This window comes from Gorilla gorilla, chromosome 9 (assembly GCF_029281585.2).
Source record: "Gorilla gorilla gorilla isolate KB3781 chromosome 9, NHGRI_mGorGor1-v2.1_pri, whole genome shotgun sequence".
Lineage (NCBI taxonomy): Eukaryota > Metazoa > Chordata > Mammalia > Primates > Hominidae > Gorilla > Gorilla gorilla.
The window spans coordinates 67,289,738-67,402,183 of NC_073233.2; the positions used below are offsets into that span (position 1 = coordinate 67,289,738).

At 43.3% G+C, this 112,446-nt stretch overlaps 1 protein-coding gene, 2 long non-coding RNA genes, 9 other non-coding genes and 1 pseudogene across 12 annotated transcripts; 6 read left to right on the forward strand and 7 right to left on the reverse strand.

Moving 5' to 3' along the window:
- Window positions 1-3,184: 3,184 nt before the first annotated feature.
- LOC101146220 (olfactory receptor 4D9-like) lies at window positions 3,185-12,169 on the forward strand (annotated as a pseudogene).
- Window positions 12,170-31,166: 18,997 nt separating this feature from the next.
- TRNAV-UAC (transfer RNA valine (anticodon UAC)) lies at window positions 31,167-31,239 on the reverse strand. Its single transcript has one exon. It is a non-coding gene; the product is annotated as a tRNA-Val (tRNA).
- A 295-nt stretch (window positions 31,240-31,534) lies between these two features.
- On the reverse strand, window positions 31,535-31,607 carry TRNAV-UAC (transfer RNA valine (anticodon UAC)). Its single transcript has one exon. It is a non-coding gene; the product is annotated as a tRNA-Val (tRNA).
- Window positions 31,608-31,841: 234 nt separating this feature from the next.
- On the forward strand, window positions 31,842-31,939 carry TRNAR-UCU (transfer RNA arginine (anticodon UCU)). The gene is made up of 2 exons: window positions 31,842-31,878; window positions 31,904-31,939. It is a non-coding gene; the product is annotated as a tRNA-Arg (tRNA).
- Window positions 31,940-32,314: 375 nt separating this feature from the next.
- On the forward strand, window positions 32,315-32,397 carry TRNAL-UAA (transfer RNA leucine (anticodon UAA)). The gene has a single exon. It is a non-coding gene; the product is annotated as a tRNA-Leu (tRNA).
- Window positions 32,398-36,953: 4,556 nt separating this feature from the next.
- Window positions 36,954-37,026, forward strand: TRNAK-UUU (transfer RNA lysine (anticodon UUU)). The gene has a single exon. It is a non-coding gene; the product is annotated as a tRNA-Lys (tRNA).
- Window positions 37,027-38,021: 995 nt separating this feature from the next.
- TRNAF-GAA (transfer RNA phenylalanine (anticodon GAA)) lies at window positions 38,022-38,094 on the reverse strand. Its single transcript has one exon. It is a non-coding gene; the product is annotated as a tRNA-Phe (tRNA).
- A 1,224-nt stretch (window positions 38,095-39,318) lies between these two features.
- Window positions 39,319-39,378, forward strand: LOC115936354 (U7 small nuclear RNA). Its single transcript, XR_004071847.1, has one exon. It is a non-coding gene; the product is annotated as a U7 small nuclear RNA (small nuclear RNA).
- A 1,469-nt stretch (window positions 39,379-40,847) lies between these two features.
- TRNAK-UUU (transfer RNA lysine (anticodon UUU)) lies at window positions 40,848-40,920 on the reverse strand. Its single transcript has one exon. It is a non-coding gene; the product is annotated as a tRNA-Lys (tRNA).
- Window positions 40,921-42,867: 1,947 nt separating this feature from the next.
- On the reverse strand, window positions 42,868-46,364 carry LOC129525496 (uncharacterized). Its single transcript, XR_008669841.2, has 4 exons — window positions 46,261-46,364; window positions 45,503-45,588; window positions 44,307-44,399; window positions 42,868-43,097 (listed from the first exon to the last, which is right to left on the reverse strand). It is a non-coding gene; the product is annotated as an uncharacterized lncRNA (long non-coding RNA).
- A 57-nt stretch (window positions 46,365-46,421) lies between these two features.
- LOC134759287 (uncharacterized) lies at window positions 46,422-48,102 on the forward strand. Its single transcript, XR_010135392.1, has 2 exons — window positions 46,422-46,701; window positions 47,796-48,102. It is a non-coding gene; the product is annotated as an uncharacterized lncRNA (long non-coding RNA).
- TRNAF-GAA (transfer RNA phenylalanine (anticodon GAA)) lies at window positions 46,856-46,928 on the reverse strand. The gene has a single exon. It is a non-coding gene; the product is annotated as a tRNA-Phe (tRNA).
- Window positions 48,103-54,844: 6,742 nt separating the features above from the next.
- OSBP (oxysterol binding protein) lies at window positions 54,845-94,980 on the reverse strand. Its single transcript, XM_004051253.5, has 14 exons — window positions 94,488-94,980; window positions 89,561-89,769; window positions 87,662-87,912; window positions 80,829-81,027; window positions 80,472-80,574; window positions 80,019-80,073; window positions 79,696-79,827; window positions 73,208-73,453; window positions 72,801-72,921; window positions 61,918-62,021; window positions 60,643-60,738; window positions 58,603-58,784; window positions 57,260-57,480; window positions 54,845-57,174 (listed from the first exon to the last, which is right to left on the reverse strand). Exons 1-14 carry the CDS (start codon window positions 94,847-94,849, stop codon window positions 57,032-57,034), a joined length of 2,424 nt encoding a protein of 807 aa, XP_004051301.3. The 5' UTR covers window positions 94,850-94,980; the 3' UTR covers window positions 54,845-57,031.
- Between the last annotated feature and the right edge of the window lie 17,466 nt (window positions 94,981-112,446).

Below are 112,446 nucleotides of genomic sequence, written 5' to 3' on the forward strand. Positions count from 1 at the left end.
ATGCATACGTATGTAACTAACCTGCACATTGTGCACATGTACCCTAAAACTTAAAGTATAATAATAACAAAAAAAAGAAAAAAAAAAGAAAAGATAAATGAAGTCAATTGAGGAGATAATAGGGTTTTATTTTTTCTTTTCCTTGCAATGATTGTTACAATGTGCTTTGGACAAGGCAATTTTATATTGGAAAAATAGAGACCACATTGAAGTGGAGTTGTAATAGAATCTGGAAATTTAAAAAAAAATGGTTAAAACTAAAAAAAAAAATGTTCTGAATTATTTTCCAATATTGGATATCTTTCCCCAAGTATGAAAATGCTAATATAGACACAAATTAGTTTTCAGCTGGATCCAGCTGCAGCTATCGAATCACCACTTCGTGCCTGGCTCCATCCTTGTTCCAGTATAATTGTTCCCCTCATCGTCTAGTACTTTTTGCAATGATACCTTTTTTCCTACTTCCCTGTTGGTTTTACTGAAAACAAGAACTTTGTGACTGGGAAGAATTTTAAGTGACCAAAAATCCGCACAATCTTAGTTTATGTTCCTGATTGTAGGATCTCACAAATGATAGCAACCCGGCAAAAGCTGCCCGTGCAGCTGCTTTGGACTAATTGGAGAAGTGGAGAGAGTATCAGAGTAATTCAGAGATACTGAATCCTTTGGACAAGGCGAGTGACAGAGCCAGCTACAGGAAAGGAAGGGATCAGCTCTGGATAATAATGATCAGATCAGTTTTAGACATTTGAAATTAGAGGTGTGCAACATACCCAAGTGAAATAAATCTGTGGTGAGAGACAAGGTATCAAAAATACATGCAAAACAATCAGATAGAGTGAAGAAAAGCAATTGGGTCAGGTGCAGTGGCTCACGCCTATAATCCCAGCACTTTGAGAGGCCAAGGTGGATGGATCACATGAAGTCAGGAGTTCAAGACCAGCCTGGCCAACATGGTGAAACCCCGCCTCTACTAAAAATACAAAAATTAGCTCGGTGTTGTGACAGGTGCCTGTAGTCCCGGCTACTTGGGAGGCTGAGGCAGGATAATCACTTGAACCCAGGAGGTGGAGGTTGCAGTGAGCTGAGATCATGCCACTGCACTCCTGGGCCACAGAGCGAGACTCCTAAAAAAGGGAAAGGAAGAGAAAGGGAAAGGGAAGGGGAAGGGGAAGGAGAAGGGAAGGGAAGGGAAGGGAAGGGAAGGGAAAGGAAAGGAAGGGAAAGGAAAGGAAAGCAAAAGAACACCAAGTTATTCTGGTGATCTCAGCATCATCAAGATGCCTCTACCTGAAACAAAATACAGATTAATCCAAGTAGTTATTTGATATTATATACTTCTGATAAATATACTTCTCTTTTAATATAACATCAAATAATTACTTGAATTAATCTATATTTTGCTTCAGATAAAGGCTTGTCTTAGGAAACTATTAAATATTAAACTGATTCTAGCTTAACCTACATAGATCATGTAAACGGTCCTAGCATCTTTTGTTTTTTCTATACAAGGAAGGCTTCTTTTAAATTTCTGCAGTATTTTTTCATAAGCAAATAAATGCATCTATATATTCAAACTGACATAGGAGTTATCCTGGTTTAGGAATGATGCTGACATTTGGGTCTTCTTTAAGAAATTCAAAGAAGATTCAGATTGCTTTGGCTTAGTTTCTAAGATGCTAGTATAGTCAGAACCACAGAACCCACATGTAAGCATCCACAAAATTCCATCACAAAGTGCTACTCTGGAGAAGTCTACAGAGTTTTGTTGTTGTTGTTGCATTGCTTGTTTTTCAAGTCAGAAAGAAAATGTTTTCAACATAGTTCCTGCTCAATAAAACAGATTATTCATTCAGTGTTATATTAGGAATCTATGGCTGCATAACATATTACCCCAAAAGTTTGTGGTTTAAAACAAACCAAAAAACCAACATACTTTTTATGTCACAGTTTCTGTGGATCATGAATTTGACACAACTTAGCTAAGTTGTGGGCTTCAGGGTCTCTCACAGGCTACCATCAAGGTGTCAGCTGGGAGCCACAGTCTCATCTCAAGATTCATCTAGAGAAGGATCCATTTCCAAACTCACACATACAATTGTGGGGCAGAATTATGAGTTGTTGAACTGAGGGCTTCAGTTCCTTAGTGGCTGTTGCTGGAGGCTATTCTCAGTTTTCAGAGATGAGTTTTCAAAAATTACATTGGGGGTGAGCTGAGATCAAGAGTTTTTGAGGGGGAAAAAATGAAATGATTTGCTTTTAGGACCTCAGAATCCTCAGGACTGGAAGATGATGGGTATTCAAAAAATAGATCACAATTAAATATCTGGCGAATGAGTGGTACCAACGCATCATATGTCTGTATATTTCCTCTCTTCACATGAGAAGTTTGGTGGAAAACAAGGAAGAAAATGTGTTTCCTAGACTTTATGATCCTCTGATTATCTACATTAAAAGGACAACAAGCAGGCCAGTGTGGTGGCTCACACTTGTAATCCCAGCACTTTGGGAGGCCGAGGTGGGCAGATCACCCGAGATCAGGAGTTCGAGACCAGCCTGACCAACATGATGAAACCCCATCTCTACTAAAATACAAAAAGTAGCCCAGCATGGTGGCGCATGCCTGTAATCCCAGCTACTCAGGAGGCTGAGGCAGGAGAATTGCTTGAACCTGGGAGGCGCAGGTTGCAGTGAGCCGAGTTCGTACCACTGCACTCTAGCCTGAGCGACAGAGTGAGACTCTATGTCCAAATTAAAAAAAAAAAAAGGACAACAAGAAAATCATCTGCCCAGAAAAAAAAGAGGATGGGATAAAACACACAATACTAGGAGTTCTATTCATTTTCCCTAAGTTCCTCCCTCTTAAGAAGATAGACTCCAGCTTAGTCCCCTATGACCTCTTTAGGCAAAGCTTGGGGCTCTAAGCACAAAGTCTGTAAGGATTCATCTCATCCCCTACATTGGGAGAATTGCAAAAGCAAAATATGTGTGTTGCACACACCTACCAGTGATGTCTGACTTCTTACTAACTCCCAATGGAACTTCATCTCAATAGGAAATTCTGGCTGCTCAACTTCAAAAACCACATCCAAAAATATATTCCCTTTGGTGATCATTTCCTTGGCTCTGAGACAAATGGACTGGTATTCATGGCAGGCCCACTGTGGGGCAGTGTGTTGGAGCCATGCAGAAGCGATTCTTGGAGCCTGCAGGGGAGAAGACACTGAACCAACCAACCCTCAGATGCAGGTCTGCCTTAAAGGAAAATAGTCCTTGACAAGTAATGACTCCTAAGGTCAGAACAAATGGCCAGTTCTGCTTCTTGGGTAGGTACTAGAGATGGGGACTTTAAATGAGAACATTGTGTTAAGTTAGAGCTTTGTGGTGTGTGCTTTTATGTCTAAATGTGTATCTATGCAGGTGCACCCATGCACAGACAATTTTAAAGTATTATTGTAGATTACTTAGAAATGTATTGAATGCTAATGATGCTTTTACTAGGTGTAGAATGACATATATTAAAGCTAAAAATTGTAGTGGTGCAGAGCAGAATAATTAGTTGTTCAATATTAGCAAGGTGACTTGAAGTGCATAGAAAGGTCAACTTGTTAAGAGAAAGAGAGCAATATATGCTTTGTGGACAATAGAGTCGAGGGGTTCTCCAGGTTGGAGATGCTGTAAAATTCAATAAGCCTGTTTTAGTAGAATGGATTTACGTAGGCATATTTCTAAGAAACAAACTGGGGGGTCCTCAGTTTGTTCTTGCCAAAAACAAAAACAGGAGAAAACTCATAAACTATACTTCTCTGTTTTCTTCTTTCCTGTTGCAAACAGACACATGCACTCACAGGGCTTCCCACTGATCCTTCCACTCTCTATCTTTTATCTTTAGTTGTGCATAAATGTTATGCATGGAAGAGCACCATTTTGGCATTTTTCAGTTGAATTGGTGATTTGATCACTTTCACTTCTTTACAGAATCTCACATAATGAATGGATTCCATTCGTCCCATTTTTAAGACAGAAAGCAATGATAGAATATTTTTAGATCCGCCTCATATTTTTCTTTCACCTGAAGTTACTGAACCACACACATCCCACCATGCAAGTGTTTGTCGTTGTTGTTGTTGTTTGGTTGGGTTTTGTTTTGTTTTGTTTTGTTTTTTGAGACAGAATCTCACCCTGTCGCCCATACTGGCATACAGTGCCATGATCTTGGCTCACTGCAACTTCCACCTTCCGGGCTCAAGAGATTATCCCGCCTCCGCCTACCAAGTAGCTGGGATTACAGGCGTGCGCCTCCACACACGGCTAATTTTTGTGTTTCTAGTAGAGACAAGGTTTCGCTATGTTGGCCAGGCTGGTCTTGAGCTCCTGACCTCCAGTGATCTGTCCACCTCGGTCCCCCAAAGTGCTGGGATTACAGATGTGAGCCACTGCGCCCGGCCCCACCATGCAAGTTTTATCTGCTTCCCAATTTCTTAATTTTCCATGTGTGGAGCCCAAGGAACATCAAACACTTCTCATTTTCAATTTTTCCCGACGCAATTCAGTGCCCTTGGACTGTCCCAAGCAGCTAACACAGGCAGAGGTTGCATGAAATCTAGGAGCCTCTGTTCAGCTCTTCTGCAGATCTCCAATCAAACCCACATGGAATTCTGAATCATCCCAATCCACATGGGTCCACCACTTACTAGCTGTATACCCTTGGCCAAATAACTTATCTTTTCCTAGCCTCAGTTTCCTTATCTGTAAAACAAAGGATTTACCTCAAAGTATTGCTGTCAGAGCTAAATGAGCTGCAGCAAGCAAAGAACCCAGAAAAAATAGCTCAGTTCAGATTTGCTGTCTCCCCTTCCCCACCTGCATTTGGATGGCCCTAAGTATGATAACTCACACACCCCTTGGTTCTTAAATATGCTCTGGATCTGAGTTTAACCCTGATCCTCGAATTGTTTCTTTTTTTATCATGTGTATTGGTCTTTTCAATAACAGCTTATAAACCTGCCTATGTGAGGTATGAGAAACACAGTTGGAGTCGTGCAAATAATCTAGATTTTTGTGTATATATCTGTAGCAGTTTGGATACTGCAGAATGAATATATTCTAGAGTCAGATGTAGACTAGATAGCCCTTAACTGCCAACCCTCAGCTGAAGAGACAAAGAAAAAGAAATCCGTTTGTTAAGTATTTTCACTATTTTTTTCTGATTGCACATGGTTATTGATGTGATTGAATATATAGGTATATTAATATACCTATATGCTCAAATAATATGGAATAATATAGAGATTGTTATATATTCAAACAATGGGATATATCACATATATGTGTATAAACAATATGGAAATCTCCAACATTAATTTATTTCTAAGAGATCTGTTAACACCTTTGATCACTTACTTTAAAGCTTTTTTTTTTCAGACAGTCTCACTCTGTTGCCCAAGCTGGAATGCAGTGACACGATCTCAGCTCACTGAAACCTCTGCCTCCCAGGTTCAAACAACTCTCCTGCCTCAGCCTCCTGAGTAGCTGGGATTACAGGCGTGTGCCACCACGCCTGGCTAATTTTTGTGCTTTTTTAGTAGAGAAAGGGTTTTGCCATGTTGGGCAGGCTAGTCTCGAACTCCTGGCCACAAGCAGTCTGCCTGCCGTGGCCTCCCAAAGTGCTGGGATTACAGGCGTGAGCCACCGAGCCCAGCCAGAGCATTGAATAATCTTAAACACTCCAAGAATTGATGATACTCATCAACCCCTTAATCATCAATATCTTTCTTGTTTTCAGTTTTATTTTACCTTCATTGATGCTGGTATTGCATTTTGTTGTTGTTTTGTTTGTTTGTTTGTTTGTTTTGAGATGGAGTCTCGCTCTGTTGCCCAGGATGGAGTGCAGTGGCGTAATCTCAGCTCACTGCAATCTCCGCCTCCCGGGTTCAAGCGATTCTCCTGCCTCAGCCGGGACTACAGGCATGCGCCAGGATGCCCGGCTACTTTTTGTATTTTTTAGTAGAGACAGGGTTTCGCCGTGCTAGCCAGGGTGGTCTCGATCTCCTGACTTCGTGATCCACCCACCTCGGCCTCCCACAGTGCTAGGATTACAGGCGTGAGCCACCGCGCCCGGACTTGTTGTTGTTTTAAACAGAGTTTCGCTCTGTCACCCAGGCTGGAGTGCAGTGGCATGATCTCGGCTCTCTGTAACCTCTGCCTCCCGGGATCAAGCGATTCTCTTGCCTCAGGCTCCCGAGAAGCTGGGATTACAGGCGCCTGCCACCATACCCGGCTAATTTTTGTATTTTTAGATTTTTAGTACAGACGAGGTTTCACCATGTTGGCCAGGCTGGTCTCAAACTCCTTACTCAAGTGATTCGCCCACCTCGGCCTCCCAAAGGGCTAGGGTTACAGGTTTGAGCCACTGCACCTGGCCTTTTGCTAGTATCCCAATTTAAAGTAATAAGAATGGAATAAGGACCAGCATAAATATAATTAGTTGAGGGCATTTGGGGCCGAGGAAGAGCATGAGCACAGACATGGTCCAGCAAACTTCAATTTGGAGGAACAGCACTGTATGGGCAGGGCAGTAACCAAAAAAGAAGAAAGAAAAACCAAGAAAGGAAAGGAAAGTGTTGGAGCCAGGTAAGAAGGTAGGAACTGGGGTCAAATGCTCGAAGTTGACTTGGAAGACATTAGCATACCTTTAAGCAAAGGTACCCAAGGCTTATTGATTACTTGTTAAGCATATGAATGTCAAGCTCAGTTTTAATCCTACTTCTATCATTTACTGACCCATGAAAATCTTGATGTTAACACACGGAAGTGACTGCAAATCACATAAATGCATGCTGCTAGATCCAAAATAAGTGTATCCTAACTCAACCTCACCTTAACTAGATCCCCAAAATGCCTGTGACCTCTCTAAAGCCACCAAAATAAGAATTGTGATGGAAGGGAGTTCAGAGTAGAAACAGGAGCCCCAGCTGACTGTGGTTATAATATTTTACTATTGCAAGCTCTACAAAAACATGTGACCCTATGAGCATATTGCTAGGGCACTTCCCAGGGCCTTGGGCTCCTCAAATAAGGGGCTACAAGGCTTAAGCTCCATTAGCCTCATGAGAAATCCAATTTTAATCCTCTAGCCAGACCAAGGCCTCCTCAGAACTGGAACCCCTGGGCCTGAGTCAAATGTACTAATATAGGTCTGTCATAGATTTCATCTTTTTAGAATTTCATAATACAGGTACCAGTGAAGTGCTGCATAAACCACATTCAAAACTAAGGTTTTATTTCTAGACAAACCTGACCTGTGAATATATTGGTGCCAAGTAATCTCTTTAACAAACAAATCACATTTACATTCAAAATGGCATTTGCAGGGGTGAGATGGAGTTTTCCACTCGATCCTGGAATGGCAAGAAAAGGCCCTTGAGCCTCAGGGGCACTAACAGGTTGCTTCCTTCTAACAGAAGTCCCTGGGGATAGCAGCCCTCCGCTGTGATTTAAGGTGCAAAAAACTGACTATTTCAATCTGCTTGCTCCTTCTTTATATTTGGGAATTTCTAATTCTTTGAATGTTATAGCTAACTCCAGGCTAACAAAGACCTCCCTTCTTTCCACACTTTGTTAAAAATCTTTCTCAAGATTGGGCACAGTGGCTCATGCCTGTAATCCCACCGCTTTGGAAGGCTGAGGCAGGAGTTCGAAAAAATAAATATTCTACCATTGCTCTATGAAGGTAGCAAGGTTGGCATCCAAAGCTCATGACTTCCAAGATGGTGTCTTTTCTCTATACCCTATTACTTCTGATTATACTTCAACACAAAAGCAAAAAAACAAAACAAAACAAAAAAACTTGTATGCATTATCTTGTGTTCTGATTTTTCTTAATACTTTTAAATATTTACTCTGAAGAAAATACCTGGCCTTTTAAAAACGAAAAATGTTTGAAAATGATGACATTCGCTGAGTTATTGATGGATTAATAATTAATTGGGAGTCAGCCTAGAAAATTGGCTTTGTGTTGCTTGAACTTCAAAGGGAAGATCATAGGAGGTAAATTAGCTGAGTAGAAGTTGTGCTCTGATGAAACAATGAGAGGTAAAGTACTGTGAAATCCAGAGAGCTCAGTGGTTAGCAGTAGGACCAGACATTGGCCTCAGTATGGGCAGAACATGGAGGGAAAGTGTACAAAGGCACATCAAAGATACACACAGTGGGACATTAGTTAAAGCGGCAAAAACAGATTTTATTCAGTAACTACTGACAGTAGGGGAATGAGCTGGGCTCCATTGTGATTCGTGCAGAGGTGGTTCGAGCATTTTACAGGGAGAATGAATGAAGAATGGGCGAGTGTGAGGTCTCAATAGAGTCAGAGAAGTGAAAAATTGCAAACGGTTCGTCAGTGTCAGTGCGATGAGGCCAGCTGTGTCTGCTAGCTGGCAATCATCAAAGGATTCCACCCTCCCACAGAGACTGGAAGACAGAGGCTTCATCCTTTTTGATAATTACATTTCAAAGGAATGGCTCCCAGGTCCTTAAGAAAGACATTTCTGAGTTCTAAGAGATACATGTTCACAATCATAAGCCCTTTTTTGTAAATGCTCTAAGTAAGGGAGGTCAGGGGCCTATCATCAGGGTTTGGGTAAAACAAACCGTAAATTCTCCTGGCGGTATTGAGCTTACTCAAGCAGGCATTTAATGGGGGGCTGAGGTCATTCTAAGGACACAGCCTTATGCTGCTAGAAGCCATGTGAGAGTTTGGTCTAGTTCAGGGGTAACGACGGAGCTATATGCGGAGAGTTCTGCAGTTCTCAGGAGCATGAGGTTTGGGGGATAATGGAGATACTCATTATCCTAATTGTAGTGTCAGTTTCACAGGGGGGTGTGTGTGTGTGTAAGTGTGTGTGTGTGAAAACTCATCAAGTTGTACCCTTTAAATACGTGCAGCTTATAATACATAAGTTATACCTTAGCAAAGCAAGGGGCAATTTCATTTTAAGCAGTTTGCAAAACGCAAAAGACATCCGGAAGCCTGTCAGCACCCAAACTGGTATTTATTTTAAATGTTCTTTTTAAAACAGAGTGGAAAGCGGGAGGAGTTAAATTAGGATTTACAAGAAGTGATGTTTGGCAATAAAAGTTAAAAAGAGTGTTTCTTTACTTTGTACTCTAATTGTTTTATCCTTTGACTTATCTACTTTTTAAAAGTTAATATTTTTTTTTTTTTTTTTTTTTTTTTGAGACAATGGTCTCACTCTGTCGCCCAGGCTCGAGGGCAGCGGCACAATCTCGGCTCAGTGCAACCTCCGCCTTCCGGGTGCAAGCAATTCTTTTGCTTCAGCCTCCCAAGTAGCTGGAACTACAGGCACGCACCACCACGCCCAGCAAATTTTTTGTATTTTAATAGAGAGGAGGTTTCAACATGTTGCCCAGGCTGGTCTGGAACTCCTGAACTCAGAAAATCTACCCGCCTTGGCCTCCCAAAGTGCTGGGATTACAGGCAGGAGCCACCACGCACAGCTTTTATTTCTTTTTCTTTTTTTTTTCTTTTTGAGACGGAGTCTCGCTCTGTTGCCCAGGCTAGAGTGCAGTGGGGCAATCTCGGCTCACTGCAAGCTCTGCCTCCCGGGTTCACGCCATTCTCCTGCCTCAGCCTCCCGAGTAGCTGGGACTACAGGCGCCCGCCACCACGCCTGGCTAATTTTTTGTATTTTTAGTAGAGACGGGGTTTCACCGTGTTAGCCAGAATGGTCTCGATCTCCTGACCTCGTGATCCGCCTGCCTCGGCCTCCCAAAGTGCTGCTGGGGCTACAAGCGTGAGCCACCATGCCCGGCTGGCTTTTATTTCTTAAAGCAGCTTTAGATTCACAGAAAAATTAAACTGAAACTATAGGGTTCCCATATACCTCCTCACCCCTCCAGCACCACAGTTATCCCTCATTTGTTAACAATTGAATCCATATTGATACTTTTTTTTTCTTCTTTTTTTTTTTTTTTTTTTTTGAGATGGAGTCTCGCACTGTCGCCCAGGCTGGAATGCAGTGGTGCAATCTCGGCTCACTGCAAGCTCCACCTCCCGGGTTCACACCATTCTCCTGCCTCAGCCTGCGGAGTAGCTGGGACTACAGGCGCCCGCCACCATATCTAGCTCTTTTTTTTTTTTTTTTTTTTTTTTTGTATTTTTAGTAGAGACAGGACTTCACCGTGTTAGCCAGGATGGTCTCGATTTTCTGACCTCGTGATCCGCCCACCTCGGCCTCCCAAAGTGCTGGGATTACAGGCGTGAGCCACCGCGCCAGGCGTTTTAGTTTGTTTTTTTGTTTTTCTTTTGTTTTGTTTTTTGAGACAGGGTCTCTCTCTGTCACCCAGGGTGGCGTGCAGTGGTGCAATCTCAGCTAACTGCAACCTCAACCTCCAGGGGCTCACTTGGTCCTTCCCACGTAGCTGGGACTACAGACGCGCACCACTACACCCAGCTAATTTTTAGTAGAGTCAGGGTTTCACCATGTTGGTCAGGGTGGTCTCAAACTCCTGGCCTCAAGCGATCCACTTGCCTTGGCCTCCCAAAGTGCTGGGATTATAGGCGTCAGCCTCTGCACTGTCCAGAATTCAGTAAATTTTCAAGAGGAACAGAGAATATATAACATTTTGCAAAGTGAAAGTTTTAATAAGAATTATATGAATACACTGATACATATATGCTTCAATTAATTATACTGTGGGAAGCCCACTCTTCGATGTGTTCTGAGAAAACTCAAGAAACACTATCCACTGGAGACAGTGCCCTGAAGTGTAGGCATCTATGTTTAAAAGGGAAATAAACCCTTAAAATAACCCCAAAGTGGGGAGGCGCGGTGGCTCACGCCTGTAATCCCAGCACTTTGGGAGGCCGAGGCAGGCGGATCACGAGGTCAGGAGATCAAGACCATCCTGGCTAACACGGTGAAACCCCGTCTCTACTAAAAATACAAAAAATTAGCTGGGCGTGGTGGCAGGCACCTGTAGTCCCAGCTACTAGGGAGGCTGAGGCAGGAGAATGGCGTGAACCCGGGAGGCGGAGCTTGCAGTGAGCCGAGATCGCGCCACTGCACTCCAGCCTGGGCAACAGAGGAAGACTCAGTCTCAAAAAAAAAAAAAAATACCCCAAAGCATACAACTCACATTTCTTTTGTTTTGAATGATAGGCCTTCTATAACAAAATCTCTCCCCAAGTGGTTGAAGAACAGGAAGAAACATGATCCCATTGAGCAGGGAAATTACACCAGAGTGAAGGAATCTCTTTTTTCAAGGACTGACCCAGTCCCAAGAGCTGAGCTTGGTCTTATTTCTTTTCTTATTTTTTGTGTACTCAGCAACTGTGCTGGGTAACCTCCTCATCATGGTCGTGGTGACCTGTGAGCCTCGACTTCACACCCCCACATACTTCCTGCTCTGCAATCTCTCTGTGTTGGTTATCTGCTTCTCCTCCATCACTGCTCCGAAGGTGCTAGTAGACCTTTCAAGCAGAAAGACCATCTCCTTCAATGGTTGCATGACACAGATGTTTTTCTTCCACCTCCTCGGTGGGACAGACGTTTTTTCTCTCTTTGTGATGGCGTTTGACCAATACATGGCCATCTTCAAGCCCCTGCACTGTGTGACCATCGTGAGTAGGGGGTGATGCACAGGCCTCGTCATGGCTTCCTGGGTGGGGGGTTTGTCCACTCCATTGTGCAGGTATTTCTGTTGCTCCCACTCCCTTCTGTGGACATCATATGGTTGATGGTTTCTACTGTGATGTCCCCCAGGTCCTCAAACTTGCCTGCACCCATACCTTTGCTCTTCAGGTCTTAATGATTTCCAATAATGGCTTGATCTCTATGCTGTGATTCATCTTTCTCCTCATACCTTACACGGTCATCTTGATGATGCTGAGGTCTCACACTGAGGAAGGCAGGAGGAAAGCCATCGCCACCTGCACCTCCCACATCACTGTGGTGACCCTGCATTTCGTGCCCTGCATCTATGTCTATGCCCGGCCTTCACTGCCCTCCCCATGGACAGAGCTGTCTCCATCATCTTTACAGTCATTATCCCTGTCCTGAACCCCATGATCTACGCCCTGAGGAACCAGGAGATGAAGTCAGCCTTGAGGAGGCGGAAGAAAAGATTGGGACCTTCTGGAAAGGGATAGATGCTATGAAGTCCAGATTGGAAAATCAGAACTGAAAAGTATTTCTTCATAACACAATAGAAGGCTTCAATCAATAGGCCATCTAGAGGCCAAAGTTTTATCTTTGTCCTACAGCAGAGTCCTCTGATAAGGCTTTCCTGAGTCCATCATCACTTTAGGGTTTTCTCACAGTGAGGTTGTTGGCAGCTTGGAGTTTCAGATCTCTAAACTGTCAGCTCCTGAAGGAACTTTTAAGCTTCTATCACCCAAACACCTCATTTTACAGGTGAGGAAATGGAGCCTGAGAGGAAATTATCTCTCAATTCTTGAGCTATGGCTGTACCATGTGTTGCCCAGGCAATCATTAGTAAAATCACTTCCAGGGACCAGGAGTCAAGGCTATAAAATCCAGCAACCTCTCCCTATGAAAAATATTGGTTTTCCATTGCTAACCTTAGATGATTCAGGTTCCGTTTTTCTAAGGAAGCCTCTGAATTCCCATTGCCAAAGCTAAGAAGTTCCATATTTTACCAAAGATCACCCAGCACAGTGGTTCATGCCTATAATCACAGCACTTTGGGAGGCCAAGGTAGGAGGATCACTTGAGTCCAGGAGTTTGAGACCTGCTTGGGCAACATAGTGAGAGGTCATCTCTACAAAAAAAAAAAAGTGTCAAATGAGCCAGGCATGGTGGTTGTACCTGTAGTCCCAGCTACTTGAGAGGCTGAGGTGGGAGAATAGCTTGAGCCTGGGAGATGAAGGCTGCAGTGAGCCAAGATCGTGCCACTGCACCACTCTTGCCTGGGTGACAGAGCAAGACCCCATCTCAAAAAAAAAAAAAAAAAAATTCTAGCTAATTAACAGCAGAGGCACAGCTAGATCTGTCATATCTGACCTTCATTTAAGTGCATGTTTAACTACTGCTGCTGCTTCATGCAGGGTTTGATGCAGTCTGAAACAAGCTCATTTATAAAAATTCCTCCTCTATTGTAGTGTCATGAAAGGCACTTGGTTGTCCTTTTCACCTGACCAAGTAGTACATATTGCAGGGCTTCAGATCCCTCTAAGAATTTCAATGTCATTTTACGGCCATTCATTCCTGGCCAGCCCTCGAGGGAGGAAGAAACTCTATCCTGCCTGCATCTCCAGAACATGCCTAATTCAGCTGGGCACGGTGCCTCATGCCTGTAATCCCAGCACTTTGGGAGGCCGAGGCGGGCAGATCACCTGAGGTCAGGAGTTCGAGACCAACCTGGCCAACATGGTGAAACCCCATCTCTACTAATATATAAAAATTAGCCAGGCATGGTGGCAGGTGCCTGTAATCCCAGCTACTTGGGAGGCTGAGGCAGGAGAATTGCTTGAACCCAAGAGGCAGAGGTTGCAGTGAGCCAAGATCATGCCACTGCACTCCAGCCTGGGCAACACAGCGAGACTCTGTCTCCAAAAAAAAAAGAATATGCCTAGTTCACATGTCCACAAGATGCAAAGGCTTAAGAAAACTCTTTTCATCATCCAGGGACTGATTAGCTAGAGGATCACAAAGCAGCCCCTTTCAAATTCCTCCTCATTCCTCTTTCTATCCTATTCTTTAGCACCTCCTCCTTAACCTAAGCGAATAGAAAACAAGACTGAATTCCAACTGGTCTCCTGGAAATCTAGTTCTTTGTGAAGCAAATAGTTGAAATTGATAACAAACTAAAACTTAAACTGGAAATGCTGACTGACCTGTAAAATCCCAGTCTTCCCTCCCAGGCAATCCTGACGTACCTGTGGCTGGAACCATGTAAGAGAAGTAAAGAACCATTTGCTCAGTGTGATTGAGGAGGAAACACAAGCAAGGAAAACTTGCCTTAAAGCATGGCCCATCCCAACCAGGCGTAACACTGCCCACTGTGTCTCTGGTAGTGCTGGCCTGAAATTCCTGCTCTTGAGATATTTGATAAATTACACACGGTTCACAGAGGCCATGTTACATACAATGCCACAGCTTCACAAATCTTATAGTTCCAGTCAAAGCAACCTGAAAAACATGGTAGCTGCGATGGAGGGGTTGGAGGGGCAGGAGCATGCCTAAGTCTGTTCTCAGTAATGCCTCTCAAGGGATTAACTTCACATGGTCTAGGTGACTTCTGAAAGGCCCCAGGGGTCATCCAGGGTAAAGGAGATGTAGAACAGAAAAGCTTCAGTGGGTGGACCCGAGGGGAACAAATCCAAGCCCAGAGTGTCAAAGGTAGCCTGAGGGGCCCAATTACAGAGGATGGAATGCTTCAGCACAGTGGCCTAGTCAAAGCAAGGCAGACACTGTTGACGAAATTCACACTTGCTTATGTATGATCCTGGACACAGGGTGCCTTATTAAAGTTAGAGTATGTCTTTATTTTTTATTTTATTATTAATATTATATTATTAATTTGAGGCAGGGTCTTGCTCTGTCACCCAAGCTGGAGTGCAGTGGCACAATTACAGCTTGCTACAATCTCCACCTCCTGGACTCAAGCCATCCTCCCACCTCAATCTCCCGAGTAGCTGGGAATACAGGCACCCTAGCACCACAGCTAATTTTTATATTTTTCTGTAGAAATGGTGTTTCACCATGTTGCCCAGGCTGGTCTCAAGCAATCCACCTCCCAAAGTGCTGGGATTACAGGCATGAGCCACCACACCTGGCCAAAGAATATCTTTTTAAGAATCTGTATTCCCAAGGCTGGGCGCAGTGGCTCACGCCTGTAATCCCAGCCTGTAGGCCCAGGCAGCTGGATCACTTGAGGTCAGGAGTTCAATACCAGCCTGGCCAACATGGTGAAACCCCATCTCTACCAAAAATACATAAATTAACTGGGCATCATGGCAGGCACCTGTAGTCTCAACTACTCAGGAGGCTGAGGCACGAGAATCACTTGAGCCCAGGAGGCAGAGGTTGCAGTGAGCCAAGATTGCCTCACTGCACTCCAGCCTGTGTGACAGAGTGAGAAACCATCTCACAAAAAATAAAAAGGAAAAAAAAGAAGAAAAAAATATGCATTTGCTTCTTTTGAGTGCTTTATTTCTGCCTAAAAGTAAACCATTCATTCACATGTGACTTCATTCTTGAATTTTCTATCTAATTACCCACTGAACAAACTTCAGGTACCATTCAAACTTCCCTTTGAACCAGAGTTCAGAAACATGTTCAGCCATATCCATTATGTTATCAAGAGTATGCAAATTAAAAAAATTTTATCAAGCAACAATTGCTTAATAACAATCACAATTTTATCAATCCTTATGTTATCAACAGTAGCAAATATTTTCTTTCTTGTGAATGATTTTTATTGTTAAAAAGTCATGCCTTTCGGGCTGGGGGCGGTGGCTGATGCCTGTAATCCCAGCACTTTGGGAAGCCGAGGTGGGCAAATCACCCAGGAGTTTGAGACCAGCCTGGGCAATACTGTGAGACCTCATCTCAGAAAAATAATCATGCTTTTCATAAAAATTAAACTCCCGGCCCGGCGCGGTGGCTCACACCTGTAATCCCAGCACTTTGGGAGGCCGAGGTCGGCAGATCACGAGGTCACGAGATGGAGATCATCCTGGCTAACAGGGTGAAACCCCCTCTCTGCTAAAAACCCAAAAAATTATCCGGGCGTTGTGGCAGGCACCTGTAGTCCCGGCCACTCGGGAGGCTGAGGCAGGAGAATCACTTGAACCCGGGAGGCGGAGGTTGCAGTGAGCGGAGATTGTGCCACTGCACTCCAACCTGGGCGACAAAGCAAGACACCGTCTCAAAAAAAAAAAAATTAAACTTCCCTTCCTGAGTTTATCCTAACATTTAGGCTTTACTTTTTAGAGGGAAATAACGAATTGAGAATTCACAAATGACTATTCAGTTTCATACGCATATCATATATATATATTTAATATGTGTTTTATATATATATATATACTATGTGTGTCCTGTGTATATTCATGTGTATGTTTACATACATACTACTTAATATGAGAAAAATATATAACATAAATTTAATTCTAAAATACATACACACGTATGTACACTTTTTACTTTGGCACTATCCCAGGATATACACACACACTCTGTGTTTCCTAAGACTATGGTGCTTTTTTTTTTTTCTTTGAGACAGAGTCTCGCTCTGTTGCCCAGCCTGGAGTGCAATGGCGCGATCTCGGCTCACTGCAACCTCCGTCTCCCGGGTTGAAGCGATTCTCTCCCGCCTCAGCCTCCTGAGTAGCTGGGATTACAGGCACTTGCCACCACGCCCAGCTAATTTTTGTATTTTTAGTAGCGATAGGGTTTCGCCATGTTGGCCAGGCTGGTCTCAAACTCCTGACCTCAGTTGATCCGCCCGCCTCGGCCTCCCAAAGCTCTGGGATTACAGGCGGGAGCCACCGCTCCCGGCCTCAGACTATGCTACTTTGGAAATGAGTAGTATACATAAAAATCTACTCCCCATAAAAAATGTATTCCTTCTTCAAGGTAATGAGAATTGATAAAATTGCGATTGTTATTAAGCAATTGTTGCTTGATAAAAATTTTTTAATTTGCATATTCTAATACGGGGTCATTTAAGTTTTTGCTAAATTGTTCGACATTTCCCACACTGAAAGGAAAATGAACTTCTAGACAATCTTCTCTGGATTTAAACAGAAGCAGCGTCTACCAAGTAAAATGTTTTTGTAATGTTTCCTCACCACGAGAGGGAGCTATTTCTTTTCCGTGTTTTTCCCTTTGGCGGAAGTTCAGGAACCGGCGAAACCCCGTCTCTACTAAGAATACAAAAAAAAAAATTAGCCGGAGGTGGTTGCGGGCTCCTGTAGTCCCAGCTACTCGAAAGGCTGAGGCAGAAGAATCGCTTGAACCCGGGAGGCGGAGGTTACAGTGAGCCGAGATTGCGTCACTGCACTCCAGCCTGGGCGAAAGAGGGAGATTACGTCTCAAAAAAAAAAAAAAAAAGGAGGAGGGAAGGGGGAAGGGGGAAGGGGGAAGGGGGAAGGAGGAGAAATTTTTATTTCCGGAGACAAAATGTCAGAACCCATATATCACATTTGTTTTCTCCCTCTAAACCCTCAGATCTGTTTCTTAGAAGTGGACACGTGAACTCTTACACAGATCAAGAGGAGCAGCTCTGTAAATATTTCCCTGAGGTACGTCTGGTACAGTCCTCTAGGGCCCCACAGATCAGAGTTGGAAACTTCTGCTATGGCATTGAATCCGCTACATCACCTAGCGGTGTAATGACAATGCAAAATCCTAGGCACCATCTGCAAAAGATTAAATAGTTCTGTCCTAGATACTAGGAATCTACATTTTTAGCCAGCTCACCCTTCCCTTCCCTGTCTCATCCATGATTCTGAGGCTGGCGACCTGTGTTATCACACTTTGAGAAACCGTTCCAAAGTCAATGTTTTTCAAACTGCAGATCCTGACATTCCAAGGAATGTGATTTCATTTTAGTAGGTCTGGACATGCTTTGTTTTAATGAAATAGGATAGTCTAGGGTAGCATAAAAAATTATACAATTTGCCCGGTGCGGTGGCTCACGCCTGTAATCCCAGCACTTTGGGAGGCCAAGGCGGGCAGATCACTTGAGGTCAGGAGTTCGAGACCAGCCTGGCAACATGACGAAACTCCACCTCTACTAAACATGCAAAAAATTAGCTGGACATGGTGGCGCATGCCTGTAATCCCAGCTACTCAGGAGGCTGAGGCAGGAGAATCGGTTGAACCCAGGAGATGGAGGTTGCGGTGAGCTCAGATAGCACCACTGCACTCCAGCCTGGGCAACACAGCGAGACTCAGTCTCAAAAAAAAAAAAAAGAAAAAGTATACAATTCATTGAATATATATATATGGTATCAAGAGACAACCTATGGAATGGGAGAAAATATTTGTGAACCATGTATGGTTCAGATGTGTCTGAAAAGAGGTTACTATCCAAAATATATAAGGGACTCAAACAATTCAATAGCAAAAACAAACCAAAAATAACCCCGTTGAAAATGGTCAAAGGATCTGAACAGACATTTCTCAAAAGAAGACATACAAATGGCCAATAGATATATTAAAAAATGCTCTACATCACTAATCATCAGAGAAATATAAATTAGAACCACAATGTTGTGCCACCTTATGCATGTTAGTATGCCTAGTATCAAAATGATGAAAGACAACAAGCGTTGGCAAGGATGTGGAGAAAAGGGAACCCTTGAATACTGTTGGTGAGAATGTAAATTAGTATAGCTATTACGGAAAACAGTATGGAGACTCCTCAAAAATTAAAAACAGAACTACCATACAATCCAGTATTCCCACCACTGGGTATATATCCAAAGGAAATAAGACCAGTATGTCAAAGAGGTATCTGCACTTCCATGTTCACTGCAGCACTATTCATAGTAGCCAAGATATGTAATCAACCATCAACCTAAATGTCCATCAATGAATGAATGGATATATATATATATATATATATATATATATATCCATATAGAGAGAGAGAGAATGATTGAATGGATCATATATATGATCCATTCATCCATAAAATGAAGGAAATCTGGTCATTTGCAACAGCAGAATGAAATTGGAAGACATTTTATTAAGTAAAATAAGCCAGGCTCAGAAAGACAAATACTGTGTGCTCTCATATATATGTAGAATCTGAAAAAAAATGTTGAACTTATAGAAGCAGAGAGTAGAATGGTGGCTACCAGAGGCTGGGAAGTGGGGGGACTGAGGAGATATTGGTCAAAGGATATAAACCTTTAGCCAGACAGGAGGAATAACTTCAAGAGATCTATCATATATCACCGTGACTATAATTAGTAACAATATATTGTACACTTGAAAATTCTGGCCGGGTGCAGTGGCTCATGCCTGTAATCCCAGCACTTTGGGAGGCTGAGGCGGGTGGATCGCTTGAGGTCAGGAGTTCCAGACCAGCCTGGCTAACATGGTGAAACCCCATCTCTACTGAAAATACAAAAATTAGCTGGGCGTGGTGGCATGAGCCTGTAATCCCAGCTACTCAGGAGGCTGAGGCAGGAGAATTGCTTGAATCCAGGAGGTGGAGGTTGCAGTGAGCCGAGATCATGCCACTACACTCCAGCCTGGATGGCAGAGTGAGACTCCATCTCAAAAAAATAAAAAATAAATAAATAAATATATATATACATATATATATGAGAGTAGATTTTAAGCGTTCTCACTACAAAGTAATTCATATGTTAATTAGCTTTTATCTGGATATTGCACAATAAATACATATATCAAAGCATCGTGTTATATAACATACACCTATATGTATTAGTCTGTTCTCATATTGCTATAAAGAACTACCTGAGGGTGGGTAATTTATGAAGAAAAAAATTTAATTGATTCACAGGCTGTACAGGAAGCATAGCTGGGGAGGCCTCAGGAAACTTACAATCATGGCAGAAGGCAAAGAGAAAGCTGGCACATTTTATATGGCTGGAGCAGGAGGAAGAGAGAAGTGCTACACACTTTTAAACAACCAGATTGCATGAGAACTCACTATCAAGAGAACAGCAAGGGGGAAATCCGCTCCCATGAGCCAGTCACCTCACACCAGGTCCCTCCTCCAACCCTGGGGATTACAATTCAACATGAGATTTGGGTGGGGACACAGAGCCAAACCAGGCAATATACAGCTTTTGACGATTAAGAATTAATTACTTTTCTAAAGAATCATTTCTTGAAACCTTTATTGCAGATATATATGTAAATATAATCACCTTAATGTACATAAAATATATTTCTTTTTTGTTGCCCAGGCTGGAGTGCAGTGGCACGATCTCGGCTGACTGCAACCTCCTTCTCCTGGGTTCAAGCAATTCTCTTACCTTAACCTCTCAAGTAGCTAGGATTACAGTCATGTGCCACCACACCCAGCTAATTTTGTACTTTTAGTAGAGATGGGGTTTTACTGTGTTAGCCAGGCTGGTCTCAAACTCCTGACTTCACGTGATCCGCCCACCTCAGCCTCCCAAAATGCTGGGACTACAGGCATGAGCCACCATGCCCAGTATAAAATATATTTCTTAGTATGTGTTTGATATGGTTTAGGTGTCCCCCACCCTAAATCTCATGTTGAAATGTAATCCCCAATGCTAGAGGTGGGGCCTGGAGGGAGGTGATTGGATCATTAGTTCTGATTGTTTAGCACCATCTCCCTAGTGCTGTTCTCATGATAGGGTTCTCCCAAGATCTGGTTGTTTAAAAGTGTATAGCATCAAGCCAGGCGCGGTGGCTTTATGATGTGATTCCTCAGGCCTATGGGGTTGCTTCAACATAAGATGCTGATGACAGCGAATGCCTGAAACCACTTGGTCCTTGGGAGCTTCACCTTCTATATTCTTAGACTTGCATACTTGCTGGAATATCCTGGTTTATCCAGAGAGGCCCACTGATCTTCAGGATCCAGGATATGGCTGGATCATCACTACTGGTGGGCTCCTGTAGTCCCAGCTACTCGGGAGGCTGAGGCAGAAGAATTGCTTGAACGCTGGAGGCAGTTTTCTGTTTCTGTTTTTGTGTTTTAAGTATTCTAACAAATGTGTAGTGGTATTTTATTATGATTTTCATGTGCATTTTCCTAATAACTAATAGTGCTAATTATCTTTTTATGTTCTTATTTCCTATCTGTATATTTTCTTTGGTGAAATGTCCATATTTATGCCCATTTTTTATTAGGTTGTTTTTCTTCCCTAATTGTAAGAGGGTTTGTTTTTTTTTTAAGTCTGAATAATAGACTTTTACCAGACAAGTCTTTTGCAATTTTTTTTCTTCCAATCTGTGACTTGTCTTTTCCTTTAGTGATGCCTTTAGAGGAGCAAAAGTTGTCATTTTGATGAGGTCAAGTTTATCAATTGTTTTTTAGTTTCTGGATCATACTTACTGTGTCTCGCTTAAGAAATTTTGCCCAACCATTGATTACAAAGCTTTTCTCCTATATGTTCCTCTGGAAGAAATACCTAATAGTTGCAAGTTTTACATTTCGCTGTATGATAAACCCTGCCTTTTTGAAGCTTAAAAGATAGCGATCTCTAACAAGACATTCCCCTGCAAACTGTGTGCTGTGTTTGAAAATCTTCAAAGACAAACTTCAAGAGAGGCTGATCAGTTTTTCTTTGACGGATAAAAATCAATTACAGGCCGGGCACAGTGGCTTACGTCTGTAATCGCAGCACTTTGGGAGGCCAAGGCAGGCGGATCACCTGAGGTCAGGAGTTCGAGATCAGCCTGACCAACATGGTGAAATCCTGTCTCTACTAAAAATACAAAAAAATTAGCCAGGCGTGGTGGCGGGTGTCTGTAATCCCAGCTACTCGGGAGGCTGAGGCAGAGAATTGCTTGAACCCGGGAGGCAGAGGTTACAGTGAGCCAAGATTGCGCCACTGCACTCCAGCCTGAGTGACAGAGCAAGAACTCCGTCAAAAAAAAACAAAAAAATCAATTACAAAAGAAGTTGAATTAAATTTACTTCATGAGAAGACCAAATTTTTAAATATTAAAAAGGTCTTTTTCTCAAAAACACATTTAATTGGATATGCATGAACCACATGCCAATTACAGATTGGGAACCAGCTGGGGTACTGACAAATGCTGTCCTTGACCAGACTTCAGTCAGACTTCTCTGAGCCCTCTTCTCGACTAGGCCTAGACCTTGGCCTCAGTCCCATCCTCAGCTTGCAGATAGTCCAGTTTTTTTAAGTATCCTTCTAACTCAATGTATCAAAAATCCCTCTGACCCTTGATATCTGATCACCCTTGTCCACCCTCAGCAAGAATCCTGTTAATTCAGCAAGAATCCTGTTAATACGCAGAATCCCCTTACCCTTGATGTCTCCTGTTACTAATTTTCCATCCACCGACCCCACCCCACCCCAATTCTGCTCCTTTGCTGTAAATTCCCAGCTGTCTCTACCACATTTGGAGTTAAGCCCAATCTGTCTCTTCTCTTGCAATAATCTTTTCTTTAAGAATACCTGGGAGTAGGAGAGAGAAATATATGAAAATAAATAACAAACCAAGTGTGGTGGCTTATGGCTTTAATCCCAGTACTCTGAGAAGCTGAGGCAGGAGGATTGGCTGAGCCCAGAAGTTGAGACCACGGTGGGCAACAGAGCAAGACCCTGTCTGTCTAAAAATTTTTAAAAATTAGCCAGGCATTGGCCGGGCATGGTGGCTCACACTGTAATCCCAGCACTTTGGGAGGCCGAGGCGGGTAGATCACGAGGTCAGGAGTTCGAGACCAGCCTGACCAACATGGTGAAACCCAGTCTCTACTAAAAATACAAAAAATTAGCCGGGCGTAGTGGCACGTGCCTGTAATCCCAGCTACTGGGGAGGCTGAGGCAGGAAAATCGCTTGAACTCAGGAGGCGGAGATTGCAGTGAGCCAAAATCTTGCCATTGCACTCCAGTCTGTGCCACAAAGCAAGAGTCGGTCTCCAGGAAAAAAAAAAAAAAAAAATAGCCGGGTGTGGAGAATGTGCCCCTGTAGTCCCAGCTGCTTGGGAGACTAAGGCAGGAGGATGGCTTGAGCCCAGGAGTTGGAGGCTGCAGTGGGCTATGATTGCATCACTGTACTCCAGCCTGGGTGACAGAGCAAGACCCTGTCTCTAAAATAATATAAATAATAAGTAGCAAGATGCCCTGACCTCCTTCACCTTCACACCACAAAACTGAATGGGCCTGGAAGGGTTGACCAGTGCCACTGAGGCTGCAGCTGAAGTCAACAAAGCATTGCAGAAAAAAATTGTATCCAAACTGTCGAGAACAGGGAGTAGTTGGTTTTATTTTATTTTATTTTATTATTTTATTTTATTTTATTATACTGTAAGTTCTAGGGTACATGTGCACAAAGTGCAGGTTTGTTACGTATGTATGCATGTGCCATGTTGGTGGGCTGCACCCACTAACTCATCATTTACATTAGGTATATCTCCTAATGCTATCCTTCCCCCCTCCCCCCACCCCATGACAGGCCCTGGTGTGTGATGTTCCCCTTCCTGTGTCCAAGTGTTCTCATTGTTCGATTCCCACCTATGAGTGAGAACATGCAGTGTTTGGTTTTTTCGTCCTTGCCATAGTTTGCTGAGAATGATGGTTTCCAGCCTCATCCGTGTCTCTACAAAGGACATGAACTCATCGTTTTTTATGGCTGCATAGTATTCCATGGTGTATATATGCCACATTTTCTTAATCCAGTCTATCATTGATGGGCATTTGGATTGGTTCCAAGTCTTTGCTATTGTGAATAGTGCCACAATAAACATACATGTGTATGTGTCTTTATAGCAGCATGATTTATAGTCCTTTGGGTATATACCCAGTAATGGGATGGCTGGGTCAAATGGTATTTCTAGTTCTAGATCCTTGAGGAATCGCCACACTGTCTTCCACAATGGTTGAACTAGTTTACAGTCCCACCAACAGTGTAAAAGTGTTCCTATTTCTCCACATCCTCTCCAGCACCTGTTGTTTCCTGACTTTTTAATGATCACCATTCTAACTCGTGTGAGATGGTATCTCATTGTGGTTTTGATTTGCGTTTCTCTGATGGCCAGTGATGATGAGCACTTTTTCATGTGTCTGTTGGCTGCATAAATGTCTTCTTTTGAGAAGTGTCCGTTTATATCCTTCGCCCACTTTTTGATGGGGTTGTTTGATTTTTTCTTATAAATTTGTTTCAGTTCTTTATAGATTCTGGATACCCTTTGTCAGATGGGTAAATTGTACAAATTTTCTCCCATTCTGTAGGTTGCCTGTTCACTTGATGGTGATTTCTTTTGCTGTGCAGAAGCTCTTTGGCTTAATGAGATCCCATTTGTCAATTTTGGCTTTTGTTGCCATTGCTTTTGGGGTTTTAGTCATGAAGTCCTTGCCCATGCCTATGTCCTGAATGGTATTGCCTAGGTTTTCTTCTAGGGTTTTTATGGCTTTAGGTCTAACATTTAAGTCTTTAATCCATCTTGAATTAATTTTTGTATAAGATGTAAGGAAGGGATCCAGTTTCAGCTTTCTACATATGGCTAGCCAGTTTTCCCAGCACCATTTATTAAAGAGGGAATCCTTTCCCCACTTCTTGTTTTTGTCAGGTTTGTCAAAGATCAGATGGTTGTAGATGTGTGGTATTATTTCTGAGGGCTCTGTTCTGCTTCATGGGTCTATATCTGTTTTGGTACCAGTACCATGCTGTTTTGGTTACTGTAGCCAAGTTCGTTTTAAAGATAATAATGAGGGTAGGGGAGAAGATATCAGAAAGACGACAAGGGCTGGGGCACGAGGGAAGGGAGGAAATGAAGGAAAAGATAGGCTGGAGAGGGAGATGAAATCTCAGAGGGCTCTCGTGGGTGAGGAGATGGGACGTGACATTTACACTTTAGAGAAGTCACTCTGGTTGCTGTGTGAAGCATTGATTGGAGTGTGCAAGACTGGAGACAGGGACACACTTGGTATTCCAGGACAGAGACGACAGAAACCTGAACTAAGTAGCAAAATGGAGGAGAAGTCGTTGTGAAACCGCCCAATGGGCTCACCTTACCCACTGCCTAAACAGAGCCGATTCCTCAAGACAGGGGAATCGCAATAGAGAAATAGCCATTCACGCAAAGCCGGCTGAGCGGGAGACCGGAGTTTTATTTTTACTCAAATCAGTCTCCCCGAACATTTGGGGATCAAAGTTTTTAAAGAGAATGTGGTGAGAGTGCAGGAGCAGTGAGTTGGAGAGTGCTGATTGGTTGGGTCGTAGGTGAAATTACGGCGCATCCCTGTCTTCCTGCGCTGAGTCAGTTCCTGGGTGTGAGTCACAAGATCAGATGGGCCGGTTTCTCGATATGGGTGGTGCCAGTTGATCCATCAAGAGTAGAGTCTGCAAAACATCTCAGGCACTGATCTTGGGAGCAGTTTAGGGAAGGTCAGAATCTTGTGGCCTCCAGCTACTTGACTCCTAAACCGTAATTTCTAATACTGTGGCTAACTTTAGAAGTCTAGTCTCCAGGCAAGAAGGGAGTTTGTTCTGGGAAAGGGCTGTTATTGTCATTTTTTAAAACTATAAACTAGGTTCCTCCCAAAGTTTTTTCAGCCTGCGCCCAGAAATGAACAAGGACAGCTTGGAGGTTAGAGGCAAGATGGAGTCGTTTAAGTTGGACCTCTTTCACTGTCTCAGTCATAATTTTGCAAAGGCGGTTTCAGTTGCAGACAAAAGGATCCGCAGGCTCCAGTGACTGTCTGCATGGCGGGAGAAAACACAAGGTAATCGTTCAGTGTCTGGCTGGAGTCCTGGGTAGATGGTGATATCATTCACCAAGAAGGGAAATACAGAAGGAGCCCATGTTTGGGGGAAAAATTATATGTTCTGTTTTAACAACTTAGGCTATGGGTTGAATTCTGTCCCCTTGAAATTCATATGTTTAAGTCCCAACCCCCAGTACCTTAGAACATAACTTTATTTGGAGACAGGATCTTTACAGAGGTAAAGTTAAAGTAAAGTTAAGATAAAGGTAACGTTAAAATGTGGTCATTAGGGTAGGCCCTGATACTATATAATTGGTGTCCCTTACAAAAAGGGGAAATTTGGAGACCAAGATGCCCATAAAGGGAAGACGATGTGAAGCGATAGAGACAGAGGACAATGATTTACAAGCCAAGGAGCAAACAGATTTGATATGCTTAGCAATTAGCATTTTCTAGAAATGTCCCCAAGGAAAAGCCTTATTGTTCTATGCAAATTGAACCAGACTTACCTGGCAATACAATAACAGTAGATGACATTTACTCTGTGCTTACTATACACAGATCATGAAAGGAGCCGGGCACATTCCTCAGCCCCGGGCTCAAAACAAACAAGCCCAGTACAAACACATCCCATCCTCCCATCACACCACATATCGCCATATATCTCTCAAACTTCCTGAGCCCAGTACAAACACCACCAGGAAAGTCTCCGATAAGGAGACAGCCATTCAAAGTTTTACTGAAAAAGCGGGAACCAAAAGAATTCCTTTGTTCCCCTGTAACTCTCAGGCTATAAAAAGCAAACACTCGCATTGTTCAGGGCCCTCTTGTATGCTGTGGAATGGAGGGACCAGTTTCGAACTTGTAGTAAAGATCCTTGCCGCTTGGCTTTGACTCTGGACTCTGGTGGTCTTCTTTGGGGAACTAATGGTCTGGGCATAACAATCATTTAATCCTAGCACTTTGGAAGGCCAAGGTAGGCGGATTACCTGAGGCCGGGAGTTCAAGACCAGCCTGGCCAACATGGTGAAACCCCGTCTCTACTAAAAATACAAAAATTAGCTGGGCGTGGTGGCAGGTGCCTGTAATCCCAGCTACTCGGGAGGCTGAGGCAGGGTAATAGCTTGAGCCCAGGAGGTGGAGGTTGCAGTGAGCTGAGATTGTGCCAATGCACTTCAGCCTGGCCTAGCCAACAGAGCGAGACTGTCTCAAAAAATAATAATAATAATAAATTAATTAATAATAAATAAATCTTCTCCAGAATCATGTGAGCTATTGTCCCCATTTTAGAGGAGGAAGCTAGCCCATAGCAGTTAAGCAACTAGCCCAAGGTCACACAGCATGGACTGGTATATACTGTGGTAAGTTCACACAACCAAGAGGAGATAACACTGAACCTCGATTTGGCTCTGGGGTTGCCTGTGTTGAATCTCTGGAGTCTACACCACACTGCCCAAAACTATGCTCTTTATGAGAAGGGAACTAACCCAACCTAAGGAATGCAGGAAAGCAGAAGGGAGTTTGATGAACTCAAGGAGGATGTGCAGGAAAGTCTAGGTCAGCAGAACTTCTGGAAAGTTCTAAGGAAAGGACATTAAGCAACATGTTACAGGCAGGACCAGCTTCATTTCTGGAATTGTTGGGATTTTACCAGGGTGACACACCTAGATTATCCAGAGTGCTATATAAATTCCCTTTAAAGAAGTCCATCTTTCCTATCTCATGCCAGTTATAGAAATTTCATATGGATCAAAGTGGTACCGGAAAGGGGTCCCAATCCAGACCCCAAGAGAGGGTTCATGGATCTTGCACAAGAAAGAATTCAGGGCAAGTCCATAAAGTAAAGTGAAAGCAAGTGTATTAAGAAAGTAAAGGAATAGGACAGGCACGGTGGCTCATGCCTGTAATCCCAGCACTTTGGGAGGCCAAGGAGAGTAGATCACCTGAGGTCAAGGAGTTCAAGACCAGCCTGGCCAACATGGTGAAACCCCATCTCTACTAAAAATACAAAAATTAGCCCGGCGTGGTGGCTCATGCCTGTAGTCTCAGCTACTGAGGAGGCTGAGGCAGGAGAATCACTTGAACTCAGGAGGTGGAGGTTACAGTGAGTCGAGATTGCACCACTGCACTCCAGCCTGGGCGACAAAGCAAGACTCCATCACCAAAAAAAAAAAAAAGAAAAAGAAAAAGAAAAAAAAGCAAAGGAATAAAGAATCACTACTCCTTAGGCAGAGCAGCCCACTAAGGCTGCTGGCTGTCCACCTATATGGTCATTTCCTGATTATATGCTAAACAAGGGGTGGATTATTCATGAGTTTTCTGGGAAAATGGGGGATAATTCCCAGAACTGAGAGTTCCTCATCTTTTTAGACCATATAGGGTAACTTCCTGACATTGTCATGGCATCTGTAAACTGTCATGGTGCTGGTGGGAGTGTCTTTTAACATGTTAATGCAGTATAATTAGCATATAATGAGCAGTGAGGGCACCAGAGGTCACTCTCTTTGCCATCCTGGTTTTGTGGGTTTTGGCCAGCTTCTTTTTATTTATTTATTTATTTATTTATTTATTTTATTTTATTTTTTTTATTGATCATTCTTGGGTGTTTCTCGCAGAGGGGGATTTGGCAGGGTCATAGGACAATAGTGGAGGGAAGGTCAGCAGATAAAACAAGTGAACAAAGGTCTCTGGTTTTCCTAGGCAGAGGACCCTGCAGTCTTCCGCAGTGTTTGTGTCCCTGGGTACTTGAGATTAGGGAGTGGTGATGACTCTTAACGAGCATGCTGCCTTCAAGCATCTGTTTAACAAAGCACATCTTGCACCTCCCTTAATCCATTTAACCCTGAGTGGACACAGCACATGTTTCAGAGAGCACAGGGTTGGGGGTAAGGTCACAGATCAACAGGATCCCAAGGCAGAAGAATTTTTCTTAGTACAGAACAAGATGAAAAGTCTCCCATGTCTACTTCCTTCTACACAGACATGGCAGCCATCCGATTTCTCAATCTTCTCCCCACCTTTCCCCCCTTTCCATTCCACAAAACCGCCATTGTCATCATGGCCCGTTCTCAATGAGCTGTTGGGTACACCTCCCAGATGGGGTGGTGGCCGGGCAGAGGGGCTCCTCACTTCCCAGTAGGGGCGGCCGGGCAGAGGCGCCCCTCACCTCCCGGACGGGGCGGCTGGCCGGGTGGGGGGCTGACCCCCCCACCTCCCTCCCGGACGGGGCGGCTGTTGGCCAGCTTCTTTACCACAGCCTGTTTTATCAGAAAGGTCTTTATGACCTGTATCTTGTGCCAACCTCCTATCTCATCCTATGACTTAGAATGCCTTAATCTCCTGGGAATGCAGCCCAGTAGGTCTCAGCCCTATTTTACCCAGCCCCTATTCAAGATGGAGTTGCTCTGGTTCCAAGGCCTCTGACAGAAGGTTGAAACATTAGAAAATGTTTAACTATACAACAATCAGGAGAAAATATAGAATAATTTTTGAAATATAATCTCAAAGTGAGGAAGTATTTTCTAGGCAGGAAATGTTAAAAGCCCCTCTCCCGCACCCCCCCCCCAAAAGATGATGAAATTGACTTCAAAAAAATGTTTAATTTCTGCATCGCACGGAATATCAAAAATATAATCAAAAGACAAATGGCAAGTCTGGATACATTTGCAAAATATATCCTAAATCTCAATTTACAAAGAGCACCTAAAAACCTATTTATTTATTTATTTAGAGACGGAGTCTCGCTCTGTCACCAGGCTAGAGTACAGTGGCACGATCTCGGCTCACCGCAACCTCCGCCTCCCAGGTTCAAGCGATTCTCCTGCCTCAGCTTCCTGAGTAGCTGGGATTACAGGTGCGTGCCACCACACCCAGCTAATTTTTGTATTTTTAGTAAAGACAGGGTTTCACCATGTTGGCCAGGATGGTCTCGATTTCTTGACCTCATGATCCGCCCTCCTCGGCCTCCCAAAGTGCTCAGATTACAGGCGTGAGCCACCGCGCCCGGCCTAAAAACCAATTTAAACATAAATTAACAGAATATATATATTAGATAATTGAACAAAAGAGGTGAACAGATAGTAGGAAGAAAGGAAGCTTTTAAGTACATGAAAAACGTTCAACCTAACTCACAATAAAAAAACACAAAATAAACCATTTCCAGCTGACTCAAAATTCAGTTATTTTCATTTGAGAGAGACAGGAAGAACAAGGGCTTTCATATTGGTGTGAGTGTAATTTGATACAAGCTGTTTTGAAAGGAGCTGTGGCAGGGTTGGTAGGGACGAGCAGGGAGGTTGGTGGGACGGGTTTGCAGAGGGCGTCCCACTTTTTTGCCCAAGCTGGTTTCGAACTCCTGGGTTCAAGCCATACTTCCACCTCGGCCTCCCAAAGTGCTGGGATTACAGGTGTGAGCCAGTGCGCCCAGCCATCAATTAAATTTCTTCTGAGACATAAAGGCAACACTCTTCTTGCTTGGGTTGGTACTGTGTTCTGTCCCTGACCAGGGGTGTAACCCTGGGCCATTTCTTAATCTCACTATGCTTCCTCTCCCTCGTCTGTAAAACGGGATAAATAATAATAGAGACATTGTGAACATTAAGTTAGCTACCCATGTAAGTGCCTGTTCAAGGTTTTGCTAGGATTATTTTACATATTGCCCTGCCTGAAAACCAAGGAACAAGGAAATCTGCTCAGCATTGTTCCTAAGACTAGATACAATTTAAGTGTTCATCAAAAGGCATAAAGAATTGTGATATATCCAAACACAGGAAGTAAAAGGATAAGCGAAGATGTATGAACGAAATAGGAAGATTTTCAGAATATTGTTGAGGAAATGGGAGCGGTACCTATGTGTGCTACCTTCGTACAAAAAGCGTGAAGTGGCTTTTAAAGTAAATGTACGTGTATACTGGTGAATGCATAGACAATTTCTGAAGGGTCACAAAAGAAACAGCTAACCATTGAAAGATGGGATGGAAACATCACTTGTGAAATACGTGGAGGGATTCTGAATTCTGTGCATGAAATCAATTTTTCAAAAAGCTTTTTTTTTGAGACGGCTGTCTCCCAGGCTGGAGTGCAGTGGCGCGATCTCGGCTCACTGCAAGCTCCGCCTCCCGGGTTCGCGCCATTCTCCTGCCTCAACCTCCCGAGTAGAGTAGCTGGGACTACAGGCGCCCGCCACCACGCCTGGCTAATTTTTTTTGTATTTTTAGTAGAAACGGGGTTTCACCGTGCTAGCCAGGATGGACACGATCTCCTGACCTCGTGATCCGCCCGCCTCAGCCTCCCAAAGTGCTGGGATTACAGGCATGAGCCACCGCGCCTGGCCTCAAAAAGCATTTTTAATTTAAATAAATAATGAGGGCAGTGAACTTGGAGTTAATCAGCAAAGAGGGGGCGGCCTTCGTGATGTCCTTCGACTTAGTGGTGGCAATTTTTAGAGATGGCCAAAGCAAGGCTTAGGAGAAGGTAGGTGAGCCAAGGGGCAACACCCAGGAACCCAGAAGCCGGCTGGCCAGGTAGTGGAAAGGCGCAGGCGCAGGGGCGCGCGAAGCCTCGGTGGAGCGGAGCCGCCTGCACCTCGACAGAGGCGCCACACGGGGGCCGCCGCGGAGGCCGACTCAGCGCCGAGCGCTAAGAGAAACCGGGCTGATGCAGCAGGCGGGGAACAAACCGTAGAAATTCTTGAGACACCGGTTCGTCGCCAGCTTCCTGGTGCAAAACCCCACAGCTGGCTCACAAAATGCTAGGTATTATCTCGTGGTTCCACTGGGGCTCGAACCCAGGACCTTCTGCGTGTAAAGCAGACGTGATGACCACTACACTATGGAACCCCACACGCTAAAAACGCTCCTCCAGGATTTGATAATTGTTCAAAACGATATTTTGGCACTGGGAAATGGTTATGTAGACTTGACATCCGGCGATTGTGCACAGAGAAAAACTTTCAAAAGGATTCCTCATTTTCCAGTATTCAGAAGAGCACGACCGCACAGAAACATTGTCAAAATGTCTGCGTCTCCAGCTTCCTGAACCAAAACCCACAATTGGGCTCGCAAATTGTTAATACTAAACATTATAAAGAAAGGAAAGAAAAGAAAAGAAAAGAAAAACGTGTGAATCACGCCGTGGTTCCACTGGGGCTCGAACCCAGGACCTTCTGCGTGTAAAGCAGACGTGATAACCGCTACACTATGGAACCGCATGCGGGGTGGCCTTTTCTGGGTTTAGCAATTCTGCATAAACACATGTTAACAACGTGGACTGAAAGGGATTTACTGCTCAGCGATCACGAAAAGAGAAACTTTCACCAGGATTACAGACTTTCCAGTGTGATTCCTACCCACACTCTCTTTAGAGACAAAGGTTCCACACTTACTTGTGGAAAGAAAGTGCCCCCCCTGATGTGTTCATCGCGGAGATGTTGCACGTGTCTGGCTCTGTGGCGCAATGGATAGCGCATTGGACTTCTAGATAGATATCTAGATAGATAGAGAAATTCAAAGGTTGTGGGTTCGAGTCCCACCAGAGTCGCTTTTTGTTTGAAGAAGGGCAAATGGAAAGTTAGGCGGAGGGAATGGATATAAAATAGATGAAACGAAAACTATCTACCATTTAAAATTTCCAGAATGATGTGAATTGCAGCTAATTGCAGTTCCTGGTTATGTCCCTTCACTTGAAGGCGTTAAGAATCCCGTTCCTCTATCGAGCCTTTTCTCCTTCACTTTTACCTGGCCCCAGTTTGTAGTGGCGAGATAAAGAAGTTAGGGAAATATAATCAAAGTTACCAAGTTTTTTCCCCATATTATTCTTTTATATCAGGAAAAAAAGTAATTTTAAATTGTTCCGAAACTTTAGTCGCCTAGTGTTACCCGAGTTGCCTTAAAATAACACGTTGTTTCATCAATTACCAGAATGGCCGAGTGGTTAAGGCGTTGGACTTAAGATCCAATGGATTCATATCCGCGTGGGTTCGAACCCCACTTCTGGTAAAGAGTAGTTGTTTTTCCTGGCAAAACCTTTTATCCTAATCCTTGGCAATCCATTTTGCAATCTTAGGCGCCCAGATAACAATAACTATAGTTAATATCATTTTGCCAGATACCTTACATATGGCGACAGCTTCACAGTTTATGGTTTGAAAAGTAGAAAACGTCTGAAAAAAAGAGAGAAAACATCTGGGTCCAGCTATATGGGAGTGAGGGAGCACAGAGCGAGAGGCACATTGTGCTGCAAAAACGTTCACTCCGAGTCGACAGTTATTTCTTGAGATCCTATTACGTGCTAAGTACTGTTCTAAACACTGGGGTTGTGGTGATGTAAGTTTTTTTTTTTTTCTTTTAAAGCAAAACAACAAAAAATACAAGAGCCTTACCATCAAGACCACTGCCCAATGTCACTTACATGACAAAGTGACAGAAGAAAAATATGGTTTAAAAACAAGCAGACAGCCGGGCACGGTGGCTGACGCCTGTAATCCCAGCACTTCGGGAGGACGAGGCGGGTGGATCACCTGAGGTCAGGAGTTTGAGACAAGCCTGGCCAACATGGCGAAACTCTCCGTCTCTACTAAAAATACAAAAATTAGCCGGGCATGGTGGCGCGTGTCTGTAATCCCAGCTACTAGGAGGGCTGAGGCAGGAGGATCGCTTGAACCTGGGAGGCGGAGGTTGCAGTGAGCCGAGATGGTGCCACTGCACCCCAGCCTGGGCAACAGAGAGAGACTTCATCTCAAAAAAAAAAAAAAAAAAAAAAAAAAAAGCAGACAGGTTTGGTGCGGTGGCTCACGCCTGCAATCCCAGCGCTTTGGGAGGCCAAGGCAGGAGGATTGCTTGAGGCTAGGGGTTTGCAACCAGCTTCAGCAAGAACGTGAGACACTGTCTCTATTTAAAAAAAAAAATTTTTTTTAATTAAAAATAAATAAAAACAACTGGACAAATTGGAGAATTTGAGAGATAGCGATATGTACTATACAGAAAATAAAACAAGGCAGCCCAACAGAATGGCTTTTCTCAGGACAAACTTATTCCATTTGATTATGAAAATCATCGTCCTTGACAGAAATGTTCTTCCCCTCTCTCTACCAAACAAAAACTTCCAAGGACTAATTCTGACCCTCCTCCTCCACTAAAAGCCTTTCCTGACCAATCACCCTCATTCAACTCTCCATTCTTTCATTCAAGGACAGTTTTTGAGAGCTTTCAGTGAGGCACTGACCCAGGGATTGCAGATATACAGAGAGTTCCTGTCCTCACAGCAGAAACATTCTAGGAGGAAAACAGATTCGTTAAACAGGTGTTTAAGGTAGGTTGTAGTGGGCACAGCAACAGAGACAGGCTCAGAGCCCAGTTCCTAACCCTGTCTGGAAAGGATCAAGCAGGGATCTCTGGGGCAACTCCTGAACCCTGTCTGTAAAGATCAGCCAGAACCTTCCAAAAAAAAAAAAACCACTGTGGAATGCTAAATGAAATACTAACAGTTCCCTATGTTGTTGTTTGTTTGTTTGTTTTGACACAGAGTCTTGCTCTGCCGCTCAGGCTGAAGTGCAGTGGCGCCATCTCTACTCACTGCACCCTTCAGCTCACTGCAACCTCCGCCTCCCGGGTTCAAGCGATTCTCTTGTCCCAACCTCCCGAGTTGCTAGGATTACCGGCGCGTGCCACCACGCTCGGCTAATTTTTGTATTTTTTTGTAGAGGTGGGATTTCGCCATGTTGGTCAGGCTTCTCTCGAACTCGTGGCCTCAAGCGATTAGCCCGCCTCAGCCTCTCAAAATGTTGGGATTACAGGTGTGAGCCACCGCACCCGGCCTACTTCCCAGTGTTAAGCAGTCCACTGCCACGCAGTTAACACTTGATACAGTTAAGAGTTTGAGACTTTTGGTCTGTGTTCGGTGCCTATCAAGCTGGTCTGTCCCAGAACAGGAAACGCATCTTCATGCTTTTATTCATTCAAAGCTGTACTCAGTGACCAGTGTTACTCAGTTACTGTACTCAGTAACTCAGTGTACCTGGCACTTTTGTAAGAAGTGGAGGTTCACCGGGCGTGGTGGCTCACGCCTATAATCCCAGCACTTTGGGACACCGAGGCGGGTGGATCGTGAGATCAGGAGTTCGCGACCAGCCTGGCCAGCATGGTGAAGCCCCATCTCTACTAAAAATACAAAAATTAGCCGGGTATGGTGGCGTGCGCCTTAATCCTGGCTACTAAGGAGGCCGAGGAAGAATAGCTTGACCTCAGGAGACGGAGGTTGCAGTGAGCTGAGATTGCGCCACTGCACTCCAGCCTGGGCGACAGAGCGAGACTCCGTCTCAAAAAAAAAAAAAAAAGAAGAAAAAAAAAAGAAGAAGTGGACGTTCAGAGGTTTGGAAAGAAACAGGCCAAAGGCTCATAACCCCGTGGGACTGACCTCACAAGACACAGGCACCTCCTTTCCAAGGGGTCTGGTTTTAGTTTTCTTCCTTGAGCCGAGGCTTGCCATCTGATGCCTAGGGATCCACATCTTCATTTGTGAAAACTGTACCTGTCAAATTTGTGATTTTTCAATACCAACAACTCCCATCCAAAACAATGAGGCATGGAGGGAGTCCCGCAGAGGAGGAAGTGTGTGATTTAACCCTTTTCTTCTGGCTCTTTATAGAAAAACTTCAAAGGAAGCTTTGATCTAAGGTGCCACTTCTGCCGTCCCAGAAGCATGGAATATTTTATTAATAACAAATCATATTTTTCCCAGGACTTTGGGAGGCTGAGGCAGGCGGATCACATGAAGTCAAGAGTTCCAGACCAGGCTGGCCAACATGGTGAAACCCCGTGTATACTAAAAATACAAAAATTTGCCAGGCATGGTGGCAGGCGCCTGTAGTCCCAGCTACTCGGGAGGCTGAGGCAGGAGAATCGCTTGAACCTGAGAGGAGGAGGTTGCAGTGAGCCGAGGTCGCGCCATTGCACTCCAGCCTGGGCGACAAAAAAAGAAAAAAGAAATAAAGAAAAGAAAGAAAGAAAGAGAAAGGAAGGAAGGAAGGAAGGGAGAAAGAAAGAAGGAAAGAAAGAAAGGAAGGAAGGAGAAAGAAAGAAAGAAAGAAAGAAAGAAAAAGAAAGAAAGAAAGAAAGAAGAAAGAAAAGAAAAGAAAAAGAAAATAGTGAAAACGTCCTCTCACAGGCTTCATTGCCATTCCTCAAAATGTAGCCTTTTTATCAGGTTATTTTCTATCTTTATAGACCTTCCATGTATACGCAAACAAGATTTATATATAATTATATGTATTATTAAAGGATATATGTTTATATACGCTCATATACAGAAATCCTTTAATTTCTTTTTTTTTTTTTTTTTTTTTTTGAGACGGTGTCTTGCTCTGTCGCCCAGGCTGGAGTGCAGTGGCTCGATCTCCGCTCACTGCAAGCTCCGCCTCTTGGGTTCACACCATTCTCCTGCCTCAGCCTCCCGAGTAGGTGGGACTACAGGCGCCCGCCACCACGCCCAGCTAATTTTTTTTTTTTTTTTTTTTTGTATTTTTTAGTAGAGACGGGGTTTCACCGTGTTAACCAAGACAGTCTTGATCTCCTGACCTAATGATCCTCCCGCCTCGGCCTCCCAAAGTGCTGGGATTACAGGCGTGAGCCACCACGCCCAGCTGAATTCTCTTTCAAGGGATCCAATGCTTTAAGAAATGAGATGGCAAAGAAGTTATGAAGAAACAGGTCGAATTATAGAATTGACTAATTAGGTACGTCTGGGACACAGCTACCAAGGTAACAGACTCCCTAAAAAGATAAAATCCAGCCTGTAGCTTGCCTGATCAAAATCTTTCAATGGACGCTTTAGCTAAATGGTCAGATGCCCAAGGTTAGTAAATATCATCATTTTCCATTTGCTCTTCCCTCGGCTAGAAACCTCTTTCCAAGTCTTCAGGTGCCCAGTCGCTATCCACAGCTCGGTTCAGGCATCATCACTCCCTGGAAAACTTGGCTCTTACTTCGGGTGCCGACCAAGTCCTCCGGGGTCCGCAAAGGCTGGCATCCCACCACCAACGCGCGTGACTAGGGTCTTCTGTTTTGTGCGTCTTCCAGTTCCACTGAGGGCCGAGACTTTGTCTTTGCGGCCCCAGTACTTGCTTAGTTCCGAGAGTGCGGTTTGCACTCAGTAAGTGTCTAATCGATTACTGGAAACCTAATTTTTCATCACTGCTTCTCCCACAAGAAGCTCTAGGACTGACTCCTCAAAGACCAAAACTGGAATTAGAAATCCCGCTGTTTACCCGGAGGCCCGGTCAAATGTCTTAAATCTGGGAGGATTCCTCCTGGGAAATTCCAGTTAGGGCGCGGAGCAGGTCAGGAAGGAGGTTACTTTTTGGGTCTTTATCGTCTATGATGGGAGAAAAAGAGAAATGAAGACTCGATTTTGCTGAACGCCTGCTCAATGTCAATTTTGCCAGTTCATCTCTCAAGAAATCAGCAAAAAGACTCAGAATTGTAATCGCGAAGGGAAAGAATGCGGCCACGTGGCCTATTTTCCTGTGGATAGACTAAGCAAACGGGCCTCTTCAGGGGCCCGGATAGCTCAGTCGGTAGAGCATCAGACTTTTAATCTGAGGGTCCAGGGTTCAAGTCCCTGTTCGGGCGGATGCTGTTTTAGTTTCCAATACAAATGGATTTGGGCGAGGCTGAGCGAAAGGAACGTTATGTGAAACCCGCTTGGGGTGCCCCCTCCTTGAGGGAAACCAAAACTTGCTAGTGGGTTTTTGCCAGAAGAAGTGAAACGTGTGGAAAATGCCAAGAAACTTTATCTTCCAATCGCAGGCTTTTCTTTTCCAACCTTTATACGTTGCTTTGTCTTAGGATATTTTTTCTTTTAAATTGTATTTTATATTCAAAACAGATCAATAAACACATCGTCAGAGTCACAATAGTAATATTCTTGGCAAGAATTGTGCAGCTTTTGGCACCGAGGAATGTTTTCAGGCACTTTTTATTAAAAGTGCGATGAGGAAACTGAGACTCAAGAAATATTTCAGATGAAGACACGTAAAGACGCAAGATTCCTACATCTCCAACTGGACGCAGTCCTTCACCAGATTCTTAATGCTCTGGTGGGCCCCTGACTTGTGTCTCTTGCGGTAAAGACTAATGCCTTTGAACACTGTCCTCATGTCTGTCGTCGATGAAAAAACGTGCAGCCCCAGAGAGCTGACTATACTGGTGATCAAACCCAAGACCTTCCGCCTGTGGAACAGGCGTGTTGGCCACCTCAATAACAAATCTTGTGCCACGTATTGCCATTTAACATCCAATAGTATAAATAGGGCGATTACGGAACTGGGAAGAAATCATTCTACGACTTCTGATTCCTTTGAGAGGCTTAAGTTCATCATGCATCCTCATAATGACTTTGACTTCTGATTTCTCGAGAAGCTTATTCTTTGCATCCTTATAACACCTTACTAAATACTTCGTCTCATTAGTTTGTGCCCGCTTAAGAGACAAGAACAGCCGTCTCTGGGTGTGTACGGCGTAGGTGCAAACGTGCAAGGGTACTGGGGAGGGAGGCGAGCCTCCAGAGAGGCTAAGAAGTGGACCGTAGCCCTGTCTGTTCAAAGGGGTTGAGCCAACAAAAGGTCTGCCGAAACCCGGGATCGAACCAGGGACCTTTAGATCTTCAGTCTAACGCTCTCCCAACTGAGCTATTTCGGCGAAGACATGAGATGGTCCCGCCCTGTCAAGGAAATTTAAAAGAAAAAAAGAGAAACCGGGCGTGGTGGCTCACGTCTGTAATGCCTGCGCTTTGGGAGCCCGAGGCAGGTGGATTACCTGAACTCGGGAGTTCGAGACCAGCCTGGCCAACATGGTAAAACCCCATCTCTACTAAAAATACAAAAAAAATTAGCCGGGCGTGGTAGCGAGCCCCTGTAATCCCAGCTACTTAAGAGGCTGAGGCGGGAGCATCGCTTGAACCTGGGAGGCGGAGGTTGCAGTGAGCCGAGATGGCGCCATTGCACTCCAGCCTGGGCGACAAGAGCGAAACTCCGTCTCAAATAATAATAATAACAATAATAATAATCCTGTTTCCTCCCACTTCCAGGCTTTTAGTTCATTTCACCTTCCAAACTGTATTATTTTTAGCCCTGAGGTTTTAAGAGCAATCAGTAAGAAAATTAGTTCCTTTCATGTGAGGAAACTTTCGCGTTCTGCCTTTTCCCAGGCCACATTGTGTTGTCTTCCTCACGCTTTCTCTCTTCCCAGGGCCCTAATAAGAGTAAGAACCGCCGCTTTCTAAGAACCTACTGTGTGTCCAGCAGGGATCTACAGCATTGCATTCAGTTCCGTCCTCCCCCACGCCTGCCTTTAATTGATATGATAATATACAAATTTTTTAATGAATAACAAATGTGCCACCAATCATCCAGAACTATTAGGGAGGCTCCAAAGCATCAAAGGCTGAACACCATGGCTGGAGAGGGAATGAACTGGAGGAGGGAAAGGAGGAAAGACTGGGGGGACCCAGAGCTCTCCACCCTTGTCCTCTCGCTCCAGCCTGGTCTGTTCTTGCTCATTCAGAAACTGGTTGGAGTAAAGAGATTCCCCTTTTCAAGATTGCCAAAAGTGGAACTGATCACTTTCGAAGGGACTCCTTCAGGAAGAAGGAGAAAAATTCGAGAAACTTACCTGTTTCTCTCTCTGGAACGCCTTCTGACCCCTGAGATTTACTTTCCTCAATAAAGAAGCTCGCCTCGCCCACCCAGCCCACTCTTCCTAGGAGCAGCGAGGATCGCTGTCCCTCCAGCACATACCAGTCAACTCAAGTCATCTGAATATGGGCACATTGGGCACATATTTCTTTGTAATTGTTCCTCTCCTATTACAATATGTATCTGTTGTTTCATCCTTAGACTGAAAGCTCTTTAAAAATTATGGTAACAGTGTTACAGCTCTTCCAGAATTTGTTTAGCAGGTTTTCTGGTTTTCACAGGAAAATAAAAACAATAATTATAATAATGGCTACCGTGTTTTGAATGCTTGCTTTTAGGCTATTAAGCACAGTACATGCATTGGTATCCCATTTAATTATCACAAGCTTATGAGATGGAAGCTATTATTATTCCCTTTCTCCTGGGGAAACTGAGCTTTAGAGAGCGGGAGGTAATGCTGGGATCTGTGTGGACCACGGTAGAGCATTCCTGTGGGCAGGGTGAAGGCCCTGCCTCACGACTGGGTGCGGTCGCCATCCTGGCCTTTCCCCACTAATCAGGACTCACTGGGCACCACAGTCCACCAGCTAAGAGGGCAGCCTCTTACACGTTCAGCCCACATCCCCATCCTGTCAATGAGGAGATCAAGACCGACTTTCTTCTGTTGCCTGGCTGAAGCCAGGAAGGCTCCATCATTAGCCAAGCAAGGGATGCAACCGGTCCCTTCACTTCACAGGGAAATTAGCTCACCTTGATGACCTTACATTCTAAAAACCGCTGCAGAAGCCGATGTTTCCCCACACCCCGCCTTTTTTTTTCTTTGAGACAGAGTCTCGCACTGTCGCCCGGGCTGGAGTGCAGTGGCGCGATCTCGGCTCACTGCAACCTCCGCCTTCCGGGTTCAAGCGATTCTCCTTCCTCAGCCTCCCGAGTAGCTGGGATTACAGGCGCCGGCCACCACGCCCAGCTAATTTTTTTGTATTTTTACTACAGATGGCGCTTCACCATATTGGCCAGGCTGGTCTCGAACTCCTGACCTTGTGATTCGCCCGCCTCAGTCTCCCAAAGCGCTAGGATTGCCTGTTTCCCTTTTTAATTTGTAGTAGGGGAGCACTAACATTTCATTTTTCCCATTTCAGTCCCTTGAATACGCTCTCTCTTAATACACACCCTCTTCCTCCCACCAACAGAAGCTGCTGTCTCCACCTCAACTTCTTCCTTTGTTCAGATCACACTTTTGAGAGGGGAGTCAGGGGTGGATTTGACCTGGTTTAATGAGGGGAACGGCTCAGTTTGGGGCTTCAGTTTCTAGATGATCATGACTTCCTTTTCATAGTACAGAAAACTCTTTCCTAAGGTAGTAAGGAGGGCTGGGAAGGTACAGGATCCCAGCCATATTCCTCAGGCACCCAATCGGAGAGAACCCAAGAGGGAGGGTCAGCAGGAGCCATCACAGGGGAGCGAAGAGAGGCTGTCACTGGGGGGGCCTGGTCCTTTGGTATATCCGCTGTTGGGATACAGCAGCCCGGCAGGTGGCTACAGAATAATCTGCCTATTTCAGCCCCCAAAGTGATGGATTAGAAGTTTCCCGTATACCTCTGCACAAAGGCCTATCCCCATAGAGGGCTTACCCTCCGAGAAGTGTTTGGGGTCGCAGTTTACACAATCCAGGACTTTATTCCCTTCTTTTGCAGTGCGTTAACAAACAAAAGATCCTAAAATTGGTTCTTATTATTTTAATGAGGGAAAAACGAACGCCGCCCGAACAGGGACTTGAACCCTGGACCCTCAGATTAAAAGTCTGATGCTCTACCGACTGAGCTATCCGGGCTCACAACACCACGCTTGCTTCCATTAATGAAGGCTGTGTTATCATTATGCCGTGAACTAACGAGTAAGGTGGTGAATGAGTTCCTGGGTTCTTCCTTTGTGTGTGATCCAATCCAATTCCGATGCAGAAATCCGGCGAGGACTGGGAGGAGGCAAAGTCGGGCGTGGGGAGGAAGGGTGATTAGCTTGTTCTTTGGCAGCTGAATACAGATTCGTTAAATAAAGCACGTTCTCCTTATATTTAGAGACTGCGTGGCAAACGTGAACCCTCAGTTCAGCAAAACCAAGCAGGGGAGCGAAAAAGCGGCCCACGCATTGAACTGTCTGCACCGCCTACGCGTGTCTTAGCCCTGAACCCAAAGCGCATCCGGTTAGAAACCACAGTTCAGTGGTTAAAGACATCAGGCTGCCCCTTCCGAGGAGACGCCACTTCGTGATTCCTTGCCTCCACCCCAGGTGCCCACCTCAAAAAAGTAGCGCGAAGCAGATTAGCTGAAAAGAGATGACGGGTGGTAGCCATAGCTCGCCGGCGATCCGGTGAGCGCGCCCCGGACCCACCCCGCCCCCACAGCCCCGGCTTCGACGCACGCGCAGCTCCGTCTCAGCTCGCTAGCCGACCCGCCCCTCCCACTTCTCCCCTGTACACGCAGCTGTTTTCTTCTCACAGATCCCATCAAGAACTTTCAGTCCTCTAGGCCTCGCACGTGCTGTCCCATCGATACCTGAAATGTCACCTTCCTTTCAACTCCTTTCCCCTCGTTACCTCCAAGCACCTACAGAGAAGGAAAAATAATCTTCCTTCTACCAATTTGAGTTCTCAGCTGGGACTCCTGTAACAACAGACAGAATGAAGAGAAAAACAAGTGTATTAACATGTGCATTTCATATATACATGGGACATACCCAGGGAATGAGTAATTCCAAAGGTGTGGCTGAGAACTCCATTTTATACAGCATCGTCAACAAAGAACAATCTCCAACAAAGTTGGAGAAGTGACAACACAAAGGAAAAGGACCTTAAAGGCCGGGCGCGGTGGCTCACGCCTGTAATCCCAGCACTTTGCGAGGCCGAGGCGGGCGGATCACCTGAGGTCAGGAGTTCGAGACCAGCCTGACCAACATGTGGTGAAACCCCGTCTCTACTAAAAATACAAAAATTAGCCGGGCGTGGTGGCGCGCGCCTGTAATCCCAGCTACTCAGGAGGCTGAGGCAGGAGAATCGCTTGAACTCGGAGGCAGAGGTTGCAGTGAGCCGAGATCGCGCCACTGCACTCCAGCCTGCGCGACAGAGCAAGACTCTGTCCCAAAAAAAAAAAAAAAAGAAAGAAAGCAAAAAGAAAGGACCTCGGGTCTCCAGGGACAGCAAATTGTGGGAAAGCAAATATATGGGAAATTAATGGTAGATAAAGGCAGGTTCCTAAAGCTTGTTAAATATACTCCTGTGGTCCCCTCTGTTCACGTCTCCAAGCTGTTAAGGACCTAAAGTTGTCTTAGGTTATCAACCTTTGTCCTTCCTGGTAGAGAAAGGAGGAGGAACGACTTTGTAAATGTATATCCTGCTTTTAGGCAGATAGGGGGAGGCTATGGAGCTTTATTTTAATCAGCTTCTTCCCAATTGCCTTTAGCGCAAAATAATCCTTAGGCCGGAGTGGCATATTTTGGGGTGGTATATACTGCTACCCTTTACACCTTTGAGAATGCAGCTTGGCCAAAGCAGTAGTTCCGCCTGTAATTCCAGCGCTTTGGAGGCCGAGGCGGGCCAATCACTTGAGGTCAGGAGTTTGAGACTAGCCTGGCCAACATGGTGAAACCTGGTCTCTACCAAAAAATACAAAAATAGCCGAGTGCGGTGGCGCACACCCGTAGTCCCAGCTACTCGGGAGGCTGAGGCAGGAGAATCGCTGGAACCCAGGAAACAGAGGTTGCAATGAGCCGAGATGGCCTTTAATCAATGCTTTAATAGAGAAATATGCAAGACCTTTGGTAACCCAGAGAAATCACTAAAAGGAAGGCAGAGTAGCACCTGGCAGGGGGGAAAGGCATTAGAACTGTGCCTTGAAAGGTGAGTAGGAGTGTGCAGGTATGCAGGAAATGTGATTCAGCCAGAAATACCGTGTCTTCTTCTCTGAGCTTGAATTCCAAATGCTTCTCACCAGGATTCCCCCTCTCCTCTTCAGGCTGAAAACAGACAGGGCTTGCCTTTTTAGGGCAAAGGCTAGGCCCAACATTTCCTAGGAATATGCCTCCCACTTTTGGTCCCAAGGTGGTTGGCTTTTGCTCAGAGCAATAGTAACAATCTCATTCTTCACTCTTACCTGTGTGTATAAGTAACACTTTAAAGCATGCTGTCAGGTTCTCCAAAGAAACAGAACCAGTAGGACAGAGACAGATAGAAACAGAGGTAGAGAAAGATTATTTTAAGAGCTTGGTTCACACATTGTGGGGGTCAGCAAACCCAAAACCTGTAGGGCAGACTAACGGTTTGAAAATTCAGATAAGAGTTAAGGTTGCCATCTTGAGTTTAAATTCAGCAGGGCAGGCCAGGTGCTGTGGTTCATGCCTGTAATCCCAACACTTTGGGAGACCGAGACGGGTGGATGACCTGAGGTCAGGAGTTCCAGACCAGCCTGGCCAACACGGTAAAACCCCGTCTCTACTAAAAATACAAAAATTAGCCAGGCGTGGTGGTGCACACCTGTAGTTGAGCTACTTGGGAGGCTGAGGCAGGAGAATCTCTGGAACCCAGGAGGCAGAGGTTGCAGTGAGCCCAGATGGCGCCACTGCACTCCAGTCTGGGTGACAGACCAGGACTCCATCTCAAAAAATTAAATAAATAAATAAATAAATTCAGCAGGGCAGTAAGCTGGAGACTCAGGAAGGCAGGTTTTCTATACCAAAGTTTTTTTTGTTTGTTTGTTTTTGTTTGAGATGGAGTCTTGCTCTGTTGTCCAGGCTGGAGTGCAGTGGCTCAATCTTGGCTCACTGCAACCTCCGCCTCCCAGGTTCAAGCAATTCTCCTGTCTCAGCCTCCCAAGTAGCTAGGATTACGGGCATGCGCCACCATGCCCGGCTAATTTTTGTATTTTTAACAGAGATGGGGTTTCACCATGTTGGCCAGGCTGGTCTGGAATTCCTGACCTCAGGTGATCTGCCCGCCTCGGCCTCCCAAAATGCTGGGATTACAGGCGTAAGCCACCTCGCCTGGCCTATAGCAAAGTTTTTAGGAGAATTCCTTCTTCTTCAGAAACTCCAGTCTTTGCTCTTAAAGGCTTCAGCTGATTTAATGAGGCACATTATAAAGGGTGATCTTCTTTACCTGGAGTCTACTGATTTAAACGTTAATCACATGTAAAAAATACCTTCATTGCCAGGGGCTGTGACTCATACCTGTAGTCTCAGCACTTTGAAAGGCCGAGGCAGGCAGATCGCTTGAGCTCCGGAGTTCGAGACCAGCCTGGGCAACATGGCGACACCCCGTCTCTATAAATACAAAAAATTAACCGGACGTGATGCTGCGTACCTGTGGTCCCAGCTACTAGGGAGGCTGAGGCCAAAGAATGACTTGAGGCCCAGGAGGTCAAGGCTGCAGTGAACTGTGATGGTGCCACTGCACCCCACCCCTGGGCAACAGAACAAGACCCTGTCTCAAAAGAAACAAACAAACAAACCAAAAACACCTTCCTAGTAACATCTAGAATGGCGTTCGACCAAACCTCATGCAAAGTTTAATTCTCTAGTCTATTAGATGATCAGTTGGGGTTTCTTCTTATTGATCACCATTGGACTTTCAAGAGCCCCTCATCAAAATACATCTTTCCACCCAAGAACTCAATGATTTTGGGGATGAAGCCCCATATCAGCTAGCATATTGGCAAACATTAACAGAAAGGGGAGAGGGGTATAAATAGGCCTAAAAACCATATGGCTGGCTTCATTTTGCCTTTTACCACACTGTGAGTTCTTAGAATGTGACAGATGGATCTCCTTCCTCTCCCTCCATGGTCCAGCCTGACTAAAAAGAAGGCACTCCCTAAGTGTGTTTTTCCATTGCCTTGCCTTGAGTGGAGTGGCTCATCTTTTTTTTTTTTTTTTTAAGACGGAATTTCGCTCTTGTTGTCCAGGCTGGAGTGCAATGGTGTAATCTCGGCTCACGGCAACCTCTGCCTCCTGGGTTCAAGCGATTCTCCTGCCTCAGCCTCCCGAGTAGCTGGGATGACAGGCATGCACCACCACGCCCGGTTAATTTTGTATTTTTAGTAGAGACGGGATTTCTCCATTTTGGTCAGGCTGGTCTTGAACTCCCAACCTCAGGTGATCCACCCACCTCAGCCTCCCAAAGTGCTGGGATTATAGGCGTGAGCCACTGTGCCCGGCTGTGGTTCATCATCTTAATGAGGCTTTCTACCGAAATTCAATCCATATCCTCCGAGTTCCACTGACCTCCGCCCCCATGCCGGACAAGCATGGACAACTCTGGAAGCCTAGAAACTGGTGGGATGGCCGATTCCCGGGGTGTTTCCTAGTGATCTCTGCCAGGAGCTTCTCTGTTGGTGCTGATAACAAATTAGCCAATGGATACAAACCTGTTTTGTAAACTGCCAGGTGTTGAAGATCAAACGGTGTCCTCTGAAATTCAGTTCTTCCTGCATACAGCGTCTGGATATCTTTGCTGGGGCGGAGAAGGTGGTGCATAGGGTTCAGAGGGGTGCAAGGATATGATGTACAAGTGACTTGCAATTTGGAAAATAAAAATACAGGATGTCCAGTTAAATCCAATTTCACAGAAACAACAAATATGTACTTTGTATGTTCCATGCAACATTTGGGACATGTTTATACTAAAAAGTATTTGTTGTTTCTCTGAAATTCAAATTTTGGCCGGGTTCAGTGGCTCGTGCCTGTAATCCCAACACTTTGGGAGGCTGAGGCAGGAGGATGACCTGAGGTCAGGAGTTCGAGACCAGCCTGGCCAACATGGTGAAACCCTGTCTCTACTAAAAATACAAAAATTAGCCGGGCACCTGTAATCCCAGCTACTCCGGAGGCTGAGGCAGGAGAATCACTTGAACCCGGGAGGCGGAGGTTACAGTGAGCCGAGATCACGCCACTGCACTCCAGCATGGGAGCAAGACTCCATCTTAAAAAAAGGAAAACAAGAAAAAAGAAAAGAAAAGGAAAAAGAAAAAAAAAAGAAATTAATTGGACGTCCTGTATTTGGTCTTCTAACCCTAGTGTAGATTTAAACCAGAAAGGGCTTCCGATCTCTGTCTCCCGCCCCACCTAAGAGCTGTTCTAGGGTCCTTGTTATTGTTTTTGTTTTCTTTTTTAAAGACAGTTTCACCGTGTTGGCCACGCTGGTCTCGAACTCATGACCTCAAGTAATCCGTCCGCCTCGACTTCCCAAAATGCTGGGATTACAGGCGTGAGCCACCGCGCCCGGCCCCGGTCCTTGTTACGGTTTAAAAAGCTGGACAAAGCCCGTGCGCCGAACGCTTTCGAGGACTTCTTTGGCCAAGCGGGGGCCCGGGCTGTCACCATTCCCGGCGAGCCCGCGACCAAGCAGGCGGCGGAGGCGGCGCAGGCCGAGAGCTCCCGCCCCTCTGACCCTGAGAGAAAGGTCGCAGCGCCCACGGCTGCCTAGAACCCGAAAGAAGAGGAGCGGGGTGCGGGGACACAGAGTTGCTCAAGAAAGTGAGCTATGCGCAGTGCTCCGGGAGAGCTTGTCTCAAACCAGGTCCCAAGTGAGGGCAGAGGCGTAACTTCGTACTGGGCAGTTTAAAAGGTAAGACATATGTCCCCAGTATCCTCCCTCCCAGGGGAAAATGACGATAAGGTTTCCCTTAACTGCCCCAGCCCGCGTGAGAACCCACAGGGTGTTGACCCTGTTGACGGCAGAAATCACATGTAGTGGTGACTAACGCCTAAAACGGAAGCGCTGCCGAAACCCGGGATTGAACCAGGGACCTTTAGATCTTCAGTCTAACGCTCTCCCAACTGAGCTATTTCGGCTGCCCTGGAAGATACTTTTCTTTTTTTCTACATAATTATAATAAAATAGTATTTGTTCCATGGTAACAAAGATCATATGGATTCAGCTAGAGGTAGGCATTTTACAAATGTTACAAAGGTGATAAGGCAAGGTGATAAGGCAAGGCCCTTGTTTACAAACTAGAAGTGATAAATCACTTTTCTCAGGGTTTTTTGTTGTTGTTGTTGTTGTTGTTTTAAGTTCCCTGCAATTTGCTTTTTTCATTTAAAAACATATTATGGACTTTTTTCATGGCAGTTATGTAGACCTATCATACTTTTTAATCCACGTTCGCCAGTATTGGATTGTATGGTGATAACATAATCTATGTAATCAAACTGACAACTATCAGCTTTTTTACCTTTTTCTATATCTCATTATTAAAAACAATACTGCCATAAATTTTTAAAATATACTTGTTTTTCTTGTGCAAAGGCGGATTTTGCAAGGTAGATATATATAAACATTGTGATTTTTACAGATATCTTCAGATTGAAATCCAGGATATATAGAAGAGGTAAGGAAGGCCATTTGTAAAGGCTTCAAATGTAGACTTTCAATGCTACCTCCACATGAGGTAAACATAGAGTCACTGTACAGTATTTGTTAAAAGCATTGATTTGCTAAACCTAGCATTAAAAATATACCTCAATTTTTGGAATACCATCTTGGCATTTTTCATTTTTAAATATATATAGTCAAAAAAAAAGAATTAAGTCAGGCTTCCCTCAAACTCTAAGAAGCAAGTTGTGGTTTAATAATATCTCTAATATGCTGATTTTATTCCTCCTCCACCTCCCATTTCATAATTTTCATCTCTTGCATTTATTCACTGAAAAATGTTTTAGCCAGAAGCGGTGTCTCTGGGAGGCCAAGGCGGGCGGATCACCTGAGGTCGGGAGTTCAAGACCAGCCTGACCAACATGGAGAAACCCCGTCTCTACTAAAGATACAAAATTAGCCGGGCGTGGTGGTGCATGCCTGTAATTCCAGCTACTCGGGAGGCTGAAGCAGGAGACTCGCTTGAACCAGGGAGGTGGAGGTTCCGGTGGGCCGAGATTGCGCCATTGCACTCCAGCCTGAGCAACAACAGCAAAACTCCGTCTCAAAAAAAAAAAAAAGTTTTATATAAACTCCATAAGGCTGTTAGAATAATTCAATGTTTTGTATTCACTTGCTTCATAAATAAGGAGCCAGCATGGACTCATTACAATTTGAAATAAAAACATGACCTTAATTTAGAATTTATAAACAATAGGCTTAAAATGGAGGATCAGTATAGACTGTCATTCTCACGAAAGATTAAGAAAAGAGTACATCTGAAATGAGATGTTTGTGGCTGTCACGCCTAAACTAGGTGACTTTACAGTTTTTTCAGACTCAAGAGCCTATCATTTGTTTAGCTTAAATTTCACCCTTTTGGTTTCCCTTGGTAGTTGAAGTACGAAAAATTCTAAAATGACCCACAAAACACCCTCCCAGCCCCACAAAACCCTGCATAATCCCAGGGACTATGAAATTCATCATATTAATTTATAACCTGTTATTAGGTGATATTATATAGTACAGGTTACTCTAAAATATGTGATTATCTGGGTGAGCCTGACCAATCACTTGAGCCCTTTAAAAGCAGAGGGTTTTTTCTAGCTGGTTGCAGAAAGGAGTCAGAGACTCAAAACACAAGACTTGAAGATGGAGGGGACCATGTGGCAAAAATATATGGGCAGTCTCTAGAAGTTGAGGGTGGTTCTCAGCTGACAGCCAGCAAGGAAATTGGTCTTCAGTTCTGCAACTGCAGGAAACCTAAGCTGGCCAAGAACAAGAATGAGTTTGGAAGCAGCTTTCCCCTCAGTGCCTCCAGATGAGAACTCAAGCTGGTCAACTCCTTGATTTCAGTCTTGTGACACCCTGAGTAGAGAACCCAGTCACATCATGTGGGACTCCTCATCTACAGATGAACGGATAAACCGTGAACGGATAGAACAGGTGTTGTTTTAAGCTACTGTTTATAGTAATTAGTTATGCAGCTATGGAAAATTAATACCGTAGTATAGACTTACCATAGGCTAGGTATATTAATGACAAAGAGTGGATTTAAGTCCTTTTCTGGTCACTTATTTGCCTATGTTCTTGGGTCATTTACTTCTCTATGCTTAAGTCGGTTTCTTTTCTTTTTTCTTTTCTCTTTTTTCTTTTTGAGACAGAGTCTTGCTTTGCTGCCCAGGCTGGAGTGCAGTGGCACGATCTTGGCTCACTGCAACCTCCGCCTCCCGGATTCAAGCGATTCTCCTGTCTCAGACTCCCGAGTAGCTGGGACTACAGGCACCCACCACCACGCCTGGCTTGCTTATTTATTTATTTATTTATTTATTTATTTAGACGGAGTCTCGCTCTGCCACCCAGGCTGGAGTGAAGTGGCGTGATCTCGGCTCACTGCAACCTCTGCCTCCTGGGTTCAAGCGATTCTTCTGTCTCAGCCTCCCGAGCAGCTGGGACTATAGGTGTGTGCTACCATGCCCAGCTAATTTTTGTATTTTTAGTAGAGACGGGATTTCACCATATTGGCCAGGCTGGTTTCGAACTCCTGACCTGGTGATCCACCCACCTCGGCCTCCCAATGTGCTAGGATTACAGGCATAAGCCACCGCCCCTGGCCCCGGCTAATTTTTGTATTTTGAGTAGAGATGGGGTTTCGCCACACTGGCCAGGCTGGTCTCGAACTCCTGACCTCAGGTGATCCACCCTCCTTGGCCTCCCAAAGTGCTGGGATTACAGGCATGAGCACCTGCACCTGGTTCCAGTGTGATAACACACACACGCACACATACATACATATATATAATTTATATATACATATATGTGTATATGTATAAAAAAAGATACACACACACACATACGTACACACACATATATATATATAAAATACCTGGACCCCATCTGCAGAGATTCTGATTGAATTAGGGCTAAGGCAATTATATATGTGTGTGTATGTGTGTGTGTGTGTGTGTCTAAAATTGCCCTAGCACCTAATTGAATAGAATCTCTGCAGATGGGGTCAAGGTATTATATGTGTTTTTAAGTTGGCCAGCTGATTTTATGTGCAGGCTCTCTCAGTCTCTCATTCCTCGGTTCTCACAAAAATGCCACTATGACATGTTAAGACCCATTTTCTAAAATTGCTTACTCGATCTCTGAACAGGCATATCTTACAAAGCATGTCTAAAAATGAACCTGTTGGGTGCAGTGGCTCACACCTGTAATCCCAGCACTTTGGAAGGCCGAGGTGGGAGAATTGCATGAGGCCAGGAGCTTGAGACCGTCCTGGGCAACATGGTGAGACCCCGTTTCTACAAAAAATAAAAAAATAAGCTGGGCGTAGTGGCGCACACCTGTAGTTCCAGCTACTAGAGAGGCTGAGGCAGGAGGACTGCTTGAGCCCAGGAGTTGGAGGCTGCAGTGAGCTATGATCATGCCACTTCAACCTAGGCAACCCAGTGAGACCCTATCTCTAAAAAAATTAAAAATGAACCTAACTTTCCTTCTAAACTTGCTTATCTTACTATCATCTTCCATCTAGGTTTCCTAAGTCAGAAAAATAAGAATTCCTTCTTCCCTCTGCCCTCCATTTTATGGGAAAGCCATGAAATGCTTTCATTCTACTTCATCCTTTCTGGAATCCCTCCATTTCTCATCTTCGTATCCTCTCCAACCTCCTTTTTTTTTTTTTTTTTTTTTTTTCTTTTTTTTCTTTTTTTTGAGAGGGAGCTCTGTAGCCCAGGCTAGAGTGCAGTGGCACGATCTCGGCTCACTGCAACATCTGCCTCCCGGGTTCAGGCGATTCTCTTGCCCCAGCCTCCCGAGTATCTGGGAATACAGGCACCCGCCACCATGCCTGGCTAATTTTTTTGTATTTTTAGTAGAGATGGGGTTTTGCCATGTTGGCCAGGCTGGTCTAGAACTCCTTACTTCAGGTGATCTGCCCGCCTCGGCCTTCCAAAGTGCTGGGATTACAGGCGTGAGCCACCGCACCCGGCCCCTCTCCAATCATTTTCCACCCTGCTTAAGAATGTTTCACTAGCTCTCTAGTTAAAAACAAAAATCCAGGCTCTTGGGCCGAATGGGGTGGCTCAGGCCTATATTCCCAGCACTTCAGGAGGCCGAGGCAGGCGGATCACCTGAGGTCAGGAGTTCGAGACCAGCCTGGCTAACATGGTGAAACCCTGTTTTTACTAAAAATACAAAAAATTAGCCAGGCATGGTGGCACGTGCCTATAATCCCAGCTACTTGGGAGACTGAGGCAGGAGAATTGCTTGAACCTGGAAGGGGCAGGTTGCAGCGAGCCTAGATCACGCCACTGCACTCCAGCCTGGAAGCCTGGGTGACAGAGCCAGTTTCCATCTCAAAAAAAAAAAAAAGCAAAGCAAAGAAAAAAAAACCCAGGCTTTTTTTCCCCTTTAAATATAAACAGAGACCACGGTCTCACTATGTTACCCAGGCTGATCTCGAACTCCTGGGCTCAAGGGATCCTCCTGCCTTGGCCTCTCAAAATGTTAGAATTGCAGGCAGGAGCTACATGGCTTCTCCATAGGGTATGTAAAAAGCCTTCCATAACTTGGGGCTAAACTTTCTCCAGCAGCATATCTCAGGGCTCTCTCTTTGACACTAAACACAAGCTATTCATGCAGTCATCTGAACTCAGAATGCTTTGGCCTTGCATTTCATCTTCCTCCATGCAGCATTTTTGACATTGCCCTTCTCCTAACCCCTATGTAACCTGCAACTCTCAGCTCACATGCATTCTCCTAGTTCTAGAAGTCTTCTCAGACATGTCTCTATCCCCTCCCTCCTAATTCACTACAGAATAGTTGTCCCTACTGTGCTTTTACACCACTTATAAAACTGGATTGCAATTGCCTGTTTACGCTCTTTCTTGCTATTTGTATCCCCAATGTATGTCACGTAACAGGCTAGAGTAAATGTGGAATTAATAATTAATTAAAAAATATCTAGCCATATCTCAGGACCAACTCTTTCTTTAGCAACCTCTAATGTCACCTGGTCAAACTTAGAAGATGTGACCTCTGCAATACTCTTTGTAGAAGATCTGAGACCTTCAGCTTTTTGCCTTTAAAGAAGCCTCATCTGTCTACCCTGTCTCCTTCCCCTGAGGGATCAATGTGAGCAGGAGAGTTTAGCCAAAAATTATGAGGAGAGTTTAACCACAAATTATGAGCTTTAGAAGGGAGCGCCATGAAAGGCTTGGGATGCTTCCCACTGGGTACGGTAGAGTACTTGGCAAAAGTTTTTTTTTTTTTTTCACTCTGTTGCCCAGGCTGGAGTGCAATGGTGCAATCTCGGCTCACTGCAACCTCCACCTCACAGGTTCAAGTGATTCTCCCACCTCAGCCTCCCAAGTAGCTGGGATTACAGGCACCTGCCACCATGCCCAGCTAATTTTTGTATTTTTAGTAGAGATGGGGTTTCACCATGTTGGCCAGGCTGGTCTGGAATTCCTGATCTCAAGTGATCCTCCCACCTCGACCTCCCAAAATGGTGGGATTATGAGCCACCCTGCCTGGCCATAAGTTTTATAAACTTTTAGAAGCAAGTTATAAATTTTGGTAACAATCTTAGAGTTGCACATAATATACAACTATAGTGAATGAATTGCAAAGATTTTCTATACCTCCTTTTAGGACAATACTGTAGGTTGGTTCTCAATTATCTTGCTGAAAGTACAGCAGACCCTTAAATGTATAGGTTTAACATTTTTGTGCAAATTCAGAGGTCCCTGACAAATTTAATAATTTATCATTTTGCTGAGTCATAATTTTGAATCATGACTGAGCATGGTAGACCCCTCAAGATCCACATCCTAGCCCATCATGTCACATTAAAGGACACAATGAGGGGTCGGACACAGAGGCTCACACCTGTAACCCCAGCACTTCAAGAGGCCGAGGTGGGAGGATCGCTTGAGCCCAGGAGTTCAAGAACAGCCTGGGCAATATAGTGAGACCTCCATCTTAAAAAATAAAAATAATAAAGGATTCAATGAGGGATCGTTAAATGTTTCAGCTACATTTGATTGTCCCTAATGCAGGACATTGTGTGCCATAGTAGTATTCAAGATTGCAGGATACAGCTCTCACAAATGTCAGGGGTCTACTGCAGTGGTTCCTTAGCTTGCCGGAAAAAAACCTTTGCTGAAGCTTAATATCAAATCCAGCCAATGGGAGTCAGGCAAATGACCTGAACACTTAGGTGGCCTTCCTAAGAACCAGGCTAGAAAATCATCCCTGACATCAGAGCCAACTTTGTAGACATGAGGGCCTTGATCAATCAAGGAAACTGTAGGCTGAATTTCAGGGGATGCTCCTTTCTTCACGTACAGCCTTAAAAGAAATGGTGCTGCCGGGTGCAGTGGCTCACGCCTGCAATCCCAGCACTTTGGGAGGCTGAAGTGGGTGAATCACAAGGTCAGGAGTTCGAGACCAGCCTGGCCAACATGGTGAAACGCCATCTCTACTAAAAGTACAAAAAATTAGCTGGGTGTGGTGGCACACGCCTGTAATCCCAGCTACTCGGGAGGCTGAGGCAGGAGAATTGCTTGAACCCGGGAGGCGGAGGTTGCAGTGAGCTGAGATCGCGACACTGCACTCCAGCCTGGGTGACAGTGAGAGACTCCATCTCAAAAAAAAAAGAAAAAAAAGAAATGGTGCTATCGATATTAGCTTCCGGAAATGAAAATGTGCGTTTATGCATGATGTGATATAATCTAGGAGGAAAGTACTTAATTATCAGCTGTCTTCCAACCCAGAGTTTCTTCCAGAGCACAGGACTGTAGAGGTCACAAACTCAACCAGCTTTGAATTCCAACACTATGACTAACTGACCAGCTACATGACCATGAGTGAATTTATTTAAATTAGGTTTCCTTCATCTTCAAAATGATTGCAACATTTTCTTCTTAAAATTGTTTATGTGCAAGCCAGAGAATGGTCAGAGTTCCTATTTCAGCATGGAGGCAGATGCTCAGCAAATGTGAGGTCCCTCCCACAGGCAGGAATTGTGCTTGCTCTGATCTGAGCCCCCACCAGGACCACAGGTTACTTTGCCTATCCCCTCCCTGAACCTGAACTTTCCAGTGAAAACTTGTACAAACATGTTCACTGTCATTAGTTTTCTCAAAGGTCTTCAAATCAAAACTCAATTGCTTGTTTCAAAAACAGAACTTGAGGCCAAGTGCAGTGGCTCACACCTGTCTGTAATCCCAGCACTTTGAGGGGCAGAGGCTGGTGGATTGCTTGAACCCAGGAATTCAAGACCAGCCTTGGCAACATGGCAAAACCCTGTCTCTACTAAAAATTCAAAAATTAGCTGGTTCTGGTGGCATGCACCTGTGGTCCCAGCTACTTGGGGAGCTGAGGTGGCAAGAATCACTTGAGCCTAGGAGGCGGATGTTACGGTGAGCTGTCATGCCACTGCCCTCCAGCCTGGGTGACAGAGTGAGACCCTGTCTCAAACAAAAAACAGAATTTGAATTCCTACATAAACAGCCAACAATCTGAGAATCTAAATGGACAAGATAAATTAAATTTACAGGGAAAATTTTTGAAGTGAAGCAGGCCCAGTACCAAAAACACTAAAAACGATTCCCCTGTACTAAGGTGGGATGTTGATGACTGTTAATTTAAGCAGCAGGGGCTGTTAATACTCCTCTGCTCACGGCCCTCCGGAGTGGTGGTGAACAGCTTTACTTTCCATTTCTCATGAAGACCAGGGCTTCTGGGCGCTCAGATTCTTGAGCAGAACAAATTACCATTGGACCAGTTCCCCTTCACCTCCCCAACACCACTTACTGCCTAGCAGCAGAAGTGAATCAGACAAACAATATGACTTTTAAAAAATTATTTAATTTAGTAGTTTTTTTTTTGGAAAAAAATCAATAAGGCAAAAAAACTGAAAATATATATAGTTGTGTTTTGTTTTCATGTGACTTTATTCCACCTGAAAGATTCTAAACTTCTTCCATTAGTGGGAATCTGATTGGGGATCAAGCCAGAAATGTAGTGCAGATGGTGAAGGAAGAGAAGGGGATAAAGCAGAGAAGTCCAATTTAGTTGGGGAATTCTCACTCTATCCAAAGCCCCGGATGAGGTCACTGCTTTTATGAGCCTCCTTGAAAGAAGCCTTGACATAACCCCTGGCTTATTTTGGGAATAAGGTTCTTAGGAGGAAATTCCCCAGCAGTCAAAGTCACTCCTCTCCCATGTTTATCACAACTAGGAAGGAAGGGATAGGGGAAGGAATAAAAGTATTAATTTACCCAGTAAAACCAATTTCCCCATAGGGATGGCTTCCTTTGGAATGATATTTCCCCCCAGGACCCACGCTGGCTGAGGCTCAGCAGTTAAGGAACAAAAACAAAAAATACTAACAAAAAGCATACAAGGAAGGCACCTCAATTTGTGATCCTCAACCAAGGGTGGGTTGCACAGGGGATATTTCTCAACAAGACAACAAAAACAGATACTGCACAAACAGAGAAGGAAGCCAGGGCCCCACAGGAGCAATTATCTGATCCACCCCACATGACGGTGCTTTAAGCCCCACATCCTAGGAAGAAAGTTCTTTTGGAATTCAGCCTATGTGCCGGACAGAGCAGAATTAAATTGGAAGTTGCCCTCCGGACTTTCTACCCACACTCTTCCTAAAAAGAGAAAGAAAAGAGGCAGGAAAGAGGTTAGGATTTCATTTTCAAGAGTCAGCTAATTAGGAGAGCAGAGTTTAGACAGCAGTAGGCACCCCATGATACAAACCATGGACAAAGTCCCTGTTTAGTAACTGCCAGACATGATCCTGCTCAGGTTTTGAAATCTCTCTGCCCATAAAAGACGGAGAGCAGAGGAGTGCCATCCACATCAACACGTGTCCAAGAGAGAGTCTCAGGGAGACAAGGGATATCAAAAAAACAAGATTCTTAATGGGAAGAAAATCAAACCAAAAAATTAGATTTTTCTCTACATATATATAATATACAGATATTTAACACATTATTCCAGAGGTGGCTCCAGTCCTTGGGGCTTGAGAGATGGTGAAAACTTTTGTTCCAGATTAACTTCTGCTCTCAAATTCTGAAGTATATCAGAATGGGACAGGCAATGTTTTGCTCCACACTGGGGCACAGACCCCAAATGGTACTGTGCCAGAAGAAAGAAGAGAAGCCAGAAAGACAATGAAGGATGGCATTAAGGGGGGTTAGGAAAACAAAAGTGGCTAGTAGTCTTTTTCCATCCTGCCTGTGTTCTCAGAAGCTCTCCGCCTGAGGAAGTCCATAAAACCCCTTTGTGAGGAGAATGCACCCCTTACCAATGACCAAAGTGGTCTCCAGTTGCTATTAAAGATGATGGAGAACAACAGAGGGGTGTTTGATGCAAGTAAAAACAGAAACTTCCAAGAATGTAACTCTGAATATTCCAGCCCTATAGAACAATCTCTCTCACAGGTGTTCCAATATCGCAGTTATCTCCGCGTGGACACTCCATTAAACCGACCCCGCGTGTGAACACACTTGATGATGTTATACCTAAGCTCCACTGCAACCATTCACGATGCCTCCACTGGCAAGTCTTATGTGTTTCTTTTTAAGGGAACTTCTAAATTCGGCTCTTGCTTTGAACAGCACCAAAATGCCCCTGAATCATAATCTTACGCAGATCTTGGCTGAGCAGGATACTACAAGGGGAGGGTGAGTGACATCGTCTTAAATGGGGGCAGAGGGAGAAAGAACAGCCAAGAATACTTGACTTTGTGGATGTGGAATAACACTAACCTTCGGCCACTAAACCTCTCCCTTACAGACATAGTATCTCGTCTGTCGATTTCAGTTTCAATCAGCTAAGGCAACCAGCCAATCACCACCACTGGTGTCTCCTTCTGGTGATTGATTTGGAAAAAATGATTGGTCAAGAGAGACAAACTTGAGGAAAGCACTTGGTAAGAGAGTCACAACTTCCAGCTTTCCCACACATCCTCTGTCCTCTTCTCCATTATATGCTCCTCTTTTTTGTTACTGCCGTTTCAGAAAATGTCCGGGCATGAGCTCCAGTCCTGTTTTTCTTTACACTCCCAGTATTCTCCCCTATAAATATGGGTTAACTCCTTGGTAACAGGGTCCTTCTTCCGCTCAAACCACAGTGCCTTATAGGGATCATATGGTGTGCCTAAAAGGAAAAGAGAGGAAAGAAAAAAATTAGTGTTGGCATTCTCCATGCATCATGAAAGAAGAGTAGAAGGGAAGTTCATTACCATCCTCTGTGGCTTTCATAGCTTCCGCTTCTCTCTTCTTTCTGGAAAGTCTTTGTTTTTCCTCCAGGCGCTGCTTCTCTGCATTTGCTTCATCCCAGCGCCCATTTTCCATCAGTCTCTGGTCAGGTCGTAACCGGCTGTCTGTGGGGGCAGTGCCACTCTCCCAAGCATTGAGAGTCAGAGCAAGCTCTGAGAAGTAGTACATGTTTTCTGCATTCTTCCTAAAAGTAGACGATAAGAAAAAAAATGGTAATCCCAGAGCCCAGACCCTATTTAAAGAGCAACAACTAAGTACACTGCAAAGGCCACATCACCAAGGCTGTTCTACAAAAACAGGATCTGTGAAAAGGATCTAGGACCATGTCACATTGCCCTAACTAAAGGAGACAAATTGGATCCCTCCCCATCCGCTCCCTGGCATCACTCAGTTCCATAGTCTTCTGGTGTTGTGTGGTGCCCAGCTGAAATTATCTACGTTCATTAGAAAGAAGGAAACATTCTACTGAATGAAAATTCCTCACTCCTGTTTCCTTAGTTTTCTTTTTAACTCTCTCTGGGATAATCTTGGCTATCACTACAAACTGACTGTATTAGATGATGACAGGAAATAAGTGACCTCCATCTTGTTTCCAAAGTCCTGTACATTGTCTCAGGGATCTTTTTTTTCTGCTGGGCTTTTTTTTCTTTTTCTTATTTATTTATTTATTTAGACAGTCTCACTCTGTCACCTAGGCTGGAGTGCAGTGGCATGACCTCAGCTCACTGCAACCTCAAACTTCTGGGCTCAAGTCATCCTCATGCCTCAGCCTCCCAAGTAGCTGGGATTACGGGTGCACACCACCATATGTGGCTAATTTTTGTATTTTTAGTAGAGACGGTTTCGCCATGTTGGCCAGGCTGGTCTTGAACTCCTAATCACAAGTGATCCACCTGCCCTGGCCTCCCAAAGTGCTGGGATTGCAGGCGTGAGCCACCGCACCTGGCTGCTGATGGGCCTTTAGGCTAAATTGTTAACAGGTGGTAGGCACCTTCCTCCTCTAGCCACTTTTGAACAGTTTTGCTCTAAATAGTAGAAAAATACCCTTCTGAATCACAATCCAAAGGACCTTTAGAAAGCACAAAGTATTTTTTGTCAGATGTAGTTTGGTTTGAACTTCCTTGAAATAAGCATGCTACAACTCAAATCATACAATGACAACCTTCTGTTAATCTCTCCAAAGGTCTCAATTTCCCTTGCTCAATTCCCCACATAATTAACTGAGAGGGCAGGCAGAAATGCCTTCAATATTGCTCCACAGTCAAGGTCAAAGTGGTATCTGGGCAGCATGCATGCTGATACTCACGGTAAAGGATTCCTTTTCCACAGCATGACCCTACTTTCCTCTGCTTCATGGCCTCTCTGTCGAGCATCACCCCCATTTTCCCCAATGACTGGCTGTACTTTGAAACATTCCATTTTCTCATCCCACGTCCCCAGAAGAGCAAAGTGGACTTTTCCTGATGGATCTGTCACTTCCCCCGTCACCTGCAAGGGTGGAGAACAGGGCTTGGCTATATAGAATTCACTGTGAATTAGCTTACCTGACTATACTGGAAGTCCTAGGATAAATAATGGTTAGATCCTGTTATAACAAACACCAGAGAGTCATCCAAATTATTATTAGAGATGGGATCTTGCTCTGTTGCCCAGGCTGGAGTACACTGATGCAATCGTAGCTCACTGTGGCCTCCAACTCTAGGGCTCAAGTGATGTCTTACCTCAGCTACTCGAGTAGCTAGAACTACAGGCATGTGCCACCATATCTGGCTAAATCTTTAATTTTTTTTGTAGAGAAGGGGTCTTGCTATGTTGCCCAGGCAGGTCTTGAACTCCTTGGCTCAAGCAATCCTCTTATCTCCACCTCCCAAAGTGTTAGGATTATAGGCATGAGCCACCATGCCTGGCCTCAAATTATTTTGTTGTATTTTTTTTCTGCTACTTGAAATAACTGAGCCATGACTTGGGGATTTCATTATCATTTTTTGTTATATGGGGATTTTTGGTAAACTTTATTTTTAGTTTTTATTTTTGTGAGTTCATAGTAGGTGTATATAATTTGCATTTATCCTTTGTGTTGCAAACAATTCAATTATACTTTTAGTTATTTTAAAATGTACAATTAAATTATTTTTGACTGTAGTCACCCTGTTGTGCCAGCAAATACTAGACTTTATTCTTTCTATTTTTTTGTACCCATTAACTATCCCCACTTCTTGCTCTCTGTCCCCTCCCCTCACTACCCTTCCCAGGGATTTTTGTATCAAAGATACATGTAGAAAAAGCATCTGACTGGTACTCAGAATTATATTTTCTTCTCTCAAGAAATTCACAGGGACCTAAAAACAGATTTAAATCCTCAGCTATTCTTCAGTCTCCCACAGAAACTCATGACACAAATCATTATGGTGGTATCACACAACTCCCCCTCAAACTTCTCAGTGATCAAACCCCTTTTTCCTGAAATCTTTTATTAGTCCTTCCTCTGTGTTTTCCCATTTACTTTCTTTCTTTTTTTTTTGAGACGGCGTTTCTCTCTTGCTGCCCAGGCTGGAGTGCAATGGCGTGATCTTGGCTCACTGCAACCTCTGCCTCCCTGGTTCAGGCAATTCTCCTGCCTCAGTCTCCCGAGTAGCTGGGATTTCAGGCATGTGCCACCATGTCCGGCTAATTTTGTATTTTTCGTGGAGACAGGGTTTCTCCATGTTGGTCAGGCTGGTCTCGAACTCCCGACCTCAGGTGATCCGCCCGCCTCCACCGTGTTTCCCATTTTCAATCTCTCATTGCTCTTGACACTTTCACTTCCTCACTTATTGTCATTCCCAGAAAAGAGAAGGAATTGGTTTAGTAATACAATATAGTCTTTCTTGATGACTTTCTCCTTCACCTCTACTTTTTTTTTTTTTTTTTGAGACGGAGTCTCGCTCTGTTGCCCAGGCTGGAGTGCAATGGTGCGAGACTCATTGCAGCCTCTGCCTCCCAGGTTCAAGCGATTCTCCTGTCTCACCTGAGTAGCTGGGATTACAGGCACGCGCCACCACACCCAGCTAATTTTTGTATTTTTAGTAGAGACAGGGTTTCATCATGTTGGCCAGGCTGCGCTCGAACTCCTGACCTCAGGCGATCTGTCTGCCTCAGCCTCCCAAAGTGCTGGGATTACAGCTGTGAGCCACCGCGCCCAGCCTTTCACCTCTACTTTTTTTGAATCACTATATGTACACATACACTATATACAATGTACACACCCCCATACCACCCCACATGTATATACATTCCAGTCCTAAAGGAGTATGCTTTCTAAGAGATATATGCTACGTGAAACAATTTAAATTTCAACTTCCCTTACCTTTCTTGCTACATCCCGAGAGAAGTAGCTATAAGGAACAAATTTAAGATTACACTTGTCTCCTGTCTTGTGATTCACAATATCAATTTCGCCAGACTGTAAAATGAAAAAATTCAGTTTTATTAAGACTGGATAAATTCAATGTCTGCCAAACCCATGGTTCATAATTCTTTACTTTTCAATCTTACATTCTAGTAATCCCTTGTTTAAGATTCAGATCTTAGCTAGCCTTGGGAATGCTACAGAATCCCTATGTAACCTTGGTTTTCCAGGTTGAGATCAAGACCAAGTGACCACTTGTTTTGAATTGTATCTCACATGTTAGATGGCATGATTTGACCTTCAGCACATATACTGAAGTTCACATGATAATTTACCTTTCCAAACCAATCCCTCACTAGTACCCTTCATGAACTCTTCTGCTTAAATCAAAATACTCTACTCACAATTGCAAATTACATATGGTCGGCCTTTCTATACTTGATTCATTTCATTTTCCCTCCTTTCTTTTTTTTTAAATTTTTTGTAGAGACAAGGTCTCACTATATTGCCCAGGCTAGTCTCAAACTCCTGTGCTCAAGTGATCCTCCCACCTTGGCCTCCCAAGGTGTTGGGATTACAGGCATGAGCCAACATGCCCGGCCCATTTTCCCTTCCTTTCTATCTTCTAAATCCCAAACCACACTTTAAGATTCAGCTTAACTCCCACATCTACTGTGAGGCCTTTCCTGACTGCTCAGAAGACAGTATTCCCTCTTTTCTAAATTTGCTGCAACCATTGTCTTAAGAGAAGACTGACAATTAATTAGATACTATCATAGGGCATCTTTTATATTAGTGTATGTTGCTGTACATTTTCCAACCTACACATTGGTCATGTATCTCCAATGATATAATAAATTACTGAGGGACATCTCATCAGACTTTGTATTCCCAGGACCTAGCATACCGCCTGGCAATAAATATTTGATGAATAATGAAAGGATTAAGAGTTGGGGCCAAGTTTGTTTTTTCTACCTGTCGTAGCACCCAACACAGTCCTAGCAGAATAGTCATTGATGAATGTTATAATTTGGTCATTTATAAACAATAATTTGTGGTACAGAAACTTGGAGAGTTAGAGGTAGGGCTACTGCCTGAGAGAAATTCCTTAGGAGAAACTGATGAATCAGTAGCAACATTCTGGGACCAGTTCACATGTCCTAAATACTGCAGAAATATACCTAAAGAAGTATTCTTTTAAACTTCACACACACTTTGGGTACCTTTCCTCACCTGATCTATCCACAACTTGCCCACAATAATGTTGTGTACAGTTGTGGTAACTTTCTTCCAAGTGTAGTGGTGCCCAGTTGCATGGAAAATACAATGAATGGTACCTGGAAGCAGAAAGAGGTATCCAAATTAAGCCAAATGTCAGAAAAACAGCACCATGCAGCCTCAAAACAGTAATGGATTAATTTCCTTCTATTGATATTTATTACTTTTACAAATACAACAATAAATCAAAAAGGACTTACACTTTCTTAAATGTTGGAAGTATTGACTGAATTTTTCTCACTTGACTTTTAAAAATCTATGAATAAAACATAACTAAATGATGACAAACCCTGGCAACTGATATACCTTAGCTAGGACGCTGTGTTCTATAATACAATTGCAAAATTTACAGAAACAAGTCAAATGCGCCCCAACATGCATCATGGAAGTAACTGCATTATGGAAGGAGCACACATTGGTAGTCTGTACCGGGACCGGGCTCTATTGTTAGTTACTAGCTGTGTGACCTTAAACAAACCACTTATCTAAGGCCCTTAATTGTAAAAATGGAATAGTGGATAGAGCTGGGGCTTTGAATTCAGACAGAACTGGATTAAATCCTGGCTCTAGTCCTCATTAGATGTATGACCCTCTGTTGTATAATGAAGAATAAAACCCTTGTAATTTCCCAAGTGACAGGAATATCTCTGTTATTTACGGTGGACCTTGACAATTTATACTAATGAGGTGACTCATGGTGGGCCCCAGATAGCTAATGCTAATAACTTAGGATGCCAGGCTCCACCATGTGATTAGAGACAGGGTTTTGAGTCACCTGATATTGGGTCAACTTCCTGACCTCTGGGGATGAAAGAGGATCTGGATATTGAATTCAATCCTGCAATCAAACCTAAATAATGAAGCCCTGCTAAAATCTCTGGATACCAAAGCTCAGTGGAGTTTCCTGGTTGGTGAATAGATCAATGTGCCAGGAGGGTGATGTGCCCTGATTCCATGGAGACAGGGCACAATGCTCTGTGTTCAGGACCCTCCCAGACATCGCCCTACGGGTCCCTTCATTTGGCTGGCCCTGATTTGTACCCTGAATAATAAAATGGTAATGATAAGTAGAGCACTTTCCTGAGTTGAGTCATTTTAATGAATTATCAAACCTGAGGTAGTTGTGGGGACTCCTGAACTTATGGCCAGTTATCAGAAGTGCAGGTGGCCTAGGCCTAGGGCCTCCAACTTGTTGCTGGCATCTGAAGCAAGGGCAATTTTGTTGGGTACTATGCCCTTAACTTAGGGAGTCTGCGGGAACTCTGGGTGGGTAGTGTCAGAATTGCATTACAGTATTGCACTATGAATGTTTCAAAGGCCTTGGTTTTATCATCTGTAAACTTGGGATAACACGTCCTGTTGTGCAGTAAATGTCTGTTTATTTGCCTAATAAAATGCTTGAAACATATAGCTGACTCCTGTTCCTATAAGTCAATCTCCAATGAATACCAAAATCAGTGGTTTCACAGCAGAGATAATTGAGGATTCAAAATAATCAAACATTTTAAAAGATATATAGTTAATAATAGTCAATTCCAGGCCAGGTGGGGTGGCTCACCCCTATAATCCCAGCACTTTGGAAGGCCAAAGCGGGCAGATCACTTGAGGTCAGGTGTTCAAGACCAGCCTGGCCAACATGGTGAAACCCCATCTCTACTAAAAATACAAAAAATTAGCTGGGTGTGGTGGTGTGCGCCTGTAATCCCAGCTACTCGGGAGGCTGAGGTAGGAGAATCACTTGAACCCAGGAGGCGGAGGTTGCAGTGAGCCAAGATCACATCACTGCACTCCAGCCTGGACGACAGAGCGAGTCGCTGTCTCAAAAATAAAAAATAAAAATAAAAAATAAAGTCGACTTCAGTAAAAGTATAACCCTAAGTTCTCTCTGTAACCACTAATAAAAAATAACTCACCAATTGTGGTTTAGACATGTTTCTTATACAAAAAATTAAAGTAGCCCTAATAATTGGCAGATAAGGATCACAACAATGAAGGCTATGACATTAATGATAGTAACAGCCACTCTGCTGAGAACACTTGCTGTGTACCAGGTGCCGTGCTATGGTCTCCTCATGCATTATTTCATTTAACCTTCACAAACACCTTCGAAATATTTGCTCCACCTAAACATATTCTAAATCTCTGTTTTTTTTTTTTTTTTTCAAGATGGAGTCTTGCTCTGTCACCCAGGCTGGAGTGCAGTGGCACGGTCTCGGCTCACTGCAGCCTCTGCCTCCCGGATTCAAACAATCCTGCCTCAGCCTCCCGAGTAGCTGGGGTTAAGGTGCCCACCACCACACCTGGCTAATTTTTGTATTTTTAGTAGAGACAGGGTTTCGCCATGTTGGCCAGGCTGGTCTCAAACTACTGACCTCGTGATCTGCCCACCTCTGTCTCCCAAAGAGCTGGGATTACAGGCATGAGCCACCACGCCTGATGGTGTTTTTTTTTTTTTTTTTTGAGACAGGATCTCACTTTGTCGCCCAGACTGGAATGCAATGGTGCAATCATAGTTCACTTCAAACTTGACCTCCTGGGCTCAAGTGATCCTCCCTCCTCAGCCTCCCAAGTAGCTGGGACTATAGGCATATGCCAAAACGCCCAGCTAAATTTTTTTATTTTTTGTAGACACAGGGTCCCACTATATTGCCTAAACTGGTCTTGAACTCCTGGGCTCAGGCAATCCTCCCACCTCAGCCTCCCAAAGTACTAGGATTATAGGCACAAGCCACTGTGCCCAGCCTAAATCTCTTAACCAATACCTCCTCCACTACCATCTCATTCTATGAGGCCAGCACTCCCTGACACTAAAGCCAGACAAAGACACTATAAAAACCCAAAGCTACAGACCAATATCATATCCCTTATGAACAGTGATGTAAAAATCCTCAATAAAAAACTAGGAAATTGAATTCAGCAGCATATTAAAAGGATTACATACCATGACCAGGTGGGATTTATTCCTGGAATGCAAGGATGGTTGAACACATAAAAACTGGTAAATGTAATACACCACATGAGCAGAATGAAGGGCGAAAAAACACATGATCATCTCAATTGATGCAGAAAAAGCATCTGACAGAATTCAACACCTTTTCAAAATGAAAATACTCAGTGAGCTAGAAATACAAGGAAAATACCTCACTATAATAAAAGCCACATATGAAAACCCCACAGCAAATATCATACTCAATGGTGAAACACTTGAAGACTTTCTTCTAAGACCAAGAACATGGCAAGGATGCCCACTTTCACTGCTTCTATTCAACATAGTACTGGAAGTTTTAGCCAGGGCAATCAGGCAAGAAAAAGAAATAAAAGGCATCCAAGATGGAAAGAAAGAGATAAAATTATCTGTGTTTGCAGATGATATGATCTCATATGTGAACATGCTAAGAATTCCACCAAAAAAAGAAATCCTGATAGAATTCATAAATGAATTCAACAAAGTAACAGGGTATAAAGTCAACACACAAAAATTAGGTGCATTTCTATTATACATTAACAATGAATAATCTGGAAGGGATATTAAGAACAATTCCACTTATAATAGTATCAAAAAGAACACTTAGGAATGAACTTAATCAAGGAGGTGAAAACTGTAAAACATTGCTGAAAGAAATTAAAGTTAAGATAAATAAATGGAAACACATCCTATGTTCATAGATTGGAAGACTCAACATTGTTAAGGTTGTCAATGCCACCCAAAGCAATCTACAGATTCAATGAAATCTCTATCCAAATCCCAAGATGTTTTCTGCAGAAATAGAAAAACCTATCCTAAAATTCATATGGAATCTCAAGGGACCACAAAATAGCCAAAGAACAAAGCTAGAGGACTCAAACTTCCTGATTTTGATACTTAATACAAAGTTACAGTAATCTAAAATGTGTGGTACTAGCATAAAGACAGACATATAGGCCAGTGGAATAGAACAAAGAGCCCAGAAATAAACCCTTCATATATGGTCAAATGATTTTTGGCAAGGGTGCCAAGACCACTCAATGGGGACAGGACAGTCTTTTGAACAAATGGACCCACATGCAAAAGAATGAAGTTGGACCTTTATCTAGTACCATGTACAAAAATTAACTCAAAATAGATGAAAGACCTAAATGTAAGACCTAAAACTATAAAACTCTTAGAAGAAAACATAGGGCAAAAGCTTCACAACATTAGGTTTGGCAATAATTTCTTGGCTATGACACCAAAAGCAGAGGCAAAAACAACAACAAAAAGACAAAACAAACCTCCTGAACATTAAAAAAAATTTGTGCAATAAATGACAATAGCAACAGAGTAAAAATGCAGCCTCTAGAAATTGGAGAAAATATTTGCAAATCATATATCTGATAAGGGATTAATATCTAGAATATACCGAGAACTCCTAAAATTCAACAACAAAAAAAAGCTAAAGAACTCAAGTCAAAAATGGGCAAAGGAGGCTGGGTACAGCAGCTCACGCCTGTAATCCCAGCACTTTGGGAGGCCGAGGCAGGCAGATCACTTGAGGTCAGGAGTTCAAGACCAGCCTGACCAACATGGTGAAACTAAGTCTCTACTAAAAATACAAAAAATTAGCCGGGTGTGTTGCAGGGGGCCTGTAATCCCAGCTATTCTGGAGGCTTAGGCAGGAGAATCACCTGAACCCAAGAGGTGGAGGTTGCAGCAAGCCAAGACCACGCCACTGCACTCCAGACTGGATGACAGTGTGAGACTCCATGTCAAAAAAAAAAAAAAAAAAAAAAGGGCAAAGGACTTGAATAGATATTCCTCCAAAGATATACAAATGATAAGTAAGTACATAAAAAAGTGCTCAACAACACTAATTATTAGATAAATGCATGTCAAACCACAATGAGATACTACCTCACATCCATTAGGATAGCTATGATACATTTTTAAAAAGTGTTGGCAAGGATATGGAGTAACCGGAACCTTTGTGCACTGTTGGTGGGAATGTATAACCATTGTCGAAGACAGTATGGTAGTTTGCTCAAAAAATTAAGAATATAATTGCCATGTGATCCAGCAATTCCATTTCTGGTATATACTGCAAAGAACTGAAAGCAGGGTCTTAAAGAGATATTTGTTGTTTTTTAAACATTTTTTTTTTCTTAAGACTTTAGGCAAAGCGATGAAAGGGTATTTGTACATCCATGTTCACAGCAGTGTTACTCACAATAGCTAAAACATGGAAGCAATCCAAGAGTCCATCAACAGATGAATGGATAAGCAAAATGTGTACATACACACAACAGGATAAATATTATTCAGCCTTAAAATGAAAGGAAATTCTGACATTTGCTACAACATGGATGAACCTTGATGACATTACGTTAGGTGAAACAAGCCAGTCACAAACAGACAAAAACTATATGATTCCACTTATAGGAGGTAATTAAAGTAGTTAAAATAGAGACAGAAAGTAGAATAGTGGGTTCCAGGGTTTGGGGAGGGAGAATAGAAAATTATTTTTTGGCTGGGTGTGGTGGCTCATGCCTGTAATCCCAGCACTTTGGGAGGCCAAGGCGGATGGATCACTTGAGGTCAGGAGTTCAAGAACAGCCAGGCCAACATGGTGAAACCCCATCTCTACTAAAACAACACAAAAATTAGCCGGGTGTGGAGGCGGGTACCTGTGATCCCAGCTACTCGGGAGGCTGAGGCACAAGAATCGCTTGAACCTGGGAGGTGGAGGTTGCAGTGAGCTGAGATCATGCCACTGCACTCCAGCCTGGGTGACAGAGTGAGACTCGGTCTCAAAAAAAAAAAAAAAAAAAAAAAAAAGAAAATTATTTTTTAATGTATATAGAGTTCCCGTTTTACAAGATTAAGAGTTTTGGAGATGGAGGGTGGTGATGGTTGCACAACATTATGTATTTAATACCACTGACCAGTACACTTAAGAATGGGTAAGGTGCTAAATTTTATGTTATGTGTATTTTACAATTAAAAAATTGGAGGCTGGGTGCAGTGGCTCATGCACTCTGGGAGGCCAAAGCAGGTGGATCACTTGAAGTGAGTAGTTCAAGATCAGCCTGGCCAACATGGAGAAACCCCGTGTCTACTAAAATACAAAAGTCAGCCAGGTGTGGTGGTGCACGCCTGTAGTCCCAGCTACTCAGGAGGCTGAGGCAGGAGAATCAGTTGAACCCGGGAGCGGGAGGTTGCAGTGAACCAAGATCACACCACTGCACTCCAGCCTGGGTGACAGAGCGAGACTCCGTCTGAAAAAAATAAAATAAGTAATAAAAATAAAAAAAAAAGAAACAAAAATTGGAAAAAGGACAAAAAGAAAAATAAGTCATAGAGGCCAGAAGGCAGTGGGATAATATATGCAAAATGCTGAAAGCAAAAGACTGCCAAAGCAATCATTCTTTTTTTTTTTTTTTTTTTTGTAGAGATGGGGGTCTCCCTATGTTGCCTAGGCTGGTATCAGACTCTTGGGCCCAAGTGATCCTCCTGCCTTGGCCTCCCAAAGTGTTGGGATTACAGGCATGAGCCACTGCATCTGTGCCAATAGTCTTAATTAAATGTATCTTTTTGGCCAGGCGTGGTGGTGCCTCACGCCAGTAATCCCAGCACTTTGGGAGGCCAAGGCAGGTGGATCACTTGAGATCAGAAGTTCGAGACCAGCCTGGCCAACATGGTGGAACCCAGTCTCTACTAAAAATATAAAAATTAGCTGGGTGTGGTGGCAGGCACCTGTAATCCCACCTACTTGCAAGGCTGAGGCAGGAGAATCGCATGAGCCTGGGAGGCAGAGGTTGCAATAAGCAGAGATTGCACCACTGCCCTCCAGCCTGGACGACACAGCAAGACTTTGTCTCAAAAAATAAATAAATAAATAAATAAAAATAAATGCACCTTTTTAAACTTCAAGCATATCAGCTAGTTTCTATATCCTAGAACTCGATGAAGAAATTCTTATTTGCACTGGGCATGGTGGCTCACGCCTGTAATCCCAGCACTTTAGGAGGCCAAGGTGGGCGGATCATGAGGTCAGGAGTTTGAGACCAGCCTGGTTGACATGGTGAAATCCTGTCTCTACCAAAAATACAAAAATTAGCTGGGCGCGGTGGCGGGCACCTGTAATCCCAGCTACTCAGGAGGCTGAAGCAGGAGAATCGCTTGAACCCAGGAGGAGGAGGTTGCAGTGAGCCGAGATTGCGCCACTGCACTCTAGCCTGGGTGACAGAGCAAGACTCAGTCTCAAAAAAAAAAAAGAAATTCATATTTGCTCCTTAAAATAGCCTTCATTATTTGGAAACTTCAGTTATATTTTCTAGAAGCATTCTTCTTTCCAAATGTCAAGGGTTCTAATCTTTTTAGCCTATTTTATAGGGAGACTCAAACTCATTGTCACTGCCTCCAAATATCTTTAGGCACTTTCATTGGTATTAGATTTTCTTCAGTCTTGGCTATGACTTTTTCAAAGTGGAGTTAACAGAACCATAATTTTGTACAAAGTTGTCCTGCTACCAAATAACCTTAAAACTACCTTATCTTGTCAGACCTCAGTGAGAATATTGGGCTGATGTCTTCAGTGTCCTTTTTGCACTGTAATTGTAACTGATGGCTTGTAGTCTCTCCTTTTCAGTACAGCCTAGTGATAATGACAGGGGTCCCTGAAGCCAGATTGCCTCAACTCAGATCACATACTAGCTGGTTAAGTTGACCCTGACAACCCAACCTATCTATGCCTAGTTTTCTTTGTTTAAAAAATGGCAATAAAGGTGTCTATCTCATAGAATTATTGTTGGGCCTGAATGAGTTAATACATGAAAAGCACTTATATCAATGGCTGACCCATAATGAGCACTCAACAAATGCTACTTCAATTATCAACATAAAAGTTTGAACGACTTTTCCCTAGATGCCTTACTTTATGCTGAATACACTGGAGCAGTGTATTAAACTGCCAGTCATCTATCTGCTCACTCACTCACAACCCTGTCCATATATTTTTCTTCAGCTATATCTACTGGCTTAACAATAATTTTCTCTCTGAGAATTGAGTGCCATGGCAAATGTAAAAATTTCACTGCATGATTCGCCTTCCAAGCCACTGAGCCAAAAAGTGTTAAATACAGCCATCTCCAGGGCAAATATCTAGAAATTCCATTCTTTAGATTTCTATATTCAGCTTCCTATCACAAAGTCAATTCTTTCTTCAATCTCCCCATGAAGATGGGGATTTTTGTTTTGTTCACTTACATTTCCCAAACACTGAGAACCATGCCCGCCATGTGGCAGATACTCAGTTAAGCAGCTGATATGTGGAGGAACTTAACAGGATCCCGGTGACCCAAATTCTTAAATAACCATAGGAATGTGAATACTATCAAATTATTTTCTTTTTAATTAATTTTGTTTTCCTGTTATTTAACTTATTTTTAAAATGAAGTTTCCCTAGGATAAATGTTTTAACTTTAAAAAATTAGATCTGTAACAAATTACTAAAAATTAGAAAAAAAATTAGATCCACCATCTATACCATGTTCATATATTCATTCCTCAAAGAAACCTAGATTAGTCAAATTATAGAGAAAATGTACAATATTTTATTAGTTAAGTTTATTGTTATCTTTTAGATGAATACTCTTCCTTTGGTATTTGTGAGGGATTGGTTCCGGAACACCCTGCAGATACCACAATTTGGTTAAGTCACTGATATAAAATGGTGCAGAGTATCTGCATCTAACCTGCACATATCCTCTCCCTTGTATACTTTAAATCATCTCTAGATTACTTATAATACATAATACAATATAAATGCTATATAAATAGGTATTATATATTTTTTGGTCTTGTTTTGTATCATTATTTTTTATTATTTTCCCCCTCAGTATTTTCTTTTCCTTTTTTTTTTTGAGAAGGAGTTCTGCTCTTGTCGCCCAGGCTGGAGTGAAATGGCGCGATCTCAACTTACTGCAACCTCCGCCTCCTGGGTTCAAGCAATTCTCCTGCCTCAGCCTCCCGAGTAGCTGGGATTACAGGCATGCACCACCACGCCTGGCTAATTTTTGTATTTTTAGTAGAGACGGGGTTTCACCATGTTGGCCAGGCTGGTCTCAAACTCCTGACCTCAGGTGATCCGCCTGCCTTGGCCTCCCAAAGTGCTAGGATTACAGGCATGAGCCACCACACCCAGCCCCCAGTACTCTCAGTCCAAGGTTGGCTGAATCCATGAATGCAGAATACCCAGGTATGGATGGCTGACTGTACCTAACCACCCATGGAATGAAATATAATTCATCCCTTTAGAGATCCTCAAGGGCCCTCTGAAACTCTTCTCTATGGTGAAACATCACATTGCAATACAGCCACTGACACCCAAATTCTGCAAATAAGATGTTAACATCTCAGGCATTTACTACTCTTAAGCTAATACTTCTGAAATTGTTAGCTGCAAAGACAATTAAGCATGTAGAAGCTTTTTAAAGGTCCTTGGTAAAGATCAAGACTGATGTATCACTTAGTCTCCTTTTCGTTTAGGGACCTTCTGCATATTAACCATGAAATTAGAGGTAACACTGCAATTTCTTTTCTCCCTTTACATATGTTACAAAACATTTATGAACTTTTTTTCTGGCTAATTTCTAGTTTGCACTATGTTTGCTGCATTTGTGTTTCTGAGCAAAGGTGAATTCATTAAAGAAGCAGTCTATATTGCAATATTTAAGAACTGTAGCTATACCTCGTGAAAGACTAGAACCTGGAAATGGAAAGCCACCAGGAGCTCAGGGAGTTATGGTAAGCTCTGTCTCTTGGGAGCTACTTGTTTTCTCTAACTGCTTTGTGCTTTGATCTCTTTTTGTAGAGCAGCTTTTACTCTTCAGTATACACTTGGCCAAACATGGTTGCTCTAGTTCAAGAAAGCATTGAGAAGCTCTACCATACTTTTTGAATAACTGGATTTCTTCTAAGGTATAGGATCTCTAACATTGTATACTAGGATTCCATTCCCAGGACTGATCCTGACACAAAATTAACTTGTAATCCAGTAAGAGTTTTTGTTTTTTGGGTTTTTCCTTTTTTTTTTGAGATAGAGTTTCACTCTACAGTCCAGGCTGGAGTGCAATAGTGCAATCTCAGCTCACTGAAACCTCCGCCTCCCGGGTTCAAGCAATTCTTGTGCCTCAGCCTCCTGAGTAGCTGAGACTACAGGTGTGCACCACCACACCCAGCTAATTTTTTTGTATTCTTAGTAAAGACAGGGTTTCACCATGTTGCCCAGGCTGGTCTTGAACTCCAGAGCTCAGACAATCCGCCTGCCCTGGCCTCCCAAAGTGCTAGGATTACAGGGGTGAGGCACTGTGCCCAGCCTCAAGTAAGATCTTTTTAAAATAAAGTTTCACTGACCTAGAATTCAGCCATTACATAAATGATACCTAACCCATCAGGTGGAGGAAAAGGGAGGAAGGAGAGGAGAAAGTGGAAGGATTAGCTAAGAAACCTAACCTTGCTATCGTGAGTTCTGATTTACAGAGAGAACCTGATTGCTAAAGTAAGGAAGAAAACACCACCAGTTAAGAGACAGAATTTTTTTTTTAATGCATGCTAGAACTTGTGTTCTAAATAGTGCTTCGAGATGCGTTAAATATAGCTAAGAGGATAAAGAATTTAGGACTAGATGGGTCCTTAAAGAGTTTCTAGCCTCCACACTCATTTGATAGCTGAAAAGTTAAATACCTGCCCAAAGCCAGTTAGTGAGGGTCAGTGCTCGAATCAGACCTCCTGTCTCCTGACTCTTGAGCCAGTGACCACCTCCATCGTGCCAGAAAACCTTTCATTCTAGGAGCATTAATTCTGACAAAGATGGTAACCTTACCGAGGGGCATAATGGAGAGGTATTTGCCTCGAAACTTGCTGGTGATTTTGATTTCCTGACGCAATGTCCAGCCATTTTTGGACTCAGCATGGTGCGCAGCAGCAGGGGGATGATGACTCACCTTGAAGAAATCAGGTTCAAATTAAGACGGCAGAAAAGAGAAGAAAAAGATACTGCCTATAAATTGGTGAGAAACACCCAAAATTCACACTTGACGTTTTTACACCCACAACAGTAGGTGAATCCCAGAACCTCCAGGGTCTCCAATGCTGAAGTTCTGAAGAAAAAGAATAAAAGCTGGGATGACAGGGACTAGAATTTCTGCAAACATAAGACCCAGGGGATTAACCAAAAAATCATCTCTTTCTTCAGAAAGGAAATGCGTTATGGTCCTGAGGCTCCTTTACCTGCTCACAGAGAGATCGGTACCCATTCTCCTCTAATCGGTCCAGCTCAAAGGTCTCCCCAAGCAGTGGGTTGAATGGCTTACTGGTGCGGAAGACAGTAGTGGAGTAGGAGGACACGGTGAAAGCTGCAACATAACAGAGCTGTTCTAGAGAATTCTCACATTTTGCAGCTCGGTCTAACAGCTCATGGTATTCCAGATCTTCAGTAAGGCGCTGAAGCATGGACAAGGGCTCATTAAAGTTTACCTGTAAGGAAAAGAACAGATATAAAAACTATGCTCACTCATCTATAAGAGACAGTTTAATTTTTTTGCAGTTTAGGAAATAAATCACTGGGAAAAGAGGGCTTTACTCAGTAGAGCAGCTCTAATATTTAACCCGCAAACAACCCATTCTCCTTGTCAACTGTTCATGTCTGTGAGTGGCAGAAATCACTGTTTTCATTTCACTAACTGTAAGCTCTTTGAGATGGGAACCATGCCTCTTCTGTTGAGTGCTACATACCCAAGATCCATCAGTGACTGGCTCACAGAAGACTATCATCAAATAGGTGTTGGATGAATAAGTTTTTTAAAAAAGAAATGCAATGTATTTTAGCACAAGTATACCCAGAGAGGAAATCAGGTATTTAAAATTCTTGGAGAATGAAAGAAACAGTAGTAAATTATAAGTACAGCTATATCCTGACTAGTTATAAAAGTTAGTTTCCACCCTGGATAAAACAATTGCTAAATCTCAGTTCAGTTCTGCATCAGGCCAGGATTCTGATTTCTCCTCTGAGGCTGGATAATTGTGTTTCTGGGAGTGAAGTGCTCATGATGGGGGTTGAGAGGGGGCTGTGCATGCTCTTACCTTTCTAATTCTGAAGCCAGCTTAAGGCGACCAAGTACTGGATAAAGCAAGCATGGGTGTGTTTATGTGTGTGTGACAGGAATTGGGGGCTTCTGTTGGGGGAGATGTTCATTTATTCACTTACTCATTCCACAAATATTTATTGAGTACCCATGTGTGCCAGATCCTATGCTACCCACTGGATAGAGAGAAGTGAACAAGAGAAGCTGACTTTTTTGGGGAGTGGAGGGGTAGGGAGTGAGAAACATTGTTCATGCTCCCCACCCATCTACTCCCTAAAAAAGTCAGCTTCAAAATTAACTTTGAAATTTTAAATGATTTTACTATGTAGAAATTCACTATAAAACAAGTCAGGTTCCCAAGTTAGTCCATAAAGCTTATTTAATTAACAATATAGATGAACAAGTCTAAATATTATTAGCCTGAGTCCTAAGTCCAGAGAACAAAAGAAGAAAGAAAAAATTCCCTTTTTAGTGAATGGTTCTGGCCTTAAGCAACGCTTTACTTAAACAAACAAAAAAAACACAACACTTTTCTTTCTGATGTTCCATCTCTTTTCGCATTTTTGTTCACCCTTCTACCCACCAATCTCTGAGCTACATATTACCCTAATATTTGCTATCCCCCCACCCCCCGCTCAATCATGAAATTAATATCGTATAATTTTTAACTGTAAAAAAACTTTGAAAACAAAGTATCAAGGAAAAAATTTTCTTGAAATGAGATCACCACTATTAACATTTTCAGTTTGTTTCTATACATTCATACATTTTTAAAAGTAATAAACTTGGCCACGTGTGGTGGCTCATGCTTACAATCCTAGCACTTTGGGAGGCTGAGGCAAGTGGATTGCTTGTGCTCAGCAGTTTGAGACCAGCCTGGGAAACATGGCAAAACCCCATCTCTATAAAAAAAAAACACAAAAATTAGCAGGGTGTGGTGGTGTGCACCTGTAGTCTCAGTTACTTGGGAGGCTGAGGTGGGATGATGGCTTGAGCCCAGGAAGCAGAGGTTGCAGTGAGCCAAGATCATGCCACTGCACTCCAGCCTGGGCAACAGAGCGAGACCCTGTCTAAAAATAAATAAATAAATAAATAAATAAATAAATAAATAAATAAATAAATAAAATTCATAAACTAGAGCCTGCTTTTTCTCTGAGAAATATCCCAAATGTTTCTCTGTGAACATTTTCCAGTGAACACAGAGCCACAGGGCCAACAACACTCATCCTTTGAGAAATAGGACCCACCAAAACAGTGTGCCATACCCCAGAGCCCTCTTCCCTACACTGAGAGACAAGCAGTATGATGACACAAATGCACACTGAGGGGTGGCGCGCTGCAAAAGCCCTAATCCCCGATTCTTTTTAAAGAGGGCACTTATTAACTACACCCAATAAAATCTGTCCGTGGCAGAATTTAGACAATACGAAGTAACATTTCCATACATTTTGGGAAAACTGGGGACAGGCAGTGTACTCCACTGGTGGTACTAGACATACCAGCAGTGCATGGGACTAGAATCAGCACATTGCTATCACTGCTTTTCACACACACACAGCCTTGTCCATCAACAACCAGTTTCTCCAAAAGTGCCAAGCTTCTTATAATGGTCATTTTATTACTCAAAAGCCAAACAGGGAAACAAATGAGTCTGAGTATTTAAAGTAGAAGGAAGCAGGGAGCTACACAGCTGATGAAAAATTGGGCAGCCAAAAAAAAAAAGACAACCCAGAGATTAGCAGCAGCAGGAAGCCATAACCATTGGTAGGGTGGAGAGATGGGGAGAAGCAGCAGTATTACTACAGCCCAGAGGTGGGGGTCCAAGAGAGGAGGATCAGGAGAATGTAAAACATCAAGGCAGGGGAGGCCTCTCCAGTGAAAACTAGAGCCACGTAGGTGCGCCAGAGCACCACTCAAGAGGGCATAGAGGGAGAGACTTCCCACGGCTATAACCTCCTACTGGTATCTTGCATTAGTGAAGCCCAGCCAGACTCCAGTAGCCACGGAAGCCTGAAAAAACACTTCCTAGAGGGATTAGTTTTCCTGTGTCACAGCCTAGAGTAGGGGAAGGGTGAGGACTTGATCTGCGGGCAAACAGGTACAGGATTGTACATTCTTAAAGGCAAGATCAACAAGGAACTAATGGTGAAGGAGGACAGAGAAGTCACCTAGACCCAGAAGCTAATTCTTTTTTTTTTTTTTTTTTTTTTTGAGACGGAGTCTCACTCTGTTGCCCAGGCTAGAGTGCAGTGGCACGATCTTGGCTCACTGCAATCTTCGCCTCCCAGATTCAAGCAATTCTCCTGCCTCAGCCTCCCAAGCAGCTAGGATTACAGACACGTGCCAACATGCCTGGTTAATTTTTATATTTTTAGAGAGATGTTGGCCAGGCTGGTCTCGAACTCCTGACCTCAAGTGATCCGCCTACCTCAGCCTCCCAAAGTGCTGGGATTACAGGTGTGGGCCACCGCGCATGGCACCAGAAGCTGTTTCTAAGCAGGAACTACATTCCTGAGACTGCAATGACATGCCTTTCCAGTCCACTTTCCCACTACTCCCTTCAAGGCACCTAATACTCCAGGCAAGTGGGGTTTCTTTTCAAGCCCCCAATAAACTAATTATTATTTTAGGTTTATCCTAAGGCTACTCATGGCCTTTTCTTATCTGAAGGTCAACCTTTTTTTCTTTTGAGACAGGGTCTTGCTCTCACCCAGGCTGGAGTGCAGTGGTGAGATCATGGCTCACTGCAGCCTCAACCTCCCGGTCTCAAGTGATGCTCCCACCTTAGCCTCCCAAGTAGTTGGGACTACAGGCACACATAACCATGCTGGCTAACTTATTACTATTTTGTTTTGAGAGACAGCCTCGCTTGTCGTCAAGGCTGGAATGTAGTGGCACCATCTCGACTCACTACAACCTCTGCCTCCATGGTTCAAGCCATTCTCATGCCTCAGCATCCTGAGTAGCTGGGGCTACAGGCTCGTGCCACCATGCCCCACTAATTTTTTCTATTTTAGTAGAGACAGGGTTTCATTATGTTGCCTAGGCTGGTCTCGAACTCCTGAGCTCAGACAATCCACCCACCTTGGTCTCCCAAAGTGCTAGGATTACAGGCATGAGCCACTGTGCCCAGCCGAATTTTTTATTATTTGAGAGACAGGGTCTCCCCACGTTGCCCAGACTGGTCTTGAAGTCTTGGGCTCAAGCAGTCCTCCTGCCTCAGTCTCCCAAGTGTTGCGTTGCACCCAGCCCAACACTTCTCTAACAAAAATTCTACATATTTGTACATAAACCTATTTGTTTTCCAAGACCCAGTTAACTAATTACTTCGACATTTGCTAAATGATTTATACACGCCAGGCACAGGGCTAAGCATCAAGATTATAAACACCATCAAGACGTAGCCCCTGATCACAAGGAACGCAGTCTATGAAGAGGCAGAAACCACACATTGGTCCATAGCTTCAAGAGGGTAGGGAGAATGCCTTCTGTATTTTTGTATGCTAAGTAGCTGGCTGTGGACAAAACCTGTAGCCACTCGCCCATCCCCACTATCCATTCTTCCCTTCTTCTACAACTGGTAGAACCCTTAATTTTTCACAAGGCCATGCCATCCAGAACAGAAGTCTTCATTTCTAGCCTTCTCTTCAGCTAACTGTGGCCATATAGCTAAGTTTTAGCCACACAGATTTAAGTGATAGTCATTTATGCAACTTCCAGGAAGCATCTTCTTGGTTTTTTGAGACAGAGTCTAGCTCTGCCACCCAGGCTGGAGTACAGTGGTGCGATCTCAGCTCACTGCAACCTCCGCCTCCTGGGTTCAAGCAATTCTCCTGCATCACCCTCCCGAGTATCTGGGACTAGAGGTGTGCACCACCACACCCGTTTAATTTTTGTATTTTTAGTAGAGACAGAGTTTCACCATTTTGCCCAGGCTGGTCTTGAACTCCTGACCTCAAGTGAAGCACCTGCCTTGGCCTCCCAAAGTGCTGCGATTACACGCATAAGCCACCGCACCCAGCCAGGATGCACCCTTAAATGGTACAGCCTTTCCTCTTTTTCCATTTTCCGGCTAGCTGGAATAAGGCTCTGATGACTCAAGCTGGAGCGGCCACTTTGGGCCTGCGGACTGAGGCCAAAGGCAGCAGAGCCCCAGGACAGAAAGAAGCCTGGCCCTGACACCACAGAGTATGGCACTAGCCCTGGACCAACTACTTCTGGGCATGAACACAATAATGAGTTAAGCCAACATTTGTTTAAGGCAGAGGTTGACAGCTTTTTCTGCAAAGGGCTGGATAGCAAATATTTAGGCTTTGAGGGCCATATCGTCTTTGTCACAACCACTTAACACTGCTGTTGTAGGATGAAAGCAGCTGCAGATGATACGTAAATGAAAGAGCATCATTGTGCTCCTATAAAATGTCATGGATGTTAACAACTGAATTCATCTAATTTTCACATCACAAACTATTATGCTTCTTAGATGGTAGCCAGAGTTGGCCTGAGGGCCTTAGTGTGATGACCCCTGGCTTAAACTGATATATTTTGAATTTTTTTTTTTTTGTCTCCCCAACCCCACAGTTGGCCCCATGAATTTGTTTACTAAATTGAACCTATATCTTCTATACCTAACTGAAAACTAGCGCAACATCAGGCAAATAGTAGGCACCCAGAAAATGCTTGTGAAATGAACAAGCAGTGATACACACTGTTTACACCATCAACAGTGGAACTTGTTGGAACACAAAGGAGAGACATTCCATCCTGACAGGATGCACTGGAGGAGGTTTGCTGAAAAAGACACACTATAGCTGCATCCTCAAGAAACGGGTATTAGCCACAGCAGAAAAAAAGTGGCAAGTGTTGATAGGGAACTGACAAAAGTCTAGGCAGAAAGAGCAATGTGTACAAATGCCCTGAGGGAAAGGACAGGATGCCTGAAGGAAATCCTAATGACTAGAACTTGGGATGCGTGGGGTGGAGCCTCGCCCATGGGGAGGAGTTACCAAGCCCCCTAAGGTATCTGGACTATGATGAAAGCAATGAAGATCCAGTAAAGGATTTTCAGCTGAGGACTGACATGACTACATTTGACATTTTTCAAAAATCACTTTGACAACAGTGTAGACAGACTGGAGGAAGACATGACGGGGCAGGGAGGTCAGCCCAAACACCATCTTTGCCATGGGGATGGTCATCTTTCTGGTTTGAATGAACGATTTTTGCTTCTGTGTTCCCTAAGCCTTTGTCTGTGTCGTACTTTCCATAATACTATCACAGAAAATAATGTTTTCTACCTGTTTTCATGTCTGTCTCTATTTAAACTACATGCTTCTTGAAAACAGAAACTATGATGTATTTCTCTTTGCATGTCCCCAGTGCACCTAGCATAGGAATTTGCTCAAAAATAACTGCTACTGAACATATACATCTGATTCTAGGTGATCTGGGAACATATCAGATCCAGAGCCAAAATTAAAGCAGCTAAATTTATGGAACAGTTTATGATTATAAAGGTAAAAAAGACCATGCCACAAACTGCCGCACAAGTGGGTGGGGCTGTCATATCAGCACTCTTCCCACTGAGGCTTGAGAGGAACTCCTGGCAGCAGCTCCAGTGTGCAAGAATCTTACCGGCATGGGGATCTTAGAGAGTTCTTTTCCAATGCAGTTCTTCATGATGCTCCATAAATTGAGGCTATAGTTTGGCTTGTATGGTATTCTGGTTCTCTTTTCCTTTTTGGTCTCCTCCAGCTGATGCTTGTACTGAGAGCAAAACAAAGCCATTCAACCACCCACAAAGAACAGAAAACCTGGTATTTATAACCTTCCCTTCCCCCGTGCTAAAAAAAAGAAAAAAAAATCAGTTTCTCTTAGCACTTCACAAAAAAAAAAAAAAATCCTTGGGAATCACAACCCACGTCCCTCACCTCTGACATCTCCCATATAAGAATTACCTGTTCATCAAGGCTGATGTCACTGCTGGCTCCACTGATATTGCTGCCAGTACGTCTGTACAGATGGGAAACACAGGAGAATTAGAACAAAGACCAGAACTAGAGTGTGGTCCTGGACATTTCTTTACATAGCAGAATGCCAAGTACACTGTATAAACTTATTGATGGGTGATCAAATGATGACATTTAGAATAGGAATGAATTTAAATATCTCTGGAGAATCTGTTTACGTAAAAAAGCTGACATTTTTTCACTTACTTAAGAAAAAGGGCCCATTCTACAAACAGATCTTGAGACCAAAAAAAAAAAAAAAAGGGAAAAGGGCTCAGATTCAATATTGACAATTATAATACTCTCACTGAAATGTTTTTAACCTTTTGATGGTTAAAATATGATGGTAAAATACGATGGTGAAGATATGTTTATTTTCTTCAACAATCAAGGATAACTCACTTGTGGCCCAAATTTTCAGGCATGGTGATGATCTCAGGTGCATCAAAAAATTCATTTTCATCATCTTCATCGCTCATGTCCCCTTTGCCAGAGCAGCACTGATCTACAAGAAGAAAAGCCCCATTTGTTGACTTTGGTTATTTTTACCAAATGTCTGATATAGCAAGTTCTTTTAAATACTAACCACAAACACAGCAAAAAATGGTAGAAAGCAGTGGAAAATCCAGAATAAATCAATGGGTTCCAATTCCATTTCACATGACTCACTGACTGTGGAGAGTTTGGAGTTCTCCTATCAACTGCAGAAAACCATCTGGCTCACCTTAGACCAGGCTACCTGAGAGCTAAGTGTCTTACCTTTACCAGAACCCACATTGCCAGGAATGTTTGCTGGCAGCACCGTGGCTCCTCGGAAGGCCCTCTCCAGGTGATTATGCTGCTTCGCCAGCTGCTCGAGGGTTTCTTCCAGTCGGATACGCTGGTCTCTTTCATACTGTAGTGACTTTTGCCATTTTTTACTATGGGTTTGGGCTAACATGAGGAAATCTCTGCAGGCCTGTATGGAGAAAGCGTTGACAGTGTCACCTCAACTAGTCAGAGTTTCCCCTCAGGCTTCTGCAAGCCCATTGAGTAACCTTATTCTGGGAACTTTTAACTGGCAAATTACAATGAAAGACTTTCCCTTTTATGCCAAGGTATCAGGGACAGCTAGCTCCATGCTGAAATCAAGGTCAAACCCAGAAAAAAAGTAAATATGGTTGTCATGGTTCTTTTACACTTTCCTGGTCATGAGAACCAAACAAAGGCCAAGTGAGCAGTAAACCTAGACGAAGTATTTGTGGCAACATCAAAAAGAGCAGGTATGTGAACTGCGCCAAAAGTAGAGAACTGCTGACTGAAAGAAGGATGAGAGCACACACAGGATAACTGCTTTCAACAAATTCTTGACTAAACTCAAGTAACTGAAAGCTAAGGACTTCAGACACTGAGAACAGAGAATCTACACTGAGGTAGACCAAGTATGGGGAAACTCATTTGGTTTTTATTTTGGTCACTAAGAGAAACAACTGACCTTAAAAATTAGGAGCCTTCAGTGTGCAGGAAGAAGGGTTAAAAAGAAAAATATTAGAAGCCTACTTGAAAAATCAAAGAAGAGATTTAGAGAAAAAACCCACAAATATGATTATATCAAGTCCCTCCACTGGCTCCCCACTAACATGAGGATCAAATACTAACTACTGATTATGAACATAAAGAGACCTTCATAATACGGCCATCACCTGCCTTGTATTCTCCTCGCCAGGCATGTGTACTTAGCACTGCATCCTACAATGCAGCCACACTGAACTGCTCACCATTTCTTGCACACAGATTTCTGGCACAGGCTGGAGTAGAGTGCAGATCACAGCTCACTGCAGCCTCAACCTCGTCGGGCTCAGGTGATCCTCCTACCTTAGCCCCGCTGAGCAGTTGGGACTACAGTTATGTACCACCATGGCCGACTAATTTTTGTATTTTGTAGAGATGGGATTTTGCCTTGTTACCCAGACTGGTATCGAACTCACGGACTCAAGTGATCTACCCATCTCAGCCTCCCAAAGTGTTGGGATTACAGGCATGAGCCACCGTGCCCAGTCGTGGACACAGATTTCTTTCAGGCCTACGTACCTCAGCATATGCTATTCACTCTACCTAGAATGTCCATCCCTATCCCCTGTTTCTAAGAAAGGGCAAATCTTTCTTTAAGATCTATGGCAAATGCTACTTTGTGACATCTCCCCACCAGTCTCATAAGCAGCCAGTCTCTTCTCTACATTTCCATTGCATTTTGCACAAACTTCTATTTTACACATGCACAGCAGTATCGTGACTGATTTTCTATCTCTCCAGATGGATCACATGCAATTTAAAAACACATTTTTGAGCTTATTCATATATAGATCTCCAGCTCCTAATTTAGTTGCTCTGTACATAATAGGGATCTGATAAAGTTTGCTTAATAAATAAATAAAGGAAGGAGGCAAGCAACGTAAGCTTAAAAATCTATTCCCTGTTACAGAGAAGCTAAAAGGTAAACAGGATATTTACTCCCATGGTTTCAACCACTGCCTATAGGCTAATGGCTACTAAATCACTAATTCTAGCCCAGCACTTACTGAGATTCAGAATAGAATATCCAACTCCCTATTCAATGGCTCAAAGTAACTTCAAAATTAATGCATCCCAAAGTGAACTCATCACCTTCAGTTTTTTTTTTTTTTTTTTGAGATATGTCCTTGCTCTGTCACCCAGGTTGGAGTGCAGTGGCACAATCATGGCTCACTGCAGCCTCAACCTCCCAAGTTCAAGTGATCCTCCTACCTGAGCCTCACAAGTAGCTGGGACTACAGGCATGAGCCACAATGCCCAGCTAATTTTTGTAGTTAATATAGAGGTGGGATTCTGCCATGTTGCTCAGGCTAATCTTTCAACTCCCAGGCTCAAGTGATCCACACCTGGGACTACAGGTGTGAGGCACCACACCCAGCCTCATCAGTTTCCTATGTTGTCTCTGCTTTTCCCTTTGATGTTCCCCAATCCAACTTTCAGGGCCCTCCCAGTTGTCCAAGCCAGAAAATTAAGGGGCATCCTTCTCTTACTTTTGCTTCCTTCCTCACAGCCAGTTATCAAGTCCTATTGATTCTTCTTTAATATTTTAAAAATCTGTGCATGTCTTTCCGTCCTCCATACTCAGAAACAGTACAGAGTGCATACTCTGGAGTTGGACCGGTGGGGCTCAAATCACAGATCCATCCCACTAACTAGCTGTACAAATAAGGGTAAGTTATTTAACCTCTCTGTGCCTCATCTTCCTTTTCCATAAACAAATAGTAACAATAGAGTAACTACCTCAAAGAGTTGTTGTTTTACATGTAAGCACTTAGAACCACATTAGGCTCACAATATACATTCAATAAAGTGTTAGTTATTATAATTATAAGCTGGGCATGGTAGCTCACGTATGTAAAACACTTTGGAAGGCCAAGACAGAAGGAGTACCTGAGACCAGGAGTTTGAGATCAGCCTGGACAACATACAAGACCCCATCAAAAAAAGATATAAAAATTTAAAAAAGAGGCTGGGTATAGTGGCTTACACCTTTAATCCCAGCACGTTGGGAGGCCGAGGCAGGCAAACCACCTGAGGTTAGGTGTCCGAGACCAGCCTGGCCAACACAGTGAAACCCCATCTCTATTAAAAATACAAAAATTACCCAGGCATGGTGATTGTGCGCCTGTAGTCCCAGCTACTTGGGAGGATGAGGTAGAAGAATTGCTTGAACCCAAGAGGCAGAGGTTACAGTGAACCAAGATTGTGCACTGCACTCCAGCCTGGGTGACAAAGCAACACTCTGTCTCAAAAAAAAGGTTGAGTGTAGCAGCTCTGCCCGTAGTCCCAGCTACTCAGAAGGCTGAAGAGTGAGACTCACTTGAGCCTGGGTGCTCAAGGCTGCAGTGAGCTATGATGGTGCCACTGCACTCCAGCCTGGGCGAGAGAGCAATACTCTGTCTCTAAAAAAAAAAAGAAAAGAAAAAGGCTGAGCACAGTGGCTCATGTCTGTAATCCCAGCACTTTGGGAGGCCTAGGCAGGTGGATCACAAGGTCAGGAGTTCAAGACCAGCCTGGCCAAGATGGTGAAACCCCATCTCCACTAAAAACACAAAAAATTAGTCGGGTGTGGTAGTGTGCACCTGTAGTCCCAGCTACTTGGGAGGCTGAGGCAGAAGAACTGCTTGAACCCGGGAGACGGAGGTTACAGTGAGCTGAGATCACACTATTGCACTCCAGCCTGGGTGACAAAGCGAGACTCCGTCTCAAAAAAAAAGAAAAAAATTATGACTGCATCAAAATTGGTCTCATCTTCTAATCCACTACTACCAAGCTTAGTTGGTATGATCTGCACCCCTTTCTCTCCCCCACAATTAACTCCTCCCAAGCCTCATGCTAGCTACTTCCTTGCTCGACTAACAGTCAATTACCAGCAGTTCCCAGACTTTGGGGAAAGGGATAGATCTGAATATCCCATACCACTACCTGGATCAAAGCTTCTCCCTCATTCCCTTTTATTTCATTTATTTATTTATTTATTTATTTATTTTTGAGACAGAGTCTCGCTCTGTCACCCAGGCTACAGAGTGCAGTGCTACGATCTCAGCTCACTGCAACCTCCGCCTCCTGGGTTCAAGTGATTCTCATGCCTCAGTCACCATGTCTGGCTAATTTTTTTATTTCTTTTAGTAGAGATGGGGGTTTCACCATGTTGGCCAGGCTGGTCTCGAACTCCTGACCTCAAGTGATCCACTCGACTCGGCCTCACAAAGTGCTGGGATTACAGGTGTGAGGTACCATGGCTGGCCTCATTCCCTTTTAGTAATACTGACTGTAATTAAAATTTGCCAGAGACAATCATATGTCAGGCACTTTGCCGAGCACTTCACATCAATTATCTGACAAAAGCCTTTCAACAAGCCTTTGAAGTATCTGCTAGTATCATTACCATTTACAGATAAGGAATTGATGTCACAGAGGATGCAGGTTGCCCCAAGTTATACACATAGGTCATAGAGGCAGTTGGACGGGATGCAGGTTGCCTCAAGTTACAGAGATAGGTCATGGAGGCAGTTGGACTCCAGGTCCCAAGCTCTAGCTTGCCTTTCTTCATAGGAGGACTCTCACTGCTCCTTCAGAATTTAGTTGAGGAAATTAGAGAAATTTCCTAGTCTGAGCCAAATACTTCCAAAGTGCTATACCATAGCAGCCTGTGCTCATTTCTATCAAGTCACTCAACATAGTCCATAATGATCCCTTTAATTCTCTATCCCTCACTAAATAGTGATCTTCCTGAAGACACGGACCATATCTGCCCTCAGCAATATCCACTAGCACAGTTCGTGGAACACAGCTCCTGCTCAATAGATGGCAGATGAATATACTAAAAGTGTCAAATTTAATTCTCTGATCAGATTCACTTTGACAGTTAGAAAAGCTCTATCCTAAGCAGTCAAGAAACTGAAACGGCCATAAAAAAAACAGTATCATGTCCTTTGCAGCAACATGAATGCAACTGGAGGCCAATATCCTACTGAATTAATGCAGACACAGAAAAAAAAAAACACATCTTCTCACTTATAAGTGGGAGCTAAACATTGGGTACACACCAACACAAAGACAGAAACAATAAACACTAGGGATTCCAAAAGTGGGGAGGAAGAGAACCAAAGGTTGAAAAACTACCTGTTGCGTACTACGTTCACTACTTGGGCAATGGGATAATTAGAAGCCCAAACCTCAGCATCACGCAGTATACCTATGTAACAAACCTGCACATGTGCCCCTTGAATCAAAAATTAAATTAATTTTTAAAGAAGTAATTGAGTGAAACATATTTTTCCTTTGATATAACTTTGCCCGTTTAGAGCTGTGATGCTCTAGCATGTTAATTTTTAACATGTGTATTATACTTAAGGCCTTGCTAGTATCATACTAAAAGGTACAAAGGAAACAACACAGGGATAAAAAAATGTATTTTAAGCAATAACTGGCTAGGAAAAGGGCACAGGCAGTGCAGCAAGAGAGTAAAGAATGAAAACAGAACTCATCTCTGACTTCCAGGAGATCATTCCCTTTAACACAAACTCTGGACACTTAGAACTTAGGGAAGAATTTCCCCAAGGAACAAAGATGAGTACATTTTCAAGAGAAAAATTGAAACTAAAGGTTTAGGTTTATAAAGGGATGCTTTACTTAGCAAAATTTTTACATCAAGGTAAAAAAAAAAATTATGGATTGGGGTGTTCATCTGATTTGGATAAAAGGTGGCATTCACTCTCAGGAGACCATTGTGCCGAATTGTTTTATTTAAAAAATATACGTATTTACTATTTAATTGACTGTATGACTTAATGAGGTTTTCCTGATCACAAGGGGACTGGAAAACCAGGCACACAGTCTCCAGGAATACACGACCTGACATCAGAAACACAAGCACCCTGACTGGCTGACTGGTCAGTCCTAGGAGATAATCTTCCTGCAGTCCCTAAGTGGAGAATGTAATTTGTCTTTTTACTTTGTGTGAATCACAGCACTGAAGGCAGTGTTAAACACATCAGAAAAATGATGTTAAAATAAAGGTTATCCAACTATCTATTAAGTAAGAAAGGGGTTAAATGAGAAAAACGATACTTTCCCATGGTCATGGGAAAGTCTGGCACTAGAGAGGTAATTTCATCCCATTTAATTAGGAAAAAAAAATCTACCCTACATAATTTCTCACAGAGTACTCTTCTCACTTATGAAATGCCTTTGAATGTTTTTATGCAGAAGGTAACTAAAACAACCTGCCAGGCAAGAATCAGTAGAGGAAAAGCAGCACTGTTTAAACCATGTATTCATTTCATACGTATCAATACATCGGTAATGCCATGGGTGCTCTGTTTACTCAGAGTCTTGCACCCAAGCAACTAAAATGTTCTGCAAACCAACAACAGCCACCCAAGTTAGGAGTCATAAGGAGGCTGAAGTTTTACCACTCTTTTTAAAGAAAAGTGCCCAAAGTTGAATATTTTGTCTTATCACCAAAATTATCCTCGAATTCAAGGACTAAAGATGGGAATAACTAGTACTATAAGGTTCTCACTAGTACCTGATCTAGCCTCCACTTACCACCCTTTATGCCTGAATGCGTTAGTAAAGTAAGGAGATGACTCCAACTTAAAGCTCAAAGAACATGACAATGGAAGGGACTCAGGGAGATCTTTTAGTTCCAACAGATGAAATGTGACAAAAATAAATAAATAAATAAATACATACATACATACATAAATAAAATCACGACCTAGAGAAATTAAGGGGCTCAGCTAATACTGATCAGATGTCCTAGTGGTTGTAGAGCAGTCAGTGAAGGAACCCTGGACTCCTGATTCCCAGCTGCAGCAAAGACCTCCTGATCACTTGAGCAGAGCATGAAAGTCATTCAATCTGTACAGCCTGTTCTATTTCATGCAGTAAACAATGTAACTTAAAGCCCTTGAGCAGTGAAGCAGACCCTAATGTTCTGTGCTTTATCAATTACAATTTTTAGGCATTTGGGGAGAATTATGTTTCAAAGAGGGAATGAATCAAAAAGCAACACAGACACCATCTGCACTCACGTTGATCATGGCATTGGATGTTATCCTAAAGAGTGTGGCTCGTTCGTTGACCTGTTTGATCTTTTCATTGCTCTCAGCAGGCAACTTCAGGGACTCCAGCTCACTGAGAGAACGCTGCAGAGCTGTGCCATGCTTAGCTATCAAGTCATTGCACGTGCTCAAGTCCTCTACTTTGCTAGAGAGGGTCCGAAGGGTATTCTGCAGCTCAGTCTTGTCAGTTTGTGAGACAGACTCTTCATCTCCTGATTCATCTGCAGGAATGAAAAGAAAGGTTATATGATTTCAGAACCAGGAGTGAGAGTTGGAACCCTACCTACTCTGTCCAGAAACAAACCAACATTCCTCATGCTGTGTGCATTCTGACTCACTGAAAACTTGCCATTACCAGATGGTTTCTCTATAGTGTGGTCCATAGATCACCTGCACCACAAACACCCCAGGTCCTTCTTAAAGGGGCAGAGTCTCTAGGCCCACCCCTAGAGACTTCGATTTAGCTGGTGTGAGGCAAAGCCCAGGAATCTGCCTTTCTAATAAGCTGCCCAGGTAACTGACACACACTGAAGTTTGAAAACCACTGACCTACAATACAGAATGGAAAAGCTGAAAGGCTTTTGGAATTGGGAATTAATTACTGAGCTCCTTAACTCTAGCTTGATGATTCCTATCTAGTCCAAGCTAACTATTTTTGCAAATCCACTATCATCTGATAGGTGACTGATGGGACCTGTATTAAATGAGTTGAGAATCACAGTCTAGCTCTTTGTAGACAAAGTCCACATCACAAAAAAGGCCATTAATTTGTCTTCTGAAAGAGAGCTCAGAAACTTTATGACTAAAGCCACCATGAAAAGAATGCAAAAACTCACTTTAAATAGCTCTCCAATAATAAGTCAAGTACAGAAGCTATGTTGTACCTCTCACACTCAACACTTTGTAACTGCAAAGTGCTTTTCTAGCAGTGTCACTTCCTTTGGAGGAGCTAACATCGGCACTAAAAGCAAGAAAAAAAAAAAAAAAAAGAGAAAAGACCAGTCCTTTCTGCTAGACAGAGAGACGGGGCCAAAGTCAAAATATAACTTACTACCAAACAATTTACAAACCAGTGAATTCTCCTTTCACTGATGAATGAACATACAGTATGGGAAATGACAGGGGATAAGATAACAAAGTCAGCAGATGACCATCTTGGTCAGTTCTAGGTAAACAAGCTCAGTATGATTAAACTATCAATATATCAGGGGAAAATCGTACCATTTTCCTTGAAGAATAATCAAAACGTAACTTGATTGCTCCTTTTAGTTAACCAATGCAGCAAAATGAAGATTTTTCATAGAAAATATCACATATACAGTTTTTGGCAGTCTACTAAAATTGTTTCAACTTAACTAACAAAGAGTTAAGTAAGAAGGTATCAGGAGAAAAAGCACGAATAGATCCAAATTCTGAGGAATAATATTCCCAAGACTGGCCCACCAATAAAATAATTATTTCTCAAAATTTTAAGGTAGCCAATTAAAAGGCAAAAGAACAACTGTTATGCCTCTAGGACAGAATTTTTCAACCTTGGCCAGATAATTCTTTGTTTTGGCGGCTGTCTGGTATATTATAGGAGGTTCAGCAGCATCCCAGGCCTCTACTCTCTAGATGCCATAGCACCTCCCTCCCTTCAGCTGTGACAACCAAAAATGTCTCCAGACATTGCCAAATGTCCCCTGGGGAGGAGAATCAACCCTGTTTGAGAACCATCACTCCAGCAGAAATACTGCATGAAGATGAGAAGCTTGAGACCTCTAGGAAATAGGTGATAATCAAATGACACAGCATAATGATGACAAACAAAATCTGTGCATAAAAGGGGCAAAAAGAAAGTTCCCCAGGCAGGTGTTCTTTGCTCCTGACCTGACTCTGCCAGCATCTTCACAGCTTTGGCCTTGGCCAGTTCCAGGGCCGTCACCCAGCGCTGCCGCTCAACTTCTGAACTAGCTTTCAGATGGTAGGTCTGAGCACCCCCATTGGAAATGATGAAGTTGCAGGAGTCCTCCACGGTGATGTTGGCTGTGGCGAGGTTGATGGTACCACGGCAGGTATGTCTCATTTCTGCCTTTGATCTGTAATAACAAGACAAAGACAATTTAAACAGAAAGTTGACGGTTTATCCTTTATCACATTCCATTTCTTTTCATAACTCTGAGCTCCCTGAAAATATGATAGTCTTAGGAATCAGCAAGTTCTAGTCCCTCAAACGGGTCCCTAAAATTCAAGAAACAATTAGTGGGGATTTCCTTTCAGAGCCTGTAATTGTTGTTACTGAGTCAGTTTTTTTTTTTTTTTTTTTTTTTTGCTTTGCTGTCCCTGTTACCATTTTCTTTTTAGAAATAGGCTTTACAGGCCGGGCGCCCGTAATCCCAGCACTTTGGGAGGCCGAGGTGGGCAGATCACTGGAGGTCAGGAGTTCCAGACCGGCCTGGCTAACATGGTGAAACCCTGTTTCTACTAAAAATCCAAAAAATTAGCCAGGCGTGCGGGTGTGTGCCTGTAATTCCAGCTACTCAGGAGGCTGAGGCAGGAGAATCGCTTGAACCTGAGAGGCGGAGGTTGCAGTGAGCTGAGATCTCACTATTGCACTCCAGCTTGGGCAACAAGAGCGAAACTCCGTCTCAAAAAAAAAAAAAAAAAAAAAAAGAAAGAAAGAAAGAAATAGGCTATACTGAGGTATAACTACATGCAATGTTAATTTAGCAATTTTAAAGGTACAACTGAATGAGTTTTGACAAATGTACACAAGTGCATAACCACCACCACAATCAAGATGTAGAACATTTCTATCATCTCAGTAAGTTCCCTCATGCCCTTTTGCAGTCAGGAATTATCTTTTACTTAGCAAGTTGTAATTATAAATTGCCCTATAACCTCATGCAACAGTCTCATTTCCTAAGAATAGCTCTATTTTATATATACCAAACCATCTCGCTCCCGACTGTAACTCAGCCCAAATGAGAACTCAGCCCAATGTTACATCGTGCTTAGAGTTATATCGCAGAAGTGTAAAAAAAGCACCCTTAAATGTTTAGAGTATTAAATATTGGCTATGGTTCAAATGATATGAAATAAGAATAACTAGCTTTCTGGGGAAGTAAAAAGGAATCACCAAGTGTTTTAATCTTTCTGGAATATGTTCATTCCTAAGGTCCACCATACTCTACTGGTGGGAACTCCTAAGCCGTCTATTAATAGCTAGGAAAGATTCAGCAGATCTGCTCTCAGAGAACTGGGTGTAAAAATTTTCCCGATCTCTAGTGACTGACAGTTCTATTAATAGACTAACTTTTGAACTTTACAGCATTACTTGGTGACAACAAGCTATAAGACACTTCACATAAAAAACCAAGCTTCACATAAAATATCAAGCTTCTAGCACAATCGAGTGTCTAACACAAACTGTGTCATTTCCCTACCACCCGCTGGTTATGCCCAGGAACCTGCATGTTGAGACTGCACTTTTCCCTGTCCAAATTGGAACACAGAGGTCAAAGTCCTTTGCCAACTGCCACAGTACAAAGCAGAGCCATTTCCCTTTTAGTGGAGTCAAGCAGCCAAACACACCTGGCATATCCAGAATTCCTGCATGCCAGAAATGGCACACACCCCATAAGATTTGGTACGTTTGAGAAAGTCTGGAAGACACGTTTGTTGTTGTTCAATTTCTCACATGAACTGCTCTTCCTTCCTCAAATAGTATGGGAAGGCCAGAAGGGTCTCAATGAACTGGGCTATTTTCCATCTCCTGCACCTGCCACACTGTAACATGAATCCGTTTTTTCTATTCTTACCTCCCCACCCCCAAGCTTCAGTTACATTATGAATAATGCAGGCTGAATTACAGATGCACAGCTGACAGGCCAGCTCGCTCATGTTTTCTACTCCAAGTATACTACTTGGACCTTCCTCCACATTCCTCCTTATTGGAGCTTTTTGGAAACCACTTCTTAGGAATCTCTTCTGCCTGGGTCATCATTGTAGGAATCTCTTCTGCCTGGGTCATCATTGTAAACTAAAGAAGTTTCTCAAATTACAAAAAGTCTGTAGCAGTTTAAAAAATACCAAGGAACTCTGGGAGTAAGGCAGACTTGATCTCGGAGCTCTTGAGTTTGGGCAGATACACTTATGATTATAAATGATTAGTGCAGAAGCTGGAAAGACATGAATCTCAGGGTACAAGATAGGTTCTTCAGGCACTACAATATTAGGTGGTATTTTCTGGCCAGAAAGTTCTTCCCTGAAAACGCTAGCTGAAATAGTAATTCAATCTCTAGAAGCTAGCCAGGAAAACTAATACTATGGCCTGTCACAATGTTTCTGAGAGAGTTGGGATTCTATATAAGGTTTTAAGTAATGGGACATCTAAGTAACTGGGTACGTAAGGAAGCCCAGGAGAGGTAAAGGACGTGGTTTGCCAAGGCCTATTAGGACAGCTCATCCGAGGATGGGTCTACGAAGTACACAATCCCACTTAAAAGGAAAACAGTATTTTGGAAACAGCATATATAAGAAACTGCAGGTTTTGGAGGTATGAAAAGCAGGAGGAATGACAACTTGTCTAAATAATTCTTGGAGGAAGATGAGGACCAGAAGAATCCTGCAGGAAAAAATAAACTGCCAGTATACTTGATAGGAGGTATTTCAGTGCAATTTTGAGGGTAGTGCACAGATTGATAACTCTGGATCCCGCTGGTTTGTTTATGGGTGGGACCACCTAAGTTGACTAGGGCAGGCCTATGGCATATTTCCCAATATGTGGTTTGGTATGTTTTGGAAGGAGTTTTATATGTAGTCAGACAGGTACCAGTAGCTCTTGTAAGGGAGAAGTTAAAAGTGGTAACAAATACTTAAAGAGACAGCAACATGTAAGTTATTAGTGTCTAAGATCACTATTGATCAACACTAGTACTGATCAAAGAATCAACTGGCCTGGAAAGTGGATCCGGTAAGGACTTGGATGAGAAATGACCACATACGAAGGCCCTGAGGTTATATACAATTTTTGAAAATGCAAAAACAGTATTAATATTAACTTGCGACACAAGTCAGGATATAAACCAATTAAACATTAAAATGATGGTCAATAATAACAGGAAAACATGAACTTGAATGAGAGAAAAATCTGGGGAAATTAAAATTTTAGATTTGTAATCTAAGTTTAAATGGATGGTCCTGGATAAGTAGTTCGAAAGGGTCATAATTAAAATCAATTCTGAATACAGTAATGCAAATGAAATATACAATTATTCACAACTGTTGATTAAGCAGTGAGGATGAGCTATCTAAGGCATTTTGCCCTGGAAGAGGACAGGTAAAAATGTGTTCCTGCCAACAACCTCCAACTCCCACCTTCAATTTCTCCTCAAAATTCTCTAAGAGCCAATACAGTGGAGTTGATGGAAAAGAGACTTGTTCAGCCTAACTCTCTGGGTAGCAGAATGATTCCTGGTGAAGGAAAAGAAATATAGAGTGAGCTGCTCTTCAACATCAGTGTTTTGGGTCTCAAAGAGGATGGTCTCCGGAAAAAAACATTTCAATTGGAATGTCATTAAGCAAAATATCCCTTAAAGGAGACTTTTATACTTTTTGCATAAAATACACATAATAAGCATGATCCATAAAATTACCTGCTATTGATAAGCAATTATCTCTGTAACTGACCGATTCATTTAACACTAACCTGAGTTTTAAGTTAGATTAGTGTGAACAGAAGTAGTTTCAAATCCCAACTCCTCCAAAACCTTGGGAAAGTTGCCCATGCTAAGTCTGTTTTCCTCATCAGTAAGATGGGAATATTTCCCAACTCCTAAGGTTGTTGTTGGGAGTCAACAAAATACTATAATGAAATACTCTATATAAAACACCTAGACACATTGTCCAGCCCTCAGGAAATGTTTACGCCCTGTCCCCAAATCACCTATCTTAACTCCTCTATCCTTTTTAGCCCAAAAGCGTGCTATGTGATGGCCAGGTTATGAGTCACCATAAATATATATTAAACAGTCCAAAATAAACCTTGTTGAACAGAAGTAATCACACCAAAGACATGGAGTCTTCTTTTAATAAAAGTTAATCCTAACTAACCAAAAAATCACAGAAATGCCAGATAAAACACTTAATCATTTCCACGGGAGGAGGTGGGGCAAGCAAAAATAAAAGCAGCACTGGGGTGCACATCTCCATTCTGGGCTGTCCAGAGGCCAAAGCATATGCAAAGTCTTGGAGAGATAAGGCAGAAAGGGGACGCAATACCGAAGCCACCCTGTGTGTGTGATGCCCTTATGTCTGAATGTGAAGGGAGCAAGGACGGGTACATCAAGAACTACGAATAACCTTGAGTTTTGGAGACTGGGAACTGACAGCTACAACTTGGGACTTCCACTGTAAGATCCTTGGGAGGAGTGCCTTGGGTTTGCTCTGCTGTATGTGTTCCCTTAGTACCTACACCAGTGCCTTGTTTGCAGAATTAATAATTGCACCCATGTGCTGGTGGAAATACAATGGAAGAACAGACGCTCTCCAAACAACTAATAACTGGAAAGGCCGGGAGCGAAGGGAAGATAAGGCACCAAGAGTGGGTAACCCGAGGGGAGGGGAGGTGTACGTCCAGGGGCTTTTCACTTTCGTGACAGCGGGCTCCGACCCCTGGGCTGTCAATCCGCACAGATGACGAAAAGGGGCCTGGGGCAACCCTGGCTGCGGTGCCGGCTGGCGGTAATGCCGGAGCTGGGACTGTTGGCAGATATGGGGGAGGCAAGGTGAGCGACAGCGCCCCGGAAGCAGTTACCTGTAGTAGCTCAGGAGCCCGTTGCTCAGCACGAACCACCGCCGCTGGTAGCCTTTGATATAATTGGTCCATTTGAAGAGCCAGCCCTCTCGAGCCGAGCCCGAACCCCCAGCGCCCGAGCCGCCCGAGCCCCCAGTCGGCGGCGCAGGGGCCGGGCCAGCCGCCGCCACTCCCCCGGCCCCTGGGCCCGGGCCTCCCGCCGCCGCCGCGACCACCGTCCCTGACGCGGCCCCGGAGCCTGGCCCCACATCTCCGCGGCCGCCGCCACCTCCCACCACTGGGGGACCGGCGCCGCCGCCGCCAAGTGCTGCAATGGCTGCCGGGCCTGGCCCCACCACTCCTCTCAGCTCCGTCGCCGCCATGAGCCTCCGCCGCCTGGAGATACAGGACCGGAACCGCCTACGAGAGCCGCCGTCGCCGCCCGGTGCGCCCCACACGGCTACCGCATCAGCCACCGCCGCGCAGCGTCCCCGCCCCGCCCGGCCAGCCGCGGGGAGGAGGGCTCGGCTGCCGGGAAGAAGGACGTCGATTGGTTCCGCTGACTGTCACTTGAGGAAGACCCCGCGGACATTGGCATTTCTCTCGGGCCTGTCATTCTACAGCGCCCAGTGAGAGCCTGGGGTGGGACGCGTCCGCCAGACCCACTGTTGATTGGTTCAGATAAAGGCCAATCAGACTTTTGGGGAAGCTCATTGGTGCTTTCCTGAAGTTTCCAGCGCTCAGGGAGGACGGGAGAATGCGGAATGCCCGGCCAATCTGATCGCCGATTGGCTGGTGTTTCCGCCATTCATTTCAGTTTATGCTCCTGTCACTGCCACGTCACCCCCTCCCATCACTCTTCTCATCATCCTTTTCCGCTCTTATGGATTGGTGGTTGGTATCAGCTGCTCCACCTTTTCTACCATTTACTGAACGAGTTGAGGAAAAAGGGAAGGAGTCTCGTCTTTACATCCTTATTTTCTTTTTTTATTGGTTGGCACCTATGCCACTCACGTGGTGGAGAGGCGGGGCAATAGTTGGAGATGATTGGTTCTGAGAATTGGCTGTGAAAGCGGCATTGCTGACCAGTGAGAGAGACCTAATGAGAGAGGAGCAGGCCGGGGCAACCAATGAAATCGGAGAAGAGCGCTTGGGGGCGTGTCCGCCTGATTTCAGCCTTTGGCAAGTTGGTGGGAGGTGAAAGTGACTCGGCCTCTTAAAAGCGTTTTTTTCACGTGGGTGTGATGTCGTGTTCCGTTTTTCTGAATAAGAACTTCGTAGCTTCTTGTTAGGAAGAACCTGGAGGACAGAGTAACTCTCGGCAGTCAGCCCCCGCCTGAGCCTCTCTTGAAGGACCCCCTTTTAACTCGAAGCTGGACACCCAGATTCCAGGGGTGCCCGGAAGTAGCTTTTCCAGCCCCTTCCTGGATCCATGGTCCCCCTAGTTCCCTTCCCTGTTTGCTCTTTATCGCTCCACACCCCTTGTGTCTTGATTCTAGACTGTCATATGCCTATACCGATTATGTCCCCTTCAGAAGTAGATTCGCGAGGACCTGACTTTATGTGTCTCTTCCAGACCTAAAGGCCCTTGGTTTTAGCATCATAGGTGCCACGTATATGCTTAACTTTGAACAGAAAATTATTATTTTTTGTATCTTTAAACTGACATATCGTAGTTGTACATATTTAACTTTGGACAGAAAATTTTTTTATATCTTTAAACTGATATATCATAGTTGTACATATTTTCAGGGATACATCTGATATTGTGATACATGTATTCAATGTATAATTATCAAATCAGTGTAATTGGGATATCCATCATCTCAAACATTATCTTTGTGTTGGGAACATTTTCTGCTATGCGTTCTCTTGTAGCAGGAAATCGTTATTTTTGATCAACTGACTATTCACACATTTGTGAAGATTACAAATTCAGTAACTAATGTAACATTTAGATGTAAGCTATTGTTGCAAATGTAACCTAAAGCGCTGTACTTTTGGGAATCTAGCATCTGTTACATTTTGCTAGTTTGAACAGGCAATAGAAATAGCTATTAGATACTGTAAAAGAAATTGACTTTCTTTGCCAATGTGCTTCCCAGTGTCAATAAATTAAAGTATCCTTTTTAAGAAAATCGTTTCAAAAGAAGTGAAGTATTTATTGAATTCTGGAGAGAGAATACTCTTTAAAAATCTGCACTTTTTACTCTCAGGGATCATTTGTATAGCTCATTACTAGTGAATTTCTCGGAATGTGTAGAGCAAAATAAAATCTGCTATTAGATGTAGGCTATTTGGGATTAATTTTTTTTAACTGAGCTAGAGTTAATCCATTTAGGCTTGAGTCCTGCTTTTGCTACTTACTGGGTCTATTACTTTGAGAAAATTATTTAAGCACTCCAAGTCTCAGTTTTCACTTCTGTTAAAGAGGAATAAAACCTCACAGGGATGCTGTTGTGATTAAGTGCGTTTGAATGTGTTTGATAAACTGTAGATAGCTAAAAACATGTGATTGTGTTGCCAAACACATCTCACAGGTTACTTGCCATCACAAAGGAGAAACATACTTTTACAACGGGGAGATCTGGCAGTCCCCACCTTAACCCAGTTATCCAATTTAGTATCAGTAACCCTTGGACAATCAACATTTTTATGAGGTTCCCAGTGTGCTGCAGCATGAAGTATACAGCATCACTTAATGGTGTTTTCTTGCCAAAATACTGAAAGTTAATCTAATCAAGGCTTTGGATCTAAACTCCAGTTTACTGGGCTGGAGGAACCAGTTGAACCATAACCCCAAGGAGATAATCAGATAAATCAAGAACGTGAAGCATTCTATAAGACAACTATTTTATAGAAGATAAGACATAAAGATCAAGGAAAATCAATGTCATAAAAATGGTCAGGGGTGATTGTTCTAAATTTGAAAAAAAACTTAAAAAGATACAATCAAATGCTTAATTGGATTCTGGTTCTGAAAAAGCAGGCTTTTAGACATTTTTGAGACAATTGGGGAAATTTGAAAATGGACTGGTATCATATGTTGTTAGTTATTACATTTGTTCATTGTAATAATGGTATGCTGGACATGGGGGAAAACATCTTTACAACTTGGAAAAACGTAGGAGTGAAGAGTTATGGTATCCATAAGTCTCTTTGAAATGGTTCAGCAAAAAAAGAAAGATAAGAGACCAGTCTGGGCAACATAGATAAACCTGTCTCTACTAAAAACAAAAGCAAAACAAAACAAAACAAAAAAATTAGCTGGGCATGGAGGCCTGTGCCTGTAGTTCCAGCTACTTGGGAGACTGAGGTGGGAGGACTGATTGAGCCCAGGAGGTCGAGGCTACAGTGAGCTGTGATTGTGCCACTGCACTCCAGCCTGACAGAGTGAGGCCCTATCTCACACACACACACACACACACACACACACACACACAGCCAAGGAAAGATAAATACTTTGAAATGCATACATACACATCTATCTGTCTGTCTGTCTGTCTACCTCCCTACCTACCTACCTATCAAGCAAATATGGCAAAATCTTAATTGTTAAATCTATGTGGTAAGTATATAGGTGTTTACTGTACTATTATTTCTACTTTTATTGTATATTTGGAATAATAATTTTTAAAAAGGTTTTGAGAGGCTAGTTTGACCTACTGTTGTTACCTAACACTGCCTCCGGAATACAGAACAGAATTCTTGGCCTGGCAAATGAGACCCATGACAATCTGATGTCACCTCTCCTTTCCAGTCCTTTTTTTTTTTTTTAGACAGAATCTCACTCACCTAGGCTGGAGTACAGTGGCACAATCTCAAGTGATTGTCCTGTGTCAGCCTCCGGAGTAGCTGGGATTACAGGCATGCACCACCATGCCCAGCTAATTTTTATATTTTTAGTAGAGACAGGGTTTCACCATGTTGGCCAGGCTGGTCTCAAACTCCTGACCTCAGGTGATCTGCCTGCCTCGGCCTCCCAAAGTGCTGGGATGACAGATGTGAGCCACCAAGTGGTGGCTTTGAAATGCATACACACACATCTATCTGTCTGTCTGTCTGTCTCCCTCCCTACCTACCTATCAAGCAAATATGGCAAAATGTTAATTGTTAAATCTATGTGGTAAGTATATAGGCTCACGCCTGGCCTCTCTCTTTTGTATTGGTGTACTCTGTGTTCCAGTTAAATTGATCCACACATTTTTTTCCACATTCACCCTACACTTTCTCAAACTGATGCCTTTGTGTATGCTTTCCCTCCATTAAATGCCCAGTGAACTCCCTCCACAGAATTTCCTCGAATTTTCCTGGCTAGACGTAATGCCCCTTCCTCAGGACTTGCAGAGTTTCCTGTGAGGTTAATTGTCTTGCCTTATAATTATCTATGTTTCAATCATATCTCCCCTACTAGAGGGTCAATTTCTCTAATGTATAACCTGTATCTATTTCATCTTTGTTTCCCCCATGACAGCACACAACTTAGCATATTCATCTATTTAACAAATATTTATCAAGTATCTATTATATACCTTCAGGCCTGAGCCAAGTCTTAGGGACAAAGTAGTGAATGTACAAATAGGCTCTGGCTCCTCATGAAATGTAAAGGATCTTAGGGATATACACAGTATTCGTAGTGAAAAAATATGTACAGTAATTATACACATATGCACAGTAATATGGAGGACAACAGGTGTAACCTGCTTATTTTTTGTTTGTTTGTTTGAGACAGAGTCTTGTTCTGTTGCCCAGGCTGGAGTGCAGTGGCACGATCACGGCTCACTGCAAGCTCCACCTCCCGGGTTCACGCCATTCTCCTGCCTCAGCCTCCCGAGTAGCAGGGACTACAGGCGCCCGCCACCACGCCCGGCTAATTTTTTGTTTTTGTATTTTTAGTAGAGACGGGGTTTCACCGTGTTAGCCAGGATGGGCTCGATCTCGTGACCTCATGATCCACCCGCCTCGGCCTCCCAAAGTGCTGGGATTACAGGCTTGAGCCACTGTGCCCGGCCCTAACCTGTTTCAAAGAGGGATAAACTGTTTAAGTTGCCACCTGGGGACTGGGGAGGAGTAAGCAAAGGAAATAAATCAGTCATTCTTTTTCTTTTCTCTTTTTTTCCTCCGTAGCTAAAATCAGTCATCTTCCTGCGAAGGCATGAGGAGGAAAAGAGAGGCAGTAACTGAGGTGGGTACATAAGGCATGGACAGTGAAGACCCCAAAGGGCTGTAAGACCTCATAAGGAGTTCAAGTTTTATTCTCATTGCAACAGGAAGCAATCAAAGGGATTAGGGCAAGTGACCCCAGTTCATTCATTCTTTCTTTCTTTGTTTCTTTCTCTATCTCTCTTTCTTTTCTTTTCTTTTCTTTCTATGTTTCTTTCTTTCTCTCTGTCTTTTTTCTTGACAGGGCCTTGCTCTGTCATCTAGGCTAGAGTACAATGGTGTAATTAATTATGGTTCGCTGCAACCTTGAACTCCTGGGCTTAAGCAGTCCTCCTGCCTCAGCCTCCCAAATAGCTAGGGCTACAGGCATGCACCACTATGCCTAGATACTTTTTATTTTTTGTAGAGACAGGGTCTTGCTATGTTACCCAGGCTGGTCTCAAACTCCTGTCCTCAAGTTATCCTCCTGCCTCAGCCTCGGAAAATGTTGGGAGTGGAGCCACTGTGCCTGGCCTCAATTCTTGTTTAAAATTATCACTGGCTGATGTGTGGAGTCACAAGAGTGGAGAGGGACAGCAATTAGGAAACCTCTACCATCATTTTTTTTTTTTTTTTTTTGAGATGGAGTCTCAAATTGTCACCTGGGCTGGAGTGCAGTGGTGCCATCTCGGCTCACTGCAACCAGGTTCAAGAGATTCTTCTGCCTGAGCCTCCAGAGTAGCTGGGATTACCGGCACCTGCCACCACGCCGGGCTAATTTTTTTGTATTTTTAGTAGAGATGGGGTTTCACTATGTTGGCCAGGCTGGTCTGGAACTCCTGACCTCATGTGATCCGCCCGCCTCGGCCTCCCAAAGTGCTGAGATTACAGACGTGAGCCACCACACCCAGCCTTCTACCATCTTTTAGAAGAGAAATATTGACGACTTGGTTGAATGTGGTGGAAACAGGGATGGAGAGAAGTGGATACATTCCACATATATTTGGAGATATAACTGATAGGACCGGGCACATGATAGTGATTCAGTTAATGTTTAATGTGTGAAATAATTACAACTTTAAAAAATTGGTGTTTTATTTTTCTCATGAAGTCATTGTCCTCATCCCAATATCCAGTCAGTAACAAAAAACTGATGATCTTTTATGCACCCCTTTCTTTACTGGCCTAGATTCTTGTGCTTTCTTCTCACTTTTAAACTCGTCTATTTGCCTCTAGTCTATCTTCCAGAATTCTCCTCACAACTGCCAAAGGGATCTTCTTCTTTTTTTTTTTTTTGAGACAGAGTCTCTCTCTGTGGCCCAGGCTGGAGTGCAGTGGCACAATCTTGGCTCGCTGCAACCTCTGCCTCCTTGGTTCTAGTGATTCTCGTGCCTCAGCTTTCCAAGTAGCTGGGACCACAAGTGCATTCCACCATGCTCTGCTAATTTTTGTATTTTTTGTAGAGACAGGTTTTTGCCAAGTTGCCCAGGCTGGTCTTGAATTCCTGAGCTCAAGCGATCTGCCTGCCTCAGCCTCCCAAAGTGCTGGCATTACAGGTGTGAGCCACCATGCCCGGCCAGGATTTTCTTAAAATAGTCTGTTCCTTACCTGAGTTTCTTGCTCCGTAATCCTCAATGACCCCCTCTGGTCTACAGGATAAAGTCCTGATAGCTCCCTTTGCCATCTAAGGCCCTACCCTACCAGGTCCTAATCTTGCTTTCCTGTCCCACTTTTTACAACTCTTTTCAGTCCATACTGGTTTACCTGCCAGACTCCAATATATTGGATATTTTTGCTTTCATGATTTTTTTTTACATAGACTATATTTTTTTAGAGCAGTTTTAGATTCACAGCAAAATTGAGCTGAAATTACAGAGAGTTCCATGCACAGCCTCTCCTACTATCAACATCCAGAGTGGTGTAACTGTTAAAATGGATGAATCTACACTGACACATCTTTATCCACCCAAAACCCATAGTTTACATTAGTGTTTATTTGGCATTGTACATTCTATGGGTTTTAACAATGTATAATGACATTTATCCAGGATTAAATATCATACAGATTAGTTTTATTGTCCGAAAAAACCTCTCTGCTCCACCTATTCATTCCTCCTTTTTCCTTAACTCTTGGCAACCAGTGATCTTTCTACTGTCTTCACAGTTACGTCTTTTCCAGAATGTCTTATAGTTTGAATCACACACATACATTTGTCCTTCAGTATCCATGGGGAATTGGTTCCAAGATTCTCTGCAAATACCAAAATCCACAGATGGTCAAGTCTGTTATACAAAATGGTATAGTATTTGCATATAACTTATACACATCTTCTCTTATACTTTAAATTATCTCTAGATTACTTCTAATACCCAATACAATGTAAATGCTATGTAAATAGTTGTTATCCTATATTGTTTAGGGAATAATGACAGGAAAAAAGTCTGTACATATTCAGTACAGGCACAAGCATCTCTTTTTGGGAGAATATTTTTGATACTTGGTTGAAATCGTGGATGCAGAACCCAAGATATGGAGGGCTGACTGTAGTTTGAAAAGAAGCCTTTTAAAAACTGGCTTCTTGCCGGGCGTGGTGGCTCATGCCTGTAATCCCAGCACTTTGGGAGGCTGAAGCGGGTGGATCACAAGGTCAAGAGATTGAGACCATCCTGGCCAACATGGTGAAACCCCGTCTCTACTGAAAATACAAAAATTAGCTGGGCGTGGCGGCACATGCCTGTAGTCCCGGCTACTCAGAAGGCTGAGGCAGGAGAATCGCTTGAACCCAGGAAGGGGAGGTTGCAGTGAGCCAAGATCGTGCCACTGCACTCCAGCCTGGGTGACAGAGCGAGACTCCATTTAAAAAATAAAATAAAATAAAATTGGCTTCTTTCACTTAGTAGTATGCATTTAAGTTTCCTTTATGTATTGCCTTATACAGATGTACCACAGATCTTGACCACCTCGCTTCAAATCCTGTTTTGGCTAAGTGATGCAATCTTGGGCTGTTTACTTAACCCCTCACCAGTTTCCTTATGACCATACTAACAGCATCTTTTTCTCAAGGTTTTGGGGAAGGATTAAATAAAAATACATGAAATGTATCTGGCATATGGTAAATCATAAATGCTGACTGTAATTACTAATTATGCAAGACTATCTTTGTAGCACAACATAACTAACCCTAAGAGGAACAACATGTCTTTCTTGAGGGCATTAGACGTACCGTAGAAAAACCTGGAAATACTGGGACTTTATATGAGGTAAAAATAATATAATGAATGGATGCCAGCTTTTATTGAGTGTTAAGCACTTTCACAAATATTGATTTTTTGTCATAATCCCACTTGTTCTACCACCCCTTTTACAGGGAGAGAAACTGAGATTCATGAATAAAGTAACTTGCAAAGGTGAAGCTAACACTCAAACACAGATATGAATAGGGCTATAGTCCGATATTACTTGTGCCTTGGAGCCATTTTTAAAACAACAACAAACAATTCGAGGTGCTGGGTGCAATGTCTCACGCCTGTAATCCCAGAATTTTGGGAGGCTGAGGTGGGCAGATCACTCGAGCTCAGCCTGGGCAACATGGTGAAACCCCATCTATACCAAAAATACAAATCATTAGCCGGGTGTGGTAGCTCACGCCTGTAGTCCCAGCTACTCAGGAGGCTGGGGGAGGCTCTCTTGAGCCTGGGAGATGGAGGCAGCAGTGAGCCGAGCTCATGCCACTGCACTCCAGCCTGGGCAACAGAGTGAGACCTCGTCTCAAAACAAACAAAACAACTCAAATAGTTAAGTTAGGAGTCGAGATGTATTATATTTTCTGTCATCAAAATTAAACCAAATGTCACACAAACCCTTCTGTTTCACAACTGATAATCATGCTTTGCACTTCACAGAGAAAATGCAGGCTCCCAAAGTGCTGGGACCACAGGCCTGAGCCACCATGCCTGGCCAGACACAGACTTCTTTCTCCTCCTTTGTATATTGTTTCTGTTATTACCTTTTGCCCTAAGGTGGCTGCTAGAGCTTCTAGAATTCCCTAGAATTTGTAATAACTTAAAATTCAAGGGTGGGTACAGTGTCTCACGTTTGTAATCCCAGCACTTTGGGAGACTGAGGTAGGTGGATCACTTGAGGTCGGGAGTTCGAGACCAGCCTGGCCAACATGGTGAAACCCTGTCTCTACTAAAAATACAAAACTTAGGCCAGGCGCGGTGGCTCAGGCCTGTAATCCCATCATTTTGGGAGATGGAGGAGGGCGGATCACCTGAGGTCAGGAGTTCAAGACCAGTCTGGCCAACATGGTGAAACCCTGTCTCTACTAAAAATACAGAAATTAGCTGGGTGCAGTGGCGGGCACCTGTAATCCCAGCTACTCAGGAGGCTGAGGCGGGAGAATTGCTTGAACCCGGGAGGCGGAGGTTGCAGTGAGCTGAGATCGCCCCATTGCACTCCAGCCTGGGCAACAGAGCGAGACTCCATCTCAAAAAAAAAAAAAAAATTAGCCGGGCATGGTGGCATGTGCCTATCGTCTCAGCTACTTGGGAGGTTGAGGTGAGAGGATGGCTTGAACCCAGGAAGTGGAGGTTGCAATGAGCTGAGATCGCGCTATTGCACTCCAGCCTGGGCGACAGGGTGAGACCCTGTCTCAAAATAAAGTAAAATAAAATAAAATTAAATTAAATTTTAAAAAATTTGTCTAATTACACTTAATGAACTCTAATACAGGTTGAATAGCCCTTATCCGAAATGCTTGGGACCAGAAGAATTTCAGATTTCTGATTTTTATTTTTTGGATTTTGGAATATTTCCATTATATATAGAGTGCTTACTGGTTCAGCATCCCGAATCTGAAAATTCTAAACCTGAAATGCTCCAATGAGCATTTCTTTTGAGCATCATGTCAGCACTCAAAAATTTTCAGATTTTGGAGTATTTTGGATTTCAGATTTTCAGATTAGAGGTGCTCAACCTGTACCAAATGATTGAAAAAGTCCTTCATAATAACTGGGATTAGGTTTATTTGGAAGTAACAGAGGCCCAATTTACATTGGTTTAAACCCATAATAGTTTATTCTCACACAGGAAAGAAATCCTAGGATAGGAAGCTCAAGGTTGGAATGGTGGCTCAATGAAGTCTTCAGAGACATAGACTTTTTTTTTTTTTTGAGCCAGGGTCTCACTCTGTTGCTCAGGCTGGAGTGCAGTGGTTCAATCTTGGCTCACTGCAGCCTCGACCTCCCAGTCTCAAGGGATCCTCCCACCTCAGCCTCATGGCTATTTTTTTTTTTTTTTTTTTTTTTTTGGTTTTTTTAGTAGACATGGGGTCTTGCTATGTTTCCCAGGCTTGTCCTGAACTCCTGGACTCCAGTGATCCACCTGCTTTGGCCTCCCAAAGTGCTGGGACTGTCGGCCTGAGCCACCTTGCCCCGCCAGACACAGACTTCTTTCTCTCCATTGTATGTTGTTTCTGTTATTACCTTTTGCCCCAGGGTGGCTGCTAGAGCTTCAGTCATTACATCTGCATTTGAAGCAGCAAGAAGAGGGAAGTAAAGAGGACAAAAGTGTAGTGCCTTCCCCTTAGGGAGAATTTTTGGAAGTCACACACAACATGTCTACTTATTCTCTGTGGGATAGAGAAATGATGGAAAATGATTGTAATCAGGCTTTCTTTGTCTGCCGCTCACTCACTGCAATCTTGGACACATGTACATGTTCTCTCTCTCTTATTTTCTTCCTTCCTTCAAACACAAACCTATTACATTTTAACTGAATTAACTCTTTAAAGAACCTATTTTCAAATAGAGTGACATTCTGAGGTACGGGGGTTAGGACTTCAACATAAGAATTTTGGGGGTGGACACAATTTAGCCCATAACATACAGAGGATACATATGATATGTGAAAGTTACAAAGCACAATAGTCAAACCAATACTGCTCAATGCACCACTCAACATAAGAAATACAAAATGACCAGTTTTCTACATCCTATCTCAATACCATGCCCCTAAACACTTCCAAAAGTAACTCTTGTCTTAAATGTATTTTTTCCCAACTTTCATTTTGGATTCAGAGGGTACATGTGCAGGTTTGTTACAAGTGTATTGTGTGATGTTGAGGTCTGAGGTATAGATGATCCTGTCACCCAGGTAGTGAGCATAGTATCCAATGGTTTTTCAGCCCATGTCCACCCCTCCCCCCACTTTTGGAAGTCCCCAGTGTCTATTGTTCCAATTTTATGTCCATGTGTACTCATTGTTTAGCTCCCACTTATAAGTGAGAACATGCAGTATTTGGTTTTCTGTTTCTGCATTAACTCACTTAGGACAATGGCCTCTAGATGCATCCATGTTCCTGCAAAGGATATCATATTGCTCTTTTTTATGGCTGTGTAGTATTCTATGATGTATATGTACCACATTTTATTTATCCAATCTACCATTGTTGATGGGCACCTAGGTTGATTCTATGCCTTTGCTATTGTGAATAGTGCTGAGATGAACATATGTGTGCATGTATCATTTTGGTAGAATGATTTATATTCCTTTGGGTATATACCCAGTAATGGAATTGCTGGGTCAGATGGTAGTTCTGTTTTAAGTTCTTTGAGAAATCTCCAAACTGCATTCCACAGTGGCTGAACTAATTTGCATTCCCACCAGCAGGGTACAAGCATTCCACAGCCTCGCCAGCATCTGATATTTTTTTTCACTTTTTAATAATAGTTATTGTGACTGGTGTGAGATGGTACCTCATTGTGGTTTTGATTTGCATTTCTCTGATGATTAGTGATGATGAGCATTTTTTCATGTTTGTTGGCCATTTTTCTGTCTTGTTTTGAGAAGTATCTGTTCATGTCCTTTGCCCATTTTTAAATTGGAATATTTGTTTTTTGCTTGTTGCTAAATCTATGTTTAAAAAAATTGTTCCCTCAGTCAATTTGCCTTTTAAAGGCCCAGATTCATCCTGTAGACCAGTGATAATATGAGGCTCTCTGATAAGTGCTCCCTTTTTTTGTTTATTTCCATCTCCATGCAGCAGAGTGATTTTTAAAAGTATAAGTCATATGACGTTTTGTGTTTTTTACTTAAAACTCTGCAAAGATTTCCCATTGCAATAAGAATAAATCCCTTCAAGACCATGTGTGGTTACTCTCTGCCCCACTCCATTAACTCTAACAACATTGACTTTCTGTGGTTCCTTGAACTCAAACTCATTTTCATCTCAGGGGCTTGGCTACCTTCTTTATTTTGCTTAGGATGCTCTTCCTAGACCTTTGCACATCTGTCTCTTCTCATTATTCAGATGTCTGCTTGAATGTCACCTGCTTATCAAGGACTTCCTTGCTACTCTGTCTACAGTACAAGTACATCTCCCCCACTCAAATCACTTTGTTCTTTTCTTAGCACTTATCATTGTAAGTATCCCCCTCAGAATGCAAACTGCACCAGAACACGGGTTTAGTTTGTCTTTGTCACCACTGTATCTGGAGTAATGTGGGACATACAAGACCTTAACTGATTTATATTATCAAATTTTTCCTGACCTAGGGGTTGTTGTGATAAAATGAGTGACAATGTATTTTGAAATGAGTCTTGTAAACACAGACTAATTTATTACATCAAGCTCTATTCTCTGAATAATCTGTTTAAGCTCTGTTTGTTTGCTTCTTTTTCTTTTCTTTTCTTTTCTTTTCTTTTTTTTTTTTTGAGACAGGGTCTCACTCTGTCACCCCGGCTGGAGTGCAGTGGCGCGATCTCGGTTCACTGCAACCTCCACCTTCCAGGCTCAAGAGATTCTCCTGCCTCAGCCTCCCAAGTAGCTGTGATTACAGGTGCCACCACCATGCCCAGCTAATTTTTTATCTTTTTAGTAGAGGCGGGTTTTCACCATGTTGGCAGGCTGGTCTCAAACTCCTGACCTCATATGATCCACCCGCTTTGGCCTCCCAAAGTGCTGGGATTACAGGTGTGAGCCATCATGCCCAGCCTTCTCCTCTCCCCTCCCCTCCCCTCGCCTCCTTCCCTCCCTCCCTCCTGCCCACCCGCCTGCCTGCCTGCCTGCCTGCCTGCCTTCCTTCCTTCCTTCCTTCCATCCTTCCTCCCTTCGTTTTTGTGAGATAGGGTCTCATTTGTCAGCTGGAGTGCAGTGGAGCAATCACAGCTCACTGCAGCCTCAACTTCCTGGGCTCAAGTGATCCTCCCACCTCAGCCTCCCAAGTAGCTGGGACTATAGGCATGTGCCACCATGCCTGGCTAATTTTTAAAAATTTTTTGTAGAGATGGGGGTCTCACTATGTTGCCCAGGCTGGTCTTAAACTCCTAGGCTCAAGTGGTCCTCCTGCCTCAACCTCCCAAAGTGCTGGGATTACAAGGGTAAGCCACTGCACCCAGCTAAGCTTTGTTTCGTTTTCTTTTCTTTTTCTTTCTTTCTTTCTTTTTTTTTTTTAGATGGAGTCTTGCTCTGTTGCCCAGGCTGGAGTGCAGTGGCGCAATGTCAGCTCACTACAACCTCTGCCTCCCGGGTTCAAGCGATTCTCCTACCTCAGTCTCTTAAGTAGCTGGGACTACAGGCGCAAGCCACCATACCTGGCTGATTTTCGTATTTTTAGTAGAGATAGGGTTTCACCATATTGGCCAGGGTGGTCTCAAACTCCTGGCCTTAAGTGATCTGCCCACCCCAGTCTCCCAAAGTGCTGGGTTACACATATGAGACACTGTGCCCAGCCTTGAATTTTAAGTTGGGATTACAGGTGCTAGGATTACTGGTGTGAGCCACTGTGCCTGGCCAGCTTTGTTTCTTAATAACAAAACTATTTCATGACCAAGTATTTGTTGGATGTCTGCTAGGTGTTGACTCTGTGCTGGGCTTTGTGGTACAGCCATGAACAAGACAGACTATTTCTGTATTTGTGAAGCTCCCATATTAATACAGTGAATTTATGAAAAAAAACAATTGCTGTGACACTATATCTAATGTAAAAAATACATTTCAAAATACTGGGAATGAGGAAGAGTGGAAGCAAGGAGCTCTTTTTTTTCCCTCCCTAGATGATGTTTAAATAAAAAAGACCATAGAGATGCCTGACAGCTGCATTGCTGTGACTCTGATCCTTATATATTGCAATTGGTTCTGATAATTACAACCTGAATTGCTCCCTTTTTGACATTACTGAGAGGCAATTGTCTAATCTGCTTACTGCAAATGAAGGCATTAAAATCCAATCAGAAGAGTTTGCAGATGCAATGTTAAAGCCTTGCAGCTTTTCAGCTGCTCCTCTGAAGCTTGGGTCCAGGAATAGGAGCCTTCTTGCAGCCAAGACACTAGAAATGGAGCTCAAAACTTAAGGTTTAAATCCCAGTTTTAGACCTTACCAGCTGGAAGGTCTTGCTGATCTAGTTTTGGTACTGTACAATTATAGTTGCCCATCCTACTTCAAAAGGTTATAGAGAAGACTGAATTGGAACACGAATGTGTTCTTTGTACACTATAAAATAACTATGGAAATGTGACATTGTGGGTTTACCTTTGTTACTGTTAGATGAACAACAGTAACTGAAAAAAAGTATTTGAAGATTGAATCCTATTAACAGGAGAACAATCAGATAAATGATGGCATAATGGCACACAGTGGAATACTATACAACTATGAAAAAGAACAGGGGACCAGGTACAATGTCTCATGCCTGTAATCCCAGCACTTTGAGAGGCCAGGTTGGGAGGACTGAATGAGCCCAGGAGTTTGAGACCAGCCTGGGCAACAAGCAAGACCTTGTCTCTGCAAAAAATAAAATAATTAGCCAGGCATGGTGGTGCACACCTTTTTTCCCAGCTATTCAGGAGGCTGAGATGGAGGTTGGGGGTCTAGTGAGACATGATCACACCACTGCACTCCAGATTGGACAACAGAGCAAGACCCTGTATCAAAAAGAAAAGAACAGGGTAGCTCTCTATATACCAACACAGAAAGATGCCCATGATCTATTAAGAGAGAAAACAGTAAAACTATAATTCTATCTATGTATGCATGTGCATGCAGACATCACTTGGGGAACAATACACTAAACTGTTAGCAGTGTTTCTTCTGGGGGTTCAAATCTGAGAAAACTTCCTTTTGTTAGTTATATGCAGATTTGTTTCTCATTTGCTAGATTAGTGCAATCTAAGCAATTTAAGAAATTTTATATTCACAACTGGCAAAGTACTCGTGTCACTGATTACCTAGCTCCCTGCTAGGTATTTCACAGATCTCAAGTCTGATTTTGGTTAATATTGCTTTGGAGAACGAACTTGGCTGAACTGGGAGCTTGGAGAGTCATGTTGAATAATAAACAAACTCCTCAGAACAGCCTTACATGCAACATTTGCAAAATAAGAAGCAAAGCAGAGGCTGTCATGAGACCTGCAATCTATTCACAACTGTGCTTCTGATGCAAGAAGGAAGAAGGTAAAAATGCTAGTAGGTGATTTTAAGATACTGATTTCCCAGACTAAGACTTATTTCCTAAAAACCCACATACTAAGTTCTCAGGGACCACAATATTAAATGTATTTAAGCATAGCTGGGAGGGGAGGAAAAATATAAGACCCCTTCAGTCTTCCCAGTTCTGCTTCTCACACAATGAACTTCACAGCCCCCCAAAAGTAGATGGCTGTCAAATTCAGAAAGCTGGCCAGGCGCAGTGGCTCATGCCTGTAATCCCAGCATTTTGGGAGGCCAAGGCAGGCAGATCACTTGAGGTCAGGAGTTTGAAGCCAGCCTGTCCAACATGGTGAAACCCTGTCTCTATCAAAAATGCAAAAATTAGCTGGGCGTAATCTCAGTAGCTGTAATCCCAGCTACTCGAGAGGCTGAGGCAGGAGAATCGCTGGAGCCCAGGAGGCAGAGGTTGCAGTGAGCCAAGATCGTGCCACTGCACTCCAGCTTGAGCGACAGGGTGAGATTCTGTCTTAAAAAAAATAAAAAGTTCAGAAAGTCATGTCTTGTCCTTCCTAATGTTTAGCAGGGCAACTTGGGCGATTTAACAGCCACAGTTTGGAAAAAATGCAATTTAGTGTAAATATGGAAGCTGTATTTGGGATTTGTTAAAGTGGTTCTTTGATCCCACACTTGGTATATCATCTTAAATGTTCATAGCAGAAGTCAGGTGCGGTGGCTCAGGCCTGTAATCCCAGCACTTTGGGAGGCTGAGGCGGGCAGATCACAAGGTCAGGAAATCGAGAACATCCTGGCCAACATGGTGAAACCCTGTCTATACTAAAAATACAAAATTAGTTGGGCATGGTGGCGCATGCCTCAGGAGGCTGAGGCAGGAGAATCGCTGGAACCCAGGGGGTGGAGGTTGTGGTGAGCCGAGATTATGCATCGCACTCCAGCCTAGGTAACAAGAGTGAAACTCCATCTAAAAAAAACAAAAACAAAAACAAAAAACAACAAAAACTGCTCATCACTGGTCATTAGATAAATGCGAATCAAAATTACAATGAGATACCATCTCACGCCAGTCAGAATGGTGATCATTAAAAAGTTAGGACTTATTTTTTTACTAGAAATAACTACTATGTTTAGCAGCTTTAAGATAATATCCCCCTTTTAAGGTTATAATACATGCTGATTGAAGACAAATTGGGAAAATATGAAAAAGCAGGAACAATGACCTAAACAAAATCCTCCACAGCCCTTTCCCTTAAAGGCAACCACTATTTGGTCATCTTTGATTTCACTCTTCTTGCCTATATATATATACATATGTGTATATATATATATATATATATATATATATAGACATATATATGTAAAATATCTATATCTATATCTGTCTATATATATATTTTGAGACGGGGTATCACTCTGTTGCCCAAGCTGGAGGTCAGTGGCACAATCTTGGCTCACTGCAACCTCCACCTCCTGGGTTCAAGCGATTATCCAGCCTCAGCCTCCCTAGTAGCTGAGATTAAAGGTGCGCACCACCACGCCCAGCTAATTTTTGTATTTTTAGTAGAGACGAGGTTTTGCCATATTGGCCAGGCTGGTCTCGAACTCCTGATCTCATGTGATCTGCCTGCCTTGGCTTCCCAAAGTGCTAGGATTGCAGGCGTGAGCCACCATGCCTAGCCTCCCATGTATTTTTTACTCCACAGAGATTGTCATGTACATATACAGAACCTATTTTTTACTTAGCATTATATTCTTACATTTTCCTATGTAACTAAATTCTTCAAAAACAACTTTTTCTTGAAAAATATTTTTTCTTCTAAGAACATAAGCAATACATTTTCTCTATAGAAAATTTGAAAATTATTGAAAAGCCAAAAGGAAAAGAAAGTTCTCCATAATCCCATCACCTACAGATATCAGTAATCTTTAGAAACATATCTTTCCAATATTTTCTTCATACATGCATTTTCTTAAAAATTGGATTCAAAGCATATATATGTTTTTTCTCCATACTAAAATATTTTCCATGATTAAATATTCTGCCTTTTTAAATTTTTCTAGACAGGGTCTTGCTCTGTCTCCCAGGCTGAATCTCATTATAGCCTCGAACTCCTAGGCTCAGGCAATCCTGCTTCAGCCTCCTGAGTTAGCTGAGAGTACAGGCACATGCCACCATGTCTGGCTAATTTTTAAATTTTTTTGCAGAGACAAAGTCTTGCAAAGTCTTCCCTCCCAAAGTGCTGGGATTACAAGCATGAGCAACTGCACCTAGCCCAATATTCTGCCTAATTATCCACAATACATGGATCATTGTTTACCTAACCATTATTGTAATATTTAACATTTAGATTATTTCTAATTTTTCTATTAAGTAAAGCTGACTGGGTGAAAT

Bases quoted from the DNA above. Each gene is read 5' to 3' on its own strand.
- OSBP (XM_004051253.5), bottom strand. From the start codon at position 94,849: ATGGCGGCGACGGAGCTGAGAGGAGTGGTGGGGCCAGGCCCGGCAGCC. The intron at 89,770-94,487 runs GTAACTGCTTCC...TTGTTATTACAG, and splicing joins GGGCTCCTGAGCTACTACAG to ATCAAAGGCAGAAATGAGAC. The intron at 73,454-79,695 runs GTAAGATTCTTG...TTTTCCTTACAG, and splicing joins TCTCTAAGATCCCCATGCCG to GTAAACTTTAATGAGCCCTT.